We start from the raw sequence: 106,841 nt of genomic DNA on the forward strand, positions 1-106,841 counted from the left end.
CCCTCAAAAAATAAAATTTTCCCAACTTCTCTTTAAACCATTTTGAAGAGCTTGAAAAAATAAATAATTTAGCATATTGAAATGTTTTATAATGTTAGTATGAAGTATGATGTTGATTTAATTTGGCCAGTTTATTTATTTCACGTTATTAGGGTGGCGCAGAGTAATGGAAAATTTTGAAATAACCATCATAAACCAAAAAAATTGCACAAAAAAATCTTTTTCACCACACTATGATGTTATTAGCTGTTTTACATACGTTAATTAGAGGCTGACAGTTACGTTTTGCTGGCCATGCCAGCTGTCATCGTCATTTGGGGACCGATCAGGTTTTTACATCCCTAGGGCCGCAAAATCAGCTGCCCGCTTGCATATTAAATACACAATCAGTATCCATAGCATTGCAATAGAATTGTTTTATTTTCACCATTGCCTGGCAACTGTTTATTATTATTTTTGCTGATTCCTGGAATTACTTCTTCACATAACCTTAAAGTTGCTTTGACTATCAGTGTGCATTAATTATTATTGTGAATAGTGGTAGTGTGCAGCTCTCGGTCGTTTTAAGTTCTCAACTTCGTCTCGAACTTAAAAACTATCTCAAGCCGGCAAAACCTCATTTTGGGCTCTAGGTACAAAATACACTAAAATAATGGTGAAAATATGTTGGTAAAGTGTGGAAAATACATAAGAAATGTTGGAAATAGGATTAATGTTAAAAACCACATCAGTTAAGTGCTGTCTTTTGGGCCTATTTGTTCAATTGATTTTGAAGACTTAGCATTGTGCAACGCAATGTGTCCTCTGGGATGTTGGCAACGTGAATTGTCTGGAATAATCTAAATCTTTATAAACAATCCTTCAATTATGCTGTTAGTTATAATAAAAATATGTGTTTCAATTGAACTAAAGTGTTTAATTTACAATGATATTAAAGTTATTGTCACAACCAAACACAGTATAATCCATAAGGCTGGATTGATCGTGAAAATACCCGCGATGGTCATGAAACTTTGGTCGTGACATTACGTTTTGTTTGGCTCTGTTCTGGCGGTAGCCTTCCCTAATAGTTGTGACGTCAAATCGAGGGACAGACCTATTTAGTCATGGTAGTCAGTTTACAATGAAAACAAAATTATCATATGCTCCTTTTTCGTAAGTTTAATAACTATTGATGTAATAAAAATATGACATTATATATTTAGGCATGAATAATTTTTCTAAAAACAACATGAAAGTAGCAAAATGTACCCTAGGGACACGTGACGGTCGTGAGTTTCAAGACTTTAAAAATACGAAAAAAATACCTAGAACCTATTTAAAGCCAAATAATTGTGTGTGACATATTGCTCCCATCCCAAAAAATATTAAAACCCATAATGATAAACTACATATTCAGTATCTACGAAGTAAAAGGCCAGGGACAAAAACGTGCGTTTTAAAATTTTCATTCCTCTACAAAATGGTTTGGAAAGAAATTGCTAAATTTTATGTTTTTTGGGTCAAAAATGGGAAAACCTATTTTTACCCCATAGGCCATATACAGGGTGACAAAATAGTCTGGAAATGGCTTGATATCTTTTTAACTAAATTCGTTAGAAAATTCAAACCTTTCACATCAACTTATATGTATGAAAACTACTTTTTGCAAGCATTACCATTTTTGTACCCTCACCAGAGGACGGCCCATGAGGAATAGGTACATAATCTTTAATGTAAGCGTAGGTTGATTAGCACATCATTTTAAAGGTCTGGTCAAGTGGAGTTCATTGCCGGAAACTGCGTCAAAAAAGGTTCATCCGTTACAAAATGGTGGCATTTCAAAGTTCTTGAGGAATATACCTGCACAGGCCTTAATAATGGTAAATACGCCATAGTCAAAATTAGCCGGGAAATCTAAAACCCTGTTAAGTTTGTTTTGAAGATTGAATAAACTTAGTCTATGAGCTAGTTGACTTTAAAATACAATTTCAACTCTCAAGATAATGTTTAATACGAGTATACCAATACTAAGGCCTGTAAAGGTATATTCCACAAGAACTTTGAACAGCCGCCATTTTGTAACGGATGAACCTTTCGAGACGCGGTTTCCGGCAATGAACTCCACTTGACCAGATCTTTAAAATGATGTGCATATAAACCTATGCTTACATTAAAGATTATGTACCTACTCCTCATGGGTCGTCCCCTGGTAGAGGTAAAAACATGAAAATGCTTGGAAAAAGTAGTTTTTATACATGTAAGTTGATGTGAAAGGGTTGACTTTTCTAACGGATTTAGTTAAAAAGATATTAAACCGTTTCCAGACTGTTTTGTCGCCCTGTATACATGAATATATATATATATGAATTTGATGGTGTTTTTGGCCTCTAGGGAAATCAAAACGAAGAAAAAAATCGGTCCTGTGTCCAGGTCTTACAATGAGTAGGCCTACTATGGTAATAGCTTATTCCCTATGGGAAATTCGCTAAAAACAAATTAAGTTATTTGAACCCAGCATAAGAGGCTTGTCTGCCTGCTAGGTCCTAAAAATCTTATACTGTATCTATAGTTTAGTCAATTAAGTCGACCAGTTTAAAGAACCTTTTTCAATTTACTGGTACCTCTTTTTGTAAATGGTAGCCTATTTAGGTAGCCTATAATATTTATTGTTTTTTTTAATTTCTAGTATAAAGTAGTTTTGTATTTTTATTGTACCAGTAGTGCACCGGTAGCCCTCTGAGGATGCCCCACATGTGGCCAAAAGCGCATTAGTGACCTGGACATAAAAAACACAAGGCAACCAACAAAGAAGGGTTTTTAAGTTATAACTCAATCTTATAAATAGGTCATATTCTTATTTATAAAACAGGCCTACTGTGTGAATGAAAACTAGATAGCTGTGATGAAATTCAGGGAAGGATGTTGTAGAGCTGAGTTAAGTTATATGGCAAAACTAATGTAGGTAGGTACCTCAACCATTTAGGCTCTACGCAATAGCGGGCCATGCACATGTTCAGGGCATGGGCCAAGTGCGTGCCTAAGTTAACTTAAAAATTACTGAGTTAATAAGCAAGTTAAGGCTTCTTAAACTCGGCCACGAAGTTCCGGATAACTTATGTAACTTACTAAGCAGCTTAGTTGTCATATAAAACACGCATAACTTCAAAAAATTTTTATTACAATTGCCATTAAAACAAAACAAAAACAACTTCTAAAACTTAGCGGTTAGTTCGCCTAACTTATTAGCCCAACACTGTTCCTTTCCTAGAAGCTGTAGGACTGAGAAGTCTAAATTTCATAAAACATTAAAGTAACTTAGTTTGAACTTGAACTAACTTACAATGTTGAAATACACAGAATTTGCTTTAAAGGTCAAGATTTATTTAGAGAAGTTTAATCATCTTGAACTTCATTCATAAACTGGAGGACTATATTGCTGATTGGATTGATTGTCAAAAAGTACCATAGCACCCTCTATGATTGACAACAATATTCCTCCCGCGATGGCATTTCCAACCATAATAGGAACTCCACTTCTTACTGATAGTAAACCTCCGGCCACCGCACCACTGATTATGGAATTCCAAGAATCTTCCTTTTTTCTGGATGCCATTAGGGCACAGGTCGTAGATGAGAAAATTACTGAAAACGAAGAGAAACGTCCGCCGGTCTTGGGAGCATTTTCAACAGCAGCAACAAAACCTCCTTTGATGCGATTTCTGAATCCGCTTGGAGCATTTCTGATCCCTTTGAAAGTGTGGAACATTGAACCACCGATAATTCCCATAGAAAATGCCGTACCGCAATCTTCAACAATGCAAAATGGACAAGGATTTCGACCACCATTATACTCGTGCATTTTATTATTGTTACACTTTAGGTTAGTATAAACTTTGGTTTTGTCACTGTATCTTCCTTAACCACGCGTGGTTTTGATTTGAATAATACGGCAATGGCATGGCATTGTAAACAATACAGCTGGTTACATCATCACCACAGTTGTTGTCTATTTTTAATTTAAACATAAAAAACATGCCTTTTATGACTGCCATGCAGCTATATTTCTTAATTTTTATTTTAATATATAATATAGTTTTCGGGTAATATTATAGCCAAGTTATAGCTTAAAATATGTAAAACGCAACGCTTATAATAATTTTTGATTTTGAATACATTTAACTTTGGAATCGAATTAACTTTATAGAAATAAAGACCATAACATTATCGCATTTCCACGGATAATTTCCAAAATCAAAATCTTAACTAACCTCTTTCTAAACCACAACCATCCACAACCATAGATAAAACATTAGGTTAGTCTATGCCACAACCCTACTAATACCGGTGGGGTACACGGGAGGGACTATGCTAACATATCTTATAGTGTCAGCGTTCGCTGCTAGAACCGCTAAGTTGAAACAATTTAAATATATGTTACTAGCTGTAACCCGCGGGCTTTGCCCCGTTTAACTTCTTAATTTTCAAGATTATCTCGTTCGCATGGCTCAATCACGTCCTGGTTGACGACCTTCATATGAAGTAATATCATCCTTGTACTCACCTGATGATGACCTCCTAGCAGGTTGAAACTAGTTGTGAAGACAACAATTGGATTGCAAGAATAAGGTATTTAAACCACTATCATAGTCCTGGTTGAAGTTTGTTCGCTACGCTCACTCACCTTTAGGTTGGAGCTCGTTCGCTACACTCACTCACCTTTAGGTTGGAGCTCGTTCGCTGCGCTCACTTGCCTTCAGGTTAGCTCGTTCGCTACGCTAACTCGCCTCCAGGTTGAAGTTCGTTCGCTACGCTCACTCACCTTTTGGTTGCAAATTAGCTGTTGTCATAAATGTAAAAGAAATAATAGTGTTGCACCTTGTTGGTAATCCTTGTAAAACTTTAATGCTATTGAACATCATAGAACAGAACCAACTTGTTTAATTGAAACATCTGTTAAGATTCAATAATTCCATTTCTCATAAGGTTAACATGGGAAACTCCAGAGCCACTGGGGCGGAGCCCGAAAGGATTTTTGAAATAAGAATATGCCTATATGTTAATCGGGAATGTGAGCTATCATCATGCCAAATTTCAGCCCAATCCGACCAGTATTTTTCGCGTTCACTTGTCACAAACATACATCCATACATCTATCCATACATCCAAACTTTCTCATTTATAATATTACTAGCTGTAACCCGCGGGCTTTGCCCCGTTTAACTTCTTAATTTTCAAGATTATCTCGTTCGCATGGCTCAATCACGTCCTGGTTGAAGTTTGTTCGCTACGCTCACTCACCTTTAGGTTGGAGCTCTTTCGCTACGCTCACTCACCTTTAGGTTGGAGCTCGTTCGCTACGCTCACTCACCTTTAGGTTGGAGCTCGTTCGCTGCGCTCACTTGCCTTCAGGTTAGCTCGTTCGCTACGCTAACTCGCCTCCAGGTTGAAGTTCGTTCGCTACGCTCACTCACCTTTTGGTTGCAAATTAGCTGTTGTCATAAATGTAAAAGAAATAATAGTGCTGCACCCTGTTGGTAATTTTTGTAACTTTAATGCTATTGAACATCACAGAACAGAACCAACTTGTTTAATTGAAACAGCTGTTAAGATTCAATAATTTCGTTTCTCATAAGGTTAACATGGGAAACTCCAGAGCCACTGGGGCGGAGCCCGAAAGGATTTTTGAAATAAGAATATGCCTATATGTTAATCGGGAATGTGAGCTATCATCATGCCAAATTTCAGCCCAATCCGACCAGTATTTTTCGCGTTCACTTGTCACAAACATACATCCATACATCCATACATCCATCCATCCAAACTTTCTCATTTATAATATTAATAGGATAATAGGATAGTAGGATAATTTTTAGTTATAAAATTAACATTTGAGTTATAAAATAATTTTTTTATTATAAAATTTATTTTTAATTATAAAATTAATTTGTCATAACCTAACCTAACCAACCAAACTTCCTGATAATATAAAAAATAAAAATAAAATGAATGTTTACTTATAATTTTTAATTATAAAATAATTTTAAAATTTAGTATTATGAAATTATACTGGGGTACACCAAGGCCACACTAAAAAAAAATCAGGCCGTAATGCTCGTCAAACAAAACAACCGAATGAGTAGTATTGATTATTCGGTTGTTTAATTCGATATATCGTTTGGTTAGTTAGGTTAGGTTACCTTACCTAACTAACCAAATGATACATCGAATAATCGATATATCTATCGATATTTTCATTCGTTTGTTTGTGCCAACAGATATGGAAGTGTAACCTTATACTGCCATAACCTAACCTAACCAACCAAACTTGCTGATAATGTAAAAAAAGATGATAAAAATCGAATAAAGTTTTGCTATTTAAAAAAAGTTCTGTTCATAAATAAAATTATAAATGCATCAAATTCTAACAAAAGATGTACAGTTGTTAAGAACTAATCGCATTCAAAGCAAAATCTTTGACAAAAAGCTAGTGTCCCCGGCTGGTTTCGAACTGGAGACCTCCTGAACACCAACCCGATACGCTATTAACTATGTCACGAACGCCGCTGGAATTACTTCATCTCGTTACGGTTATCGTGTTGCCTCAAGAGAAGACATTAGCCACTAGAGATGTATGACGTCACCACATCTTTAGCCATAGTCAGTCCCTCCATGGCCCCACTATAGGTCGGCCGCTTAGAAAGCGTCCTCCTCGTCGTAGCATTGGTGCAAGAGAGAGATACCGAGCTGTGGGAGTGAGACAGACTATGGCTCTTCCCCCACTCCACTGCCTGTAGGACGCATTTCTTCGAATTGCAGCTATTAACAGCAATTAAATTATACAGCTGATCAAAATGTAAGCAATCACGTTCTTCATAACTTGAAAAAATAGGTCCTGCAAGAAATATTTTATGCCTATAGCCTAAATTGCATCAATATTTGAGCATCATGAAATGTTATTATATCATTGTGTAAAGCTATGGTTCCACAGGATGCGGAATCTCCGCAGTGCGGTGCGATTTTTTTCCGCTGCGGAATACAACGACACTGGTTTAATGGAGTTCCACTGCCGTGCGTTTCCGCATCCCGAATTTTCGGTTCCGCATGGCGGACAAATCATACTGGTCTGAGAGCAGTGGCAGTGGCAGTGCGGATTCCGCCAGCGGAGAAGAGCCATCAATTAATTATTGTGACCGATCAATTTAGTTTCCTAATATTATTTCAATAACCTTATTCTTTTTGGGGCTTGTATTTTTTATTCGTGTATCAATAAAACTACAATTTAAGTTCAAATTGTTATTTTATTATGTTTACTATCACCATCCTTATAAAAATTAATAAGGTGATTTGTAAGAACTATGTCTAACATCAGTGTACAATAAAAGTAACCAAAATTAAAAATAGTTAAGTCTGAATATTACCTCTAATATTATTTTATGGTATTATATTTGACGTAAACTCTTACCTTAGCAATCCTTATTATGGTTGTCCGATATTAATTTCGAACCCGTAGGTCCATCTTCAGTCGGAAGTTTAGGTAGACCAAATGCTTATTATAAGATCCACCTGATGGGCTTCGTAGAAATGTTGACATTTAACACGAACACGATACACATTACAGTTGACATAAATAATATATTGAGTTCTGCCGGCAGCGTGTGTTCCTTGACTGAAGTGAGGTTATCCCACTGTTTATAAAACCATGGTTTTTATCCCTAAACTCTGTATATTATTTATGTCAACTGTAATGTGTATCGTGTTCGTGTTAAATGTCAACATTTCTACGAAGCCCATCGGGTGGATCTTATAATAAGCATTTGGTCTACCTAAACTTCCGACTGAAGATGGACCTACGGGTTCGAAATTAATATCGGACAACCATAATAAGGATTGATAAGGCAAGAGTTTACGTTATCTATTTGATTATATAAGCAATCCAGAGGCTGAAATGATTGATTATATTTGAGTTCAATACTCGTCGCTAGTTTGGACAGGACATAACTGAATTTCCGCAACGTTATTTCCGCAGCCAGTGGAACCACCCCTCCAGATTTGCGCTGCGTAATTTTCCGCAGCGGAAAATTGCGCACCGCACGGCGGAAGTTCCGCAGTCTGTGGAACCGTAGCTTAAGCAGTTCCATTGGTAACACAGGATTCCAGCTCCCACGACACCGGGGCGGCGCCGTGTCAGTGTCGTGTCATGCAGTGTGAAAGCGGCCATTCGCGGAGAAGGGGAAGATACCCTCCCTCGCCGTTACCTCCCCTACATGCGCTAAAAATTTCGCGCAGGTCGTTTTCTAAGCGGCCGACCTATAGAAGAGACAGGGGCCTTGCCACGATTACTAGAAAAATACCGGTATGGATCACAAACATAAACAAATGACGTTGTTGGTCCGAATCCTATACTAATATCATTGAACATATGTTTTGGTAGATCCATTTAAGCAATGTTAAATAATGTTTATTTTCGGGCCAAAAACATCATTTGTTTATGTTTATGATCCATACCGAAATGGCAGACGCAAACGCCAGTAAGGTTTTGGCACTCCAGCATTTGAGGGTTGGATGGGTTAATTGCAGGTTGAGACGGAGGGTGGAAGTAACGAGGTGTTTTAAATGCCTTGATTTCGGCCATTCCTCCCGAAACTGCGAAGGGCCCGACCGAGGCAAGAACTGCCTTCGATGCGGGGAGGTGGGTCACACTCGTAGGGACTGTAAAGTTGAGACCTGTTTCCTCTGTAAGGAGAAAGGCCTCAATGATAAAAACGCTAAACATATAGCTGGGTCTGGGCAGTGCAGTGCATTTAAAGGCGCACTACAACAAGCGAAAGCCCAACCACGAAGATAAGGATCCTCCAGTGCAATGTAGATCGATCCAGGACGGCTGACGCGCTTCTCAGTCAGCTTGCCCTCGAACACGGTGTTGACGCGCTCTTGGTCAGCGAACAGTACCAGTACCGGGACAGGGACCCATCTCTTTGGTTTCCCGATACACTTGGTACTGCTGCGTTCTGGGTTCGTAATACAGCTAAAGTGCAGGTAAGGAGTCACGCGAAGGGCCGAGGATTCGTTTGGGTCCGGTGCGGGGATGTCACTTACTTTAGTGTATACCTCACCCCCAACGAGGCTATCCGTGACTTTCGTGGAAAGATAGACCGCCTGGAAGAGAGCGTGCGCGATACCGCCGGGCACGTTGTCGTGGCGGGGGATTTCAATGCTAGGGCTGTCGAGTGGGGAATGACTCTCACTAATTCCCGGGGGAAGTACATCCTGGACTTTGCTGCCAGGGCTGGACTTGTTGTCATAAACGAGGGCAACACGCCAACTTTCCAGCGTCCCGGAATGAGGGGAACGATCCCAGACATCACGCTTGCATCTGAGTCCCTCTTGCCGAGGATACGAGCCTGGAGAGTCCTAGAGGATTATACGGCCAGTGACCACCAGTACATCATTTTTGATGTCATGGATAGTCATCAGAGACAAGCTACCGTGTCTCGGCAGGTGCCCGTTCGGTGGAACACCAAAAAGCTGGACGTGGCCAAATTCACCGAAGTCATACTACGGGGAGAGCCAGTGGTACCTGCTGCATCCGGCGTGGCTCACGCAGAGACATCAGTTACATCATTGATGAGGCTGATAGTCTCGGCCTGCGAAGAGTCAATGCCTCGCAGGATATCCCGGTGCGATAAGCGACCTGTGTACTGGTGGACAACCGAGATCGCAGAACTACGACGGGCAGCATTGAGAGCCAGACGTCTTGCTACCAGGGCTAGAGAACCTGAAGATAGACGTCTTAAGTCTGACGCTTACAAGGTGGCAAGGAAGTCTCTTCGCCGGGCCATTAACCGGAGCAAACGCAGTTGCTGGGAGAAATTAAGGGACGATGTCGATTCCGATCCGTGGGGCCTTGGTTACAAGATAGTAACCAAGAAGCTTGGCACCCGCTCTCCACCTTCCGTTATGGACGGGGCCTCTATGGAGAGGATCGTAAAGTCCCTTTTCCCGACTCACACACTGCGTCCATTGCGGGAGTTCGGAAGGGTGGACGACGTACCGCTTTTCAGTCTCGAGGAGTTGGAGGCGGCCGTTCTGTCCCTGAAGAACAACAAGGCTCCTGGACCGGATGGGGTACCTGGTGAGGCCCTGAAGAAAGTCTTTTCAATAAACCCACAAATCCTTTTGAGCACGTACAATGCCTGTCTGGCCGAGGGGAAGTTTCCCTTCTGCTGGAAAACAGCTAGGCTTGTGCTCGTGGGGAAGGGAAAAGGAAACCCAGACCTACCCTCCTCTTACAGACCTCTCTGTATGTTGGACACTGCTGGGAAAGTCTTGGAAAAGTTGATCCGTTCCCGACTGAATTCAGCCGTGGTTGCTGCAGGGAATCTATCCCCTCGTCAGTACGGTTTCAGGAAGGGACGGTCAACGGTTGACGCTATTGAGGAGGTAAAGCGAGCCGTAATGAGAGCTGAGGAGTTTAACAACTATTCTCGTCGGGTTGTGCTGCTTGTAACACTTGATGTGCGAAACGCATTTAATTCCGCGAGGTGGTGCGATATGCTCGACGCACTGGAGAACACTTTCCACGTCCCGGCATACCTCATGCGCATGATAGAGGACTACCTCCGGTACCGCCTCATCATTTACGACACTACAGAAGGCTCCAGGACGATGGATGTAACTTCTGGTGCTGCTCAAGGATCCATACTGGGCCCGGACCTCTGGAACGTCGCCTACGACAGCCTCTTGAGATCCGAGATGCCTGAGGAAACCGTCCTAGTTGGGTATGCAGATGACGTTGCGGCTTTAATAGCTGCACGTAGCATTGAGCTTGCCCAGCTGAAACTAAATCGAGTCATGCGAACCATTAACGCATGGATGGCAGAACATGGTCTCTCGCTCGCTCTGAGCAAAACTGAGATTGTCATTCTGACTAAAAAGAGGATTGACACCATCGTGCCTTTGATGGTGGGGAACGTTGAAGTCCAAACCACTCGTGCCGCAAAGTACCTTGGGGTCATGGTGGACAGCAAGCTCAGCTGGCGAGACCAGATCACCCGTACGGCGGACAAGGCCGCTAAAATGGTTTCTTCCCTTAGTCGGTTAATGGCCAATGTCGGAGGTCCACGGTCCAGCCGCAGAAGGCTGTTGATGTCTGCGGTCCAGTCAGTGCTCCTGTACGGTGCGGAGGTCTGGGCAGACGCTCTCAATAAGGAGGTATATAGGATGCGGCTCGCCCGAGTGCAGCGTCAGGCAGCACTAAGGGTAGCATCTGCCTATCGAACAGTGTCCGAACCCGCCGTCCTGGTGGTTGCTGGAGTCATCCCCGTCAAACTTTTGGCGGCGGAGAGGAAGGCAATTTATCAGCGCCGTGGGGAGGACCAGGCAAGTATTGAGGAACGCACCCGGACCTTCCAGCTGTGGCAGGAGAGCTGGGAACAGGAGACAAGGGGGCTCTGGACCAGGCGACTGATACAACAGGTCCAACCTTGGGTTAATCGGCGGTGCGGAGAGGTGAACTTCTACCTCACCCAATTTCTGACGGGTCACGGCTTTTTCCGGTCGTACTTGTTCAGGATGGGCAAAGCCGTGTCACCCGATTGCATATACTGCCCAGGCATTCCCGATGACGTGGAACACACTTTCTTCCACTGCCAGCATTGGGAAAGGCCCCGCCTAGAGGCTCAACAGTTCGTAGGACTGCTGTCGGTGGACACGGTCATACCGATGATGATGGAGGGTGAGGACAATTGGACCTGTGTGTCACTTTACATCCAGGGTGTTCTCCGCGCCAAGAAGCTTGACCTCGACCGGGATGCGGTGTAGGTCAAAAAATAAATAATGCCAGAAACGGTGCGAGCCCTGTGGGCTTAGGTCACATGTTGGCCTGACTTGAAGTAATGTGACAAACAATTCCAGGTCTGTGTCCAACAGAGTAGAGGGGGTTTTTTAGTGAGTAGTCTGTGATAAACTCAGGAGTCTCACACTACAGGCTGGCTACCTGTGTGCGTAAAAGCATTTTCCCTCCTCACCCTAAAAAAAAAAAAAAAAAAAAAAAATACCGGTATTTTTCTAGTAATCGTGGGCCTTGCCTTGACTCGGTCCACCGTTTATTGTTCAATCCAATCCAAAATAGTTCGTACTGTACTTCTCCACATCGTGCCCTTTAGAAAATGCTGGGAACTGGAACTAGAATCTAGAATAAAAATATTGAAGTTTGAAGTTAAGTTGAAGAAAGCAAAAAAGACAAAAAGTAAAGTGAAAAGTGACTCATCTAACTCAAAGTGATTGATTGTTAAACGATATTGATAGTGATTTTGATAATGTGATTGTTGAGTAGGCAAAGAGAACGAATTTTCATTGAATCGCTCATTATTTGTGTGATATAAGTAACATTACGTGTACCTTTTGTTGACGAAGGAATTATTAACTACAATAACCCATAATTACGATTCGGGTAACCCCCAAGCTTGTGTCATTTTCTTTCTTGGATTGGCCAGTGTTTTCTTTCTATTTCTTGTTAGTACCTGTAATGGTGTTAGCGTTGTGCAATTTGGACTAGGCTTATTCAGCATAAGTGTAGATAATTTTTAGGCCCCTTAAATTTCAGCGTAATAAGTTAGCCTACTCCAACATGACTGCAGATAGTAGTGGTGTTGAATGGGCATCCATTGTGAAACCTATTCTTGCTGCATCTTATGGATCATTCAATAAAAATGATGTCACCGAGCTTGTTAAAGCAATTGTTAAAAGGTAGGTAAGGCATGGGTTAAGTAAGTTAATAACTTAGCCAGTGTATTTTTCCTATCAGATCAGGAGGCCAAAACCTAAACATTTTGACCTCAAAACTTAACCTTATTTAGCCTAGAGACCTAGGCGGTTATTGTTTTCGCAGAGGATACGCGTCTGGTAACCGGACGTGGATTAACTTAAACTTAGGCGTCCGGTAGTTACTGTCATAACCTAACCTAACCAGCCAAACTTGCTGATAATTAAATATAACAAGTAAGTTAGGCTACCTCCGCCGCAGGAAACCTGCAGACTAAGCGAATTTCAACTTGTCTGATTAAATTTTTACTAAAATATTTCACAGAGGATACGCGTCCGGTAACCAGACGTGGATTAGGCGTCCGGTAGTGACGTCACCGGGTTGTGGGGTCCCGGAATGCCATTACCACAACGATACGATGTTCGGTCAGCGTTGTTCGTGGTGTAGTGGATAGAGTAATCGGCTGATATCCTAGAGGTCCCTGGTTCGAAACCCATCGGTTACTTTAACTTTTTGTCACAGAGGAAATTGTTTAGATGGGGGTGACCAAGCGTTCTATAGTAAGTTATATATCATTGGAAACTAGATTTTTACCTGAAAATAATGGTGCAAAAATTTTTCTGCTGCCACAAAAACTGAATTTACTACGATTTTTTAAAGTTTATTACTGTAATGCATCTTGTTGGCTGGTCTCTGTCGCCATAACTTTACTGTGAATTGACAAAGAGGACAAGGAGGTAGAGGCATTTATAAATTCAACTGAGCGTTGATTATGAACTACTTCAGTTCTTATTTAGACATGTGAGGTGGGTAGGTTGGGTGTTATGCGGACTCGTGACTGTATTAAGTGTTTTGAAGTTAGGTTAGATTAGGAAGGTAAAGTTTAGGTTATAATGAATCAAGCTGTTGATTTATATTATCTCCAGACTGTTTATGCACTTTGTTAAAAGTACTACTAACAGAATAAATAACAATTTCAAAAATGCGCAGCATTTTTGAAATTATTATTTAATGTGTTTGTAGTACTTTTTACAAAGTGCATAAACAGTCTGGAGATAATATAAATCAACAACTCGATTCATTATAACCTAAACTTTAACTTCCCTAATCTAACCTACCTTCAAAGGACTTAATACAGTCACGAGTCCACATAACATCCAACCTACCAACCTCACATGTCTTTTTCAACTTATAAACAAAATTTTAAACTGTACGAGAAGTTTGGTTAGGTTAGGTTAGGTTAGAATAGTGTCAATTTGTTGTTTATTCATTTTATTAAAACTGCCACTACACTAAATACAAAATACTTATGGGACAAAACAGTTAATGGTCAAAACCTAAGCTAAGCCAGCTTAGGCTACCTTTCTAAGTGTGGGTTGTGAGGGTAATATTTACATTAAAATGGCATATAATCAATTAATACAAATGTGAATTGTGCTATTAACTTCGATTATACAGTGTAAACATTGCAGTGCAGATTCAATGTTCCTAATATAAAACATTAAAATAAACTTCAAAAAATCGTAGTAAATTCAGTTTTTGTGGCAGCAGAAAAATTTTTGCACCATTATTTTCAGGTAAAAATCTAGTTTCTAATGATATATAACTTACTATAGAACGCTTGGTCACCCTCATCTAAATAATTACCGTCACAGATTTTGCTTTGAATGTAATTTCTTCTTAACTGTACATCTTTTGTTAGAATTTTTGGCATTTATAATTTTATGTTATGAAGAGAATTGAACCTTCATTTGATTTTCTAATTATCAGCAAGTTTGGTTGGTTAGGTTAGGTTATGACAGTAACTGCCGGACGCCTAATCCACGTCCGGTTACCGGACGCGTATCCTCTGCGAAAATATTTCCATAAATAAGACATAATTTATCCCCCCTATTTATTCCCTGTTTAAATAACATTAGATTTAATGAGTGCTTACGTTTGCTACAGGGAAGGAAAAAAGTGTTTTTGATCAAATTTCAATAGTGTAGGATGAAATAAATAAATTTGCCAAATTTTATCAATATATCCATAAACAAGTAAACTACAACAATTTTCATTTTCTCCATAAGAATAGGCCTAACATGGGAATTTTAAATTACACTATTTTTGAATTCTCTCCGTGACCGTTAGGCATACAACAATGCTTCAATATACTAAATTATTTCTTTTTTTAAGCTCTAAAATACCGTTTGAAAAGAAATTTTCAAAGTTTTTGTTTTTAGGGTCATAAATGGGAACACCCCATTTTTACCCCATAAATATAAGTAGTTAGGCCTACAGACTAACATTGCAAGAGACATCATTGAACATTTTTGACAACTATGACCACAGATATAACACAAGGTTAAAAAATAATTTTCAGTTTACCAATCCATTGTCTGCGTCTCATTGAAAAGACACCGACATAAGTTAGGCCTAGGCCTACATGGGAAAAAGTTGTTCAATAATTTACCAGTAGGCTAGGCTAGGTTTGAAAAAATATAGGTAGGCCTAAGTTAGCCAATTTTATTAAAAAAGGATTTGTCAACGATTTTAAATAGGTAGAAAAAAATACTACTACCATATTAATAAAAATTTATTGTAAAATACTTTTAAAATCAAAGTCAGCCTTTTATTTTTAACTTTAGAATGTGATTGACCTACCGTATGTATTTTATAATTTGACATACTGTATGTCGGAACCTGTTTTTAAAGTTACCGTATGCTAAGCTATGTATGCCTAGGCCTGCAAACAATCTTGTGACAATAAAGTTTGATTTGATTTGATTTGATCTGATTTTATTGGTGGAGTCGTATCAAAGCTGCACCATCTAACAAAAGGCTGACATTATTAAAATAGCAACAAAATCAGCGTTTTAACAGATACATGAGACTTGTGCACCAAGTTCTATCCAATGGTTGCCTGGACATTAACACTGTTAGAGTCAAGCTCTCTTCGATAATCAGAGTTTGATGTTGTGCGGTGTGTAGATTATTGTAGCCCTTTTTTTTTGATTTTGCTCTAATTTTCTTTATATATATATTTAGTGCCTAGGATTGAGTTAGGTAGCCTAATTACATTTCAGTTTAATACAATACGCTAGTCTAAAACTGAGTAAGCGATGTTCCATCATGACAAATCTTCAGATAGGTCTACAGTAGAATCCCTCTTATCCGGACTCCTCGGGACGTTAAAACGGACTGTTTACTGTCATATTCGACTTATTTAGGAGAGCATTGTATTAAGACACGTGATAGCTGGTCTAAAATCTTTCTCACAAGAACAGACGTTTCAGTACTGCCCACTTCCTGCCGATCTAGTCCAGTTAAAAAAATGTGCTGATAAAAATTGTCCGGTTAAAGAGATGTCATTTCCACCGAGTGTAGTCCGGTTAAAAGGTGTCCGGATAAGAGGGAGTCTACTGTATTCATTATCAGTGATAACGTCAAACTTCAATCTCAATTCAGCGACTATATTATAACACAACATTGATAATGGTTTGAGTGTTATCAATATCTGTGATATTTTACAAATCTTTTGAAATGGGATTTACTCTAATCCCATAACAAATTCATGTAATTGTTCAATAGCCTTTATGTAAGTGTAGGCCTATGTATGCACTGGTGTTTTAAAAATTAAAGCATGAAAACAATTTTTCAGTGAACCCGATTTGTTAAACCACGAAGAACAATATGAAACATTCTACACATCATTTGCTGCCTTGGCTGCGGATTACATAAGTTCCAGCATTAGCTCAGGTAAAAATCAATAGGATACCTGTACTATAATTAATTCATATAGGCCTACTGTTTTATTTTGTACGAAAAAATAACATGTCATGTTGCCTTTTAGTCCAAGTAGCGTTTTAGTAGATACTTTAGTGTTGTAGGCTATCATTTGACAATGATTTGTCTATTGATTTTACTTTTGTTTTTCAATTTCCCATTTGTAGGCTATGTAGGTATTTTATTCAAATATATAGTCAAAGATAGGCCAATTCAGGCCTATAAATTGTCTTTTGATTGTTGTTCAGATAAAACATGCATTATGATATCTGAGCTGTTTGGGCTACTAATTAACAGCTGTGTCTAAGAAATATGTCGGCCTTAGTCACTAAAAAATACTACAAGATCAAGCCACTCACCTTACACTCATTCTTCACTCATATTTGAGTTAAAAACACACATAGTGGCATCCCCGTCTTAAAAAATTTATAATAATTGAACTCCCCTTGTAGGCCTAGATTAGTCATATACATCTGTTACCTTTTCTTAAATTAATCCCAAAGCCAAATTACGTCCCAAAACCAAAAGTTATTATTTCTGAATTCGTGTTAATGTCTGTTGTAGTATGCAAGGGCCAGCTTGGTCTAGTGTGTTCGGCGGCCCGAGTGCTACTGCAGTATCTACTGGGCCGTCTGCAGTCCCATGTCAACTACGAGCCAGCTGCTCCCAACACTATCACAGCCAAACACCTGCTACTGCCCATCAAGGCACTGTGCACTGCCTCGGGCCAGTTGTGCCGCAACGAGCAGATAGTTCTGACCAACCTGATGAAGAACGCTAAACTTCCTCCTCATATCAAGACCTCACTGCCAGGTAAGGGGGCTAAAGTCAAAGTGAAACATGGTGATTTTCTTTGTAAACTTTAAAATTTAGGTCATAAGTTCCTGCTGTTCATTTCGAATGAGCAGTTTTTAACGATGATTCAAATGTCGCAATGAGTCGATGTATCAGGAAAATGAGATCCAGAATTTGATATTGCTGATTACGTGATCACCAAACTAGGTGCTTTAATTACCAAACACGGTAGCTTAAAAGCGGTCTTGTTACCATTCAAAGTCAACATGTTCAGTAGACTCCCAGTAATCCGGCAGATATAGGATTGTGATACTGCCGGATTACTGGAATATTATCAATAAAAATACTTGAATGAAGAAAACACGTCTGCGAAGGTCGCGTTATCGGAAACCGCTATTGCCGCAATCGCGTGTGACGATGATGACGTTTCCGTCACTGCTGGAGACGATGATGATAATGTCCATACGACCGTAGGAGATGATCAGAATTTCGCCGCAATCGCGGAGGGCAACAATAATGTCCACACGACCACAGGAGATGATCATGATTTGGCTGTGATCGTGCAAGACGTCGATGACGTTTCTGTGACTGCGGGAGTCTACGATTATGTCTATACGGCTGTGGAAGATAAGGGGAATTTTGATGGCGGAAGACGACAATGACGTTTCCATGATCGTGGGAGACAATCAGAATTTCGCTGTGATCGCGGAAGACAACACCCTGTCTAAAGACTCTGGATTACTGGAGTGCCGAAGTGACACACTGCCGAATTATATAGGGTCTACTGCACTCACCTTTTCCAATATTATACATTTTTTCCACGATGAGGGAAGTTTTCTTAAAACTACTACAACAGCCCAAATTAAACCACTGTTGTTTACTAACACAGGGCTGGTTTAAGGGGTAAGCAAAGTACGGGTTGTGTAGAGCGCCAAGCAAAAGGGGTCCCGCCTTAGCGCTCTCCAATATTTAACATTGAAGAAGGTAAATAGGAATTCAGAGGTTGGAAGTTGATTAAAATCGCCAAATTTTAGGAGTAGCGATGTGTTTTATCAGTAATTATCAAGAATACTGAATTTTACTGGCATAAGCTTAAATACCGGTTTTTGACTCTAGCCAAGATGGCTATTATGTGTCACTTGGCCAGTGGCATTCGTCTGCTCGGGTTCGATTCCCATCCTGTGTGGCAAATAATTGGTGACCTGTGAGTTTGTTGCTATATACTAAAACCACTGGGGCATAGTGAGGTGTTCATAATCCTTGGTTTAGACATACACCTCGGATCATCGGTTTGGGCGAATCTTTTAGCTAAGTGGTTGTTAGTGTATAGGCCTACTATGAACATGCAGGTCACCAATGGCTGTTTTGCTACTTTTTGTTAAAATAACCTTCCTCTCTATATCCCTTAGAGATTAAAAAAAAAAAAAAAAACAATATATTGTTGCATAGCACTGAAAGAGAAAGGGTTAACACATGCTGGTAATTAAGTAGGTACCTATCTATGTTTTTTCATATTTTGCAAATTCGTACGTTCTGTAATGTTTATACTTAATCATATTTTAAACTGTATCCTGAGATAATACTTACAACAATATAAGATTTTCAGGAAGGGGGGAGGGCTCCTTAATGTTGTTTGCTTACAACACTAGAAAATAATGTCTAGAACTGGCCTTGTACGAACAAATTGTTAAAGATTTGTCAACTAACTTGTATTATAAAAAAATAAGGATTTTTATCAGCCTGACTTGAATCATGAAATTTGACAAATGATGAATTAGTTATTTTTATTTTCTTTAGATTTTAACTCTTAACATATAGAAATTAGTTAGTTTTTTCAGAATTAGGTGTGTAATTTTATCAAACAATTGTCTCTTTTTAAATATTGTTTTGGAGCGCAATAAATGGTCCTCTCACGGTACTTTGATATTATACGGAGGCAACTTATTTTACATCGCGCTGCTATCATAAATATGTTTGTAGGACTTTCCTCGTTTCGTTATGAATCAAACAATACTAGATGAGTCGTACTTTCTATTTATGATAACCCAACCTGACATAACCGCCACAGCGCGCTGTATAAGGGCGGCCTCTGTTATAATACCAAAGTACCCCTCTCACTAAATTTGTCAACCTATGAATTAGTTACTTTCTTTAGATTTTTAACTCTAACATTTAAAAATTAGTTTGTTTTTTTAGAATTAGGTGTGTAATTTAATCAAACAATTGTCTCTTTTAATATTGTTTTGATTCAAAATAGATAGTCCTTTCACGGTACTTTAGTATTATACGGAGGCCACTTATTTTACATCGCGCTGCTATCATAAATATGTTTGTAGGACTTTCCTCGTTTCATTATGAATCGAACGATACCGGATGAGTCATACTTTCTATTTATGATAACCCAACCTAACATAACCGCCACAGCGCGCTGTATAAGGGCGGCCTCCGTTATAATACCAAAGTACCCCTCTCACTAAATTTGTCAACCTATTTCCTAACTAATAGAATAAACTTATTGATGTTTAATTTTGTTCAAGGAAAGGCTCTAGGCCAGGATTTTGAATTGTAGAAAAAGGAGGATAGCAGCTAGCTTACCTTGAAAGTGTAGTAAGGCCATAGAACATGTAGGAAAAACACTGTGCACACAATATTTCGTCTCCTGAAGGACTTTTTCAAGTGTAGAGAAAGAGTTTATAAATTGTTATACAATTTATAGTTATATAATTTAAAGTTATACAATTTATAAACTCTTTCTCTACACTTGAAAAAGTCTTTCAGGAGACGAAATATTGTGTGCACAGTGTTTTTCTACATGTTCTATGGCCTACCTACACTTTCAAGGTAAGCTAGCTGCTATCCTCCTTATTGATGTTTAAACATAACTTAATACATGAATTAATCCTCCAATGCTTCTTGCCTCGTTATCATAAGATAACAATAAAAATATAATTAAGTGAATCATTATTACTGATAGGCTTATATTGAACTTTAAACTGAAGATAAGCTAGTAGAAAATTCCAAAATACTGTAGAGTTGTCCTTATCTCAACAAACGCCTACATCACAAATTAGTTATATGAAGAAAACTGTTTTTGCACTATCAGGCCAGGGGAAAATATTTTAGTACCTGTACCTAAATTACTTAGCAAGAATATTAACATGTTTCCTGCTCTCCTGTATGCTCTCCTTGTGTCACTTGAGGCTTGTCGCACACTACGGCAGACCAGCTCAGGCAGATCAGGTCAGACCGTTCCGGCAAAATTCGGAAGCCATGTATTCAAATGTAGAGCCGCACACTACGTCAGGTCAGACCGCTCAGTTCAGTCCGGTCAGACCGTCTCCGGCACTTTTCGGTCAGCGAGCGATTTTTGCCGGAGCTGCCGGAGCGAGACGCCGGCCCGCGGCCAGTGAACCAGTGTTGTGCAATAGCTCGTGCGGTACACAGTTCTGTGATTAGTTGCTGTGATTAGTTCAAGCAGTAGTTCAAGATGAGTAGTTCAAGATGCGACATTAATACTGTGCACCCAAAATTTCCTCCTTTTTCTCCTGGTTTTTTGGGCCTTCTCGTCCTCTTCCGCAGCAAGTGCTAATGCTACTATAGCAGTTTCTTCATCACTACTACTAGAACCCATCGCACAATCGCATCGCACTGAACAAGAAGACACAAAGCATACATGCAGCCAATGCCGCTGTCTGTCGACTACTGACTGAGCGAGACTGAGGTTGGCACTCAAAAAACGCCTGAGCTGAGCGGACTGACCGGACGTAGTGTGTGGGAAAACTGCCGGACCTGAGCGGTCTGACCTGATCTGCCTGAGCTGGTCTGCCGTAGTGTGCGACAAGCCTGATAGTCATTGTGTTTACCCTACACGTTTTCTACCAGACATCACACACTGTATACAAGGCCTTATATCACTTGTTAGTTAATGTGTTAAGTAAAGAGGACATAAATAGATGACAGTAGACTATTTATTCAATCGTTTATGATTTGAGAAGAACCCATGTCCCTAATTAAATGTTTTGAAACAAAAAGATTTAATTTTCTTTTCTGTATTTTTTGTACAAATAAGCTTCTTGGCTACAACATTTTCTCAGAATATCTAACTGTACTCTATCCTTTTCCAATAAACTTCTTACTCTTCCAATAGATTAGATCTTGTCAACACGTTAGAGTTTAACCCTTGGTGTTTGTTCCTTGAGGCTTGTTAGAGTCTCCCAACATCTTGAATTGAATTAGAATGACTAGATGAGTCGTAATACTACCAGCAACCTGAAATGAAATGAATAATGTTAAAGTCAATTATTAATCTAACATCCACGAGTTTAGTTTCAATCTAGTTGGCTTTTTCAGTTACTAGGCTGAATTTTGCCTGAATTTGCTGAATATGCCACTTCTCAGTCAGGCGAGTGCATTTAATCTGTCAATTGATAACAAAAATAAATAAATGGTTTCTGACAATAGGTGCAAAATTCTTCGTCTAAAATAAAATTTTTATGGGATTTTACTGAAGTGTTTAACAATCACTTGTAGGTTTTGTGTGAAATCAATGAGGATTCGGCAAGAAATATTTTAACCATTTTTAACTACAGTAAAACTAGTCTATTTTCTTATTAACTAGGTCTTCAGTCATTTTATCTACTTTATTACTATCCAAATATTGTTTTAACAACTTATCTGGGTGAAACAGTGAACGAATTTTGATTGATACAGTAAAATTATGTGCCATGACATATTAAATGTCCAATTAAGATTAGAAATAAGATTTTTAGAAATAAGTGACAATTTTCAGTGTTGCTCTAGAGTGTGTTAATTGAATACTAAACCTACCTCAAACAGCAGTGTGAAGTCTATTGCAAACAGTCCACAAGCCATGATTTTCAATTTTTGGTGAAGCCGTTGCAGGGAAAAGTTTTTCAACTGAAAAAGTATATTTTTTTATTGAAGATTTGATGGTTTAAAACATATAAATTGTTGCTGCTTTCCTCTAAAATTATTTCAATTAAACATTGATTCTTTATTTTACTTTGAGCCATATATGATTTATTTTAGATAAACAAATGGTTTATCATAGAGTTAAAGCTAAGTTAATTCTCTTTCCTAACTGAAACATGATTAAAATTATTAACTTATTTATTAAATGACAAAATCCATGTTTGGATCCGCACTGAATATTGCATAATTAAAAAAATTGAACAAGGCTGGTCTGTAAATGTAAGATATGGTTCATTAAGTGTGAAAGTCCGAAACATCTTTCAATAAGCAAACTTAGGGCCTACATGGATTTTTACAATAAGTGACGATAAAGAGTTGAGAAAGAAAGCGATAACTGTAGTAGCAAAAATAATAAACCTAAACAATATGTTTTCTCTTTACACAATTAATCAATAGTAAGATAAGCCATAATATAACTAAATAATACGAAATCTATAATAATCTATTTGTACAACAAATTTCCAATACTTTGTCTACATATTGGCCAATATTATAGTTAAATAAATTCCAAATATGGGTATCTAATTTTTTAAAGCATGTGAGAAATCCTAATTGGAAGATTGTGTACAACCTTCTTCCTTAAAATTCCCTTTTATGGCTTGGTAGAAGTAATGAGTTGCGATTTTTATCTCCTAAATCTAAAACCTAAAGTTTGCAGAAAAATTGTCATGAAATATTTATTAGATAGATAGATATTACTACCTGGATGTAAACTTCACCAGCTTCTCCTCGATTAAGTAAATCATGGATTACAATCGCCATATGGTTGCACTAGAACATACGAAGAAAGTAAAAGGCCTATTTATTGTGGTACTCTGTCCAAACAATCTCCACAAAAATAATATCAGGCCTGCATCAAAGAGCTAAGCTAAAGTTTTACAAACTTGCTGCTATTTTAAACAATAAATTTGGATGTGAAATGTCATTTCGTTTCAAAAAGAAATCTTTTAGTAAGTAGTTGTCAAGTGCTGGATTGACATGAGCGAATATCATAAGAATTTGAAAACATTTCAATGAACCTCTATTCTGAAAACACTCCCATGGATACAACAAATATATGATTTTGTAATTTGTAGGTCTTTCAAATATGCTTAACCAGCTTAACTGAGGTTTCCTTGTATCTACATTGAGTTTGTGAAAATAAATTTGAGTTAAAAACTTTTTTAATTGAATTGAATGTAGAGAGGACTGTTCTAAGGGCATTCTTGCTTGTGACAAAGCACTTGTACATACATCATGTGTACTTATGTACCAATAAATACTATTCATTCATTCATTGAGTTCTAACCAAGCTTTGAGTCACCTGATAACACACTCCAGCGTTGGTCAGAACTAGAAGGATGATCACCAAAGTCCCGTATACAGTCCAGACACAGCAGTGTAGCAAGAGCGGGTAGTCGTACTGCTCGTCAATCACCATACCAATGACAGTGTACATGTACGAGGTGATGAGAATGCCACACGTGACGATCTCCAGCAGAGCGAGTTGGTTAGCAGCTGACCAGCCTTTGGCGAGGATGCGATAATACCGATCATGAGCCTCCTTAATCATCCGCACTCGCTCTTTCAGTGTCAGATTGGGCATTGCTTTTTGTGTGTTCAAAACATTGATCTCTGTCAGAATGTTCTGTACGTTGATATTGTTCAGTTCCTTCATCGCACGATTCAAAAGGGAGAAGCGTTGACTGATTAATTTGAGCGAGAGAAACTCTCTTACGAGGGAGAAAACATTGTAGGACACATGGATCACGAGGAAAATCCAGGATCGGAATGTGAAATAGTCACGGTTGTTGATTTTGAAGAGGAAATAGTAATCGGCCATGAAGATGGCTTGGACAAAAGAAAAATATGAAAAGAAGTAGTTTAGAATGTTTATTTGACATTGTTTAGAACTGTCATCAAAAAGTCCAAGCGTGGACATGAGTTGCTCTGCTCTCATGGCGGATTGTACATTGTCAAACCCGGTTTTTGAAAGTATTATGGAGTTGAAGATCGAAAGACAACTGATGATGTTTTCGGAGAAAAGGTGAAAAAGATGGGTCAGGTTGACAATGTCAAAGTGGGTTTGGAGCATTACCTCTTTGTAAATGATCAGGTAGAGATGTTCAAAAATAAATAAAGTCAGGATGAAAATTGAGTAACATGTTTGGAATTGGCTTGCTCGTATTTCTCGTAACGTTTGTCTCCTGATGATGAATGGAGAACACCCCAGAACATTAAGGAATACAATGTACGGTCGGATAAAGTCTAGCATGATTTTTCTGCAATCGCTTTTCTGTTTTGTACTATCAGGCGTCATGATTACCTCCGTATCACTCTACTGTAAATAGAAAGTGCTAACTTGGTCTTGAACCAGCAAAAAGTGACAGATACAATTGACTCAATGAAACAAAGAGGTTTCATTGTCACTTGTCAGGAAAAGCATATACAATTTGGATAATGTAATAATTAATGTTTCATTAACTAATATGAAATGTCAGTCTTGCTGGTGTCACTTATTTTAATTACCAATTGTACTCTTACTTAATGACTCTTTGACATTCAAGAGACTTATCTCAAACGTCAATAGTAGGGAAGCTCTTATTATTTAAATACATTTATTTGTAGCTTCATTGGTCTACGGATATATGTTTTTTTAGTTTGTGGTAAAATTTATTCATTTTGTTAATATTCTTGGTGGTCATATTAACTAATTTCTCCTATATAACTTAGAATAATTTTTTTTAAGATAAAAAGAATTGCAAATTTTTAATGTACAACTATGTTTTCTAAAAGTGTTTATCATGGTTAAGTCACTATTCTAATATTTTATTCAAATATTTTTTATTTTATCTTATGTATTATTTTAGGGCAATGGCATCTTTTTACGTTTTGAAAGGAAACCCTTGTGCCAAACCCTGATCTTGTTACTATGTAATGTCAATCTTTTTGTTAGATAGCATGCTAAATTCATTGCCCAATGACAAATAACATCTAGGTCTGGAAATGATCTTCAGCCAGTGGCCAGCAACCTTCAGATTTGAAGGTGAGCACTATAACCAATCTGTTACCCAGACATTTATCATTTCAGGGGTATTACTAAATGGCCTACCACTTTGAGTGATTACAACTGGCTTGATTGAAATAAATTGACATTCCCCAGGTGATAAGGAAGCAGCGACCTTGAAGGAAAGCAAGAGCAAGTCCAGATCAGATTTGTCGGCGATGATTGCTGAACAGCTGATGACTCCACTGCATGACTTTGCACCGCAAAAGGTCATCGCTGCCGAGTCAGCTGAGACTAAGACTTCCGACTCAAACACGACCGAGACCCATCAAGACACTGAGGTAGGGACAGATAAAAAGTTTACAATAATATTTGCCAATGGATCTAAGTGTGTTCATATTATTCTAGTTGCTTTACCCGTGTTCCACAACAGGTTGAGGATGAATGAAAGAATAGTGTAAGTTGTTGTTCAAATTTACTGTAGAAAACATTTATAAAGACAATTGATTATAGAAAACAAAACTCAAATAAATGTGCTTGCTAGTTTAAAAAAATTATGTTCTGTTTGATTCAATCAGCTGTTTTGCAGAAAAAAATTACTTTATCATAAAATGAAGTTATTAGAGCGAATAAACATTAAAGACATAAATCGAGCGGGTATAATCATTGTAATTTTTCTTTATCATTAACTTTCAAAACACCACCTCACAACGTGGACGTCCAGAGTGCTTGCATATATAATCTGTGTAGGCCGAGTTTGTGACCTACCTTTGAGTAAAATTTCATCCCAGTACATCAGGTAGGCACATTCACCAAGAACAAACTCGCAGATTGAATGTAATGAGGAACTACCTTTGTAACTTAAAATATGTGTTAGTACATATGAATTTGGATTTGACAAGAGTCAAATACTATGCTAGTAACCTAAATATTTGTTGTAGATGTGCGAATGCTGTTTTACTAAAAATTTGTTTGATATACATTGAACAGTATAATACATGGATTGCTCTTGCTGAATTAAACTCAATACAATATTAACATACTTGGTTTATTGTCTTGTTCAGCTGATTTTCACACAGAAGAGCACAGCTTGCCTGCAGTCCCTGAATGCAGGTGATATCCTGGTAGAAATGTGCATGAACCTACCACAGTTGATGCGCTACCGGAACAAGTTCACATCGGCCATCAACAAGAAAGGCTTCAGCCTTCCCTCGACTCATGCTGAAGCTCTGCTAGTACGACACAGGTACGAAACTGTTCACACCCAGTTGCATGTTGATAATCCGACACTTATGGAACCGTGAGATCATTTGATTACCAAAAAGTCGGAAGTAAACAATTTTACCAATTTTAACCTACAAACCAAAGTTTAATTGCATACTTTTTGTCTTTTTGGTTTTCAAATCAATCAGAAGAATATCAATCACATAATAAAATTCAATACATTAAACTTTGATTTAGTATAGGCCTAACCTAGACTCCAAACTCACCTGCATTAGATATTTTTGAAATCTAATAAGTAAGATACTTGGGTTTATTTGACTAAAAATCAAAGGAAACAGGTAATGTACTTATTCTACCCAATAATCATCACTAAAAACTGATAGGACTTCTGAATGGAAATGGACACTGCAACTGGAAAGATTTTCCATCGTCACAGATTGATCAAACATTTGCCGTTGATGACTTTGTACATTTTGAAGCATATAGCTTCGTCAGGTTTGGATACGATAATTTTTGAAAATTTTACATTTCTAAACTTAAGTGAGTGTATTGCCAACACATGATCTAAATGTTTAATATAGGCTACGTGAAATGTTTGTTATGTGTAATAATGTGTTCTGACTTTTTTGTCTACCGGATAAATTATTACTGAGTTTTAGTAATCACAACTTATGTATGAACTTTGAAGTCGGTAAACGTTAGTAACTAGGTTATTTTGTAATTATGGCTACAAGCTACTAGATATTCAATTCATTTTGTTCACAGCTTGCAAGTGTTGGTGAACGACATCAACATGGTATGGAATGCGTTGTCACTGCCTGTGCTGGAGCCACTTACGGATACCAAGATGGAGAAACTGTCCACCATCACCATGTCTTGCCTGTATGCCGCTGTGTCTATAGCTACGGCTAACAGCATACTGGGCATTTCATCTGCCATCTCGCCCAAAACTGCCATGTCCAGCAATACTACAGGTAAACTCGCCAGTTTTAATGATTTTTTAATTCATCGCCATATTGATTAATATGGATTTTTTGAAAAGGGATTTAGTTCTAGCACGGTAGATGAGCACCGTGGTTTCAGGGTTAATACACTTTCTTACTATAGTATATAGGTATAATTAAGGTAGCTGCAACTATTTCCCTTTTCTAAACAAATCCTAACCAACCGTTTCCATTTCTTTTGAAATATAATGTAATTTTGACTAATATGTATTATACAATACCTGTTTGCAGTTCGGTAACTGATGAAGTGTTTATCTCTATCCACGGAGCTACAACACACAACAGAGCTACACAGACTTTACAACCTGCCTAAACAATCATACATAACACTCAGAAAACCATTAAATCTGCAACTAAGGTTTTAGCTGCTTGTTTTAGTGCTAATCAGGGAATGATAACTGAATATCTCATATGTTTGTTTCAGCTCCCATCCCAGCCAAGCCAGGAGAAGAAGAATGCAACCTAGACGCCCTGGCTGTGTCTGTAGTAGAGAAGTCACTGGAAATATTCAACCTCATATCTAATGTGTTCAAGAATTCTACTCGCGCTGGCGGTCATGTAAGTCTTATTTTGTGGTTGGTAATTTCCTCCTGCAAAATTAGGTTTTATTAACAAGTGTTCATTAGTATATGCTAACAACATGTAGTTGAACATTTCTGTTACCAAGGGGTAAGTGTTCCTTGTTTGGATTTTAATAATAATAAAAAAACAATATTTTCAGAAACCAGAGATTGGTTAGTTTAGATTGAGGGGATATTCTCACAAGTTTTTCCGAGGTCGCAGGAGATGATCACAGTATCAACGAGACTGATTGATATAGTCCATTGTCATAAAGTGTTGCTGCGATGGTGGGAGAAGATCACCGGGGTTTGTTATCATAAAGATAAAAAAAATATTGGGCCAGAAAAAAATCTGCTCACGTGGTCCGCAGGCCATAAGCTGGAAACCCCTGCTCTAGGCATTCACCACATGTGTCTGACTACAGATACTAAAGAACTATCTGTTGCTAGGTGTCTGGCTGCAGAGTCAACTGTCTACTTCAAGTCTAATGTCAGACAAGGGCAGCAAGGAGGACAAGGGGAAGTCTTCCAGCAAGTCTAGAGATGGCAGCTCTCGAATGAACCTCATGTTATTAATCTTGTGTCTGTCTACAGATACTACAGAACCATCTGTTGCTGGGTGTCTGGCTGCTGATGACTGGTCTGCAGAGTCAACTGTCTACCTCCAGTTTACTGACAGACAAGGGCAGCAAGGAGGACAAGGGGAAGTCTCCCAGCAAGTCTAGGGACGGCAGCTCCCGTATAAACCTCATGAAAGTGTGAGTAGCATAATTAATTATTTCCATTCCATTTGGTGAATTGTTTTAACCCAAACAGGATCATTAATTGGAGATTACATAATATTGATCGGCAACATGTAAAAACACACTAGGATTCTGGTTTGTTTTTAATCGGCTTAGGTTTGTTGAGGTTGAATATTTCAGTTTCGCCCAACCAAATTAGTGATATGGAACTGTTCCGGTAATCCGAATTACCTAATTAGTGGTTGGTAATTAGATGACAATTCTGAGTGAATTTGGTTATTGTATGATTGCTGGTATTCCTCCCCTATTTACTGTTGTTGATCTAATTGTAATTACACTCTTTATTTGTTTCATGCCTACCCAATTCCTTTGGCCACACAATCATTCAAACAACCGTAGGAGGCTATTTGGCCTAGATGATCATAATCATGTTTCTTGTCCTTTAGTCAGCAGGGTTTTGGAGTGTTGTCAGTGGCGTTGGCCTGTCGGGCCCTGACAATGATGTCTGCCTTGCTTGACGACCTACAGGTGGAGTGTAGTGATGGGACGGGGCCTGAGCCTACCCCCGCCCAGCTACACATTCTTACACCAGCCACTGCTCTGCAGAGAGCTGCCAGAATACTCACGTCTGCCTCGCTCAACCAGTTCCTGTTCTATCTGGCCACGGTCAGCTACAGAAAGGTCAGTAATAATTGTTAAATTCCTTATTTTAAATATTTCAAAGATTAGTAGGATTGTATTATTCTACTTTTTAACTGTCTGATTTCACAGTATCTGACTTCATTTCCGTGTTTAGGGTGGGAGTTAGATAATGAAGACGTTTAAAAAATTTGAATCAAGCGCTATTATTGTGATTGTTTTATATAGTCACTTCATTGCTGCCATTCTTTTGTACAATATTCGAGATTTTATACTTATTGTTATGGGATTCAGATTTGAAATTGAAAAACATACTTAAGAACATACTTGTCTAACAATCATAACATGTCCTGCTACAGGCTTGTACCCTGAAGCGCATCCAGAAACATCCCCCCGAGGGTGATACGTTCAGCACGTCTGACTCAACCACGTATTACGACGACGACATCATAAGCTGTTCAGAGGAGAGCTCTCCAGATGAAGGTTTGTTTGATTAAAAACTGTGCAATTTCTCTCAGAAAACACTCCAATGTTGTTTCCTATTTGTGGTCAAGTAAAGAAATTGGCTTCCATATTAAATTTTGTTTCTATATTTAAATTACTGTTATTGTGAAAAGGACTTTTCCTAATTTTTTTGCCAATTTAAACAATTGTAATTTCATTAGGCAGAGATTTAATTAAGTTCAGCAGTTGAACTCTTTCATAGAATAAAAAATATTTTGTCTATGGACTTGCTATATTCTTTTTTAAACTGAAGATTGTTTATGAGCTTAAACTTACAAACTGCCGTGTAGACATCCCATTCTCATGTTGAGTGCTGTAGACAGTTTTGGATTTCAAAAATTATATCATCCAAGCCATTGATTTTAGTGTATACTGAAGTTGCAGGCTCAATCACTTAAACGTTCAACAGGGTGTCTGGGGACCAGGAAAACCGTAAAAAGCGGGAATTATACGGGAATATTATGACGCCAGGAACTATGCAGGAATTCTATGGAAATTCTGTAATTATGGCTGTAATATGCAGAAATTTTTCTTGGATCGATTTATTATTAATTATTATTTTCTATGGAATATGAGATATCAACGAGAAAATTGTATGGTGTTAATATTTTATTTAAATATCAGCATTGATTTAATTAAAGTTTCCCGTGTCATGATCTGTTTTGCGTGTAATGTTGACATAATAAAACCTGGCAAGCCTGGCATACGCCGCTCACGGGGTTAACCGCTATGCGCTACGGCTAATAGCCACTAACGCAACTCATCATTTCTCACTCGTGGCCACCCTTCCCCAACGGCCACCTAACCGATACCCCAGCTAGAGGCCTTACCTCTTCTGCTACACAGATGGGCTTTTGTTAAGTGGTGATGTGAGTATGTTTTTCAGCGGTTTTGTGATGTGCATGAGTGTGTTTAGTTTACCCTTTTTATTCGTATTGCATATAAAATATATTTTATTGAATAAACTTTTGTTAAATTTACCCTTAAAAAAAAATTAATAAAATAAAATAAATAAATAAATTTGCTTTGGGGGAAAATGGTAGTTACTGGGAAAATATGCAGGAATTCGGCCGAGCCCATTTGCTGGACACCCTGTTCAACATTTGTTGTGTCAATAAACTATTTTACTTTGTTTACAGACGACGACAGCGAACCGCTGCTGGGGCTGTGGTTTGAGGAGACCATCGCAGTCCCTGACACGAGCCACCAGACGCAGAGTGGCACAGAGGTGGCGGACCCTGCAGGAAAAAACAACACTTCCCCCGAGACTGGAGGCAGCATAGTGCCTGAGAAGGGGGAGCCCAACGGGGTAAGTTGGCAGTAATAGTGTGCGAGAGGTTTTGATAACATTTTGATTTTGCCATAAACAACAACAATCATATCACTATGTGAGTGATTACAGTAATGTTTGATAATAGCTTGGTCCTGAGAAAAGTTTGTGTTTTGTTTGTGATGGTTTTGAACCAACTGCTATTAATATTGGTATTTAGAAAAAGGATCGTGGTTTTAAAAAACACCTTTATTTGGTTCTACGGATAATGTTCAGCTAGTTCACTAACAATATTTATAATCCAGGGACTTAACAAATATAAGGTCTATTTAACCTCCTGATATTTCTCTTTAGTAGGTAAATGACTTTCAGAGAGAAGTGTTGGTTGCACTTCAAAACTGGTTTGTCCTCAGTGTTGCCAAAGTCTGGTAGCTGTAATTGGCGACACTATTGTGTATAAGAGTTTTTGGTAACACTAAAAATACAACAGTTTGTTGGCAAAACTCAAGATATTAAGAGTTGGTAGGCCTAATGTTAGTTAACTGACAATTTTCATAATTTATCTTGAAGGAGTTGGATTAAATGTCAGTACCTACTAAACTATTTTGTAGACTATTTTTGTCTATCATTTAGCTCTTGTAAATCTCAGGCATTTAGCTTGACTCTCTATTGTTATATAAAAAGACCTCAATTATCTTCATGAATTTGTCTTTAAATCTTAACTAAAACTAACATGGCTCCTGTATAAATGTGTAAGTACATTGTGAAATTGAAAGTGCTACTTTTTCTTTTGCAGTACATCTCCTTGGCATCGCAGATTTTCCAGTTTATGAACAAGTACCTGTTGAACTCAGAGAGTCCGTACATCCAGCGCTATGTGGAGACAGGTCTGGCGGAACAGCAGATGGTGATTCTGGCGGCCATCATCAGGGATCTGGACAGAGAGACTGCCCGCACTGAAACTGGTGAGAGTTGCAATCAGGGTGACAAGTAAACCGGAAATCGGAGAATTCTACGTGGATTTATGATGGTGCAAATGTCTGAACTATACATGTTGTTTGTAAGGGACTGGGGGGGATATTAGAATAATTGCCAATAGTCTATGGCTGAGTCGCCATAAATAACGGTATTCTATGGTGATCTCTTTATGTTGTTTTGGGTGGTATAAGAAAATGGCAATTTCAGGAAAATAAAATGGTGTCACCAAGACTGCAAGAGATGCTCACATGCGTTATTATTGTAGTTGCAGAAAATTATAACTAAAATGTTGGCTACAGTTCTTGTGTAAATAGTAAAATCCCTCATATCCGGCCTAAGTGGGACTGAGCCCTGGCCGAATAAACCAACCTACCACTAAAAAGGTAATACTAAATTTATTGATTAAAAGTAGTGTTTGAATCTCTTTGGAATCTGCTAGCTCAACCAGTAGTAGTGAACCCGATAAAAATGTATGAACATAAAACAGATTAACCGTGAAAACGCATCATGGAGACTACGTTTACGGCCGTAAATATTTTTGGTATCTATTTTGGGAAATACCGGATGAACCAAGAACTGGAAATTCCGAGGCCGGATATTAGGGGTTCTACTGCATTTATACTTGATTTTCATTGCATATTCCAAATTTATTTTATATAAATTTCTCTTGTTTTTGGCCATTACTGATTTCTTTGTCGTTAAACAAAAAATTTTTGACCCCAAATTCTGGATTTTGCAGGTACAATCTCCGTTTACTTTGGAGCGGTGCTGGGCGTGTTGTACAGTGAGTTCTCACAAGCCCTGACTCGTTACACACACAACTTGCTGGCTCGCACTTTGTTGTCAGACAGTCTGCAGACGACGCTGTTGCACCACCTGGGCATCAGTCCTGTACAAACAGCTGATACTAACAACAACGCCTGGCCTCTGCAGGTGTACCCTCGCACACTGGCAGTTCTGGCACAGGTGGGCTAACCAATTTGTTAAAGGGATATCATCAGAAGTATACATACATTACATAACCACCCATTATGTTTGCAAAACCAATCAATACTGAACCATTAACTCATGGATACTGAAGTAGACTTAACATCTGTATAGAACAGCTGTAGCTACGTTTTACCCTCAAATAGAACATAGCTGAATGATCTGCTCACAGAGTGTGGTAAAGTCTAAATGTTTTCTCCTTTAGTTCTTGTGTTAAGCCAGATGCTATAGTTTAGTATAAGTTGTCAATTAAGTTTGACCTTCTTCAAAAGCTAGTATATTCTACAAAAATCAGCGCACAGTGTCTCTGTGCACAGAGTGTTTGTCGATCACGTCTCGTAGTACATTCATTACGTACTACGCTCCACTGTTTTGCAGATAACTTGCTTTTTAACGTATTGAGCTTGGCAGATAGCACACATTTATAACTTAACACACTTTTAACTTAACTCATTTCATTTCCATTCTACTCAAACCACAATTGAGGAAGTTCTGTTTTTTATATCTTTTAGTTATGAAAGTAATAAATAGAAACATAAATTTAAACGATTTTACAGATTTTGTTGCTGAAGCCTCAAACAGAGAAAGAAACTTCTATCATCAATATTTGGAATCGTCTCATCCATACTTTGGTAGAGAACATTACCAACTACAATCAAGCATATGATGCTGACAATGAAGGTGAGAATGTACTGTCTTGAACTGATACATAGCAGATTGTAGTGGATTGTAGAGGCAAACGGGGGTGTAACTAAGTCTCAAATCCAATTGATTAAATCTGTAAACTGTATCTTTTGTTCTTTTCTTGAGATTCAATATGTTTGAGATTCAGCTTTGATTTATGAGTATATTATTACCACCCTGTGTTTCAAGAACTAGTCCTCTAAGGGACATGATAATTATATCCTTCATGCATTTTGGGACAGGAATGGAACAAGGGCTTTCTGGGAGTTCAGAGGGGAACTTAATTTTTTAAATAAAATTTAGCTCAAATTTCTTTCAAATAACAATGATTTCATGGAAACCTTGCAGTCACCGAGACATCATCATTGCCAACCACTAACTGTCAAAATCGTGAACATCTCCCGCAATCCCAGCAAATTGTTGAAAATCTTTGACAATCGCGGAGTCATCATCATCATCATCTTCATCATATCCCGCACTAGCTGCGCAATCAATATTATGTTGTGCCATCCCTGAGACATCATCATCACCACTAACAACTAAGGGAAAATCGGTGACACTTTAAACAAACCCCTTTGCAAGAAAATCTTGAATAAAATGTAATCCTGACAAATGATTAGGAATATATTTTACACGAAAATTTCTCAAAATTTCAGGACCTGTTCATCTTTGAAGTTTTCTTTCTTTTTTATTCTCTCTTGAATTTACACTCAGATGTCCTATATAAGAAAATAATCAGTGTTATGGTTTTTTACTTTATTTTGAGTATCTAGTCTGGCAACTGTATCTTTTTAGGTAAGCTAATTGAATTCAGTCCATTAAAAAATCGCAATAAGCCACCAAGGAGGTCTTTAAAATGTATTAATCTCAACTAAATTTCGCAGACATGAACGTGGAGCATGCCCAACTGCTGCTCTTCCTGTTCCACTCTCTGAACTTGATGCAGAAGAAGTCTGTTTTGCTGGCTTGTGCCAGTGGGATCATCAGGGTGGGGGAAAGCTCTGTCAGAGGTCTGATGAGGGAGACACAACTGTTGTGTCTGTCTAGGCTGCTGCTGCTGTTTGAGTACATGATGAAACACCTGTATGACGCTCCACCAGTCCTGCTCGAACAGGTGGGTTGGGTTCAATTCACGGATGGACGGAATGGTACTTTTAGTTTTAGTGGGATGTAAAAGAATTTTGATTTCCTTTCTATTTTTTGGGGACTGGAGTGGGATGGAATTTTTCTACTTCTGCACCAAGGGAAATTTTACTTTGTTGTTTGTTTTAAAAATCCTAAATTTATCACATCCAACACCATTATGACCAAAGTCAACGACTGTAGCATAATCCTTATCTCCCACGATCGCAGAGACACCATCATTGATCGCAGCTAAAACAATGAAGGCTAGAAGGAATCCCATTTGTGAAAATTCTGATTTAAATTTAATCCTGCCTTAAGACTGAAAGTACATTTTTACTTAAATTTTGGTACCCGTCCATCCCTACTTAATTTTTTTGAATAATAGTAGGCCTAGTTGTGAACCAATGGTTTCTATCAGTCACTGAACCCTCAAAATCAACTGAAAAGACTACACATTTTTAAAGTGTATATTTTTAATTTCCCACCTTTTGTGACTAACCTCATTATTCCGTCCCCTCAGGTCCAGTGGAACCTGTTCAACGCCACCAGCATGGTGGGAGACACGGTGCAAGGGCGAGCACCTGCCAGGATATTCTGTGCATGGAAGGAGATTGAGGCCAACTACCGCAAGTTGGGTCCACAGGACGAGTTCTCCATGAAGCCACGGTTCTACACCATTGTCAATGCCGAGCTAAACAATCAGGAGCACCCTAAATTGGATGGACTGGTGGGTGATTTCACTAGTTTACATATTCATTTTTTTTTTGTATTTTTAACTCGTAAATTAGGTGGAAACAACTTTTTGTCCACCAGAAGACTAAGAACAGAGTTTGTAGTTGCCTCATCCAATGCTTTTAAATAATCTCTTGTAATTTTTCAATCGTTTTACAAACACTTAAAACTTTACTGACTGTTAATGGGATAGCTTTTTCTAGTAAAGTTATATTTATAGCAATATACTGTTTGTTTGTACACAACAGTATAATTTAACCTTTTTAAACTACTTCTTATCGTTAAACAAACTGCTATTAAACTTCTCTAACTTATGTAGGCCTGCAATTTCATCATGGGTTCAGCTGAGAAAGTGAAGTACCCGCTTCTGATGGACGTTCTCATTGAAATTCTCAACATCACAGATCAGACGATTCCGAGCATCAAGTCGACAGAGAACAAAATCAGCTTTACGGCTCTCACAGCTACACAATACTGCTTCTCCATCTGCTGGAGGTATGGTGATGACTGGTTAGAGGGGGGGGGACTAGGTCTAGCTTAGTTAACCAATATTTATAAATATGTTAAAATAGCGATAGAAAGATTTTTTTAAATTTCCTTAACTACTTATCGAATAACTAGTTTTTGGGTGTTGTAGTGTTCTGAAACCAATCGAGCTCTGGTTTGACCACTCGGTGTTTCAGGTTGCTACTGCAGCTGCCGCCCTCTACTCCGTATTTTGACAAGCTGGCGCTGGGTCAAGCCATGCCTGCCAGTCCACTACTGTTGCACTCCTTGGTCTGGGGTCCGAGAGCAGGACACAAGTTCTTTACCAGCTGGATGAAGGTAACATATGTTACTCGCAATTTCATGTAAATAATGAACATATTATTTGTATATTCCCCACAGTTTTTGGACTATGGATTTTAGTTATTATATTTTTAAGACATGGCTAGTCTAGTGTTCAAGTGGTTTTAATGGTTAGGTTCAATCAAACCACTAAAGACTTTTAGAAGTTAAATAATGTGTAGGATATTTTGTTGGAGTTATTCATACATTATCTTTGTGTTCTTCGTTTGATTGTTATTTTAAGATTTTTACTTGTATTTTACCACACTATTCTTGTATGTTTCTGTACAAAATGAATAAATGCCGTGTTATGGTTGTTTATAGCTGCAGGTCAAGTAATTCACAAAACAAAAAAGAATATGTAAGTAAGGTGAAAAAAACGTACCGTAGACTACCTATTATTGGAGAATTACATTCTCTAAAATCCTCTATAATGATTCGTCATTTGATATCATAGACAATATCAATAGACTATTTATAAAAAGTAGGGGTCTGCGGTACAGAAAATTTAAGGTCGGTACGGTTCGGTACGGTACAATATTTTGTACCTCGGTTCTCGGTACAAAATCGGTACGGTACGCGGCTACCCGTATTTTTGCGGTTTTCTTCTCAGAACTGTATCTAAACCATTATTTTTAACTTTAATACATAGACATTACTATGAAAATGGATAGTATCCTACATTCATGGTTTTCTAACATTAATTACTGTACCACATATTATTAAAACAAAACCTTTTACTACTACGAAGATTGTGTCAAGAAAAATCACAGTTGAGATAAAGGCTTTACCTATTTTACTCTGAGATACTTTGAAAATAGTGCATATAGTGCATAGTTTAAAAATAGGATAAGAGTTTTTATGAATAAACATCTTTGAAACATTTATTGAGAAGATAATTTCACAAAACTGGTAAATTATTTCCAACCAACACAATGTCTAGTTGTTTTTTTTTAATTTTAAAAACACATAAAAACATTCAGTAGAAGACGGTGTAGTTTTGCCAGCTGTTCACAGCAGATGACAATGAAAAACTGGAGGTTATGATGAAGTAATGGCAAAGACCATTTTTTTTATCAGCTTCAAAACTAGTTAAGTTATAAGATGGATACAATTCTTGCAAAGTTTTTTTCTGAAACTAAAATTTGGATTATCATAGAGTAAGATTTGATGTTGGGCAATTAGACTTTATAACTGTGTAAAAGGTGTGTATCCCTGAATTTATAAATTGCTTTCTACACTTATTCACTGCCAAACATAATTCAGTAGAACCTTGATGAACCGAGAATTACACTAGCCTACATAACTTCATTACCCCAAGTAAAATACCAAGATAATTTTTATAATTGTATTTGAATCGTATAATCTTAGTTTGTTAAAAATGGATTGTATGTTCAACAATAATTGCAGTCCATTATTGTTAAGCAGTATGGTCCAAAATTATTGTTTTTGATTTTGAAACATCACAGTTCATTTGACAAAATTATAGTTGAAGCAGCTCAATGTCAAGTCACGCTTGTGCAATAGTTTGTTTACATGCTTTCTCCAGACCACGGGGGAGGGGAGGGTCTGATAAGCCTCTATTGTTCACCCCCAAGAAGGTCTGACCCTCATTAGTGACGCTCGGCTGCACTCAGTGGGGAACCCAATACCACAAATCAATCTTTTAAATGAATACAAATATTTGGTAATAATTGTTTTATTAATATTCACCTTGAAATTTCAATAAATTTGGTGTAAAATTTGAAAAAAAAACTGCCATTTGGACCGATTATTAATACAATACCAAATACCAATAAAGTAGTACATTCATTGGTAATTAAATAATAGGTAAAAATTTACCGATGTTCGTCAAGTTTTACCCCCTGCTGTGCGCTATGTCACAAAAGCTGATAACGACATGGGTGATTAGTAACCATGGCAACTTGTTGAATGCGTGATGAAGGGAAACCCAAGAAATAGAAGAACAAAGAGAAAGAATAACGACGTTGTTATCTTTATACCCTTTTTACAATTTCCGTTATTGTTATCTTTATGTAAGATTTTATGATTTTGTTTTATAGGTTTATAAAATAATTCTTTTTAACTACGGGAATATCAATTTATAATTTATCAACGTGCTTCTCTTCTGAAACAGCAATACCGGATGCATAATAAAGGTCAATGGCCTAAAATATCACGATTGTGCAATATATTGTATTTTGATGTTGAAATTAAAATCACGACAAAAGTTTGTATATATCCATGGTCCCTATCGTTAATCATATAATATGTACACAATCAATGCTAAATAATCGTGGTTAGTTCTAACTTAATTTTTTATTATTCAAAGTTTTTACACAGTAAGACAATCCAAAGTCAAACCGGGCAATGAATACCCAGAAAACAACGTATCTTGTCCTGTGATTTGAATACCACTCGCCGGCCAGTCCTTTAGGTTTAGGGAAGTAGTGCAAGTCTAGCTTCAAGGTCTTACCCACCCCTTCCCCCTCCGGTCCTACTTGACTCACTACCCGCGCTCCTTTCAAGGTCATTGCCCAACCCCTCCCACCCTTCTATTGTGTTGCCTTTCTATTGTTTCTATTCCGACTTTTTTTTCGGGAAACATTAGTATCTAGTTCATAAGATTTAGATTGTATAAAGTACCTTCAACACAATAAAAAATACAGGAAACTAAAAAACATTTAAGCCTTAAACAGCCACATCTACCAATATAGGACAAGATACAGAACATGCAATGACATACAATTTGAGTACAATGACGGTAATTTGAGACCGAGTAGGCTTGCATAACGAAAAAAAATATGCGAACAACAACAACTATGCTTGTGGTTTCGAAAATAGAAAGATAAAATATCCATAACAAATATTTTAATTTATAAAATAAGATTGTAGATTAGTTACAAGTTTAATATGTAGCCATAAACAGTTTTGTGGCAGTAGGCAATGGCCAGCGGCAAATTCAATATTCACGAAAATACTGATTAAGTTAGAGATAACATTTAACAGTCATCATAAAACTATTATTTTTATGATAAAACAGAATTGGGGAAAGTCGTAAAGAAATAAAAGTGATAAAACTCAACAGTTCTTGGAAGTACTTCAATACAACAATTATTGTCGTGATAAAATGTTAATGGATTTGGGACTGCTAATGGGTTTTTTATTGCATCATCACGCTAGTAATAAATTATGAAGATCGTAAACAAACATCTGATAAGACTTTTATGTGCTCGGAACCAACTGCCGTTGACTACGATAGTAATCTGAAAGTAATTTATTATTATAATAGGCTGTACCGAACCGAATTTGTACCGTGTAAAATGCTGTACCGAACCGATGACGGTAATTAAGCTTGTACCGTACCGTACCGACTTTTTCGGTGCACCGCAGACCCCTAATAAAAAGTAATACAATATAAATGTATTCAAATTCAATGTTGTAGCCCTAGAACTGTAATATGACAGTTGCTAAAAATATTGCACGTTGTTTATAAGAGAATAAAATTGACACTACATGGTAGTATAAATACCTCTGATCTTTTAACCTAGAAACTATGAATTAAAAGGAAAATTTACTACATTTATTTTCTATTTGATTAAAATTACCTTTTATCAGTTCCAAATAGTCATATTTAACTGTAATTAACTATCTCATTAACTGTCATTTAAGCTTTACTTATATTTTTACACAGGAGAACCTGAAGCAAGGCGTGTATCCTTGGTACATAAAATGATCTACTAAAGAGTTAGGCAGATGCTCTCATAAATTTAAAATTAATTTGCTATTCCAAAAGTTAAATTTATAATATAATCTCAAATTTTATTTAGGACAACCTGGTAAAGCAAGGCATGTACACTCAGTACGCAGAGAATCTACTGAAGAGTGTGGCAGACACAGTCAACAACCCCAGATATGATGTAACTCTCGCCAAGAACTGCATCATGTCTCTGATGCCTCATACTCAAACTGAGGGTAAGTTATAACATCTGGTCACAATTATTTTAAAATACATCTTTTAACTTTATTACCAGAAATCAACAAGAATCACACAGTTATTGTAGAACGTAGTGCTAATTAACTAACGTGAGTACGAGAACCTTTTGAATACCAGAACATTTTGTGATAGTTGACAGTTCTATGATGATAAGGGGAGTGGCAAAGCTCAGGGCTTCAGTTCCTGAGGTCGCAGGTTCAAATCATTCCAATCGCCTATAGATTTAGTCATTTAGTCAACCTAGCATGAAGTAATTTGTAAATCATTTCTGTGTTAGAGCCAGCCTATGGCCCTAGAATGTAAAGGAAAGGAAAAAAGTTATCCTCGGGAAAAGTTTTTCTCATGTAATACTCTACTTAATCTGGGGCCCACTCAAATCCAAGTGGATTTTTGTCCTAGCCAACAAGTTTACCACAGATTCCTCTGTCCTCTGCCTTGCCAATTTCTTCCCCACGTTATCCTCACCTTTTTAACATGTCTTCCATTTCATCTCGTCAATTTCTTCTCCACGTCTTCCTCACCTTTTTAAAAAGTCTTCCATTCCATCTCCTGATCTTCCTAGTAAACTCCCTCCTTACACCTCATTTGCTCTCCTTATAATATAATTTAATCTTCCTCTCTTCTCAAATTATCAAGCCACCCAATTCTCCTGATATTCAATAGTTATTTGTGTAACTAGTGGGCGAAGTGGCAGTTTGCTGCAAACGTGGAAAGTTTCTCGAGTGGCAGTTTGCACTTGTGTTACACATAATATTTTTCCTACAGTCACTATAAATCATATAAATAATAAGTCTTTCAAACACTGTCCACTGTACAACACGTTTTTAGGTTAGGTTAAATCCAAACATTGAACGAAATGGGAAACGCTGCACCAGTACATAGTCGCAATTTCTTGCTTATTTATCGCAGTGTTGCCAACTTATTTTCAAGCGTACACTGATTATGTGCATAATAAAATCATGCTATTTTTTGTTGTTTGGTTGGAATACTGGTGTGCGCCAAAGTAAGGCTTTCCTGTGCTATAATCTGTGCAAGGAAGCCCATTTTATCGGGTGACTGTAATAAAAAGACATTTCCTATCACCTTTGTAAGTCTAGATACCTTAATTTGTCCTTTTAGTAGGCGTAACCTGAAGTTGTTTTTTAAATAGTTCTCTTGTTGATCACATTGTGTGGTTGTTGCAGGATGGCTGGTACCCAAAAGAGACTTACCCTCAGTAATGGAGCTTTGTCTCATGGACACTGTGATTGCCAAGGTGCAAGTGTTGACCGATGATACACCTGCCCATGCATCTGCCACCGAAACTCCTGATCTCAACAAGTAAGTTATGTAGAGTCTTGCTGATAAATTTTAGGCCTAACAATTTTTACATTTTTTTAGCAATTGACGCTTTGTAAGGGAATGCGGTTCAAACCTCTAATTTTTTTTATATGCTGGGAATTGAACCAGTCCCTCTTGCAACAAAGTCTAGGACTCTTAAGTTTTTGTGAAAATGTTGTTTAGTTGCTTCATAACAAAATTTGTATACAGACATTTTATCTCATAGCTAAAATATTATGTATTTATGACGTGTGGTTTGTTTTAGGTCTTTTGACTTTGTAGAGCCCAGTCCTCACACTGAGTTGGCACAAGACTTGCTGCCCCATGTTCTCCGTCTTACTGAAGTTATTTTGGCCTGTAGCAGGTGGGTTTGGACGTAGATAACAATAATACACATTTGTACAAGCAGGTCTACTCTTTGGAAGACAGAAGATTAGACAATCATTTGAATATAGTTAGTGGATGGTATTCAGACTTAAGTTACTATTAAGCCTTTGATAGATACAACACAATTAATTTTGAGATTTCACACCTAAAATGTGTATATTAGGATTCACAGAAAGAAAGGCTGCTTCAGAAAGAAGTAGTAGAAATTTTATTTTTATTCTACTACCTTCCACTGAAGTACCCTTCTGTTGGGCTCTATCATTGTTATCAACTTTTGTGTGCTATTAACTGCCTGAAACTTTATTCTTGATAAGCTTGTTCAGTATCCATTCCTTCTTCCTTGATGTTACATTGAAACAAGTGTTCTTCCTCTCGTAAATTATAGGCTACTATTTTTTTGTCAAATGGTTTAAAACCCTGCATCGAGTAATCCTTGGTTGCCGTACTTGGTAAGTAATTTCGGTTCATGGATCAACTTTATTACGAGTATACGACCTTGAAGTCCAAATCAATCACTTCATTTGAAGGCCGTCAATTCTGTTTTTATGTAAAAACAAATCAATTTTCATGGATATTTTTTTCATAAAGAGTTAGTTGATGTGAATTAACCAACGTTTTTTATCAGGACCAGTCTGATGTACCAAATCAACGAGAGCTCAGAGGCCAGCGGAGGCTACTCCCTGGGAGACTTCATAGTGTTCCGTTGTGTTCTGGCTGTCTCGTCCTCGCGCAGTGTCAAGACACAGTCACTGTCCGCGGCGCTGACCGTGCTGCTGCCTACCAGCGTCAGAACTGCGCTGGACAAGTGGAACGCTAATGCTGTCACTGACTTCCCCTCGGTAGGTTACAGATGATGTGAATGTTTTAGTTTGTCTTTCTAAACTTTAGTATCCATACCTAAAATTTATTAATGTGAGTGGTTGTTGATTTTTAAATGTAATTTTACACAAATAAACTCATTGTTGTCAGATTTTTATACCATTAAAATATTTAAAAAGTTGTGATAGTTCATTTGAACAGTAACATTGTCACTGCCCCTTTGTTTTAAGAGTTGTAAACGCTGGTAAGCACTAGATTGGCCTCTGTAACCTGGAATGTATTAGTAAGTGTTTAGTATTTGCTTAAATAGACATTTAATGTCAAAAGTCTTAATAACTAAGTGTTTCAATATTTTCCCAGTCCCTTGTTAAATTTAAACATTAAAAAAATATAGGATAGGCTAGATAATATGGACTCTTCTTTTTTACAGAACACCTACGCCAATGATATAATCCCAGGAGAGAGTTATGTGTTGGCTGTGGTCAACGCACACATCTCTTCACTATCCAGTCAGCAGACATTCACAATCAATCCGTCTTTGAAACATCTTCTACACTCTTTGGTCACCTTCATCAGTGAACATATCATGTGAGCAACTGTAGCTTGTAGAGGAGTTAGACTTGGGTTTGCACAATTACCCTAGTAATAAATTAAGGAAGGCTTGAACAAACATCTGATAAACCTTTTATGTGCTCCTAACCAACTATTTGGCTAGATTTTTACGAGTTGGTATCTTATCGACTTTGACGATCGATTCTCTATAGCTATATTAATGTCCAAATATCGGTCGTATCAAGAATCGACACATCCCTGGTAAAAAGTAAAAATTGCTTTATTTTAAAAAGAATTCCAGCTGGAAGCTAGGGAAAATTATTTTCCTTACTTTACCAAGATTGTTTGTTACTGACATAGATCAACAAATGAGAAATACAGTTTTTTTTTTCATAGAAAAGCTGCACAAAACCCGATTGGCTTTCTTGTCACATGCCCATTGACTATCCACTTTCTCATTTAGTTTTTCACGCTATAATAGTTGGCGGGGAAATAAAATAAGGAAATGCTAAAATGCTATAGTTTTCAATAAGGTGTATTTTGAGCTTAGAATAATTAATTTTTATTTAGCATAAAGATAAATTAACTATGGTTGGAGTAGGCTAGTCAAAATTAGCCATTAAAAAGGTTGCACAAAAATGCATTGGCTTTTTGTTTTTGATTACATGCAAAGTTTTTTTTTTGTTTTCTGTTTTTTACTCTATGATAAAGCATAAAAATAAAAGATCAAGTTTCCAAAATGCATCCTTTTAGTTATTGATACTTAAAACAATCGTTAAAAGAAAATATGGAGTTAGTTTTTATTATGAAACTTGCCACAACTTTATGTGAAACTTTTTTACTTTGTGTGAAAGTAATATCTACAGTAGACTCCCTCTTATCTGGACTCCTCGGAACCTAGGTCAGTCCGGATAATGGTTTTTCTGGTTAAACCAACGTCCACAAAAACTATCTGAACGGACCGTAAAAACGGACCGTTTAACTATGTATTTGACTCAAATTTAGGAGAGCATTATATTGAGACACGTGAACACTGGTCTAAAATCTTTCCCACGAGAACGGTTGTTTCAGTACCGCCCACTTCCTGCCGATCTGGTCCTGTTAAACCGATGTGTTGATACAAATATCTGGTTAAAGAGATGTCATTTCCACCGAGTGTAGTCATGTTAAACTGATGTCCGGTTAAAAGGTGTCCGGATAAGAGGGAGTCTACTGTACTTCACAGAAGTGTAATGTAGCTATTGCGCTTAATCAGATAGAATTAGACCTATCTAGGTGAGTAAATCACTTATCCGTTGTCCTCACAGGAAATGTGACGAGACCAACGTGGTGAGACAGCAGGCAGTGCAGGTGTTAGCACCCCTGACACTCGACGCGTGCACAGAATACCTGCATGACATTGCGTTGCGCACACTCGAGCGCACTGTGGGCGACCCTGAGACTGAGGCGCATCAAGTGTGTGTCTACACCCTGGTGCTGCAGAACATTTACACACTCATCATCAACTACACAGACGCTACCTCCATCTGCAGGTTAGTGTGGCAGTTGATCATATCAATCAAGAAAATTATCAACGTCTCTTAATAAGGTTTTATTTCTGTCTATATTTCATCATTTTAAAGGAATTATTTGGTTAAAACTCGAAGTTTGACTTGATCTTGTAATAAGTTGTTGTTTTCAATAAACTGGTAGATATTAACAATGGGTAAAATTTCCTTGATAATTTGAAATTTTATAATCCATCGACTCGGCAGTCAGGTAGTCCACTGCCGGCAGTCTTAACGATGCCGAAAAACGATGGTGAAAAAAAGCTTTAAGAGACACGAATCTCGTCCTCACTATATTGTATGTACCATCATTGTGCAGCATAGTTTTGATCATTGACACATACTGTTTGGTACTAATTGTTTTACATCATCGTGTGATTTTATACCGTTCCAAATGTTTAGTAGTGTTTAATACTGCGTTAGCAATAATGGTCATACTTTATCTTGATATCAATCACTCATACCTTAATAACCCGATTTATTTAGTAATCCGACACCTTCCCGTCCCCCTATTAGTTATCTCTCATTACTTTACACTCATCTCCATTCATACTTGGCTTAAATAACCTACCTTTGTTTGGTCGCCATTTTAAGTAAAATAATTAAACTATCAAAAGACAACTGTTATTTAAAAAATGTTTAGAGAAAAAAGCATTTCTGCTTGGTTATAAAGTCAGTTGGAAAATAGATAAGTTACACAAATAATCTACCCAAGAAGAATAGTTTGCAACTGAAGCATAAAAAATGTTCACAACACAATTAAATTGATATTTGCAACTTCTTGAAGGCTTTTTAATAAAAGGGTGTATAAAACAGTTATACTGCTTCTGTTAATAATTATATTTCTGGAGTAGAGTGGAAATATCAATTTAACACTTTTGAAACACTTGTTTTTAACACTCTACAATTCTTTTCTCAAGTGAGTGAGTTAGTTGTCTTTCCTTTCCTTCCCCCTTATGTATCATCTTTGTTAATATTAGATCTTGTGTTGCAATTCTCCCCATAACATACCCAACAATGTTGTCACTAACACAATCACCACCATTCAAGTGGCCATGTTGTCAGTTTGACTGACTGTTGTAGTGACGCTGTCAACGAGAAGCTGCTGCAGGAGTGTTTGTCCTGGATGGAAGGCTTGTTGGACAAGCCGAGCGGTCGTCAGGCGTTGGACCAGTTCTTTGACAACTCCAAACACGACCTGATGCAGATCCTGTTGTCCATCGCGTCTCCTCGCACTTGTAAATCCACCATGTACAGCACCAAAGTGCTGCAGTTCTTCAACAAACTCTTCAATGCTGGTGAGTTTCAAAACTAACGGTATGGGGTGGAGTTATTGAATTGTTCAAAGGCTGATTGTGACCTGTCTTCTTTTGTGTTCCCCCTGAGCATAAAACACGACTCCCTGAAATGAATCCTGAGTAATTTCTCAGAAAGGGTGTCAGTGTGGTCTGATGCTAAGTCTGAGATGTTGTATTGTTGAATGAAAGAGGAATTTGATTAATCAATCCATTCCTACATTCCAGCTGAGAAGAACGCAGGTGACGTCGCCCTAGAGCGACTGCGTGCCTCGGTACTCAACCTGGCCACAGTGGAGTCCAACCTGCTGCGTAACTGGCTGCGACACGTCATACTGGGTTCCGCTAAACCCCCGACCCCCACAGTAGAGGCCCCGCCGTCATCTAGCAGCAGCTCTGAAGCTTTCCCAGCCCCAGTCCCAGCCCCGGCTCCCGCCCCTGCCAAGACTGCGGAGAAGACCAAGACAGAACAGGCTGCTCCTAGACTGCTGCAGGAGAATCAGCTGTTACTGCAGTATCTTACCTTGTATATCATCAGTGAGAATAGGTATACAAGATGTTATATATTTTTTGGATTTTTGCACTGTTATGTCTGTGTGTTATTTTTTATTTTGTTGGAAACTGTGAAATTCGTGTTACTGTAGGTAAACAAGTTTTTAACTAACAGTTAGGACAACTATTGAACCCATTATTCTTGTTTAGCTTCCACTAGTCCTTTTTCGATTGTAAATTAAAAAAAAATCGGGAGAGATTTATTCTGAAAATTATTTAATACTATGGAGTGTTTTTCAAACATTCCAACCATTAGACAAATCTTATTTTATCGACCACATTGAAAGTTAAAATATTTTACCCTGATCTGTAAAAAAAAAAAAAAATCATTAATAAGGCTTAGAGAAGTAATCAGTAATCACTCATATTTTTAAAAACCAAAACTGTTTGTCACTGTCCTGCTTTTGGAAATAACAATCCAAACAAAATGTAGCAATAGATAAGCATTTGTGAGGCGAGCGCCCATTTTACCCGTCACAAATTTAGTCCCAATCATTCATTGACGGTACCTTTTTTTTTACTGGTACATTACCACTACCATTAAAGTTTTCAAGCGAATTCACTCTATCCTGTAAAAGTCATTCCTTTTATTTCTTTTGATTTTAGAGACATCCTTCACAAATTCTCTCCCAACTTTAAAATATTAAAAATATACCCTCCACCCTCCACATTAATAATATAATACCTCTAACAATATTGAATTCCACCAGTGAGAACGATGCCAAAGAAGATGTAGCAGTGACTCTGCTAGAAGCTCTGATCCCCATTGGCTCTCAGTTGCTGTCCACAGCCGAGGGTGTCGGGTTCAAGGAGTTGATGGTTGTCATGGCAACACTGGCAGATGCAGGCTCTGGTCGAGGACATCTACAGCTGTTTATGGCTGCTGTGCAATGGCTCGACATTTGGTGAGTTTACACTATCTGATGGTGGGAATGAAAACATAAAGGAATTGCCAATTGTAAATTGTTTTAAGGACTTGTGTTTCGATTAGTGGAACAGTCCACTCTGGAACAAGAAACACAAAAACTTTTGTTTTTATTTGCCGTTTGAACATCACTAATCAAACAGCGCTATAATGTCAAAGCCTAGTGTGGTTGAGACGTAACTGGTCTACATTACCTTATCTACCGTTCCTTAAGTAGGCTTGGAGAAGATTTCACATTATTTTTGTAAAAAAAATACACTAGTGCCTACTGCCTATACTACATTTTAAAATCACTTGGGAGTTAAGGAACATTTTACACAAATATTAGAATATTTCACTAGCAACTTTACCATTTTCAACCCGAGAAAGGGTTGAGTCGAATGAAAGATATGTTCAGGTCCATTGGTGGTCAGAAAGTCTGCCCCATTCTGGGATAAGCCTGTAAACCTGCTGTCCTAAAATAAAACCTTAACACATTACATAGGCTTTTATACTCTATGTTATTTCACAAGTACATTGTGTGAAGAGTGTTTCCTTGTCATATTTTCAGACATTGTTAGGAAGAAGATATGTAATTATGGTAGTTTAGGCCTAATTTTTTTATTAAGTTTGAATTTTTTCCTATTAGGTGATCTATGTAGTGTTTATCTAGAACAGTGGCAAGAATCCTCAGGGTAACTTTTTTTGTGATTCAGACATATCAAGTTTTGAACCATAACTACCTACATCTTTTACTTAGATTACAATCTTGGTTTTGTACTTTAGTTCAATTTTTTTCCAACCAAATTTGGAAATTCGTAATTTCTTCACTAAACTATTCTCGAAAAAAAAACCATAGGCCTACTAAGTTAAAATATCCTAAAATTCATTCCTGTACAAATTAGTCAGCCTCTTGGCTTCTGTTCAAAACAACTTGAGCAAATTAATGTTGTTTTGCAAACAAAATCACTTCTTATCCTATTAACAACTCCATTTGTACAACAGCAAGCAGAACCTGTGCAACAAGGATGTACTGACCCAGCTGGAGGCTAGCTCAGTGGCTGCAGGCTCCATGGTCGAGGCTACCTGCTACATAGTCAACTACACTAGTGATGTGATCAGCGCGTTGTGTCCCACGGCTGGCGGTCGGGCCTCCTCACCCCCCTGGGACGGGGACACTCTCCCTCCCTCTGACCTGGACACTGACTGGATGGACGAGTTGGGACACGATGATGATGAGGAGAGTGGCGGAGATGATTCGGTGAGTGTCACAGTTTAGAGCGGAATATTTTGTTTTAAGCTCTTGAATACAGAAAGATTAAGAAGGACATTGCTGAAATCTTAATGAAGAAGAGATTGTCTAAAAGATTGTCTTAGCAAAATAGCGTGTTTATTTTACCTTCCCCAAAATATTAGAACTTAGTGGGAGATGTAATACAATCTCTATAATTGTAAGTATGTAGAATTGAAACTTTCTCAACATAAAGGATTAACATAACATAAGGATTATAAATATGTCCTATAAAGGATCCTTCCTGGAACCTCTTAATCTTTTCCTATGTCCTTTACAGTTCCTCTTCTTCCACCGTCTGTCATCTTACTCCTCTCTTCTCCACCTCATCTATCCACCTTTGTATAGGTTCCCTCTGACTTTTTCCCACTTGCACTATCTAGCCTACTCTTTTTTCTGAAGAATCATCTCTTCTCAAGTGTCCAACTTGGTTTGTTTTTTCTACTCCCCCTCTTCTGATTTTTTCTTCCCCAACTCTATCCCACTTTGTTTTACTCTTAATATCTTTTTAAATTTTCATTTCTGCAGATTTATTCCCATACTCAATGTATTAAAATAAAGCAATTTAAAAAAATTCTATCCAACATTTCCTACCCATTATTGTTGTAGGATGAGGACAGTCTATGCAACAAGTTGTGCACATTCACCATCACCCAGAAGGAGTTCATGAACCAACACTGGTACCACTGTCACACGTGCAAGATGGTGGACAGTGTTGGTGTGTGCACTGTGTGTGCTAGAGTGTGTCATCGCAACCACGACGTCACCTACGCCAAGTACGGCAACTTCTTCTGCGACTGCGGTGCCAAGGAGAACAGCTCTTGTCAGGTTAGTGTGATTGATTGATTGATTGAGGTGTGATCAATGAGGTGTTTATTTGAGGATTTTACTGTCTTTATTCTGTTCAATAATACTCCTTTCATGCACTATACACATCTTTTGCAGTAAAATGATTGATCATCCAACACATTTCATAATTAATGACATTTGCATTTTCTTCTGTAATTGAATACCTTGATACTGTTGTAATACGATAACTGAAAATGAACTGTTGATAATGCAAACTAATTTTGTTCATTTCTAAATTTGGAAGATGTTTTATTTTTCGTATCCTCAAACCTTCCTAGATAGATAATTTTATAAGCAACATTTAAATATAGTTTTTTGCACCATGATTTTTCTGTGTTTATTGTTTTTGGGCTACTTTTTCCATACGGGGTTTTCCCATTAAGACAAACATCCTATCCTAACAAATACCCTTAAAATGGAGGATCTTTTACCCCATTTTATACCATTTTTATATGTTATTTATTGGATATTGTCAATGCATATGACCAGGAAATCCATATTGTTTGATTTCACATTAGATAAAATTTTAGGCTTTAGTGAAGCGAAGCCCACAACTGCAGCAAGATAATCTGCCTGGCCAGACTTCTTCCACCACCAACACCGGCAACATGGGCATGGAGCTGACTAGCTCTCTGAGGCGCAGACCTTCCTCCCCTACCTTGCCTGAGAGAGGGGGAGAGCCTCGTAGTCTACCTAGAGACAAACACAGGATAGCTACACTGGCCAAGCAGCTGGGTGAGTACAGCAAGCATTCCATAGTATACAAATTTAAGTTTCTCTGGTCTGTATTTAATTTAGTTTATTCGGTGAAAAGACTGACTCGTTATAGACTTTTCTGTATAGTTACAAGTTGAGATTCATGGTAAATTACCATGAGTGTAGCTGGTCTTGTGGTCAGAGTTCTTCTAGGAGAAACATATTGTGTCAGTAACATGGCTATGTGGTAATACGGTCCAGCAACCTGATAGAATTAGTTTGAGCTAATGTGTTAAGCAGTTCTAGGAATTGGTTCTAGGAGAGGCAAGCGAAAGTTTTCTGGTTTTGAAAACTTATTAATTTTTTAAAACGTAAATTTAAAAGATATTAGTAGTAATAAATACACATTTCTTTTATTGTTGTTGGCATTATGGTTGCCTTTCCTAATAATTCCAACCGTTTTCTTAACTTAGAGCTGAACACATGCACGTCCAGAGCTGAACACATCCGGACACACATAAAAGTTCTCTTTTTGTTCAAAATTTGTATTGCTCTTTTTGACTGTGAGCCCCTTCTGGAATCTGGGATTCCTCATCTTATTTTGTTGGTCCATAATACATTTCCAATGTTTTCTAAACGGAACAGCATTTATGATTGTGCAATACTCGGTTGGTATTCTACGATTAAGCATCCAGCCTAAGACTTAAAACAGTCCTGACATGTTACACAACTATATTGATGTTGTAGATGTGTTCTCCGAGACACTGACCAGTATGATATGGAAGGAGGGCAGCATCATCAGCCCACTGCTGGAGCTGCTGCAGAGTCTCATGCCTGCTGTGGAGGCTGCGTGCACCAGACAATCACCTGTAGGGTGCTACCATAGAGCACAATCTGCATTAGAACAGCTACACTCACTGGACAAGAAGTTTGAGACCACGGATCAACTCATGGTGGGTTACGTTTAGTGCTAAAGCTAGGCAGCCAAGATGAAAAACTGAGAATCGCCTTACCAGCTCAGCCTTATTTCCCTTATTCACTATCTTTGTTTCGTCCCAATACGGGATAATGACGACGCCTAGAAAGACATAGATAGATAACCTTTTTAAAAGAGTTCCAAACAGTTCATATACAACATGTTTACAAAATTAATGTAATATTTTGCCCCAGCATCCCAAGGAGATTCCCCTTTAAGTTAATTCTGAGTCTGATCCCCGTTGCAAAGTAGTCAAGTTTCAAGTAACAATCAATAGGTAAGGTCATCTCATACATGTTATATTACAGGTGCCAACACTAGGCTCACAAGAAGGTGCATTTGAGAATGTCAAAATGAACTACACCGGGGACCAAGGACAGACTATCAGACAGCTGTTGTCAGCTCATATGATCAGAAGAGTGGCCATGTGCTGCCTGTCGTCTCCCTACGGCAAGCGTCAACACTTGGGTATGTTGGCTGTACTACTTTGATTCAATTATGCTTTATTACTAATTGCAACTTTTTGTCAGTTCTTTAAACTAAATAATTCTTAAAACAAAAATATTTATATTGTTTACTACAAGCTCTAAAATTCACTACCAACTTGTTTTGCTACGGTTTATCAATTATCAATCATTACAAAAGTATTGTTCTCTAAGTATTTGACTTACTGACTTACCATGATTGTGTTAGTGTACTGTAGACTGATTATAAGTATAATCATATGGAACAGCAGACAAAAATTGTCAGTAGAGGTGTGCGGATATCCGAAAAATCGGGTCGGATTCGGTTCAGAACAGACAGAAAACCTCCATAACCACCATTAGTTTCCCAGGACAAAATACAGCAATACGTTTCCAACGACCTAACAGCAAACGGCAAAGAAGCCGTATGATGCAATACTGATAACTAGTTTAGTCGTTATCGGCTGTTTTGCTTTACGATTAGATTCGTCTGGAACGAACAGACATAAAGCAGAAAAGAACTACCATGGTCAAATGAAAGTCAACTCGTGCTTGTCTTGCTCCTGATACTAACTAGGGGCGCTGCGTAATAGTTTTTTTACAGTACTGTTTCAAAGTAGAAAAATCTAGCCTACTACTGTGATGTTACGTAAACAATAGATTAAATGTTTCCCGAAAAAAAGTCAGAATAGAAACAATAGAAAGGCAACACAATAGAAGGGTGGGAGGGGTTGGGCAATAACCTCGAAAGGAGCGCGGGTAGTGAGTCAAGTAGGACCGGAGGGGGAAGGGGTGGGTAAGACCTTGAAGCTATATATAGACTTGCACTACTTCCCTAAACCGAAAGGACTGGCCGGCGAGTGGTATTCCAATCACAGAACAAGATACGTTGTTTTTTGGGTATTCATTGCCCGGTTTGACTTTGGATTGTCTTACTGTGTAGAAACTTTGAATAATAAAAAATAAATTTAGAACTAACCACGATTATTTAGCATTTATTGTGTACATATTAAATGATTAAACGATAGGGACCATGGATATATACAAACTTTTGTCGTGATTTTAATTTCAACATCAAAATACAATATTGCACAATCGTGATATTTTAGGTCATTGACCTTTATTATGCATCCGGTATTGCTGTTTCAGAAGAGAAGCACGTTGATAAATTATAAATTGATATTCCCGTAGTTAAAAAGAATTATTTTATAAACCTATAAAACAAAATCATAAAATCTTACATAAAGATAACAAAAAATAACGGAAATTGTAAAAAGGGAATAAAGATAACAACGTCATTATTCTTTCTCTTTGTTCTTCTATTTCTTGGGTTTCCCTTATCACGCATTCAACGTCATCAGCTTTTATGACATAGCGCACAGCAGGGGGTAAAACACTGAGTGCAGCCGAGCGGCACTAATGAGGGTCGGACCTTCTTGGGGGTGAACAATAGACGGCTTATCAGACCCTCCCCTCCCCTCCCCCGTGGTCTGGAGAAAGCTTGTAAACAAACTATTGCACAAGCGCGCGTGACTTGACATTGGGCTGCTTCAATTATAATTTTGTCAAATGAACTGTGATGTTTCAAAATCAAAAACAATAATTTGGGACCATACTGCTTAACAATAATGGACTGCAATTATTGTTGAACATACAATCCATTTTTAACAAACTAAGATTATACGATTCAAATACAATTATAAAGATTATCTTGGTATTTTACTTGGGGTAATGAAGTTATGTCTAGGCTAGTGTAATTCTCGGTTCATCAAGGTTCTACTGAATTATGTTTGGCAGTGAATATGTGTAGAATGCAATTTATAAATTCAGGGATACACACCTTTTACACAGTTATAAAGTCTAATTGCCCAACATCAAATCGTGAGCTAGAGCCAATTTAGTGCATTAGTGATTCTACACTTGGCAAACCCACAAAATGCCATTTAAGCCCAATAATCCGTTCCAAAAACGTAAGGAAATACAATGTGAAAATAAACTTGAGATCGAACTCCTTGGCTTGTGAGAACCAGGAAACAAGATAAATCATAACCTCAAGTAAACAAGCCCAAACGTTTGACACCAGTCCTGCTGAGCTAAGGTGTTTGTGAAGATTTCGGCTGCTAGTGTACTTAATTCAAGCAACCAACTTTTGAAAATAAATGTTGTGAATTGTGATTTTCAAGAGAGAGAAAACTGTGGACTTGGCTAATTTGAAATTCTATAGTTCAAAATCGTCATTTAAGTTTATTTACACAGCTTTACATTGTTTTGTAGGTTAAAAATACATATGCAGCTTATTATTAACCGCGCCGAACTATCCGAATCCGAAAATATCCGAATCCGAACCTCCCAATATCCGATCCGATCCGAACCGAGCCTCAACTATCCGATCCGAATCCGATCCGAAATGAAATTTCACTATCCGCACACCTCTAATTGTCAGGGTAACCGATTGGTTATAGAGCACACTTTCAAATTTAAAGAAGGTTGCTGGTACGATTGTCGTATTGATCCTGCCCTCAGATGCCACTAACTTCTCATTCATTGGGTTAATTAATTAATGAGGTCATATAACAAAATAACAAGGCATGGACCATTCCATTACAAAATCCGCAAAAAACTTGAATGGGTTGGAAACACAAAATACAAGAAGCAATGCAACAATTAATTAAAATAATTTTAATAGCAATCGATAAATACCCTTGTTATGCACTCTTTGATGCAGATAAAGCAAAAAGTACTTGAGCTAACATCATTGACCCCAGCTAATTATTTTAACCTTAAGGATGAAAAGAACCACTGTAGACCTGCATGTGTTGAAAAATGCTGTTTTTGCTGTGGGACTAAAAAGATCGCCGCTCTATTAAAAGATCACCCTAAATTTAAACTCAAATTTGATAGTTTCTCAAAATTCAGTTGATTATTTAGGAATAAAAATAGACTCATATTTAAATTGGAAAACTCACATTACAAATTTATCAAAAAGACTTACTTAAGCTATGTTTGTTTTTGGAAGTTTAATTAGAGAACAACAAATTTTGATACACAAATTGCAGTACATCATACTTATTTCGCTTTAATCATGAATTATGGAATTATTTTATGGGGATCATGTAGTTAAAGCAAAAAGTTTTTATTTTTCAAAAAAGGGCGATTAGACATAATTATAGCCAATATTACTCCAGATACACATTGCCAAGAATATATCAGTCAATTTAAAATTCTCACTTTTTACAGCTCTTATATTTATGACATTTCTCTGATGGTTTAGTAACTTAGATACACTGGAGAGTCAGCCCTCTCAAAATGTAATAAAACCAATACAACATAGACTAAAATTATTACATTTATCCCTACAATATGAGACCCAAAATGTATAATAAGCTGCCTTCAACAATGAAAGAAATTGATTGCACATCAAAATAAAAAAATAAAAAAAAACCCTTAAGATATGGCTTCTGGAGAAGGCATTTTGTTCACAGGAAGATTTCCTAACAAATGTATATTATTTTTTAGTATTCAATATTTTGGTTGTTGTTACAATAGATTTTTCTTGACAAATCACATGTCAATCATTAATGTAACGTGATGATAATAAATAAATAAATTTACAACAAAGTGGTATTCATCCAGTACAGTTTAGCATGGTTGAATCCTTTACTGCCCTAACATAGTCGTTGTGTGTGCAGCAGTATCTCATGAGAAGGGCAAGATCACCGTGTTGCAATTGAGTGCTTTGCTGAAGCAGGCCGACTCATCTAAGCGCAAGTTGACTCTCACCAGGCTCGCATCAGCACCAATACCATTCACAGTACTGAGTCTCACAGGCAACCCGTGGAATGAGGACTTCCTGGCAGTGTGTGGACTAAGGGTACGAGATTCAAAAGCTGTTTACAGTAGTATGTTTGTCAAAATCCTTTTGGAGTTCAAGGAGTGTCTTGGTAAAGTATTGAGTTCAGCCAATTATTAAGTGTAGGTGCCTAGAGATTTTTCGCAATACTGATATTTTAGGTATTGATATACAGGTATGACTTTACTTCTAGTTGGGTAAGGATGAATAATTTCTCTTAACCCTTTCGATACTAGAATATTTTTTGTAATTTTCCAAAAAGTGCTAATAGTTATTTACTTATTTCGTCCGAAAAGTGCTAGGCTTGCCACGGGGGCAAAGTCTAGTGTGGGAAAAAAATCTGTAAAAATACAATTTTTCTTCTCAAAATGGCTAAGGAAGGATATATTGGGCCTCGATCGTATGAGGAATGGAAAGAAACCATCGCTGTTTCTAAACTAGAACTGAGTCAACCGATATTCTTATTTAAACCCACATGATCGAAAGTCGCGCCGGCACGATATATCGTCACTGAGTGCAAGGACACACAGCAATATATCGTTGCATAGCACTGAAAGGGTTAAATGGGAAGGGATAGTCCTTCTTGTTTAAAAGGACAAGGACATTTTTTTAACGTAAATTACCTGTAGTCTCATATATTGTATTAGAAGACATTCATTTAATCATCCTCTTCAGTGGGTCCAAATAAAATTTTTGTAAAATGTTCCAAAAATCTATGTTTCTGCATATTTTTCCTATATGAACTATTACCTAAAAAACTTATTTAATCAGCCATTTGGCCTCTTAAAAACATTAAAGTTGAGAATAAATTTTTCCTCTCTTGGATATTTCATATTGAGTATTCTTTTAATATTCAGTACACCTTTGTCTGTGTGTATGCATTTGTATCTCATTTTTTTTATGGGTTTGCAACGGTTGTTTCAACCAGATAATACTAAGGGCTGTGTTGGTGAAATTTGTTTACATTACATAATTTTACAACACAAATACTTCATTCCTCAGGACTGCCATGTACTGACGTTCCATCCGTGTGGCTCAGTGGGAGAACACCTGGTACTCCACCCTCAGCTAGAGACGGGCAACTTCATCATCCGTGCCATCTGGCTGCCTGGCGCACAGACCGTGCTGGCGCTAGTCACTGCTGACTTTGTCAAGATCTATGACCTGGGCAAGGATGTGCTCAGTCCCCAGTACTACTTCCTGGTGCCCACAGGCAAGATACGAGACGTCACCTTCATCTGCCCTCAGGTATTCATTTTTTTATTCATAAAAATGTTTTTGGTTCTGCGTCCATACTCGATCGGGAACGCTCGGCAATGCCTTTTGTATACGTTCGTTTTTGCTCTAGCCTCGGTTGAAGACTGTTGGAAGTAAAAGGTTTTAATAATGTGTGGAACAGTAATTGTTGTTAGAAATCCATGAATGTAGGATAAGTTACTATACATTTTCATAGTAATGTCAACATTAAAATTTAAAATAATGGTTTTAATACAATTCTGAGGAGAAAACCACAAAATTACTGGTAGCTGCGTTGCGTACCAATTTTGTACCGAGAACCAAGGTACAAAATATTATACCGTACCGACCTTAATTTTTCTGTACCGCAGACCCCTAAAAAATACACAAGTAAATTTGCAGAAAGTTAAAACTTCAATTGAGCAATTTAAAAATAGGCTATGTATATTTTTCTCATGTGTATTGCCTTTTAAAGGATGAGAAGCCCACAATGTTGCTGATGTCGTCTACTGGGTACATCTACAGTCAGGACATGGACGATGACAGCTCAGCCAAGCATGGACCTTTCTATGTGACCAACACTTTGGATGTGTCGCATCCAGAGATCAAGGTAGGAAATATTCGCTTACCTGTACTGTTGAATATTTTGCATGTTCTTAGTTCATATAATTTACTTTATTGTAGTCATCTTTCCAAAATAAAATGTTCCTCTCACCTTTTTAAAAACAAATTTTTAGTAGTGAACTTAGTACACACCGTAGTCTCTGTTTATGCCTCTGTAGTGTATTTACTCTCTTTACACATCTTACCCATCACCTTGTTCCGCTGACAGGATGTGAACGGCAGTGTGTGTGCGGGCGGAGTGTCCGTCTACTACTCCCACACGCTGCAGCTGTTGTTCTTCAGCTACGTGCAGGGCAAGAGCTTCATCGCCCCAGTCAAGGCCCGGGACAGCGCGCTGGGGCCTGTGTTTCACATACAGCTCAGCAGGCCAGCCACCACGACGCCGTCAGGGAAAGCCAACAACGCAACATCCGGACAGCCGCAGCCTCTGTGTCAGTGGAGCGAGGTGCCTAACCATCCGGGGCTGGTGTGCTCCGTCATGCAGACTAGTGAGTAGAGCTGTGTGATTTATTAGATGATAAAATTGTCGGGGATTAAATCTAATTGAAAAGCAGATTAGGATTTGATAGTTTGTGAGAAAACTCCTGGATCATTCTTTGTGTAGACCAATGATCAGAGACCATTGCCTTTTGAATACTGTAAGTGGAAATATCTTCTGTATCCACCAGCTGTACACACTAAATCAAATGAACCACCAACAGTTTGTGCTACTGTAAAAATCTTTCTTCTATAGCTTTAAGTCTTGCTCTACCTTGATGAAAAGAGTCCATCCAGGCACAAGAAACAGCAACTTTACACCACACAAAAAAATAAACATTTAATTGTCACTGACGTAGTTTGAAACAAAGCATTTTTGAAAAAGGAAGCTCTTCTAATTACTGTCTATCAATTGTTCCACCAGCAATCATATAATGTTGTTTTCACTGTAATTAAACTGCACAGTTACTGCAATGTAACTTATCCATTCATCTAAACCATAACAAAACAGTTGGTTTTTTTTTCAAATAAATAAATTGAAGACTCGAGTAGATGCACAGTTGCTACATGATAATACTTTTTTGATCATATTTGAGCATTATCTTCTCTTTGTTATCTTACTCTGGTAAATCTGTTTTGATAAGTTTCTCTTTCATTAATTCTCCAGAGATGATATTCAATTATGTGATGTACAGGCAACAACCCTGTGATACTGATGGTGAAGCCAGACACAGTGTTGATACAGGAGATCAAGGTAGTGCCAGTGAAGGCAAAGATCATGGACACTGTGGCCATCAGACACCCGTCATCAGGGTCTGACCATCGCACCACGCTCATACTGCTGTGTGAGGACGGCAGTCTGCGCATATACATGGCCGCCATGGACCACACAGGTACACTGCAAGATGCTGTGTAGAACATTGTAGTTTTAGATGGCATAACAAATATTATTTGTCAGTATGGTATGTTTTTATGATCGCTTTTTCAATGTTACGGCGGTTGTGAGTTTCGGTTAGTGGTCACTTGGTGCATGATATTTTTGGGTAAAATTGGGCCAACAGTTGGCTTAAGAGGATGGTTTGAGCAGGAAGTAATTTTTGGCGCAAGCTCGGGTCAGGTCAAACCGAAATAAGCTTTTTTTGACTATTGCAAAAATGTCCTAATGGAAAATGTTGATTTGTTTCTGTAACCTGGCAAGATTTTCTTGATTTTGCCTTGACCACGGAGACGTTTAAGATTTCAGCTTAAGAATTGTCTTCAGCTACCAACACATCACTATTACTAACCAACATGCATTGTTATAGGATACTGGCTGTCTCCTGCAATTCAACCCATCAGCACTATGTCTAATCTAAAATCTTCTAAGAAGAAGAAAACACCTAAAGTGAACAAATCTCCAGGTAACGATAACTATCTTTTGACTATTAGTGTAATGAGGTCTTTTCAGGTGTTGTAATGAAGTCACATACATTTTATTTAGATGATAAGAAATAAAGATAATTAATTACACGAAAGCAATGAAATAGTACAATTTATATTACCAAAGATAATGTGTTGGGCGAAATTGGCTAATAAGAAAATAAATAAGTATAATACATTGAAACATTACTTTTACCGCAATTAAACATTCTTTAAAATTGTGTTCAGCTGATCTATGATGGTACAAAATCTATTAGGAAATATGTATATTTAAAACAATAAAGAACCCTTTTGTTATTGACCTTGTTTTCCAACTTTCCTGTTTGTAGGCGCAGTCACTTTTCCCGTGGACTTTTTTGAGCACAGTACTTTGCTCAATGACGTAGAGTATGGAGGAAACGATCTTCTCCAGATATACAACGCTCAACAGATCAAGAATAGACTCAATACTACAGGTAATATTTATAGTTTGTTGAGAAACTGTCTCATCTCTTTCATTCTTCATTCATTTCTTTCCTTTAAGTTCAAAACATAATGTTATACTTAAATTAAGTTAGGATATGGCCAAATTTTACTTTAGAAATAAATTTCATTGACAAGAGTGTACCGGTATTCTTATCTGAATATTTTTCAGGCATGTATGTTGTGTCAACAAAGTCCACTGGTTTCAACATTGAAATCACCAACAATGACGGGACGCAGGTCATCACTGGCATTAGAGTTCTGCTCGGCAACCAAGATGTTCAACGAGTTCCAGGATATATTGAGGTTAGGCTGGTTCATGTCTCAATAGCCTACTCGATAAACATTTATATTTATTCCTCCTTTTTACACTGTGTATTTTCTTAGCCATAGTTTCTTAATGACCAATAACCTCTTTGATTGATCCTTTTGGTAGGATATCAACCGTAATAAAATAGTGGAGTTCCAGGAAAGGAGCACTAAACTTTCTAAGAAGTTGAATGTAGTAATGGTCTTAAATTTTAGACACATTACTATCTCACAGTAGTTTTCTTGGTTTTAAGAAAGCTCCCTCCCAATGAATGGTTTCCTATTCATACTCCTATACAACCTAGCTCCAGCCAGGTGGTTAGTGCTCCCCTGGTAATCAGAAGGTTTCCAGTTCGATTCTGAGAAATGTAAAAAAAAATTTTATGGTTCAAAACTGGATCCAGTTGATCTCTGGGCTTTTAATACATGATCTAGGCTAGAGACCCTGCTGATTTTAGTCAGTAACAAAGCTGTCATCTCATTAATTCAACACTCATTGTTCACTAATCTCCCCTTTAAAATACCCGCCTGGTGTAGCGGTACTTTTAAAAATCCAATCTAATCTGATTTCCAAAAAGAAACTTATCCGAAACTCCACATGCAGTAGTCCATTGGATACACAAATAATTAAGAAGTAATCCCTAAATTTATCATGCTTAGTGAAAAATTACTAACAATATTCAGTAGTTACACTGATGGTTGATTCTAAACTATACCACATTGCAGGTATGTGGACGCACCACACAGACTGCAGTAGCTCGCAACAGGTGGTTTGACTTGCCTTTGACTCGAGAGGAGAGCTTGCAAGCTGACAAGAAACTGACTGTCACCTTCGGCCCTTCGCAAGACCCCGAGGGAGTCACAATGGTAGACTCTATTAAAGTGTAAGTGTGAGATTTTTAAATCACTAGTAGGGTAGTGCTTGCCTTTACAGTAGACCCTCTTTTAACTAACCCTGGATCAATTGCCGCTCGTTAACCTTTGCTCAGGGAAAAGGTTGGCTTATCTACCAAACTTTTATAAAAATATAGAGATTTCTGTTCTCATCCGTATCACAGTGATAAAATAGATTTGTTTTCCTTTATGTCCATTTTTTATACAAACCTGACTGTTAAATTTGATCAATTTTTTTCTAAATTTCCTAACTGATGGATTCAATAATAAATCTGTGAATTGAGCAAAATAAATGGTTTTTTCAATGTTTTGATTCATCGGCAAAACTTTTTATTCCAAAGTTAATTTTTCTAATTTTTTTTAGTATGCTCATTCATATTAAACTTGTATCCATGTTTAGACCTGTAGAATAATTCCATGCTTCTGTGTTTGTAGCTATGGAAAGTCCAAGGACCAGTTTGGCTGGCCGGAGGAGACAGAGGAGGTAACCAGCAACACAGTAGTGCCAACCCCAGCAACTGCTGGCACCTCGGCTGAGACTACTGACACTGCTACCAACTTCCCACCTACCATCACGTCTCTTGACAAGTAATGTGTACATTTTTATTTAACTTAATATTTTTTTACTTTTTTGTCTTAGGACACTAAGACCAGCTCAGTCCCCCAATATATTTTTTTACTTAGAGACTGACGTGATTGTAGTTTTAGTTCAGGATAGGGCAGGTTTTCCCCCTTCCTTATTTTTGGGATGGAAACGGGACTGAATGTTTTTTCCTGTTGAACAAAGAAAAACTTAGTTTGTTTTGAAAATTGTGAGCAAAAATTCTTGCAAATAATAATAACGACAAACAAAATAAATTTTGAGTTTTTATTGAATTTTTACGTCGATTATCTCCTGGAATTACAGGGACATCATTGTTACGGTATCTTCAACATATCCCACAATATTGGGGACAACACCATCGTCAACCCCCATGGCGGTCATACCCTCAACATCTCCCTCAATCACAGAGACATCAACATATTCTCTAGGAAAAAAAACAAAATCGTGGACATTTCCTGCAATCTCAAAGACATCATCATTATCACTCTCAGTTGTGACAAAATCTCTGTCAATCGAAACAAATCCCACCCCAAGAAAATATCTAATTAAAATTAAATGTAATCATGCTCCTATTACTCACAAAAATTTCATGAAATTTTTAGACTTATCCTAGTTTGTTGAATTAGGGATGGGTCGGTTCTAGGTTTTCTCCATTCCCATAAAAATAAACATTTTAAGACCAAAAATTGATGGTAATGTTCGATTCTTTTGATACAGTTCAACAAGAAGTAATTTCCACTAAGTTTTGTCTAGTATATTTTTAAAGCTTGTCTTTTAAAATTTTGACCAATAACTACTTGTTGTAGGGTGGTGTGTGGTATACTGGAGGTGTTGGACAGCACTATACTACTCATGAGTGGAGATCAGCAGAGCAAGGTGCCAGTGTCTACCCTCACTTCACTGGTGTCTTACTTGCTGATCCTGCCTACAGCTTCCTGTGTACAGCGACATGTCAAGTCTGTACTGGCCGCACTGCATCCCACACGACAGTCGTACCACAACTACAAGGTGAGGGTCACAGTAAACTCTCATTTGGGGCCCTGAGTGATAAATGTGCTACTTCATAACTTTCGGTCAAACCCTGTCTCTCACCCACTCGGCTGCAATGGCACAGTCATGGTTGCAGGCTACTTTATAAAGTACTTTATTAAGCACAGTTCAGATTAAAATAACCTGGATTAGGTAATGAAGGTCTTTCTATTTCCTTAATAGAAGAATAGGCTTAGGCTTATAATATAAAAATCAGATGAAGTTATGGTGATTTATCCTCGATTAGCTAATTAAGAACCAGAGGTTTTAAAATTGAAAAGTGATCTATTTAAAAAAATTTTTTACATAATGTAACCAAGAATAACTTGTGACTGAGGGGATTCTCTTTTCCTTTCCTAATGTCTTGCTAATGTATTTTAATATTTGTAGTCTTTTGACCTTGTGTAGAACTAGAATTTAATTTAATAGAAGAGGGACATTCTATCAAGCTTGTAAACGCTAACCATTAGGGTTATTAAGACACATAATTAGTAATATACTTTTTCCTTATGTTCTGTTACTAGACACAAATAATCAAATCTAACAAAATGTACATATACTATGTCAACAAAACAAAAGAACAATATCCTAAACCAATGTAACGGTAATCAATCAATCAATCAATAAAATCTTGTAATGTAACTGAAGAATTGTAGGAAATGTGTATCAAAGTTTCAATTCAACAAGTAATAATGTTGATTGTTGATTCATAATTAACAATTTTACAAATTTGTCTGCAGGACCAGGTGTTACTTAGTTTCATATCCAAGTCGCTGGCACAGCTGCGTCAGGTAGAGAACGCCAAGGACCTGGACGCTGAGGCGTTCTACCGCCTGGTGCTTATGACCAGAGCAATTGCTGTCACCAGACCTCAGAATCTGGCCAAGAACGCTACGTACGAGAGTTCATCAGGTCAGTGGTGATATCTGGGAGTGGCACCAGAATGGCTAACTGTTGGTGCTGGAACAACAATACTGCACCGTAGATAACATTGTCCACATTTACTTGTGCTGTTTTATGTATTTAGTAGAACAACATTTACACTAGTTATTTAGATATTTTGTAAACTAAAAGTTGTGTTAAAATTAATTTCGTACGCCCCATAGTGGCTCAAGGAACAAAAGAGTTGCCTTTGGAAATAGATCAGCTAGTTTATCTGAGGAAATTAATTCAAGGTTCCTGGGGCTTATAAATACACAAACAATATGCAGGATAACAACACAGTTATTGAGAGGTGTGCAACATTTCCTGGAGAATTGGATTTGTTGCTAACCTAGTGGTACCCGTCTTGGACATCGGTGGAATGGTATGGGTTCAATCTTTGGCATTTCCACAAAAGTTTCATGGGTTTAGTTTGTTTACCCTCTAAGTGTTTGTGATTCGTTTACAAAGTAAAGTGCTGCAGGCACAGGAATGAACAAAGACAAATTATTCGGTTTGCAATTTGCATAGAATTTGTAAGGCAGGGCTTCATGGCTTTGTGCCTTTATGTAGGTTATTTTTTACATCTCTCTTCATGTTTATTTTTAATCATTTATAGCTTTTCTCATTGGATGCTGGTAGACTAAACATTTGTTAGTTGTTTTACTCTACTGTGTATTTTTGTTGTAGACTCTCAAAACAAAGGACCAGAGAACTCCAAAGAGCTGCTGCACCAGTTGACAGAGATTATGTGGAAGCTACATGCAGTGAGACCTGCAAACCCTGCACTTGCGTCTGTCTGTATACCAGGTGATGTAGATAGACCTTTTTGTCTACAATTAATTGTCATACAAAGCAACATTTGTCTACTGAAGTTAGATTGCTTAACAGTGTTTTTTTTGTTTTGTAAGTAGTTTTTTTAGTTTTGTAGTCTGATGTGAATGACCAATGAAATAAACATTGTATTTTTTTTCTTAAGCTTAACAATACTTAACAACTAACATCTATCTTCCAACAGGTCTGACCCACGTGGAGGCCACTATACACTGCATCGTAGAGATGATCCACTCATACACTCTAGTAGACGGAAGTGACAGCACTGTCTCACTGGCCGTCAAGCTATACCTAGCACTGCTGTTGTGTCCAGACACGACAGTCAGCTTCAGCGCCAAGCAGGCGTTCATACGAGTATTGCGGCCGAGACTCAAGCGACGCAGGGTGTTCATCCCCTCCCCACCACACTGCAGCACGCCAGGTCAGCTCGGTAATGTACCGAGCCGCACTCCTAGTTTTGGTTTTTGTGGAGTTTAAGTTGGTTTTTGGAGTAAAGAATCAAGTGTTTGTAAATTTGTCTACACTACTTGTAACAAAGGTTTTGAAAGTATTTTGGACATGAAATGTGTCAAGAGAAGTATTTCGAATTCTACAGATATTTTAAAAAGTATTTGATATAATTGTCTGATAAACGTAGTCAAAAGCATTAAATCCAAATCCAATCCAATCCAATCCATCCATGAATATTTCTTAAAAGTAATGTTAAATCAAATTACAAGAGAGAATATACAAATTACAAAAGAATCGTGTGAACCTTGTCTCTATGTACAGGAGCTGCAGAGTCAGAGAAGGCAGGTCCTGTGTCTCAACCGTCACAAGAGTCCTCGGAGGCGGACCAGGCACACTTTGAGGTGGATGCTGTGGAGCCCATGGTGCTGCTGGGCGGAGGCGCTGGTAAGTCATTCCATCTTAGCATCAGTAGAGTGCCCAATCTGAATACAGAATCCTTTGAAAAGATTCAGATTCAATGTTTGTTTTGCTCAATCTGAATCCGCCTTAAAATTTAAAAAGTGTATTTCATTAAAAAATGTCAATTGCCTGTGCAGTAGCTGGAGGTAGTGTGCCGGTCAACATGCAGGTGCTGTTGGGAGCTGCAGGGTTCGCTCCTTTGCTTGATATCCCTCCTGATGCGGACGACGAGACCATGGTAGAGCTGGCTATAGCTCTGAGTCTACAGGACCATGAGGGTGCGGCCAATCTGCAGAGTATCACACATGGGTTAGCAAACCTGCATAACCTGGCGGGGCCTGCACTAGAGGTAGGCAGGCACTGCTTCATCAGATAGGTGATAAGTACGGTAGTAAAGATTAGTTAATGCACAGAAAACTCGCTTATGGGACAACCATGTGCTTTTAGCTCTAGTATGTTGTTCTGGAAATATACTTGTGACAAGCAATGAACAGCCCTAGCAGCGAGCACTGCGCAGAAATTCCTATCACACAGGGTGTAGGGTCTTCCTCCACCATGAGCGTTGTAGTACATGCAAGGGGAGAGGGGGTGGTGTTGGGCTTTGTCCTGGACACCATTACTAGTGCTAGACATCACTTAAGTGTACCTTAATTCTCTGCAGTCAATATTAGTTTTTGAAAAAAATATCACTTGGCTTAGAAATAAATTAAGGGTTAGGAAAGGAATACACAATGAACTCACCCAAGAAAAGAGTTTTAGGCCGTGGACAGTCCAAAAAACAATCACATTTGATTCGATATTTTGCTTCTATTTTTATCTTAAGAAGAAATTAGTAGAGTAGCAGTAGAGCAGTATAGTCTACTCTGCTTTTGCAGGTGCTGGCCACTCAGGGCCTAGCCCAGGTACCAAACCCTGCAGGCACCAGTCAGGAGGCCGGCCACTACAGTGACACCACGGCCAGCGCAGGTGCTAGTGATGATGAGGGCTCTACAGCAGCGACTGATGGTAGCACACTACGCACTTCTCCTGCTGAACAGGTTAGCAAATAACAGAAGAATAGGTTGTAACTTTGAATATTTATTGTTGTGTATTTTTATTAGTTACTTACCAACAATTGACATGAAACACAACACAACAACAACACAACAACAATTGACAATTGACATGGGTTGCAAATGAAGAGTTTCAATGGCAGAAGTTTTTGTTTGGACTCTTTGTTTTCAGTTTTTGAAACAGTTATTTTATAGGAAAATTAGAAGCACTGTGTGATCAACCAATTATTTTTACCTGTCCATGCCTAATTAAAATGAAATGTGTAAAGACTACTTCTCCCTTTTGATCCAGCCTCCGGTGACGAGTGATTTTGCATTATGTGTGAAAATGTTATTCAAATAAAAACAACACTAGTCAGCATGATTGATGATTGTATTGTATATCAGGGAGGCAGTGAGAGTGGTGGCAGTGGTGTAGACAGCATCACTGGAGAACACAACTACAGCATGTCCGGTCGCAGCTCAGCCTACGGAGACAACATACAAGAGAACCTGGTGGGGGCTAGGAGTGAAACGAGCTCTTTGGGCGCTCCTGCTGGCTTCCAGGTGGGGCTCTAACATTCATTAGTAAAAAAAAATAAATCAAAACATAAGTTGACAAGATAATTTTTTTTATAAAAAAAATCACACAACTGGGTATGAGTCATGATTTTCAAGGTTAAACCTTTCACCTCAATACAGACAGCATCTGTTATCACTGGTCTAAAAAAGGTATTGAGGCATAATTAATTAACGATCCCTGGGGTTCAAAGGGTTAACATATTTTATCTATTGGTAAACAGATTCTTTGAGGGTTGAAGACGTTTCATAGTTCCCATTGCATTGTAGCATAGACCAACCAACACAAGTAGACTTCTCATCCCATTGTAAATTTTGAAGCACGTTTTTCGTGTCTAGTTCATGTACGTGACACTGGGCGCTAGTGTCAAAAAAACTTTCTTTCTATTAATTTAGGGTTAATTTCTTGATTTGTGCTTTACTGTTTGGTTATATAACTAGGGGACAAGTTATTGTTTATGATTAGATCGTATTATTTGGTTAAACGATGTTTTAAATGGCTATAATAACGGGAAACAAATTGTAAACAAAACACGACCTCTACATAAACCGTACAGAACTAACAATAAAATTGTCTTCAGCTGTTCCATTAGGATGAGAAATCTACTAAGGGAGTATGTTTTATCTATAGTTGTAGTAAATCACCTTAGTTTCTAGAAAACAAACTCCTTATTATAGAACTCTGTTTTATTATAATTATTGTTGCCTTATTGTTAAGACCAGAACTAACCAATTTCCACTTGATTTCTATATAAAAATGAAATTTGTAAATATTTCTTAAATTTATTTTGTTACGCTTCCTTACAATTTCCATACAAATCATCTTGTCACATTTACCCGTTAAGAAAACCCACCATTCCCTTCCATTCCCACTGTAAACGTAAAGCATAAACTAGGTTCAAGATCATCTTCAAACCTAACATTTGAGGTATCCTTGCAAATATCTACCCAACCCATATTTCCAAATAATCCCCCAACTACAAATATTCCACCTTCGTAATTACCTGCAATGTAGTTTTCTCTGTTGCAGAACCAAGAGCCAGATGGCACTGAGGTGGAAGCTGAGGTAGAGACGGAGGGAGGCATCAAGCTGCATGACCTCAGACTCAGCATCCTGGAGAAGCTGATACAGTTTGTACCCAAGCTGACTGAAGTGGGCGGCGTCAGAGCAATACCCTTCATGCAGGTATGTTTAGTCAATATATTTGATGTTTTCTAACTGTCTAGCTTAGCAATTGTTTTTTTTCAAATGAGGGTGTAAAATGCCATCTCATTTTTTGGATATGCCGGGGATTGAACCTATTCCTCTCGCACTGAGGCCAGAGATGTTAACCTTTAGGCTAGTAACACACCCCTATTCATTGAACCACAATAGTAAATTTAAAGGTTTCCCTATATGTTTTCTCAAGTTGCCATTTGTTCATTATTGTTTTTTAAGGTCTTCTAACAGATATGATGCTGTTATTAGGATAAGTATTTGAAAGTCAAGATTAGTAAAGGACGTTGACTGAATGAGATGATAGCTTTTTTACTCAAAGTTCAATGATCTAGCTGATCCAGCTTTGATGACAGCTGGATCCAGACAAGAACCATAAAAAACTAATGGATTTAGTCAGGATTTAACCGGCTACCTGTTGATTACCTGATCAGCATTCGCTTTAAGAGAAAAACTAGTTGCATAAGTTAACTCATTTAGTCCGCAATTTTGAACCCCATAGACGGGTGAAGTAATCCTCACCACCCTTTCATATTCTTCAGAATTCACATTTAAACACTACGCTAACATTTTCAAAGTTGTTCCGATGATGAAACTAATACTATTGTTGGCTCGCAGGTTGTGCTGATGTTGACGTCAGACCTGGATGGTAACGAGGAGCGTGATCGTGCATGTCTAGAGAACCTGTTGACAGCTGTGATTGGTGAACTGTCCATGCGTAGTCCTGACATGTCCGACGTCTGCAAGAGAACGCCTCAGAGAGAGGTGCACCTGGTCATCATGCGACTGATCAGTGAGTGCCAACCAGTGTGTTATTTACCATGTTGAATTGTGTTAAAGGGATGCTTGCAAATTTGACATGGAAATATTTAGTTTTTATTTTGAATTGTTTAATTTTTTATTTTTTGCAAATGTTGATAGCAGAAACTTTTTTTTCACAAAAATTTTGTTGCAGTGTGAATTGATTCTGCTTGGTACAGTTGAGTGTGCTTAATTCTAACTTCTATCATTCAATATCTTTATTATTCTTTTATCCCATCCTTTGAACTACCATATATAATCAGTGTGAAATACATGGGTTATTTGAATACTTTTTTGACGATTAATTCAATTTTTTTACATTAAGAACAGCTGGAGTATAACAAGTTCAATGAGATGGAAACAAAACACTGCACAGTTTTGGTTCAAGACCTACTCCTGTAGCACATTACCTTGTCAAGGTCATTGCCAGCTTTTTCTTCCATACTCCCTCGCTACACTTGCCTTCACATGTGTTCTTTTACCTACCAACCTTTGTTTTTATAGTACTACCAAGGTCCATCAGTTGATTATTTGTGTACCACTTACAAGTCATATGAGTTTGGTGTTTTTTAGAATTTTTTATTTGTTTTTTTTTAGGCATGGTTCACACTGAAAAATCAATCTAAAATACAACGTCTAACAAATCTTATCTTTGGTTATTGTGGCGGAAAATAGCAGAGATCGATACCCTTTTAATTTACTGAATATATGTGTTTCTAACAGTCGTGCAATCAAAAGTGTAACTTTTCCATTTTCAGCTTTATCACAAAACTTATCTAATTCCAAAGTTTGTATAGTTTAAGTTTAATTACTTGGTGTTCACATTATCCAAGCTACGCTGTTGTTACTCTATTGCTCACCTGGGGTTTTGTTCTGCAGGTGTTCTAATGTCCAGATCCAAGTCCAGCAGCAAGTTCAACACAGACAACTGTGGCTTCATCTCTCAAGTGACAGCCAGGATGTTACAACAGGCTGGAGTCATCGACTACTGTCTACAGCTGCTCAAGCAGTTCCTTTCCTTCTGGAAGGCGTAAGTTGTGCCTTGAGTTTTTGAAAGGCCTGTTAGTATTCTGTTGTTCTACGATGTTTTCTGAGCCTGTCAAAGTGATTTACAGATGTTAGGTTCAGGTTTATAGGACCTTTGTGTTTAGTTTTTACACAGCAAATTTAACTTAGCTGTGTAGCATTTCTATAAACCCCCATCAAATGGTTGTCCAGGTTAAACAATGTCCTTATTCATGGGGCTTGGTAGTGTCAACTGTAGTTGTAGCATAACACTTCTGATTGTCAAACAACATTTAACAAACAAGTGTTCTCCGGCAGGAGTGGAGGTGAGGAGTCGTCAGGCACTGTAGGCGGGGGAGTGTTGAAGCCTCACCTGAACATGTCTCCGCCTGACATGTCCCCGTTCTTCCTCAAGCAGTATGTCAAGGGCCACAGCAACGATGTGTTCAAAGACTACCCCCAGCTACTGACTGAGATGGCGCTGAGGCTGCCCTACCAGGTGCAGAAACACTCCTGCTCACTCATCACATTCGAACAGGTCAGTGCTGGAGTTCAGGAATCGTAGCTTGTGTAATTGTGGTGTAGTATTTGCAGTCAAGATGTGTCAATATTCAATGCTTATGTTTGTCTTTAATTCTTCTTCTTCTGTCGGGTGTCGGTATCGGCGGAATCAGGCGAAATCGACATTTGGCAATCGATTCTTGATACCGATATTCCTAGAATCGGCAATGTCCGAGTATTGGTGGTAGCGATAATTGACACTTCCCTATCTAAAACTCATTTTGGAGTCCTAAATTAGTTTTAAATATGCATTGGGACGTAATCGTTGCATCGGGACTTAATCGATGCATCGGTCTTTTTCGATGCATCGAGGCCAAATCGATGCATTGTGATTTCGATGCATGCTGAATCTAATCGTGATTCGATGCATAGAATCAAATCGAATCAAAATTTTGATGCATTTTCAATGCATCGCACACCCCTAAACTGAAGTGATATCACATTTAGTCACTCAAACAAGACTGACAAACTCAACAACACAGATCAAAGGATCATCAATTAATAGTATTTACCCCCAGATTATTGAAACTAGAACTTTTTAAAACGTCAAAATGTAATGTTGTTGTTGTGGCAGGCCTGGTTCTACTTTTTGTGCGAGTACATGATGACCCAGCAGGCTCCGTTTATAAGACGACACGTTCGCAAACTGCTTCTGTTCATCTGTGGCACCAAGGAGAAGTATCGACAACTCAGAGACCTGCACTCCCTTGGCTCTCATATCAAGGTAATTCACCTCTACTCTACTAATGTTCAAAACAACTAAAATAAAACAACAACGTTTGCACATTTTTGGCCTTTGGATCATGTTTATTCAAATAATAATGGTGACTGTTGAAATAAAAAGTAGATCTGGTGACTGTAAAACCAGGGATTGCTACCAGGAAAATTGCTCAAATCTTTTTCCTTGAATTCTGCAGCCATGCTGATTTGTACTATATTTCAATCACCGAATTATCATATGAGTTATTGTGTTTAATGAATACTCTACTGTATTGTACTGTTGTATTGCAGGCTGTACAGCAGTGTTGTGACAACGGAGGGTTCTCTGTTGGAGGGAGTCATCCGTTCAGTCTCAGCTTGTCCTATGATGCCCTAGTAGAGCTGATAGAACACCTCAAGGCCTGTGTGGAGGTAGCGTCCTCACGCATCATCAACTGGCAACTCTACTGTCTGAGACACGAAACCATCCTGTCGTTCCTGCTGCAGGTATGTTGTTTGATGTAAACTGGAATTTAAGAATTGACTTAATTGATGGGTTTGGTTTGCTTTCCTTTAAAAGTGTTTGTAATTCTATCTACAAATTTCACTATCAAAGGCACAGAGAAAAATAACCTCCGGCACAGCAAACCAGCAGACTATGCTAAATTGCAAATTTCCATTTTCCTGATTGGATTTTAACTCAAATATTTCCCTGAACATGTCAGATTTATTCCCCATCTAAATAACATTATTATATCTTAAGAGTACTAAGATTTGCTGCTTCGGGGAAAAGAACAAGTTTTTTTCAGTAAAATGTTTGTAGTATTGTATATCAAAACTGAAACTGGTTTTATACCTGAAACTAAATAGGTAGTTTTATTTTGAATTAATAATTAATCTAGACATGCAGGAGGGACTCAAAGACTTCAGAGAAGAAAGGAACTATTAAATTTGGCCGATAATTCTGTGCCAGAGTTTTATTGATTCTTGACTTGATTTTCAAAACAATTTTACTATTCGTTGTTTCCTCATATCACGTTCTGCCTAACTGATTATTGAGTTGTATTGTTTTTTTGTGCAGGTAAGCTGTCTGTTGGACGAGGTTGTGGCTCAAACCATCCTACAACTGCTCCAGTGTGCCATCTGTCCAGTAATACCTCAGGCTAGCCAGGTAAACAGACTGTAGCCTCTTACTAAAACTCTTACACTTTAAACTGAGTTTAAAATCATTGTTGTCCAAAATGTGTACATTAAAACCCTGCTTAACTGAAATAATGGGAGGTAAGACCGTTTGACTCACTGAGTTTTCAGATAAAGTTAAGCAATAGTTGCATTCCTAAATGTTAATTTGTCAAGTATTGTATATTGTATTTTTAAATCCCTAACCCTTTGAAGTGTAGATTAATTTGTGTTTGGTAAATGTTTGTCCATGTAGGTTAAATGTTTCACAAGTTTGTGTCCAATGAAGATGGTCGTCTGTCAGCAATGTTCCCTTGTATCGTTTCTCTCATTGTGCGCTTATATTTATTCTGCCCTGAACAATTTTTGGTGTTATACTTTATACTAATTTTCTTACAAATTTTTCTTAAATTTGTTTAATATTGTGTTTTCAAAATCATACTGCCAATCTCAATATTTTTTTGTTTTGCGGCGTTGTATTAACTACATCAGATTAAAGACATATTGTTAACCTGGAAATTTTAGATTTGGTTTAACATTTTCAATTCCAAGCTTACTTTTACTGTAACAAAACGTCTTTATATAGAACTTGAACTACACTCTGAAGTTCATCAACCCCTTAAAGTTTGACAATGCCTGAGGCACCAATGGGAACCCCAAAAGTCAATATGTGGTTGATGCATTAGGGGTGGATTAGTCAATCGATTCCCTCGCCTAATCTAACCTTTCCAATCCTCTCAGAGTGATAAGTCAGCCAAGAACGGCAACACTACAGGCAGCAGTGGCAGTGGCAGTGGCAATGGTAGTGGCAGTGGAAGCGGAGGAGGCAGCAAGACAGAGAAGGAGGCTACCACAGAGACAAGTGAAGAAACCACCAACTGTGCAGCTCTGGTCAAACAGCTTAACAAGTGTGTGGAGAGAGATCTGCTGACAAGGTTCATCCGTACGTTCCTGCTGGACACCAACAACACCAACATCCGCTGGCAGGCTCATGCATTGGTCGTGGCTATATACAAGTGAGTGAAATGCTAAGACTGTTGTTAAGGTTGAATGTTGTGTGTGGTCAGATAGCTAGCCCAATGACCAAATTAAAAACACCGATAAAAGTCAGCAGCATTGGTAAAAAAGGTGTGAGTAATGTCTGCTTATTTGTCAGTTTTAGTAAGCAAATTTGAAACTAAAATACTTCCGAGCTGGTAGGAAGATCTTGTTATGATGGCTCTCAATTTATATTTGTGAAACTCCAGTACAATTGATCGGAATAAAACTACAGTCTTGGTGAATCAGTGTCTCAACAGGTTGAGGGACTGAGGCAGGGAAGTTGTAGGTTTGTTTCTCTGTGGCACGACTACTCGTCAAGCTCGTCAAGTCTGCCAAGCTCTTAAAATCTCAATGGACTCAATGGTCAGCTAGATTGCAATGCATGTTTTTCATGTTAAAAGCAAATAAAGACATATCATTTCATTTCAAAATAATCCAGTGTATTCTTAACAATAATCTTTTATCGTTAAGCAATGTTCCCCAAGTATCATTTTGTAATCCTCTCTTTGTCTTTATATGGGGACTAAGTTGTACCAGAGTAATTCACCTAACCATCATTGGTTTTTTGTGTGGTAGAAACTCAGACAAGGCAGAGCAGGAGACAGTGCTGGACTTGATGTGGTCGCTGTGGCCCAACCTGTCCACCTACGGTCGCAAGGCTGTACAGTTCGTAGATCTGCTGGGCTACTTCTCCATCAAGTGTACCAGTGTCTCAGCCAAGGTAACCTAGCTATGACTTAAGTCTGTCAAATAATTAGGTTAAAAGAAAAGAAGTTTTGGATATCCAAGTGACAGAAGAATTTGAATTATTTAAAAATTTAATAGGGGTCTGCAGGCCAGACTATTTATCTTTGAGTCGGTTTGGGTCAAGAATTTTGGCCCTTGGGTTACTGGTCAAAATCGATACGCTGTGGAAAGTATTGATTATAAAAAAATGTTAATCAAAAGATCTTTCACAGTCATGTCAAAATCCGGATCGTCTTTTGTGATCGCGTTAAAATGAAAGGGGCGCTATAATGGTCTTCCGGGTTTACGGAAAAATCATTAATGAAGCACATTTTCTGCGGCCACCGCAATATCTTTATCATCTCGATTGTGGAAAGATACCGTTTTGGTTCACTTTCTGCGATTTATAAGATAAGAGCTTTGTTTCTTTTGACCCAACCCGAGCATGGCAGAAAATTATTTCTTGCCCGAACCCCCTCTCAGGGTTCTTTTGGTGTGACAAGACCCAAAATGTATCAGGGACCAGCAGATTCCAAAAATTTAGTTCATTTTCTAAATTGTTCTCATTATGTTTATATCATCTAGTTTTAACGCATTAACAGTTATGATTTTATTTTGAATTTCTTTAGTTCACAATATAAATTACTTAGTGTAAAACTTCTTCCTTGACATCTGCTCTTTAACTCTTCTCCTATCTTCATCAACTCCATTGTCCTAGCAAATCTCACCTTGTCCAAACCATCTTAGTCTTACTTTTTCTATTCTATTAAACCACCTTCAGCTAACTTCTCTTCTGAGTACTTCATCCTCACCTTCTTGTTTTGCACTGAATAGTCCTAAATATCTCACTTCTCGAACTAACTTATATTCTACCCAATACAAGTTTTGTAGCAATCCTATTGATCCACCTGTAGATTGCTAGGTTCTACCTCTAACTGGTGATTCTGTTCAGATGAACGAGTATATAGAGCAAGCGGTCGGCGTGCTGCACAATCAGAACCAGCTGTTGTCCCATCACCCCAACGCCAACCTGTACACTCACCTAGCGCAGTACGTGGAGCTGGACGGGTTCTATCTGGAGAGTGAGCCGTGCCTGGTGTGTAACAACCCTGAGGTGCCGTTCTCTAGCATCAAACTGTCCAGCATCAAGGTACATGGACAACGATTACAGAAGTGTTCAAGCTGTTATGTTTTTTTTTTTGTTGTAAAGTCTGAACTAATCGAGCTCACATACCCAAGGTGAGCTCTAAGTGAAAAATCATAGTTTTAGAGGATGGGAGTGTGATGGGAATTTTGCATATACTCACAATTTGTAAAAAAGTTTTTGTTACTATCGCTGGAGTAGCTTACAATCATGCCTGGCCAGCTTGTTGGCATGATTGCATCGTGCCGCCTATCATTGTGATAGTTAATGAGTTTAACGACGTAGATCGAATCTCTCCCACAAATTTTGGAAAACATAAAAAATATTTTCTTCTCTCCAATTAAAAAAATTATAAGTGTTTGCTCACTATTTTATTGTTTTTCATTTGCAAATACTTAAGCTATATTAATTTCAAATTCTTTTACGAGTTTTTACTTAATTTAAATATATCCATGGTATGTTTGAATACCTAACTAACAGATTTTGGTTTATTCAATTCAATTCAATTCAATTCAATATTTCTTTATTCATTAAAGCACAAAGTACTTGAATAGTGTCACTCTCCTACATGTTTTTACATTACAATATTCTTACATTCTATAGATAGGTACAAAGTTCTTAAAATCTAACATAAGTTTATACAAATTAAAAATTAACGCTCCTTCTAAAATTTTAAAAGTTCATCAAGGGAATACAATACCTTGTTGATGAGAAATGTTTTGAGACCCCTTTTAAATCCCACCATGCTTTTTGGTTTCTTATTAGAATTATTTTTGCAACATAAACGATGATTTGAATTGGAAAGAGAGATTTCATGGGCATGGGGGTTGGGTGTGTTGTCTAGTGTTAAATTTTTCAGTATAGGAGTTCAATTCCCAGCGTTCTCACAAACTATTGTTTTATCTTAATAGCACTTGAATCAGTTTCAAGCAAAATGGCAATGACAAAACAATAGCAGTAACAACAGCAGCACGTTTCAATTTGAGGACATATTAGCACTTTGCTCAATATTCATGTTGGTTTGCTCAATAATCGTGTTGGTTTCTAGATTGACTCCAAGTTTACTACGACCACCCAGATAGTGAAGCTAGTGGGAAGCCACACAATCAGCAAGATCACACTCCGCATCGGAGACCTGAAGCGCACCAAGATGGTTCGGACGATCAACATTTACTACAACAACAGGACTGTCCAGGCAGTGGTCGAGCTCAAGAACAAACCAGGTTAGTGGAAATAGTGGTTTGGTATGTGGTCTTTAAAGTAATGAGGAAAAGTAGAAAATGCCTGATATGAGGATACGACTCACAAAAGTTTCACAGTTTTAAGCCAACTTTGTTCTAGATAAGTTTTATCTCTACAGACACTAGACAGGTAAAATCCTCATGATTTGATACCAAACCAGAGTGAGAAAAGATTTAAACCCTCCATCTGTGGTGTTGTCTTCTGGTCAGAGAGACAATTATCAATTATCAATCATCAATCATCAATCATTAAGATGGGGACGCCACTTAGGTGCGTATTTTAACCCAAATATGAGTGAAGGATGAGTGTAGAATGGTGTGAGATGATCTGTGTAGCTTTGTTACTGACTAAGATCAGCTGTTTCATTAGCCAGGATCATTTATTTAAAGCCCAATGATCAGGAACAGCTGGGTCCAGTTTTGAACCATCAAAAAGCTACTGACTATCTAATAAGACAATCTTACACCACTTGGCTATTAAACAGACATAACTGTCTATAGAATTAGACGCCCTGATTAACCAAAAGTCTAAGGATAGTAGTTTTAAACTGTATTTCCAGGTTGCATCACATAAAATCTAGTTCAGTAAATTAAAGACTTGTTTACTCTATATTTAGTTTTCACTATATTTCTTGTAGGCTACAAATTAAATTGTGTGCTGAAAAAGTAGGCTATTTACCTCTCAACCTCACTGTTTTGCAGCAATGTGGCACAAGGCCAAGAAAGTGTCTGTGGTAAGCGGCCAGACAGAGGTGAAGATTGAGTTTCCGCTGCCGATAGTCGCCTGCAACCTGATGATAGAGTATGCGGACTTCTACGAGAACCTGCAAGCCTCATCGGAGAGTCTGCAGTGCCCCAGGTGCAGCAGCTCTGTGCCAGCCAACCCCGGAGTGTGTGCAAACTGCGGCGAGAACGTGTTCCAGTGTCACAAGTGTCGGTAAGTGTATGATTTTTTCTTTCCTTTACGAAGAAAGGCGTAAAACTGCCAATAAGATGCCTATTGGTGGTCTGCATTTTTAGTGTAGGCTTTTCCAATGGCTGCTGGAGTTGTTCGGTCTTCTCTTCTTTTCCTCTTCATGGCAACCTTAACTAAATACATTTTTCTTCATCATCCATTTTCCATCCTGGCCATGCGACCAACTTGCTTCCTAGAAGAAATGTCTTTAGGCCCTCGTGGATGGGCAAAGTTAAGGTTAAAAGAGTCAGCCAATTTCTTTAAACAAAACTTTTAGTCAAATTTGGAGTATCCATTTTCTAAATTATAAATAAACCTTGTGTAATGTTGGAATTTTTTTACAGAGCTATAAATTATGATGAGAAGGACCCGTTCCTGTGCCACGCCTGTGGGTTCTGCAAGTACGCCAAGTTTGACTACACTCTGACTGGCCGACCGTGTTGTGCCGTTGACCCCATAGAGAATGATGAGGATCGCAAGAAGGCCATTGCTACCATCAACAGTCACTTGGAGAAGGCTGACAGAGTGTACAAACAGCTTGTTGGGAATAAACCAACGCTTGAGGTTGGTTAATTGATCAGAACAATATCCAGATTTGTTCAACGTAATGTAAAGTTAACATGGGAGGATATTATAGATGATCGTAATGTTACTGTTATAATTTTAAATGATCAAGATGTCACTAGAATCATTGCAAATGATCACAATGTCTTCTTGGTTGATGAACATTGTTGCAGCATTCACAAACTGTTTGAAGAATATCTAAGAACTCATTTGATGAGCTGTCCACAGATGCTGCTGGTGAAGATCAGTGAGCACAGACTAGAGAGAAGCAGTGACGAGGCCAACACACAAACAGGCAACTCTACAGCTGTAGTCAACCAGGTGAACAGAGCCATACAGCTGCTGGCCCAGCGCTACTGCGGTGACTGCAAGAACTCATTTGATGAGCTCAGCAGGATCATACAGGTCAGTTGTTGGAAATGTTATTTGAGGGATTATTGGGGACATATTCCATCACGATTTGTACAAAGGAAAGGTTTCACAAGGTTTTGTAACGTGGAATAGTGATGGAAGATGTTTGCAATAATCCTTGATATTATCAAATTACCTTCACCAAAATTGAAATTTAAGGATCTTTATTTTTGGTTATTAAACATTTATATGTTAGTAATGTGCAGTTTAAACAAAGTTGAGCCTCACCCTTTGGACCCCTTGGATTTTTATGTTTTATTTATTTATTCACGCTTATTTTTAACATGTTGACAAACGGTAAAACAGCTTGAAAAGACAAAGTTAAAAACCAAGTTTGTGGTGGACATTTGTACAGAGTATGGTCAAGTAAGAGTAGAAAAATTCCTGTTGGTGCAAGCTACAGAGAATCTACCCATCGTGTTAACTTTTACTCATTCTGTCAGTTAATTTTAGGTGGAGCTCTTGTACCAAGCTGTACCACTCAACATGAGTTGCACATCAGACTTGACTGAGATAAGATGAGATACCCACTATCAATCAAACCTTGATGTTCAGAGGGTCAATAAAAATCCTGAGGTGGAAACAGAGAATCTCTTCTCAGTGATTGACTGAAAGCAAAGTCTTGTTAATTCTTCAATAGAAAAATTTGTATTCAAACTCCCCTGTTTCTCAATCAATGTTTTATCCTTCTTAGCGAGTACACGCCTGCAGACGAGAGCTGGTAGCGTACGACCGGCAGCAGCTGGAGCAGTCACGTGGAGGTCGTAGTGGTGGCAGTGGAGCCAGTGGGAGCCGTCACGACAGTGCGGCCACCACGACAGCCGCAGGTCGCTGCTACGGATGTGCCAGTGCCGCTACTGAACACTGCCTCACTCTGTTGCGAGCCCTCGCAGTAACGCCCAGCAGTCGCAAGATATTGTGTGCCCAGGGACTGATACAGGAGCTGGTGGAGTTCAACTTGCGCAAGGGAACCGTTCAGGTTGGGGAAAGTATTTCAAGTTGACGGTTTAAAAGATAGGTGGTAAATGGTTGGTTAAGTAAGATACTTAGGAAATTGAAGTTGTCTTATCAGGCTGCAAGGCCAACATTGTTGTGGCCATTGTTGTTTGGTGGTGGATTTTGATGCAGGTTGACCTTGCATTTATCCGTCCATACCATGTGTAACATATCGAGCAAAACAAGTGTGTTAGTGAAGAATTAATTGCACTAAAGAAATTTTAATGGTTTTATTGGGATGCGATCTCATAACATTACTGCCTTAGTTTCACAGTCTGTTATACTGCAGACTAAGCTACAACTTTTTCATCCCCACAATAATACACTCTCAATAAGGTTTTAATAGATGAGGGAATATCAAATCAAAATAATGTAGGGATATCAAAATTGGTTATAGACTTGATGATAACTGCTGAGTATATTAAAAGGATGGTTTTGGTAATTATAAAGTGAGATGGACAACATTCTCTTCACCTAGGAGACCTACTTTCAAACTACATTAGTTGATTTAAAGCTAAACATAGGCTATGCATCATCTTTCACAATTGATTTAGTATCATGAGATTCCCATCTTGATACAAAAACGCCGAAACTATCATAAATCTTAAAAACAACAATATAATTTAATTTCCCAAGTTTTATGGTCATTAACTTCTTAGTTTATTCAGTTAATTTTTTAATCCACTGATACTCATTTTTTATGATTCAATCATTCATTTTACTTTTCAAAATGGTTCTGTTAATACTGTAATATAAATCTTCTGGTCTGGAATCTGAATCACATCCAATCGGTTAGCTGTGAACTGTGGTGTCGCTACCATTGCTCATCCTTTTTACTGATCAATTTGTCTCAAGGTCTGCCACGACTGCTGTTGCAATTCTGCTTCTACCCGACCTAAGTTCCCTGACAGATATAAACGTTGAAAAAATATACATATGATTGTGACGAGTTTTAGGTTTAAGGGAACTGTTAATTTACAAACTTGTAATAATATTCGTTGGTGCAGGTGCAGGAGGAGGTCCGTCAGCTACTGTGCATGGTGACCAGAGACAACCCTGAGGCGACAGAGTCCCTGTGTTCCCTCATCATGGAGCGTATATCAGTGACTATGAGAGGTCATGGCACAGTGGACCTGGGCTACTCTGTGAGACCTGAGATAGCTCTACTGGCAGCTCTCATACAGAAGGAGGACTCTTGCTGGGAGCTCAAGCTGAGGTTAGTATATCACCATCATCACCAACATCTTCATCATCTATCATTAGGGCTTTTTGCACTCTTCTGAAAAGCCTCTAGAATCTCTACGCAATATCAGCTGGCATAATGGATAGCGTAGATGGAGCTTCCTAAGGCCCGGTTCACACGAACGACACACCTAGCAGACTAGGCTTGGACTAGGTAAGCACGACTGGGTAGCGGACCTCAGGATCACACCGGTTCACACGAGCGACAAGTCCACGGACTAGGTGAAAATATCGAGATCAAAACCACTCGGTTCCATCACTGGTGCACAATGAGAACAAAGGTAAGAATGCGAGCTGCAGCTCGACTACCTGATCGCTCGTGTGAACGCTCCCATAAGGCTACATGTACTGCTACGCAGTTCGACTGGGCGACTGGGTAGTTGCCACGACGGACTGGGAAGCGGGGCCCGACTAGGTTTTGGGACATCAAGCTTGAACACGACTAGCTAGTCGGCGTCCTAGGCTCGTGTGAACGGCTCCATTTGGTCCTGTGGTCCGCTACCCAGTCGTGCTTACCTAGTGCTTACCTAGTCCAAGCCTAGTCTGCTAGGTTTGTCGTTCGTGTGAACCGGGCCTAAGGGATTGCCTGTTCATAAGTCATCTTGCCAAAAGAGTAAGCCGTTAATGACTCTATCTTTTTACAATGAAATTGCAGACGTTCAGCAGTCTCATCCTGAAGACCGTATTTACACCTACAAAGAGACCCTTTCTGTGTGTTTTCTTCTCAAGGCAGTGTCCTTTGACAAAACCTACTTCATTGTTGATATTGCCCTGGTCCACAAGGAAAGGAGTTCCACTGTAGTTTGTGCCAAGGGAGATCTAAATGTGATATTTTAACGCAACAAGCCTTTACCTCTATCGTGTATGTATCAGTCTCTCTACAGTAGCTTTGCTAGTCCCCCCCCCCAGAGACCCCCCAGAGATAGAGCTTTGCTTTGCTCTATCCCTAAAAAAAACTTGTATTCGCCAAACAGTTTTTTAAATATAACGTTGTTGATGTTCAACAGGTCGGTGATGCAGCTGTTCTTGATGGCCAGCAAAGATAACAAGTCACCTGTAGTGATGGAGTCTGTGTTGTTGCCTTGTCTCAAGATACTGCAGAGTCTGATCAAGCCAGACCAACCTGGCTCCAAGAAGAACAAGGTAATAGAAGAGTCGGGTTTAATAAATGGAGAGTATTCCAAAAATCCTTTTTTTACGTCTCAAACTACAAATAGTTGCTATAGAATAGTATTTATATTTGTATATATAAAGGAAGTATCTCAAAAGTCAAATAAATATATTTATATTTTTAAACTCACTTCAATAGTTTTTTGTGAATACTCTATTATAATGGACACTAAAAAACGTTAATGTAATATTAGATAGGACCAGAAATCTTTCTTGAGGGTTGTTAACTAATTATAATAACTGATAATAATTTAGGTCTTTCAGTCAATTGAAAACGACTGTTGTTCAAACTTGAGAAACATTTGTGTCTCATATTTTAACTAAGGATTGCATCCTTTTTTAACAATATCTTTGTAGTAAGGCCAAAACAGTTCTAGTCTTGTATGTGCATAAAAAAATAAACATTTTATTCATTATTTGTTTACTTTGAAAATAAACCATAATTTAATAATCCATCTATCTCACAGGATAAGACATTGGATGCTTTAGCCACATTGAGACCTACGGAAGGAGTTCACATTGACCGCAACAAATGGTTAGAGAGAGACCCGAACCACACCTTTGATGCTTGGAGAAGGAGAATGTACTCCAAGGATGCAGAAATACCTCCTGCCAAACCCACCTCTAAGGTTAGTAACAGTACAAGTGCAATAGCAAATTATATGTGAATTTTTATGACTGGGAAAAAGTCTTTGAAGTGAAGTAGAATTATGTACAAGACTGGGATTTGTGGGAAAATTGCCAATATCCTTTTGGCAAATGTCTGTTTATTGACAGTGTTACATAATTGTTTTTTAACTTTGTAATGTAAAGTAAGAAAGTTACAATCTTGGGATAGAATTACGGTGTAATCACCAATACGCAATATAGTACAACAATTTTTGTATAGCCTAGGTTCTTTTTCTAGAAGTTGAGTTAATTTATCTTCTTTGAAAGCTTTTTAATGAAGTGGATGGTACTAATAATTAATATTACTTATTTTAATCGGTAAATTTTGATCATGGTATCTGTCACAGGAGGAGGTGCGAGCGCACTACATGATGGAGAAGTACGCCAAGCGGTGGAGAGAGCGCACCATCAGTCCTGTGCAGCCACTGAGTCTCACTGACTCGGCGTGGCTCAAGAGTGTTCTGTTCAACTCCAGCTCTCGGCTAGCAAGGCAGGTCGCATGTAACATGCTTGAGAGCATCTGCCAAGTTCCTGTGCGCAAGAAAGAGGTTTGTCCTGCTGCCATGTTTAACTTATTGTCTAGGTTGGTTGTTTTAACACTAATCAGGCTGCGGCTGAGTGGGGTACATAAAATTTTGAAGGTATTTCCAAGCTGATTGACCTCAATCAAACTCAGAATAATTCACAAGTAATTGTTACATCATAATATATAGGTTTAGGCAGTGCTTGAGTTCTTGAGTTTGAGGTACCAGAATTGAAACTAGTGGGAGCTGTGATCCTGCCTCTCTGATTCCACCATTTGTGTTTTTAACAAAAGCAGAACAATTTGCAGCATCAAGTATTTGTCAACAAATTTGTCATAGAAAAATTTTTCATCCCAAAAAAACTGGCTGAACACCTTTGGACACATTTACCTCTGCACAACAATAATAATAGTTCTTTTATTGCAGTCGACAAAGTACATTGCATTACAAATAGGGATGGACGGGTCCCGAAATTTCGGGAATTTTTCGGGAAAAAAATATTCCCGATTATCGGGACGGGATTACATTTGACTCGGGAATTTTTCGGGACGGGATTTGGTCCGATCGTCGGCGATTTTTCCGCTTCGCGAGTGCCGATAACGCCGTTATTGCGAGCGATAGGTCCGCGAACGCAGGAGACGAAGTCATTTCGACGATTATGCCGTGACCGCGGAGTCCTACCGACGACCGCGCCGTGACCGCGAGTCATACCGACGATCGCGCCGTGACCGTTGAGTCCTACCGACGATCGCGCCGTGACCGCGGAGTCCTACCGACGATCGCGCCGTGACCGCGAGTCATACCGACGATCGCGTCGTGACCGCGAGTCATACCGACGATAACCCCGTGACCGCGGAGTCATACCGACGATCGCGCCGTGACCGCAAGTCATACCGACGATCGCGCCGTGACCGCGGAGTCCTACCGACGATCGCGCCGTGACCGCGGAGTCATACTGACGATCATGCCGTGATGGCGGAGTCATGCTGACGATCGAGCCGTGATCGCGAGTCATACCGACGATCATGCCGTGACCGCGAGTCATACCGACGATAACCCCGTGACCGCGGAGTCATACCGACGATCGCGCCGTGACCGCAAGTCATACCGACGATCGCGCCGTGACCGCGAGTCATACCGACGATCGCGCCGTGACCGTGGAATCATACCGACGATAACCCCGTGACCGCGAGTCATGACGACGATCGCGCCGTGACCGCGAGTCATGACGACGATAGCGCCGTGACCGCGAGTCATGACGACGATCGCGCCGTGACCGTGAGTCATGACGACGATCGCGCCGTGACCGCGAGTCATGCTGACGATCGCGCCGTGACCGCGAGTCATACCGACGATCGCGCCGTGACCGTGGAGTCATACCGACAATAACCCCGTGACCGTGGAGTCATACCGACGATCGCGCCGTGACCGCGAGTCATACCGACGATCGTGCCGTGACCGCGAGTCATGACGATGATCGCGCCGTGACCGTGGAGTCATACCGACGATAACCCCGTGACCGCGATGTCATACCGACGATCGCGCCGTGACCGCGAGTCATGACTACGATCGCGCCGTGACCGCGAGTCATACAGACGATCACCCCGTGACCCGCGAGTCACAAGTTTCTATAGGTACCTGTAAATTGTTACCCATTTTTTGGTTTTTATAGATCAGTGCCACAAATGGTAAAAATTGATTTCTTATGTCTTTTTTGGTAACTGCAATACAGTACTTTCTTTTTATGCACAGAAAAAAATCCCGTCCCGTCCCGTCCCGAAAATCGGGAAGGAAATAAAAATCCCGTCCCGTCCCGTCCCGAACTAAAAATTCAATCCCGTCCATCCCTAATTACAAATGTCAATAAATCAAACAATAAAATTGATCAACGTCAACAATTAATTGATCTTTGCTCATTATACTACATTCCACTAACACCATGCACAGGCCCACTTTTATAAACGGGCAGACTGGGCATATGCCCAGGGGCGCCAGTGGTTGGGGGGCGCCCGAGGGGCGCCCTAAACCACCGCCCGCATTAGGAAAAATTGGGTTTTATCAGCCGGGATTTCAAAAACAAAATGGGTGATTTCAACTTGTAGTTAAGTGAATTTTCCTTATTGCAAAAGTAAATAATTACAACAAAATTGAAAATACTCGACTTTCAGGTTATATACCTCGTGTAGTCAGGGAAAGGCAGGCAGCAGTGTGAACCGGGCGCACTCACTATACTATCAGAGGCAGGGAGGCCTGCATGGTGGAAGGAAAATGCATGGTATGCTATTCCCATCATATGCTGACGTCACTCAGATTGCAAACACTATTTTACGATTGAGAAAAATTGTAAAAGCAATAACAATCAAATCAAAACAAATATATACTTATATGGCAATACATCTGCTGATTTTTTGTTTGCAATTTGGGTGACGTCAGCAAATTACGGGAATAGCACGTAGGGCAGCTGTAGTCTACGGGCATATACGGTTGACTTGCCCCTCCTCTCCCTCCCAGTCCCACCCCCATCCCCACAAGTCACAACTTAACTACCAACTACCGCGCGGCGCCAGTCCAGTCCAGTAGTCCAGTAGTCCAGTACTCCTCAGTAGTCACTAGTCAGTAGGTTGTGTTCGTTCGTGTTGTGACTGCTGCACAGTCGTCAAATCAGTCACAACACAACCTAAACTGTGACAGTCACTAGTCAGTGTTGACACTCACACTGCAGTTAGTGAACCAGTAATAAATAAATAGAGAAGTGTTGATACAAGTAGGCCTATAAACAGTGAAATATGCATAAAGAACCTAGTGGAGCCGAGAGCCGCAAGCGGTTGGATCAAAGAAAACAAACTCAAGAAGCAGTTTTAAAGAAAGTGAAATGTATTAACCAGCATTTCCACTGATACGGAATTGAAAACTCCCTCCCGAAACAAAACTGGTAAAATACACGCTAATATATAAATGTATAGGCCTATAGTAGAACCATGGAAAAAACATACTCCCTTAGTGGAATCTCATTCAATACATGTGTAATGCAATAAACTGCACATATTGTACTGTAACTTACTGAACAGTAATCAAATCACTGCGTAGTGCAATAAGCTACTGGCGTAGGGCAAGAGGCATTTTTAATAGCAACTACTGTCAAGTTCATTGCACTCACCCCAACCCCCAACCCACCTGCTATGAATTTCGGCGAACTGATGAGTCAACCCCCCTTCCCTCTTCCCCTCCCTACACTGCTGTGGTCAAAACCTGTATAGTTATATATATATATAAGGGGGCGCTGCTTTTGGGTTTGCCCAGGGCGCCACTGACCCTTAACGCGGCCCTGACCATGCATTACGTAGGGGCCAAAGCTATGTATTTTAGCTTAGTCTCACTCAACAAACGGTAACTATTCCAAAAACATCAGGACATCATTAAGACAAAATATTAATTCTGAATCTAAAAAAAGTCATCTGTACTATAGCGCCTTCATGAAGGTTGCAAAACCAGTTGGCACAATCTGCATGACAATAATTAAGATTTTTTCCAGTAGGTAATGTTTACAGTACAACTCTCCCATAAGATAGGGAAAGGTAGAATCGATTGAAGATCCTCCCATGTGAGCACTCTTTACTTTATTCTCCTTGCATTCCAGATGCTAGACCTGTTGACTGGATTCCTGGCAGAGCTAGGAGTGGCTGGTGAGAGTGCTGCAGAGTTTCTTTCCCTGTACCAGAGCCTGGTGCAACAATCCCCGTGGAAACAGTATCTGGCTGTCAAGGGGGTGCTGATGTACCTCGCTGAGCTACTGACCAGAGAGATTCAGGAACTTCACAGGCTAGAGGAGACAACACTCACCTCAGATTTGGCTCAAGGTCAGTCTTCTTGTAGGAAAAAAATACCTTGCCAAGGAATGATTTTTTGTAGTAGGCAAAAATAATGATCTCAAAAAATATTTTAATTTTTGTTTTTTTATTTTATCTATGTAAGAATTGAATCTCATATTTAGTTACGCCTGCTGTTTTCTAGCTCCATTACAATCTTTGAGTAAGAAAAAAAGATATTTTAAGTCCAACAAATCTGGGATTATTTTTGGAATTTCCGTAATATGGCGATTTTTTAGGACAGAAATGATGCAGTGTAATTGTAAAGATGGGAGAGGATTTCAAAGTTTGGTCAATCTTCAAATTTTTTTGTAGGATGATTTGTTTTTGCTTTTTGCTAAGGATGTCTCTGAAGAAAACTGATATTCAAACTTAATTTGGACATTTTTACAAGATTTTAAATATTTAGTTTAACTATTCTTTGTTTGTGTAGGCTATGCCTTGAAGATGCTGACTGAGCTGATGGCCTCGTTCCTGGAGCAGGACAGTATCAAGCAGCTGTACAAGGGACGGCTGGTGGGAGCAGTGCTCAACGGCTACCTGTCTCTGCGGAGACTAGTGGTGCAACGGACCAGACTCATTGACGAGACACAGGAGAAACTGTTGGAACTGTTGGAGGAGATGACTACAGGTGAGAAGCCAGTTCTCCATCACATTAATTTTGGAATACGTCCCTATTGAGCTTTTCTGGGATTCCATATGTTGATTGCAGTGCTTGTATCCAAGCCTTTCTGTCACTACCTACAGCCAGTTCTAGAAATTTTAGGAAATTCTGTGAAACGTCTTTGTTTTAAAAACTTGAACTTCAAGTTGACCTTACACTACCTCACTTGGACTCAGATACATGTCTGTAAGGGAGTAGCCACACTACCTCCACTACTTTTTTATCCACCTAGAAATCCTGTTAGGTCATCCTTCTTGTCAAACATGTTATTCTAACTCATATTATTCAATGAAGTCTGATTCAAGCAAGTTATTAATGTGCAGGTACAGAGGCTGAGACCAAAGCGTTCATGGCCATCTGCATAGAGACGGTGGAGAAATGCAGCCAGGACGATGTGAGGACTCCGGTGTTTGTGTTTGAGAGGCTCTGCTCCATCATCTACCCAGAAGAGAATGACGTGGGAGAGTTCTACCTGACTCTGGAGAAGGATCCTCAACAGGAAGACTTCTTGCAGGTAATTATAAGGAAATTAATGTCCTACAGACCATTGTCAATAGTTCAAAATAGTTTGTGTATTATCGAGGATTTCTAGGAACTCTAAAGAGAAGTTAATCCAAGATTTGAACTCTAATTTGGAAGTTAAGCGGTTGTAGATTTTGTTTCTAAAATGTTGATTAACTGATTTGGGTTTTCGGTTCGCGTTGTGGTTAGAGCACAAGATTACTGTTCTGCAAGCTTGGTTCAAATCAATCATTAATGGTAATACATATAATAATATTGTAATCAAAGCTGTATGTTGCATGTCAATTATAGCATGGAGGCAAAGATTCTGTACTTGAGATTTCCCTCCACAAAACCCTCTGTATTTTGATTTCCGGCTCTCATAGTTTTGACTCTCATGATTCCTTTTGAGGTTTTGTTGGGTCTTAAATTCTTGTTACGTTACCACTGTCTAGGTAAACTTTCAAGTGTAAAATGAGCATAAATGAACAAGAGTTTGAGACCATTTACACAAAAGCAGGCCATCTGATTCCATCTTTCCTCTCCTTTAAATATTTTCCTTCAGGTGATTTTATAATTTTTTTGACTTGCATAACTGACAAAGTATTGTGAAACATTGTGTCTACAATTTCTGATTTGTTACAGGGCCGAATGTTGGGCAACCCTTACAGCAGCAATGAGCCTGGCTTAGGACCTCTGATGAGAGATGTGAAGAACAAGATCTGTCAGGACTGTGAGCTGGTGGCCTTGCTAGAGGATGACAACGGTATGGAGTTGCTGGTCAACAACAAGATCATCAGTCTAGACTTGCCAGTCAGAGAGGTAAGCAGCGTAAACGCATACCACTTTCATGTTGACTAACTTGTTGTAATGTAATGTTGATTTACAAAGTTGTAATAGGACCAACTCTCCTATATGGATCTGAAGGAAGGAGGTAGAGATGCCTGAGACTCTTTGGTGAAAATGGTTTGTGAAGTCTTGTGGTTGCTGAAACTAAAGTAAGACAGCTGGTATGAGCTGGATATGAAATAAGAAGTAGAGATGAAGCTGTGACAAAAAGGCAAAACAATTATTAGAGAAAACCATGGACAGAAGAAAACTTATTGGAAGCTTTGGTTGAAAGCGGAATTTAACCTGGTCAACCAACCCTATCCAAGCCTACAAGTTAAAATTTATTTTGTTTCATCTTAAACAAACTGAATAACTTTTATCCTTTAACAAACTCACTGTGCCTTTAACATTTGGACTAGAACACAAACTATTGTTTACAGGTGTACAAGAAGGTGTGGGTGGCGGAGGGAGGAGAAGGTGAGGTGATGAGAGTTGTCTACCGTATGAGAGGTCTGCTGGGAGATGCAACAGAGGAGTTTGTGGAAACATTGACAGCCAAGAGTGAGCAAGAAGTGGACAACGAGGAGGTCTACAAGATGGCCAATGTTATGGCTGACTGTGGGGGATTGCAGGTTTGTCTATTAGTTTGCAACAATAGTTGTTTGAAACACTTGAAACTTACCAGTTGGGACATCCTGAGGAGCAAGTGGTCTCTCGTGCATCGGGCTTCAGTCCCCAAGGTCTCGGGTTCAAATCCTGTGAATCACCTATGGCTATTAGTTATGTGATACCACCCTCTAGGCCTAGCGTGAAGTGACTTGCTGATATAATCTGGGCTATAGCTTAGTGCCCCTGAAGGAAAGGCATAAAAAATTCAGATATTATCTTGATTTAATTATCAATAAATTTTCAACATTAGTCAGCTGTCCTGTTTGAAGAATGTTTTTTGTTCTAAAATGTGATTTGCCTTTTTGTTATCTTACCATTTATTCCAAAACTCTCCTCGTCTACACTCGGGACAAAAACAATTTAGGTTTGTTTTCTATTTTCCTACCTAGACATTTCCTTAGCCAAGCCATCTACTGAATCATCACTTCTATGTATTGACAGGTGATGTTGAAGAGACTAGCCAACATCAATGACACGAGCAGGTCCAGGTCACTGCTACAAGTACTGCTGAAGCTGTTGTGTCTATGTGTCAAAGTAAAGCGCAACGTAGAGGTGCTGATCAGACCTGAGCTAGGCACCGTCACAGCACTACTCAACATCCTACAGCTGTGTCTGGCCGATCCTACGCAGACTGCGCTCACTCAGCAGATACTTGATGTAAGTCGATAAGCACCATAATCACTTGGGGTAGTCCAATGCAGGATTTTTTTATCAGTTTCGGATTTGAACTGTAAAAAGTAAAATATTTCTCAAATCTAAGTACTTACAATTTTGTAAAAAAAAATCTATTGAGATACTTTGACAGGATTCTAAGTCTTGTGATAAATTTCTAAATTTCTGCAAAAAAAAAATAAAAAAAAGCAGATATAATTTCTACTTAAGACTTAATAACTCAGGGTCTATTCTTTCAGGTGGGATTTGAATAGTATTGATATTTTTCAGGAATCTTGTTAAATCTTGTTTGAATCGCTAAATCAAAATTACCAATAATCATCATGATGTTGCTGAAATTGTGGATAATATTTTGATGCCACCGTGATTCGCCAGAGATTATCATGACGTTACTTAATGCGAGATACAGAAGATTTAGTTTCCACTACAGTACATTCAGGAATCTGTATGGAATCCAATCTTGGAAATTGCTTGATATCTCTAGTATTGAAGGTTTTGAGGAACCTAGCTTGTCTCTAATCATGAGTAGAAGAGTAGCTAGAGTATTGAACTTGATGTGTTCATTGTGTGTTTGTAGGTGATGGAAACAGTGTTGTCGAAGGTGTCACTGTTGTCCCAAGAGGAGCTCAGCAGGTTTGCCACTACACTAGGTGGCCCTGAACACATCAGGTTAGTCACCACAACAAACATACCTCACCTTCAAAATCTATGAGTAAAGACACTTCTGGTAATTAAAATTTTTAAATAAACTTAGAGGATCCCTGGCCAAAATCAGAGTACAGTAGTAATTGGGTTATTTTATTTTATTTCTTCTCGTATTGAGTCTTATTAGCGAATTTCCCTTATAGGGAATAAGCTATTACCGTAGTACTCATGGTAAGACCTGGACGCGGGACCGATTTTTTTTTTCGTTTTGAGGTCCCTAGAGGCCAAAAACACCATCCGTTCAAATTCATATATATATATATATATATTTATATATATATATATATATATATATATATATGTGTCCGTCAGCACGATAACTCGAGCAAAAATTATCCGATTTTGATGAAATTTGGTACAAACGTGTAAACCTACGTTTATTCGAACGAGTTCGCGATCCAGCATGATCGGACTATGGGAACGGGTGTTTACGGGGGGTTTTATGGGGTAAAAATAGGTTTTTCCCATTTTTGACCCAAAAAAACATAAAATTTAGCAATTTATTTCCAAACCATTTTGTAGAGCTTCAAAAAACAAATAATTTAGTATATTGAAGCGTTATTATGCGCCTAATGGTTACGGAGAAAATTCCAAAAAATTGTAAATTTAAAATTCCCATGTTATTCTTATGGAGAATGAGTAAACTGTTGTAGTTTGCTTGTTTATGAACATATTTTGATCAAATTTGGAAAATGTTTTTATTTCTTACTAACTATTAACATTTTACAAAAAAAACTGTTTTACCCTCCCTGATGCAGCAAACCTAAGTACTTGTTAAACTAATTCTATTTAAATCGGGAATAAATGTTATATTTTTAAGTAGACATTTCAGTGTAAATCCAATCAGTCAAATGGAAATTCGCTTAGTCTGCAGGTTTGCTGCGGCGGGGGTATTATATGATTGGATTCAGTCAATCAATCAATCAATCTCTGTAGCTAGTCATTCCAATCTCCCTTGTCTCCGCAACTGGTAACTCTATACGTATCACTCACAGGTCACTGCTGGAGATGACAGAGACCTGTGTCAATGTCCGTACCAACTCCACACTCCTACACCATCTGACCACTGTGTTGGCAGCACTCACCTACGGTAATCAAGACAAGATGGCTGTCCTCATCGACCACTTCCAGCCTTACCCATTAGACTTCAACCGTTTCGACCTGGAACACACACCAGACAACGAACAAAAGGTGAGTTCCATCGGTGGAAACTGAAGTGGACATTCCATCCAGGGTTTGCTGTGGCTATGTTTTTATGGAAAGAAGAGTTGGTTTTTCGCTTTGGTTTACAATATAAGTTGTTATTTCAGTTAAATATGGTTTAAAAGTTAGACAAGACAATTTGTTAATCAAGTTTGACTGTTTGCAGATGGAGTTGTTCTGTAACCTTACAGCTGGCATTGACCACACACCTCTTGGAAATACACTTAAAGATCACATCGTCTCCCTGGGTATTGTGGATAAAGCTCTGGAGTATGTTTCGGTGAGTATATTATACATATTTTATTATAGTTTCATTTAGTTACGCTACTACTTACTACGGCGGAACTTTAATCCAAGTAGATTTTTGTCTAAAAAAGCTATTTCAATACTCCTATGTCCCTGTTATATCATTTATCCCTCAAAGTTTCCCAGTTTCTTATTTGTACCAAGTTTCCTATTGGTTTCATACTTCACTCGTTTATTATTATTGCAATTATGCACATATGGTATCTGGTTTTCTGTATGATTTCCCGAGTAATTATCTATTTTAGAGTAATCATCTCCCCCATAGAGTAACTATCTGTTTTACACAGCATTTATTTGTCATGTAGTGCCATAAACATTGCCAGTGATTAATTTATTTAATCGTCAAATTAGTACCGAGTTCCTCAAGTTTGTGGTGTAAAACTGTAATTTCCATTTTTCTCTGATTTTGATTTTAGTCCTTATAAACCATTTCCATGGGTCAATTGATGTATTTCAAAGAAAATTCTCCAAGAATCAAACTGTATGAAATCTATTTGTTGCATCCACGTGTAGTAACCATTCATGTTATTGGCAGATGCACGCTCCACCAGTCAAGCCTTCACTGATGAGAGCAGACAGTGATGAGTGGAAGGAGTACATCTCTAAACCTTCACTCAAGTACATCCTTCGTCTGCTCACTGGCCTGGCCACCCAGCACGAGCCTACACAGGTAAACAGCGCAAATAAACACAGAATTTTTGGAGCTACTACCTCCTTCTTCGGTTGTAGATGTAGAGTCCAAGAATTACAAAGAAATGAATAATGAATATTGGTCAGGAAATGTTTTACCGTTAATATTACTGAGTTACCATTTCCTAAAAACAATTTGTTTCCCAGTTGGCTGTGGCGGCAGAATGTATTCCTATCATCCACCGACTGGAGCAGGTGAGTTCAGACGAACATGTCGGCTCACTAGCAGAGAACCTGTTGGAGGCTCTACGTACCAACACAGGTGTGGCCAACCGTATAGAAGAGGTGCGCGAGCAGACACGGGCCGAGAAGAAGCGGCTGGCCATGGCGATGAGAGAGAAACAGCTGGGGGCTCTGGGCATGAGGACCAACGACAAGGGACAGGTGGGTTTAAGTAAAGCTTGTGTGATGTGGAGAAGTGTTTTGTTCTGTTGAAAGATTGAAAGCACAATGATGGAATTAAGAAAATCTTAAGTATATAGAATATAGGCTAGGAAAAAAACACCTCCCATCCATTGTTTTTTTTACAACACAAACTGCATCGTGGAACTGGTTGACACAATTCCCTATTGCGTAATCCTGGGTTTTCTGGAGAAGTACAACAGAAAAAAACTAATAAAACAATATTTTTTTGTCATTTAACAATTTAAAAAAAAAAACACAAAAGAAGTACCTCAATAAATGTGCAGTTATTAAATTTGTGAGTAGGAATTTACAGGTCACGTGTGAGCACCTGGCCGCAGGAACTTTGGGTAAAACACACACAATAGAGGTTAGGTTATGCTAGTATCGCACACACAATAATTTCCGTCTACTCCTCAAGACCGCACCACAAAGATTGATTTATTTCTGTGGGACCTGGCCGAGCACCAGTGACTGGGCCTTGCGGGGTGCGGGCCGCACTCGACGTGTTAATTGACTTTAATCAAATCTAAAACTTTTAAAGCTGTTTCAGCTAGGCTTTCTAGAAAAAAACACAGTTATGTTCTTGGAATAATCATTGTACCTATGTTGAAATGTTTTTGCACAAAACATCCGAGTGTAATGTTGTATGTGTGTTTGTAGGTGACTGCAGAAAGCAATATTCTGCAGCAGATTGAAGACCTCGGAGAAGAGACAGGGCTCGTGTGTGTTATCTGCAGGGAAGGCTACAAATTCCAGCCTGGCAAGGTATAGGCCTGCAATATGTTTACTTCTTATTGTTTAAAAAAGATTACAGCATCTGACTCAAACCTTAACCTTGCTATCATGCAGAGTGGGCCATTTCCGATTCACGATTCCCTTGAATATTCAAAACAGCTGGTATCAAGGAATTTTAAATTTTTGGTACTTTGAGACTTTATGAGGGATTTTATACCTCAACTGGCATATCTAGTTTTTGATCATACAATACTGCATTTCATTAGGATTTTTGATTTTGCAAACTTTGCTTGGAACCCTCTGCAATTGTTATAATTTTTAGAAATTACCGTAGTGAAAAAATTTAAAAATCATCAAAAAACTTTTCCAGAAAAAAGGGAAAAATATATTTTTTTAATAATTTACTGATTTTTCCTGTCTTGAACAAATCTTAGGCTACAACTAATTTTCCTAATTGATGAATAATTTACTAATACAACTAGACATTCTATCCCCATGTTAAAGTTGTAGCCAGGTTTTTAATAAAATTTGTCTTAGTTGATGTGAGCCACCTACAGATTGCGCTGATCTAAATTACTGATTTCTGCCGACTACATGATGGTTTTTACCAAGTCAAACTGATGGAATGACTTATTATGAGCTATAGCAACTGTTGTGACCCAGTAACTATGTCAGTAACAAAAAATAAGGTACAAAATAGAGTTTTTGACACTAGCGCAATCTGTGACTGGCTCACACAACTACATTCTTTTTTAGTAAAAAAATTGGCGACAGCTGATCCATATGGATGGGATGTCTTCTTCTGTATCCAATAGTCAATGCTAATACTTACCAATAGTTTTAATTTTCAAACCAAAAGGGATAGTTTAAAATTTTAAGGAGACATGTTTTCACATTCATAAGTCTTTACACTCATCTACATGTATTTATCTGTTCAGGTGTTGGGTATCTACACGTACACCAAGCGTTGCAATGTGGACGACGCTGAGACTAAGGCTCGCAAGACCATCGGCTACAGCACGGTGACTCACTTCAACGTGGTTCATGTAGACTGCCACATGAATGCTGTCCGGTACGCTAGCTTATCTTGTATCCAAGTTGTAGATTTACAATGTTTCTAGTTTCTAGTTGTGACCCAGCTGTTTTAAAATATCCAAGATTATTTAAACACAATTTTATTTTTTTAGTTGTTTTGTAGTAAAATATTACCTCTAAAATCATATTTTGTCACTGTAAAAAGTACCCTATCCATCATAAAAACAATAAAGTTAGGGATTGTAAGAATATTTATCCCTGAAATAGATAACGATTTTGCAGAATTTGTCCTAGTGTTAGTTTACCTTACAAAACATGTCTCTATAGCTCAAATTGTATTCTTGCTGTCTTGCCTGTGAGATTCAAACTTTCTTTTATTTTATGTCTATAAAATCAACATTGGCATTTTAACACGATCGCAGCTGAGCGCTAGACGGCGCCAGGAGCTGAACTAGCGCTCGCTGCTGCGTAACATTGCTGTTGATATGATACACTGAATTGTAGTAAAAACAACAGTAGTTATACTGGATAGCAATGTTCTGCACTGCAATAAAACTGGCTTTGGATATAGTACCAAGCGATTCTGATATAGACATACCAGAAACAAAAGAACCCTGGGCCATTTCGAGCCGCGCAGGCTTGAATGGTACGCCACACCTACCGGCGCGAACCACGTGTACTTTTAGTTTCTGCACAGGTTGTTTTGTTCTTGGGATGTCTATAGATAGCAGCACTACCCAGGTTGCAGTCGGTAAAGTAATGTCGCTATCTAGCAGGAAAGAGGTGGGACAAAGCCCTGTTTTATACAACCCTGGTGGTGATTTTGGGAAACTACATTTTTTAATGTCAGAAAAGTACGTCCCCACGAGCTGCAAAGATATATAGGACGCTCGTGACGAGCTTCCTGATCCATGGAAACGTTAAACAACGATGAACGGTGACGTACCGGAACGCTCCTAGCTCCTGGCGCCGTGGCCCCGCTGACGTTCCGGAACATCCGTCGCAGCGAACGTGTTAAGGTTTTTTGAATAAGAACAGTCCAAACTCTCCTTTTCTTAGCATTAAACATAAAACTTTATTTACAGTCATTAGTGTCCAAGCTTTTTAATTTGATCTCACCCTTGATGCTTGTTTAAGGCTCTACTGTGTCGAATAACTGACAGTTTTTGATGAGATTTTGTGTTTTAGACTGGCGCGTGCCAGAGACGAGTGGGAGTCAGCGGCTCTACAGAACGCCAACACCCGGTGCAACGGACTACTACCACTGTGGGGTCCTCAGGTGCCAGAGTCAGCCTTCGCCAGTTGTCTGGCTAGACACAACACCTATCTACAGGAGTGCACTAGTCACAGAGACATCAGCTACGTGTCCACGGTTCATGATCTCAAACTGCTGCTGTTGAGGTTCGCGCAGGAGAAGAGCTTTCACGAGGATGCTGGAGGTGGTGGACCGCAGTCCAACATGCACCTCATACCCTACCTGCTGCACATGGCGCTGTATGTGATCAACACGTGAGTACTCTGTGGTGTTTGGTTAACTAAATAACTTGAAATGGGTGAAAACCCCCAATGGTATAGTATGTCACAATAGTTAGATTTTTGTAAACCACATATATAAAAAAAATTTTAAATTTTTATATGTAAGAAAGTCAAACGTGTGCAAGGGAAAGCAGTGCCAACCTCTTTAAATTTTTGTGGATATTCTGAAAATCAAACCTGTCCGTTTTGCACCAAAGGCCGAGAAGTTAGCAACACACCTAAAAATTTAATACACACTCCTGACTTTAATTTCATAATGTATCCCTTATTTTTACTATGTATTGTAAAATTTACAACCCTGTGCCACTATGAGATATAAAACGTAGATAAACAATAATATACCTACCTATTCTCAGTTTAGAGTTAGACTAAACAAAATTGGAATGTGTGTCTACTTGAGCGGTGGGATCTGTTTTGGGTAGGTTCCTTCCTGGCAAACATGCATTCAATAATGTTCTAGTTATATAGCTATTTCACATTTCTTTTTTTAATATTATGATGTAATATTGTATTTTCTTATTTATATTGTTGATTGATTTACTGGGTGCAGGAATTAAAAATTTATCAGTGAAATTATTTTAAGCAGTTTAAAGTTCCGGTAGTTCACAAAAAGGTCCCAAATGAACTCTGAAATATTTCTATTTATACTGATAACGATAACAATAAGAATAAGAATAAGAATGCTTTATTGCCGTTACACTAGTTTACATGCATGGCACAGTCAAGGAAATGTCTTAGAACTAAAGGTTTTAACTTAGGTTTAATTTAACATCATTAATGAAGTCTATTTCTCTATATGGACACAGGTTTAACAGGTAGTTTTTAAGTACTATTTTAAATTTTAAACAATTAAAACATCTTATTGTATTAGGTAACATATTATAATACTGTTTGGATTTTTCAATAAAACTAGTAGCTGTGGTGCTGTATCGACACTGTCTAGATATAAAATTGCAGCGGTTTCGTGTGTTGTAACTGTGTACATTTTCATGTGTGTCTGTTTTACTAAAACTATTTTTTGCAAACACAAGGCAGTCTAAAATATACATTGCTTGTACAGTTAAAATATTAGCCTCCCTAAATAATGGTTTACAGTGTGTACTAAAATCAACATTGTACATGATTTTTATTGCTCGTTTTTGCAATGACAAAAGTTTTTTTTTATAATTACTACCTCCCCATACAATTGTTCCATAACTTAGATGGGAATGTATATGTGCATAGTAAATGCATTTCAAGGTATTAAAATCTACACTGTTCTTAAGCATGTTTATTATAAATATTCCTTTGTTAAGTTTTTTAGCTGTATAATCAATATGAACTTTCCACTTTAAGTTAGATTCTATAAAAACACCTAAAAATTTTACACAATTTTTACTATGCCTATTATTAAAACTAATACATAAATCTTGAGTTTTTTCTATATTTAAAAACAATTTATTGGCCTTACACCAGTCTTCGATTAAGCTATCTGCTTTGTATGCCATTACTGTTGAATTTAGCAAATTCTCACTTTGAATTTGTATTGCTAAATCATCTGCAAAAAGATAAGGCTTAACATTGAGGTTTAGAATATTTTTAGGCAAATCATTAATGTAAATGATGAAGCATACTGGGCCCAAAATTGAGCCCTGTGGGACACCATGTAACACCTCTTTATAATCAGAAAAAACACCATTGCAATAAACACTTTGATATCTTCTATACAGATATGATTCAAAAAATTTTAAAGTATTTTCTTCAAACTTATAAAAGGCAAGTTTTTGTAGTAGTAGATCATGGGACACAGTGTCAAAAGCTTTTTAAATATCATAAAACTTCAAAGATACATTATTTTGAATTTCTAACTCATCTAAACAATAAGAAATTAGATTCTGAACTGCATCTTTCGTTCCTCTATTTGCTCTAAAACCAAATTGACTAAAATTAAATAGATAATTTCCTTCAAAATACGATACAACTTGGTCATTTATCAAACTTTCAAAAACTTTACTAATAACAGGAATAATACTGATGGGTCTATAGTTATTTAAATCTAATCTATCACCGGTTTTATGTACAGGAATTACTTTAACACATTTTAAACAATCAGGATATATACCCTCGACAATACAAAGATTAAATAAATAAGTCAGTACTTCAACTATATACACTGCAGCCATTTTTATAATATCTGAGTTTAGTCCATAAACATCTAGACATCTACTACTGCTTAGCCTATTAATTTTCTCAAATACCTGTTCAACAGAAAATGGTTTTAATTTAAAACTAATATCTGCCATTGTGTCCATACCCCTCAACACATTAATATAGACCTCAGAAGATTTGTTCGATGTTGATAAATTATTAATCAAATTGTTTACAGAGTCTAAGAAATGGTTATTTAAAGATTGAGGGTCGAGAGAATTTTTACTTTTGCTTTTTCTATTGACACTAACTTTTTTATTTATTATACTCCACATTTCTTTCGACTTATTCTTTGCTGTAGATATATTGTTTGAGTTGTATTTTGTTTGTTGTTGCTTCTTTAATAAGTTTTCTGTATGTTCTTTTAGTTATCTTGTATTCCTCTTTGCATGTTTTATTTCCTGTCATTTTAAATTCATCCAAAAACTCAATACATTTTTGTTCCAAACACTGCAATTCATTTGTATACCAACGGTTGTCATATTTATCCTCACTTCTCTTATCTGCTACCAATCTGATTGGCATTGTAAAATCTAAAACACTTAACCCTAGCAGTGGCCAATGTTAGAAGTGGGGAATGGCCAACCCATTTTGGCGATTTTGCAGACCTTTTTTTGAAAATTCGTAAAAATTCAACCGTACAAGTAAACCTAGCCAACCTCATATTCATTTTGTTCAGAAAGAACAGGAGAATCTAGAAATAGTAATATCATAATGATTTAGACAGTGTATTTTATCGATAAAGTGAAAAAAATAAAAAAATTTGAATTTTTTTTTTTGAAATTTCAAAAGCGGCCTTGGTATTTTTTTTCTACGGATTTCTTTATGGGAAATTCATTATATACATTTTGTAGAAAATCTAATTCCCTACATAGAAATATATAACATGTTAGGAAAATATTTTTTTTTTATAAGTTTTTGGGGCGAAATATAATGACAAACGGAGAACCGAAAAAATTGAGAACCGTACAGTGTTAGTTTATGTTGTAAAAAGTTCTATAATACATGTGTATACTAATAATGATATATACATGTTTGTAAAGCTAATGAAGTAAGGAATCAAAAAAAGTCATAAAGTTTATGGTAAAAATAATTTTTTACCTATAAACATACGTATATAAAATAATGTTTATATATTTTAGCGATTTCTCGAAAAACAAAATTCACAGTACTTAGTATACAACTTTTGTACCAAATCTTTTTACTTCAAACCAACATAATAATCTTGTAGTGTATTCAATTACCAACATAAAAATGTATAACATGTTAGAAATATTTTTTTTGTAGGTACGTAATAGGGACATAATAATACAATAACCGCAAAACCGCAAATAAGTGTAAACTATAGCCTACAGTGTTTGCTTGTGTTGTGAAACATTATGTAGGCTGATGATATGTAGCCTACATATTTGTAAAGCCAATGAAGTAAGGAATCCAAAAAAGTCATAAGTATGATGGTAAAAAGTTATTTTCACCTATGATTATGTAGGCCTATCGATTTGAGAACGTTTTGAATTTTTTGCGCATTTCGAGAAAATGGAGTGTACAGTATTTAGTAGCCTATATAATTTTTTACCAAATTTTTTACACCCAAACCAATATAAACATGTTGTAGTGTATTCATTTACCTTTATAAAAATGTATAACACCTTGGGTAAATCATTATAACCCCTCTGAATGTCAGAATCGTCATTTTTGGACATGATGCTAACAAAATAGCCTACAGTAGTAGGCCTATTTAGTATAGGCTATAACTTTTTTACAAAATTGTTTACCCCCGAACCATTATAAACATGTTGTAGTGTATTCATTTACCTTTATAAAAATTTATAACACCTTGGGTTCTTGGGTATATCATTATATAGGTACAACAATCTCTGAATGTCAGAATCGTCATTTTAGGACATGATGCTAACAAAATACAACCTTTTATGAACACTATTCCACACAATTCAGTAATATTTATGCATGAAGATAACTGTTATACACACACACAACACTTCACTTACACTAACACTACGAACTAATAACATATTTAGTAATAAATCGCGGTATTACGACAACAACACAAACAAACAATGGCAATACAAGACAGCTGACAGACTGTGGCAGTAATGACTCACTTCCGTCGTCTACATCACTGTCTACATGCGAGCATACAGAAATAACCCTGAGTGCAGGGCTGCCACTCTCTGAATCTAAATTTCTTCCTCTTCAAAATGATATACTATATGACTAGTAATAATAACTTTCACTGTATATAATTCGTATTTTCCATACTGTCACCAGACGACTGTTGGCCATTTGTTAGAAATTTCGAAAACAGCTGTTTTCATAAAATCGTACCGATTGTGCAATCAATATTTAGTTATAAATATCACTACCACAATGAAGATAAAATCAATGGCTATCCAGTGGTATCACCCGCAACATCCCAAGACGAAAATTACCCGAGCAGGGTAATGCCAAACAAGACGTGTTTTGCCAGTTCCCAAGTGTCGGCTGCAAAAGTCGTACCGCGCCAAAATTTCATTTGATTTCTAATCGTCGTGACATTGTTATATACCTGCTACAGGGTTTGTTTATGTAATCAAATGAAAGTTCAGAATGTGATCTTTCGAATGGTATATATATTATTCTAATCTGAGTTGATTGTAAGTGTTTTTTTACCGTTAAAAAAATTTCGGCCCATACCGTAACCAGACGACTTTGGCCATTCTAAGCATCAACGTCATACCGTAACCAGACGACGGTTGGCCACTGCTAGGGTTAAAAAAATATTCAAAAAAAGGTCAAATTTATCATTTAATGTTTCTAATGAATAAACTAGTGTTTATTCATTAGAAACATTAAATGATGTTAAAACAAAACATAAAATGGCTTAGTAGCCATTTTACTTTACTTAAATTTGAACATAATATAACACCACTCATTTTATTAATGGGCCGTGAGATCCTAAAACTATTTTGCCCATTCATACACCTGAAATGTAATCTAGTAGATAACATAATTGCATAGTGATCTGATACAAGGGTGGGAACAACACAACCAGTCCTGTTATCTCTGTGAATGTTGGTTGCGATGTTATCAATACAAGTTCCAAGTTTGACAATTTTACCTTTTCTCATATTAGGCCTAGTGATTTCTAATGTAACCAAATGTAGATTAAAAGCATTAAATGTATTAGTTACTTCTTTTCGTTGATTACAGTCAATATCAAGAAAATCCACATTGAAATCACCACATAGAATAATATCAACATTGCTATTGATCCTACAATTCTTTTCTGTAGGACACGATGTGGCAGTAGAGAAGAGAAGAACCTCAACACCTACCTGGAGTGTGCCGCTACAGAACGGTGGATAGAGTCTAGCTACGAGGCGGAGGGTCCACTGTACTGGGCCACGCTGTCTCTGTGTCTACACTCACCTGGGCGCTGGCGTGTGACTCGCCTGGCACACCTGCGTCGTCTGCTAGTGCTGGCTCATGTGAGACACTCAAGCGCACACACCATCACAGACCCTGCGCCTGCTGACTACAGTGTCTACAAGAGCACACTGGTCTTCTTCGGTCTGGTGGACATCATATACAAGCAGTACTTCAAGGTAGGTCGGGATCGCTTGTAAAATAAAAATAATGAATAAAATAATTCTCGCATGACAACTTAGAATACAGGCTATAATAATTTACAAATTGTCACTGATGGAAAAACTAGGGTAAGCTCTATAATTTATGTTTTCCAGTTCTTATAGAATAGAATCATCAAGAAACTTGTGAGGTCAGTATGTTATTGCATCCTATATTTTATAGAATATTCACAATCACAATGTTCATTCCATTGCAGGGTATCTCAGTAAGCAGTGAGGAGCAATGGCCTACCACTCTGGCAGACTACATCAGACACAATGACGAGACTCTGCTCAAGTGTTCTGAGAGACTGATGGCTGCCTACACAGACGAGCTGTTGCCTGCCACGTCCTTCGAGGAGATATGCGACGTCCTTGGTAAGTTACGTCATTGTAATGTGAAGAGCAGAAACAAAATAAATCAATTTGTTAAATGACATTGGAAAGATATAAAATATTGGAACAACTTCAGCAAGGTCTTTTGAGGGTTAGGACTCCAGCTACCTATAGTTGATGGTTTTTTTATTTCACCTTATTGCCTGACACTGAAAATTTGTTATGTGATGAATCCTGTGTAGAAATTTCCTGCGTACATGAGGGAGGTGCCTCGAACAATGATAGGTGCAAATAAGTTGAATAGTGTATGTCACCCCTTCTCAGACCTATGCCTGCTGTGATTGTATTAACATTCTCTTTCATTCCAATCTGTTTCTAAAACAAACGTTCAGGCTATCCATCTAATCTAGCTGTAGACCGTTGTGGTTCTTTTGGAACAAAGGTCTCAGCACAGAATGAGTCACTGACAATCCTTTTCTTTCCTTATTCAAGAGAACTGTGGAACTAAAACTCCCTGATTGTTTTGTTTCAGGTTTCCTGAACGAAATCACTGATCCTTCAACCTACATCAAGGACATCCTGACTGGTCTAATCTCTTAGAAAAATTCACCTAGATGCAAACTTATCACTTAAGAGTTTTGAAATTTTTATAATTTGGGCTGTTCTTACAGATTTTCATGTGTGGTTTGTTAAAAAGAATTGTATTAAGCTTATTATCTTATTCTTAATAAATTATTATTTATGATGTTTAATGAATCATTGATCGCCTTATTGGAGAGTAATTACATGTGTTCTATTTTTATAAAATTTCACAGTTGCTAAGAATTTGTTGATAGGGCTACATGCTTTCTGCTTCATGTGCTTAATAGTTGATTTTGTTATATGTAACATTAAATACTTTAAGCAGACAATCAACACATTTAGTTCATGACTGCAAAGTGCACTATAATATTAGCAAATTCAGAATGCCGATGGAGGCCAGGTCAAGTTCCGTCTCATGCACCCCCACACTCAAGGGTGCAAGGGACAGGGTAAGTTGCTCTGGTGACGAGTAGCTGGGGTGGCTAGGCCTAAATCCCATTAGTCACCTCACCGAATACTCCGTTTAGTCAAAGTAAAGTTACAAATAAAAATAGTTTTATTTTGATTGGTTAAGTACAATAGAATATTTAACGAAATGGAAATACGGCTGGTCCTAATCCCCAGCGCCTGTGTGTGCATATGTGTGTGTGTGTGAACATACCTGGCCTATAAAAAAAGACTTTTTGTTCTTTTATAAATTCTGACACCTTTTTTACTGTGTTTCATGTATTGTTGATGTTTTATGTTGTCATATTAAAAAAATTTTTTAATGATCAAACCAACAACATACGTGGTTTGTAATGGACAAAAAAATTACTTTGTCAGTTGATGAACCCTGTTCTTTTTGGGATCAGCAAATCACCTGAATATCATAACCTGTATATTTTCAACCGACTCTGGAAGAAAATAAGTAGAAGAAGACAAAAAACAGTTATTCAGGTAAGAGACATTTTTAGGGCACACTTAACACTATAACATAACAAATAGGTTTTATTCCTGTATTTCTCAAGTTTAATTGGATTTTTCTAGAAATATGCTATATGTATTACCCAAGAGAGTTGCGGAAGATGGCTGTTGTGTTGGTCTTTATGTCGTTTGAACATTTTACTGATTGCTTTTCATTTTAAATACATCAGAAGCAGCAAAAAAAAGCTCCATTATGCTGGTTCTTACATCCTTCAATGTAGAAAACCCATACGGTATGTCTAGGGTGCACACCGATTCAGATACAAATTCTCAGCGCGTGGTTAATCTGAGTCAGATGATTTGTTGGTGGTCACAGTGGAAGCAGGAAATATGCCACCGGTACTGACTCGGTTGGCAAAGAAGCGAGTCAGTCGTTATGGAATTGTCGGATGAGGGATTAACGTGTGAAATGATAAGGTCTGAAACTTTTGTGAAGTTACAGCCAGTGAAAAATGTTGTTCATGATATTATATATCTCTTTTCCTATAGCTATAAATAATATAGTTTCTTTCTATATTGCGTTGAGTGAAACCACCGAAATGTATATTAAAATTGGACAACGTATTGTAAGAAACTGATGTCACCTACAAAACAAAAAAACCTTAAGACCGTTTAGTGGTAAACCTAAAAGTAAGAATGAAAAAAATAGATATTTTACTATAAAACATAATTTATTTAACTAAATAGTATGCATACGAGCAAAATCTGAAACCAGAATGAAGAATTCGGTAAGCAGGTTCCTGCATGCGGGCTCGGAAACGGGCAGCCACTACGGCCACTTCCATTTGAATGCATGTGCCATTCCTGCCGCCGAAAATCTGAATCGACGTGGACTCTGGACGTACCGATACTGTGTGAAAGATACATTTGCAATGTTATCGAATATCACGTGTTATAGTTGTCAAACATAGTGCCCAAACACGGCGGCCTGTTGATTTTAACATGCATCTATACCTCAATGCCTCCTACATAATATAATATCCTCACATATAATAACAATGCCTCCTATGCGATTTGGGAGATTCCAAAGTTCTGAGAACTCACAACTAATACAAAGGGTCTATTGAAGGCACAGGGTCATGAATCTGCCGCAAAACACACCTGTTACTGAAAATGTTGTTTTATATGAGACCCAGTTGGCGCAATTCAGGAATACCCGACTACCTGACTCAGGTCAGTTAGCGTAATTATTGTTTGCCCTAAAACACTACCATAATTGTCAATAGAAACAAGACTCGTACGGTATGTAAATTAGTAAAATGTCGAAAATGAGATTATTATAGAGTGAGATGGAGCTCAAAATTTGCTGGTCCTTCTCCGTTATTTCACTACCACTGTGGTTAGGAATGTTGTAAGGTTAGGTTTATCTAACTCTATACTAACCTAACCAAAGTTGAATTCACTACCACTTCTATTTGCTAAAAAATAATCTATTGCTCTAAAAACTAGTTGTAGTGAATTAACAGAAAATGTCCTCATTTGCTTTAGTTAACACTAAATTAATTCTTTTACCATTGAAAACGTGTTATTATATCACAATTGAAATTTGACAGGTTTTTAAATTAGGTAGTAAAAAATACTGAATTACTAATTCATAAACTTAAATATAGGCCTATCTTTGTTTATAGCTTTCGTCATAGTTTTTCATACAAAAGATTTATTTTTGTTGCCATGGATATTGAAAATTGTATTTATATTAATTCAATCAATGCACACAGTAATTTAAACGAAATCTAGTTTATTAAATATACTTATATTAGGCAACTTCTTGGTATAAACAAGTGGATCTGTCAT

The 106,841-nt window shown here is 38.0% G+C and overlaps 1 protein-coding gene across 4 annotated transcripts; it reads left to right on the top strand.

The window, feature by feature from the left end:
• Window positions 1-12,237: 12,237 nt before the first annotated feature.
• On the top strand, window positions 12,238-104,238 carry LOC128992431 (E3 ubiquitin-protein ligase UBR4-like). Of its 4 annotated transcripts, none has more exons than XM_054416001.1 (86): window positions 12,238-12,729; window positions 16,386-16,483; window positions 17,075-17,323; window positions 25,440-25,624; window positions 26,348-26,529; window positions 27,273-27,481; window positions 27,936-28,069; window positions 28,666-28,829; window positions 29,261-29,495; window positions 29,813-29,936; window positions 31,097-31,266; window positions 32,024-32,192; window positions 32,945-33,171; window positions 33,750-33,873; window positions 34,761-34,990; window positions 35,522-35,728; window positions 36,053-36,228; window positions 36,417-36,558; window positions 40,392-40,536; window positions 41,743-41,878; window positions 42,144-42,242; window positions 42,891-43,104; window positions 43,515-43,672; window positions 44,944-45,168; window positions 46,267-46,481; window positions 46,707-47,025; window positions 47,741-47,935; window positions 48,940-49,195; window positions 49,835-50,053; window positions 50,605-50,809; window positions 51,518-51,723; window positions 52,055-52,214; window positions 55,900-56,081; window positions 57,063-57,308; window positions 57,772-57,906; window positions 58,129-58,408; window positions 59,093-59,290; window positions 59,702-59,797; window positions 60,146-60,271; window positions 60,451-60,584; window positions 61,314-61,471; window positions 61,917-62,069; window positions 62,892-63,093; window positions 63,855-64,026; window positions 64,726-64,845; window positions 65,054-65,299; window positions 65,641-65,763; window positions 65,916-66,127; window positions 66,654-66,815; window positions 67,218-67,376; window positions 68,419-68,574; window positions 69,223-69,397; window positions 70,285-70,435; window positions 70,729-70,948; window positions 71,546-71,695; window positions 71,983-72,177; window positions 72,752-72,841; window positions 73,591-73,865; window positions 74,467-74,611; window positions 75,569-75,766; window positions 76,809-76,983; window positions 77,704-77,938; window positions 78,301-78,520; window positions 78,749-78,925; window positions 79,626-79,910; window positions 80,935-81,143; window positions 82,177-82,312; window positions 82,807-82,968; window positions 83,356-83,556; window positions 87,170-87,389; window positions 87,832-88,029; window positions 88,386-88,576; window positions 89,209-89,385; window positions 89,835-90,026; window positions 90,505-90,720; window positions 91,313-91,404; window positions 92,436-92,631; window positions 92,810-92,923; window positions 93,485-93,619; window positions 93,787-94,023; window positions 94,705-94,809; window positions 95,718-95,851; window positions 97,003-97,323; window positions 102,830-103,142; window positions 103,382-103,541; window positions 104,032-104,238. In XM_054416001.1, exons 1-86 carry the CDS (start codon window positions 12,611-12,613, stop codon window positions 104,097-104,099), a joined length of 15,624 nt encoding a protein of 5,207 aa, XP_054271976.1. In that variant the 5' UTR covers window positions 12,238-12,610; the 3' UTR covers window positions 104,100-104,238. The 4 variants fall into 4 exon arrangements, with proteins under 4 accessions (XP_054271976.1, XP_054271977.1, XP_054271979.1 ...); XM_054416002.1 differs by having other exon boundaries at window positions 65,919-66,127; XM_054416004.1 differs by having other exon boundaries at window positions 65,054-65,290.
• Window positions 104,239-106,841: the final 2,603 nt, after the last annotated feature.

This window comes from Macrosteles quadrilineatus, unplaced genomic scaffold, assembly GCF_028750875.1.
Source record: "Macrosteles quadrilineatus isolate MER2022 unplaced genomic scaffold, UCM_ALF_1.0 Scaffold_4__1_contigs__length_99947679, whole genome shotgun sequence".
NCBI lineage: Eukaryota > Metazoa > Arthropoda > Insecta > Hemiptera > Cicadellidae > Macrosteles > Macrosteles quadrilineatus.

Coding starts and splice junctions, on each gene's coding strand:
- LOC128992431 (XM_054416001.1), top strand. CDS start 12,611: ATGACTGCAGATAGTAGTGGTGTTGAATGGGCATCCATTGTGAAACCT. Junction 83,557..87,169: donor TTCCTGTGCGCAAGAAAGAG/GTTTGTCCTGCT, acceptor CTTGCATTCCAG/ATGCTAGACCTGTTGACTGG. Junction 88,030..88,385: donor GTTGGAGGAGATGACTACAG/GTGAGAAGCCAG, acceptor ATTAATGTGCAG/GTACAGAGGCTGAGACCAAA.